The sequence below is a fragment of the Homalodisca vitripennis genome, chromosome X (genome assembly GCF_021130785.1).
Source record: "Homalodisca vitripennis isolate AUS2020 chromosome X, UT_GWSS_2.1, whole genome shotgun sequence".
NCBI lineage: Eukaryota > Metazoa > Arthropoda > Insecta > Hemiptera > Cicadellidae > Homalodisca > Homalodisca vitripennis.
The window spans coordinates 89,515,471-89,659,649 of record NC_060215.1 but is presented as its reverse complement, the minus strand read 5'-3'; the positions used below and the strand labels follow the sequence as shown (position 1 = coordinate 89,659,649).

The window sequence follows — 144,179 nt, the reverse complement described above, 5'->3', positions numbered from 1 at the left end:
GTATTTGTAAAGTATTGTTCAAGAAATTTGGAGAAGATCCAGATTCACGTCACAAGATCCAGATTCTCCTAGCTCTTGCAACAACACTGCTTTTGAGAGTATTACAGTTTTGTTCAGTCTTGGAGTGTTGTTTTGCGTCTTTGTGCTGCTAACATGCATTGCGCCATGAATCGCGTTGTCAATTAACGACCTGATACGTCTCACCGTTTATTAGCGCCATGGTTTACAATATGTTCTACGTATATTACCAAGTACTTTTACAGTCTAATAACATTCGATTTAGTCTGGCAAAGCAACATTGGTAAGACATATGTACATTTATTTCAACCTATTATTGAAAATCTATAATTTGTTGCAAAGTTTGAGCTACTTTTTCCTCTCAAACCTTAATAAGACTTCGTAAATTAACATTGGACAAGTTGAGTTCAATAGATTGCTGGGGTTGCGCTTTGGATCTGCGATGGCAGTGGCTGCCCAAATATGTGACTGCTGGTGTTCTCTGCACTTCTCGTTGCACGGCGATGGACTACAAGTCCCTTTCTGGCTTTCGCCTAACCTGGTGTGATGCTTGTCAGGGTGCAAAGTTCGTTTAAGTTTCCATTTCTGGTTTTTAATGCTGTTTTCCATTTCGAGTCGTTTGTGAAGTGAACCAAATGGGATCGGAATACTCGTGAGAGAGGGAGAACTATTAACTTAGTATCAGTGGAGAAATGGTAGGCCAAAATTCGACGGACATTTTGCACTCGTGATCAATACGAATGCAAGTACAAGAAGAACCTTGGTGTAGGTTGACAAAATGATGTTCAATTTGTCTACGTTCAAAGCAAATGCTTCCATACAAATGCTAATACGTTTAGATGCTCTTTGCAATGAGGGTTTCCTTGCAACGGATACTGCTGCGCATGTAATAGACAGATGCCACAGAAAGAATGTAATGCCGTGTGTGACTGTGACATGGTGGCAGTGACATATCCGATGTTGGCCGGACAGTGGCACAAGAGCATTTGTTCTACACTGATGAGGAACGCTGTAAACACGATATAATCAGTAAACAATTATAGTTTTATTTGTTCTAAATTCATAATTATCACATAATAACATTTAATTACAATATGAACACGTCCCTTATAGTAAGATATCTGAAAGATGCGATGACCTGCGAGTTATATACTCAAGTAGTGCAGCATATTTTTGTTTTGTTTGAGTCCTTAGAAAAGATGCTAAGTACTAGTCTTTGAGGCTAGGCAGTAATAACTCCATCCCCAAGCACAGTACCGACTGCAATGCCATTTTATCCTCTTCGTACACATTTTTAATTAATGAGGCATCTGTTCAACTAACGGCCCAGATGTTTCTATAAATTTGCGTCTCATATCTACTTTACTTAGGGAAATCACCACGAGGCTTCTCTGAGTCTGTTATATGAATTTCTCTAGATGGAACAAGATGCCTCCAGTGCCGCGTAAACTGTTCGGGTCAGGCAGTTAGGCAGTTCGTCCGCCTGGGATGCTAGTTGTTGTAGTCGGTTAAATTATGCCCAGCCGGTAGTTCCTTTTCCCTGTATTATCATACAATTTCCCCTTATTATCCGGTTAAGTAGCTGTTAAGGTAAAAAAAATTACGTCGCAATAACTAAAGAAAACCTGATCTGTGAAATTGACTTTACAATACATTTTGGATTCTGAATCTTTTCCTGTGAAAAGGTGAATAGAGAATCGGTCCAAAAACATCCAAAAATATGTACTAAATTTAATTTAAGATACTATAAGATACTAATATTTAAAACAAAAATCACGAAAAAATCCATTTCTAAATTAATCTTAACTATGTACTTATGGAAAAAACCTAGTCCATTTTCCGTATTCGTGTCTCGACCGTAATGTTACCGAATCAGAGTTTTACCGACCAACAGTAAATCGAGAAATTAAATGATGCATGATATGTGTTATGAATTTAATATTAAGTCACTATAAAAATTGTATTACTAATTTACCAGAAGAATAGCCTAACAGTGGCACAAATGTGCTTTGAACTATAGGGCCATACTAAAAAGATATTTAATATTCCAATTTAGAACGCATCTAGATTATTTTGTTAAAGTTTTAATTTTAAACTGCACCATCGATAGCAAGAAGACAAAAATATGGCCGACGTAATTCAATATTCAGATCATAGATAAGAGTGTAAAACGAACGACTTTAACATTTATTTAATCCATCTGATCTCTTAGCCCAAAAATATAGAGTTAGCACTACATATATTTATAATAGTTCACTAACACTAAATTTGTTTTAATTATTTCGTTTAAAACCATAATTTGTTCAAGTACACAAAAAAATACAGTAGGCTTACTTCATTTGTTAAAGTTTAGTTATTTCAAAGTTTGATACAAGACAAGGTTTTTGTCGGGTTTATAAGTTCTCGTTTTGTTAGACAGAAATGCCTATAGTAATCGAATGGGTATATAAAGGATTTGATCTAGTCATGGCCCCCTACCATACCAAGTGAGTGAGGTAAATCATATCTTAGAAACACTGATGTAGTTGTTAAATAGTATCTTGTAGCGGCCCAACGTGGTGCTACGAAAGGAGATGCAAATTGTAGAATGGTAGACCCACGCGGGCACGTTGATTTGTATGCAACACGATCGCAGTGCCGCAGTCACCAGTGAGGGAGTGGAGGCAGGAGAGAGTGTTCTTACTCGATTGGAAGCGGTGGCGTGTGGCGTGCGGCGTGCCCAGCGCCCTAGCCGTCAACCGTCCAGTGGTGACGAGAAAGTATTCTGTTGTCAGAGGAGGCCCACTCTGGGCAAAGACATATAGAGGGTGTGCAGTAAGTGAGGTGCCAAACTTCGCAGGTACTTCACAATTTCGAAGTAGCTGAAAGTGACATACGAGTGTGAAATTTTTCCTTTCCGATACATGTGGCGCTTCACCGTCTATACCAGTTTTCCTCAAATAAATAATACGGAAAATGCTAATTAAAAAGGTTTGATTACTTAATATGCGAGCATATATTACGTTTCATCCCACATTTATAGAAATCGTAAGTAGAACTTTAAAATGACACATCTCCCACAATTCTACTGTAACTTGTGAGGTCGGTAAAGTGTGTCAAGTTTAACATTGTTCTTAAGTGCCAACATAAATACGTACACCAGTACTGCCAGTATTCCCTTAAGGAGAATGAAGTCTACCAAAGTAAGAAACCGTTTATTTCGAAGAATACCACAATAAATATTAGATAATTTATTGAAATACCCCCACATAAGCCTCGTGTCTTTTCCGTGAGGAAGAGTTGCTTTAAATGTAAAAATACAGTCTTAAAATGTACATTAAAACATAAAAATACGAATAAGCCAATTTATTTATAAAAGCTTAAATTTGAAGGCTCTTAAATTAGCTACCCCTTATTTGAAATATGGGGCTGAGGTTAAAAAGATCACAGTAAAACAGATGCAATCTTCAAGTAATTAAGCGCTATGCTACAGCTACAATTAAAATAGGCGTTAAACATAAAGTAAATTTAATATAACTGTCATCATGAGATTATCAGTACCTGTTTACCAAGCGTTACAATAAATAAGAGCGTACATTGGCTTGTACAGGAATAGCACCACAATAAAATGTTCCAAATTTCCAATTAGACCACATCTCTCTTTCCTTATTACCGTTACCTTGTTACCGCCATGAAAGCAAGTAACATTTTCGATGTCAGGAAGGAACTAGAATGACCGATGTTAATATTTTATCTTATATATACACGCATTGAGGTTTAAATGAGATAAAATAGAAAAATCACAGTACATGTTTAATTTCCGAGTTTACAAAACCTTTCTCCAGAACACAAATGATCAAAGAAAAGAAGAAAAAAACTGAAACCAAAATTAGTTAACCCAAAAATAATTATGGACGAATGAATAAGCCATAACAAGTTTCCAATCAGCTGTTGTGCAGAGTATTTTAAAATTTCTATACATAAATAAAAATTCATTTAAATGAGGGAATAATCTTATGTTTAACCTTCCAAAATTAATCAGAGTTGTACCAAATGGCTTTAAATAATGAGTTTCTTGTAGATAGAAACTGTTTTCAAGATTATGCTATTTTGATTATGCCGAATCGCATGTGTAGATCGTGGTCTCTCAAAATTATAATGACAAACATCAAACCGATGATTAGCCATTCTTACTGTTAATGGAGTGATTGTGTTGCCAACATAATTTTTGGGGCAGAATTTATAGGGTTGTCGATGTATTATATCTTTTATGGTGTAATCAATGTTACCTTTCATAGGATATTATTTTTCCGTTGTACTACTTTTCAAAGAATTTGAATTTATTAACATTGTACAAATGCCACATATTGGCTTGTTATAGAGATTAATTGCACACGTTACATTTTGTCATTACTTTTGAATGTCCTTTATTGTTTAAACTTGCTCTAGAAAGAATGAGTTATAAACTAGACTGTTTTTAAAATATGACTTTAGGGGTTTAGAAAATAAATGTCTTGTTTTAGGTGAAGATTAAAAAAATGGTAATATAAAATGTTTATGTTTAGAAGTCTAGTAAAGTGTTGAGTAATAAATTTAAGACAATTAGGAATAATAACATTGAAATTGTTTTTAGTTGCTCTAATATGTTTATCTTTCTTCGATACCCCCTTTCAAAAAGGACACTAGAAAGTCTATTTATATAGTTATGAAAATCAGATTGATTGCTAGAAAGATTTTTTTACTCTAATTGATAGATATTTTGAGATCGATTTTTCAATGTCAACTGGATGGCTGATGGTGAAATACAAATTTTGCATTTTGTATCTGTCTTTTTTTACGAATTTTAGTTTTCAAAATAAGAATTAAAATAAATATATCACTATCTAAGAGTCGAATCCAGTGAGATAGACCAAGTGAATTTCAAATTAGTAAATAAATGTATTAAGATGTCAAATCGTAAAAACGTCATCTATGCATCCGAACCAAATTAGAGGTGTATAATTTTCACTGGCAAAAAAGCTTTTCGAATAATTCAGTGGAAAGATTAGCGTATGCATGGCCTATGGCAGTTCCTTTGGTTTGAAGTTAATTTTTAACTTGAAATTAAAAATGATGTAGGGTTATAATTATGTTCAAGAATGAAATTATCACTGCGTTTAGAGTTGTTGGGACGTGAATCAAGGTAGTTTTGGTAGCGCTGAGGTATGTATTCAAAGATTTTATATGGACAGTACATAGTAAGTACATCTACTGGCAAATTTTGATTGGTTTTCAACTTATTTAGTTAAAAAGTCATGTGTTCTCACAGTTGTCTATACGATGTTATCCATACCTAGAGGTGGTAGGTTTCCCAGGAGGTGATCTGGTGAGGTTGTGTGTTTTCGGTAAAGAGTAAAACACGAGAGTTCCAAGATGTCTTGGTGTTTATTTATAGTTTATATAATCTATTTATCATTCATATTCGAATTAACTCGGCGGACATTACCTAATAAAACTAATTCATATCCAGTAGTTAGTTTATTTGAGAACCATTGAAATGAAAAACAATTAAATTACAATAATGAGATACGAAAACAAAACAAATGAAAGATTTATTACAATGTAAACAAATACTATCGTGGCTAATTATTGAATTCACAGAGGTTAACGAGTAGTGAAAGTGGTTTCGCAACTTTCTGCAGGAGTTCCCGGACTTTCTATAGCCAAACTTATACAGTCTATTTCTAGATTGCTATTACACAACAGCCCTTGCTAACGCAAGTATGACCTTGAGCCATTTGTGTACACTGTACACTTGTACAGTGTGCCTGTGCCTATTCACACTATGCAACATTTTTGTTTCCGCGTTTCTAGCTCTCCAAAGCAAGTAACACAAATTCCATAACACTTGGGAGCTAACTAACTTGTAAGAGTTTTTGTTTATAAAAATAACTTTTACATTTTAAATTTAGCACCACATTAAACACTATGTTATATAGAAAACAGTAAAAAATGCTACAAAGAAATTTTTCAGTACACATTTACTTTTACTGAAATATTTTAAAGCACTGAGATAAAACATTTAAGATGAAATAATTCTACCATCGTAGGTGTTTATTTTTATAGGACTCATTTACGAAGCACTTAATGCACAAAAACTTCAATTAATCCACCGTAAAGTTTTATAAAAACCACCAAGAGTTTTGGAACGATTATTATGTTCCCAAGATAGCCGTAATGAATATTATTATCATCAGATAGCCGTGATGAAGGTTATGATCATCAACGTGTGTCAACTTTCCAAGGTTTAGGGATCTGCATTTCACGATATATAGATACAGAGTGTACCTGAACCTGTGTAACAACCTTCTAGATCATATTTTAGAAGTCAAAGTAACAGATTATTTTGTTCTATATGTAATCCTCAAAATACACCCCCATTTATAGCTGGGACTTGTGTTTTGAAAAATATTTATAAAATAACACTTTAACTATATAAATAAATGGAACCAAAATGAATGGTATAGGTATTTAATAGTGCATAACTTGTTTTCGATTTTAAAGAATATTTCGCAAGAAGTTATTTATTCTAATATTTCATGCAAGCTTGTAACACGTTGAATAATTACAATTAGTTTATGCAACCACATTTTATATAAAAATAAACTTTTATGTGTTTATTTCTTAAAACTTACAACTTACCATTAACCATAAACTTGAACTAGAAACGTGTGAACCTCAATGACAGTAATTGCTGGCGCAATTGCATAAAAGTAAAGATACGGCAGCTGTTATGTAGAGTCAAGTTGTTATAGTTATTCTCGCATAGTCGGTTGTGTATGATATATTTTGCATACTTGATCCATATAAGAGTGATACAGACTCAGGAATTACTCAGGAGTTACTTACCTTCAAGTAAATAACACATATGAGATACACATTTCGAACCTGAACAAAACTATCCATACCCATCAGCTGTTTTTTCCATTTACCACTAAAAACTGAAGAATTATAGTTTTTTTAGGCTATACGGGGTTAAAAAATTATTGTTGGTTTTTAGTTAGGAATTGGCCTATTATTTCTATATTCCGTGAGACCAACGATATATTTTTAATGTTTTCAAATTTAGGTGCAGTAGTGTTTACCTTCGTATATGTTGAGTTTAAACTTTATTTATTTAATCAATGAGATATACTATGAGTGTATTATATTGCACGAATTTACGGAAAGAAATTGATATGTTTATAACCTCTAAACCTGTTGCACAGTTTTGAGTGTCGTTATGTAAATAAAAATTTATGAAATATGAGTGATTAAGTAGAACAATTAATACAAAATCGATTTAAAATCAGAAAAAAACACGTGCCTGAGCATATGGAAAGTTCGGTGTAAGAACATCTCATATTTCGTTTCAGGATAGTCAATAATGCTACTTATAGTCTGAAACGCTACATAAAACATTATATAAAACAATACACGATAACCTCAAACAGTGTACATACTCACACACAGTTATGGTCAGTTAGTGGCCCTTAAACTTTTCCAGATAAGCAAGCATTTTGATAATAAGCAACATTTTTCGTCTTGCAGTTATATAGTTATAAGTCGATGATAAAACGTTAACGCACGAAATGACGCGTCGATATCTTACTGAAAAGAGTGACGGATTACGCCGCAGCCGGATCCGGATCCGGATATAGGAGACATTCAGCCATGACTACATTAAGAGAGAAGATTAAGATGTATAGGATAAGGCAATTTCTGCAGAAACCACTAGTGGAAGGTGAAAGTATTATTAGTTGATGTATCCGTGACGCTTGAGTTCCTGGGACATTGTGACTGTAACCACCACGTTCTATTGTAGCAACTGTGTCCGTCCACTGTACAGACTCCCTAGATTCTCATAATGTGTGGCACAGTATGTAGCCTCCAGGACCGTCCGTCCACTGTACAGATTTTCTTGAGTTTCATGATATGCGGTGCAGTACGTACCCTCCAGGTCCGTCCGTCCACTGTACAGAATCCCTCAATTCTCATTATGTGTGGTACAGTGTGTAGCCTACAGGACCGTCCGTCCACTGTACAGACTCCTTCGATTCTCATTATGTGTATTACAGTATGTAGCCTCCAGAACCGTCTGTCCACTGTATAGACTCCCTCGATTCTCATTATGTGTGGTACAGTATGTAGCCCTCCAGGACCTTCCGTCCACTGTATAGACTCCCTCGATTCTCATTGTGTGTGGTGCAGTGTGTAGCATCCAGGACTGTCCGTCCTGTGTACAGACTCCCTCGATTCTCATTATGTGTGGTACGGTATGTAGTCTCCAGGACCGTCCGTCCACTGTATAGATTTCCTCGATTTTCGTGATGTGAGTGGTAACTTCCCGTGTTGTAACAAGTTGAAGGATTTGTTTGTACAGTATTAATATTAAAATAAACCAGAAATAGAAAGCTACAAAATTACTTTTTCAAATTGCTAAAGGCAAGAGTATACCTCCAAAATTATTGAATTTATCGATTCATTGTGAGTTTATTAATCAATTCTACACTGCAAAACAGCTGTTCTTTGAAAGGGATAGATTTTTTTAAATATGAAAGCGGTGACGTTAAACATACATTACCATATAACGACGTAAATCTGAATGTTTATATGAAACATTCGTGTGTATTGTATGAAAAAACGAATGAATGAGATAACAGTAAATTTAAAATATTATCTACATAAATATTCAAATCAGGTTAAAAATAACCAAACGGTTTAAGAATACAGTTGAAATAATATCTGGAGAAGATTACTTAAGATCTTCAATTTGATGGTTGTTGATGCTGCAAAGCACGATCTCAAAATATTTCAGAAGCAATTACATCGCAGTACGGTCAAAAGGAGTAATGCATAATATTGTATATCCGAAAATTCATGTAATATTATTCACGAAAAATAGAACAAAAGAGGACACGAACAGCTTTAGTACAAGCTTTCAATGTGAAAAAAACTTATACGTTTACCAACTATAGGCAAACTGAAGCAATAAGACCTATCCCAGATTCCAAGACAATGAATGAATTTGGGTTTAACACAATAATGTTGGAGTGTAAGGGAGGAGTGTGGTGTTGTCGGACCACTTTGTATTTTCGCACTCTCAATGTTACTCAAGAGACAAACTACTAGCGAACGGCAAGACTCGACAGAGTTGCACCGTCTCTGTTACCTGGGTTATCTCGGGATGCGTGGCAGTGAAAACGAGCGGAGAGAGTAAAGACACATTGACCTCAATTTTGGGAATGATAGGAGGGGTACGGAGGGAGAGGGGCGGAGAAAGTTCACGGTGAAGGAACCTCGGTGACGACTGCTCTGTACCTCTGCTGTGTCGGCTCCAGTAGGCACGGGAGTGTTCCACTTAGTGCGGACTACGGACCCGGAGTGCCTTGCAGTCTACCCTGCCACCGACCGTCGCGTACCCCGGGAGGTAGTAATCATCATATTTTCTTGTATTTTTTTATTAATAGGTATGTCCAAATATTTTGTAAAAAATGAAGTAAAAAGCTTAAACACAACCTATTTTTAATTTAAAAAATCATAAAATACAAAATATGTGGTGCCTAAATAAGTAAATTCCCAAGGTGTAAAAATAGTATATATGATTTGCAATTTAAAAATATTGTCAACAATAAAATACTTACAAAACTTGAAACCAAATTTATTTATGTGAAAAGCAACGTCTAACTTTCCAGATACAAAATTATATATATATATATATATATATACTTTTTATTCAAATTTAAGTTCTCTTACTTAAAAAACTGCTTAATGATATTAGAAATTTCTATGTATGATTTGACGTTTTGAAGATCGAAGTATTGCGAGGCCGAAAAAATGAAAGTACACGGAGAAATTTAGTGTTGTTTCTCTGTGGTTCTAGGAATAAATTTCGCATTCATAACTCTCCCGCGAGCACGTGTGAGAAAGTGAGAGGCCGGGGGCCGGCACGACGGATGGCTAACTGTGTCAATATTAGACTACAATTTAATTTGGAACAAATCTTTTCTTTACAGGGTAATAAAGTAACTTTATTATCACATAGTTCCATGAAGTGAAACGAACAAATTATTTGAAGTTTTATAAAGTTAATGGTAGAAAGAGTTATTTATTATTATGTAGACCTGGGTTTTTGAAAAAAACTGGTAGGGCTCATGTGCGTTGGTCCTTAACCATATAACCAGGATAATGATTAGTACATGTTATGATTTTGGAGGCGATATTTCATAAGCAATGGACTTTCAATATTGTTTACTCTTAAACATGTAATTAATTTTATATTATGGAAACAATAAAGTAGCACTGCAAGTTTGAAGTTCAGTGAGACGGGTGATTGTGGTTTCGTATGTTTCTGTACAAATCAATATTAGCTACACCAATCTCTTAGAATATTAGTAATATAGGCTTCAACTGAAGTAAAGCGAGGGTTGGGCATGATACCTTTAGCCTTTAGTACAAGAAATACTTTTAACCGCCTTAGCTTTTGTAGCGTACATGGTCGAAATATAGAACGATTGTTATAATATTTTCAAATCACGTATTTTATTTTACAATTTTGTTAAATTGGGAGACACATACTTGAGGATACGTATGTTAAAATACTAGATATTTAACATAAAAACATTATTTGCAGAATATTGTGGAATATCCAAGTATTTCAAGTAGTAATGACAATTAATACTTTAAAAATATTAAACTTTTGAAATAATAACAATTATTATACAACTATTACAATGTTATAAAAAGCAAATGCCTAATTACAACAAATAATAGGACCCGATCCAAACAATTTATCGAACCAAATGAGCTTAACCTGGAAGTAGTTTTGAATAAAATGTTAAACCTTGGAGGGAAAACATGGAGAATGTAAATTCAGTTTGATCAAGAGCAGTCGATCACTTATGCACCTTGATATTGATGGATTTAATCCCGTAATTCAGGAACATTCGTCAATACGCTCTCTTGATACACTGAGCTGGATGTTCTAATGATATAGAAACCGTAAAAATTGGAAATCGTTCGTAAAAATAAATATAGCAAAATTAGCTCTGCACACATAGGCGCGACAATTATTTTGCTCACGCTATTATCTATCGTAGTTGATTGATTTGAGTATGTCTAATTTTCTGTTTGTTAATTAAATATGACAAATGTATAAACAATGTTTCACTAATAATCATGATGCGTTAATAGATCTAAGGCCTTACAAATATTTTACACAAAATAATAGCTTTTGCATGCAAGTGACGCTGTCATGCAATCTCAGTGTGAAACGTTTAGTGTAATCTTAAAATATTATAATTCAAAATTTTAATCTCTTTTTAGTTGATAGTGAGCATGTTTAAAAATCCACGACATATCTGTCGTTTATGGTTGGTTTCATATTTTAAACCATGGAACGTAAACAAGGTTAAAATAAATAAAACGTAAGTGATTTTATATGCAATATTGTTTTAAAAATTTGTCCTTTATACAATAATTCTAAGTTTTAAATAAAACAGATTTAAATAATATAAAAGTACTTAAAATTTTCAAACATTTTAGTTGCAAATTTATTTTTGAACAGTTTTTTTCACTTAATACAATTTCACTTTTAGTATAGAGGAACTAGACTAGATAAACTTGACATTTATCATAAGATTCTAAGTTGAAACTATGTGATGGAATTCGGAATCGAAAATAAGTCCGAGATTGAGATACAGTATCTACCTATTGTAAAGCATTGCAAGCTACGTGAAATTATCTTTTAAAAAGGCACATATAGTTATTACACGTATCTCCTCAATGTGCAAACCGTATGCAATTACCTTAAAACAATCTGAATAGGGTTTTAAAGTTATACTGGAATGGTGCTGATAAAACTGCACAATTTAGAAGGCTTCATTATCGACCTTTAATGTATGTAATATACATTACAGACAAATACGGATTATATTTACAGATATTAGACGAGAATGATAGTTTGTTTGTATAAGAAATCACCATATTAACTGAAAGTTAACTTCTCAGGGTGATACAAAACTTCAAGTTGAAGATTTTTAATCTTGGGGGAGAATATAATGTAGTTATATTAAATTAAGAGTTGTGTAATATTTATATGTATATTGATGAGTAATTGAAATCAATTTTATGCATTCTGTTGTTTAATTTTAAATTTCAAAATACTATACCTGAATATTTAGAACATTTATTTTTCAAGCAATGAAAGTCTTGTCCCATTTTAATTATAATTCTGCCCGTCCTAATGGGCCTCTGGCCTGTGCGACGATCTTATCATACAGAATAAAGAGGGTGAGTGTGGGAAGTCAACACTCATGTGCAAGGTCAACAGTACTCATAAAAAGTGCTTCGACCACAGATAGGATCTGAACCTGTGCTATCTGTCACTCAGATCCTGTGTCCGACGCCCAACATTCCACTCTGTCTTTATGAAGTTCACTGGTTGCCCATGTTCTGGCGATATTGCAGTTAAATTCTAGCATAATAAAGGAAATTCCGAATCTAGTATCAAAACAATATTATTCAAAGATGTTATAAAATCTGCTCATGACTAATCTACTTTTAATGTTACTTGTGGACGTTCTCTAATTAATTAAATGGTTAGTGAGCATTGAACAATAAAACGTTCTATGTTCTAATATAAAAAAAATGCTTCAACTAATACAGTTGTTTCTGTTCATTTGGGCTGTATTTTTACTGCCAAAGTACAGTTGTATTTATGTGTCTTGGAGGGAAATGGGTATACTTACTGATGTGAGTTTATTATTTATGATCACTATAATAAGGATCAATTAAAATTCACAAACCAATAAGAAAAAAATCAGGATCTACGTTGGTTGGAATATGATGTAGATATGTTACATCTTGTATGTTCATGCAGGCAGAGAAGACTCAATACATGATTCTTGAAATCAAGCTATTCAATTTAATAATGTTATATATTTACCACTTCTCTGGTTCATGTACTGCCACCATTTTCAAACGTTCCCATATAGTGTAAAAATACTGTGCACATACCATGAGACCAACGTTTAAAATATTTTGTAAATTTCCAAACGTCCACCAGTTCACCAGTACAAAACTTAATTAATCCCGTATTATTTTATAGTAGTATTCTACTGTTCTTTTGATATATTAGATATATTAGGTCTATGGCCTTGTTTAGTATTATATATATATATTTTATTTTATTGGTTTAACACATACAATAAATAATACGCGCCAGCTGATTTTGAGTCTTGCTTATAAACCTGAAGTTATTATTGGCTTATTTTGTCTTCACGCATTTCATCGTGGTTTTTAGTTTTAGGCTGTGACGTATATTTTTGTAACTTTGATTTGTATTTGTTTGATCAAGAGGCCACTTAAAAATGTAATTTATACAACAACAATTTTGAAACAAGAGACTATCGCAAAATTACACACTCATGCTGTAGTGGAGACGGCATTTCTGGATCAGAGTGAAGTTACAAACAGTTTCTATGTTACAAATTGATTATTTAAATTGTATATATTTAACTAGATAAATATTCTGTTGTAATTTAGTTTTACCTACAAGTTCCTATGACTTTTTATATACCAGCTAAAAATCTATCTGGTTAGTATAAATTACAGTTTCATCCCACCCACACTATTCCAATATTATTTATTTTAATTTAATTGTCTTATCTTTAGATATTTCGTCTTCTCTTTCGTTGTTATCTTCATGATTTTGGGGAAAATAGTCCAGTTGTAAATTAAAAAAGTAATTTTAATTTGTATAAAGATTTCACTTTTCAACTTTTGCTGCGAAATTATTGAGAAATTTGTTACAACCTCTTTAAACTTTCACAAGTCAATTTTCAGTGTTGGTAATTTTACTGATGGATTTTGTTTTCTTGAGCAACGTCCGAATTTGTGGTCTATTAAATATACCTTCATTTTGTTTAACGTGACAAATTTTTTCTTAAATGGATTTAAAAAAAGATGTTTATACGAGTACAATCTATAAGTAGGAAAATTTTGTTTCCTAAGACATTCTTACAAACCCCACATTCTACACTTGTTTGGTCTTCAAAGACATTTTGTAATAAGCTTTTCAATAGAAAATTATACCTAACTTTATTTACATAGGAAAGATACTCACAAATACAAGGTTTCCTATAATAAATCCGAATGGACTGACCGACCTTCATAAAAGGATTTAAAGACTTAAAAGAAACTTTTCTGATAGCGAGATTCGAGTACAAAAGGAAACACCAATACCCTCTGACTATATACATGACTGTATCCATCTTATCTGCATACTACACATAGAGGCACTATACAATCTCTAGAAAGATAGCGAGTGGTATTGACTAGTATTTGTTACGTTATAGCGAAAGTGTTTGTATTAAAGTTCTTAATTTTTAATTTTTGCGTATAGCTGTGTAAGTGATAATCAAAATAGGTATATAAAGTAATTTGGACAGTTTCGCTGCAGATTGTTAGGAATGAATAAACAAAAATTGAAGCGTAACAACACCCAATATTCGTATACTTCTATGAACTACGATTGTGTAGTAATTTAGCTAAATATTGTGAGTTGTCACGATGGTAAACAGTTTTAAAATTTTTAAGTTATATTATATTTTTTCAAGTTTGATATAGAATTAATTAATTCAAAATTGAATAATTCTCAACTACCGTTTAAATGCTATAAATCCATTCTGGTTACACTAACTATCTGGACCTATAACAACACACTATTTTCATTATTTTCTATTGCCAAAAGGAATGACATCGGTAGCTTTGTAGATGTCCAGTATACACAATTTAAATCAATATGCAACAAAACCACACAAAAACTTAAAAGCCAATCTAAATTATTATATAAATATTACTGTCCACAACTGAACTTAGTACTTTAGCTCAATAAGTAATATACAATTCGAGTTAAAGTCCGAGCGCACCGTGATTTTTATTTTAAGTTTTCCGTTTTATTATTAATGAAACCTGACATTTGGATAATTTTTACGTTTTAAACTAGCATAATGTATAAAGAGTGTATAACAACCTACGAAACACCCAAATAAAACTTAACTATTTGAGATTTGATAGTAATAATTTTCTTATTTGAATTACTGTGTATAAACTGGAGAGTCTTAATGAATTATTCATGTATTAATTTCCTGGATCTTTAATTATACGTCAAAATAAAGAACTATTATATATAAAAATAGTTGTTTTAACAGTTACAGCTGTTAAATATTTTCATAAACATAATGCTATTGTCTTTACACTAATTAACCAGTGTTAAATAGTGTGAAACCCCCTAAAAGGCAGAAGAAGAGTTTAACAGGTGTTATGTGATTGTTTGTCATGTGCCAAATCATCACATTTTACACAGTTATATATTATAAATTGAGGATTACACTCATTATGTTATTATCTGAACTGAAAGAAAGTCTTTTGGAAATAGGATTTTACCACTTTATTTTAAATTTTATTCATTTACCTATATATATATATATATATATATATATATATATATATATATATATATGGTTATTGTCACATATTTTGAGTTGGAATTTTGAATTAAGATATTGGTTTATAAATGCAGGTTCTTCTTTAAATTGGCCACAATTTTGCTCTTGGAAACTATGTATACTATGACTGTTTCCGTCAAACTACATTTTTACTAATACCGTTTTACTTTGTGAACCAATAAAATAATGTATTGTTTTGATTTTAAATATATTTTTTTCGTCCACTACTCCGCTTCTGCGTATATGAGAGAGTTTTACACACCATTCTAGATATTCTAATTGACAAGTATGTACAGTTTCAAAACGATTGGCCATTATGAAACTGAAACGTGTAAACCTCTTCGTCGGACACTGAACATATAATATGAAAATCATTGTTGAGAACTCGGCTGGAAGGAACGAGCTAAAGTGAGGGCATTGACATGAACAAAACCAAATAGTCGTGTTCGATATGGAAGGACAAGAAAGTGAAGGTAGGTAGTCTGTTATCGGGCAGGACCTTGTGTAGGCGGGGACTTTCTATCGGTCTTGACCCTGACATTCTTCTTGGAACGGTCTTTGACTCTTTGTGGGCTCTGGATTTGTATTTAAAATAGAGGAGAGGATCTTTCACTGTCTTACAGTTTAAGAGGGACTATTTAATGACCGGGCCGGGGTTTAGGTGCTGCGTAACTGTACCAAGAAACACATTTTCGCCCTTCATCATCATATTCTAATCACTTCATTCACATAGTTTTATTTATATCAATCTTAAGTTTTCTTATCTGTAGTTACGATATTAAAAAGTAGTAAACAAGTATGTTACTTTGGTATTAAGAGAAATCTGAATTGATGTAATGTTTGATGTTAAGTTGTAACGATAAACTGAAGAAAACGAAGAAGCACTTGTGTTTTCAAATCTTGCTTAGACATATGCAATGTCCTCTTCCAATTCAACTGAGAATAGAATAGTAAAATGCTCATGCATATTTCACATGGTTTCAAATAGTACTTGAAAGAAAATACCATTTTGTTGTGTTGCGGTGGTGACGGTGAACGCCTGGGGCGGCGGGGAAGAAGGAAAAGGATTGAATGATTATGACTAATGCTGTCAGACGTCAGATGTGGTTTTGATTTGTGGGATGATATTTATAATATAATTAATATTTACTCAATTTTAATCACATACCTCTGTGGAACGATTTCATGCTTTAGTTAATATACTTTTACATTATGCATATCATAACGCAAATCAGAGCCTACGATACAAGGAAAACTTCTCTTAATCTTTTTTGTGATGATTTCCGATGCGTGTCTAATCTTGACACCTCTGACCTACCAATACATCCGCCCCTGATTTCAGGTTCCACTCCACAGTTTGGAATAATTGAATCATGTCGTCTAAACTGCTCCCGGCATCGTTATATAGCACACTTTCCCCATCTATAAAAAAGTGTGTTTTTAGAATTCTTGGGAATACATTTTTCCCCGTTGACAGAGACAGTACCAGTATATTAAATTACCGTAAGGTAATAATTATTTAAGACTTTCGCGTTGCTTTGACTATATGAAAGATTGCCTCTTCAAACGAATAAATTGGTTTTCTAGAAAAGTCTGAACTTTTCAAAAACGTAATTATTTGAAAACCTCAATCATTTGTCCCTCACCGTGAAGAAAAGATGAGTGAAAGCGATTTAAAAACTATAACTTAGCCTAAGTCTATATTTTTTGCTGATACATGTAACAATGTGAAAATATCAAGTTAGTTTCAGAAAAAGAGACGAAATGTCAGGAAAACATTTATTCCAAAACAACTCCGTAATCTTTCCGAAAATTTATGAAATTCGTCTGTTGGCTCGATTTTTTCGTCCATGTAAACCTGGTCCTCGTTCCAGACAATAAATATATACTCAATACGATTTCGGAGCAAGGATCTTAAACAATGAGACAAGAACATTTTTCGTTAAAATCAAGCGATCCACATAATGAGAACCAAGTTGTTCATAATTTTCAAAACACCACACCTTACGTAATCAGAAAATATCTGCTGGAAACTAAAATTCTCAATACTGAAAAATTGTTCTCTATCATGATCCGGCAACTTTTATCAATGGTCTATTAAAAAATAAAATGTATTAGTTTTTGAAGTAAAATTAAATAAGGGGAATGGTTCACTTCCTACTGGTGTATATCTGCCTGTAAAATCGACAACAGGTACAGCATAAATGATGTGTCACTTTACATCTGGGTAACCCAATGGATGCCTAGGAGTGGCACATAACTGGCCCAAATTTTATTTAACCAAAATATAACTCAACCACAAATTATTGGGGTTAAATGGTTAATCGGTAGGTTTAGTTTATTGAACAGAATGGCTGTTGGAGTGTCTGGGGCTCCCTTATTGTTAAACGTTTTTGTAACTCTATGCCTCCTCGTTGTGGATGCAAACGGTATCCTAACAGATAGTGAGTGGCTCCTATCCCTAATCTTTGCCATCTTGAATACTCTGTCACTTCGGAAGCAGAGGAAAGGTCATTTGAGAATCAACCACTATGAAGGTTATCTCAGCTTCTTGTTCTACATTATTCTACATACAACGGTATTTCTCATTTTTATGGACATGTGGTTGTGGATAACAATGATTAAATTTAGTATATATAGATTAGAGAGATACGTGGCCATAAATCCAACATAAATCCAACGTTATACCTGTAGACTTGACAATATAAACTTCGGCAATTGCTATAATTCCAACCATCGGCTGAAACGACGCTGAAAAAGCCCAGAAAGAGTGGTCCTAACGGGATTCTGAAGACCCAACGTTTGGGGAAGTATAAAAACTGTTATGAGAAAAATGGGATTAAAGGCTTTCTTACAAAGAAATCAACACACAAATGTTTCGAAATTGTGTATGTGATACCATTGAGTGAAATTGGTTTAAAAATGGGTAGACTTCTTTGGTTCTAGGACCTTTCTCAGTAGTTTATTGACTTCTTTGTTTCCCTCATGAAAAGAAGCCCTGATGACAATTATTTCAAATGACCAAACAAACAACCACAGGAGCGGCAGTATAAGAAATAACTTTATATTTTTAAATTTATATTCTGGGGCCTGTTATTGAGGGTTAATATTATTACTATGGCTTGTTAAGGATCGATTTTACATATACAGAAAGGCAAAATGTAAAATTGTGTTATTAAGTTACAAGTAACAATAATTGTAGTTTAAGTTAAAATTATAATTTTTAGCACACACATACTATTACTATCCTAATTAAATGTGATTATTATATACTAAGTATATAATGGTACAAATTTTGCAGATACATAATGAACCTGTATTAATAAATGCATATTCAGTTTGTCCTACAATATTAGACCTCGATGATCTGGACATTTTAAGCATTTCTAAATAGTTTTTGAAAGGAAATGCTTCTATGAATGATATGGACATGTTAGTAATAAACAGTGCTGCTCTGTGTAGTGTAATCAGTAAGAATTCAGTCGCATTTTTAATTTCTCACTGACGATAGTGCTTGACTGACCATCTATTAGGAAGGATTAAAGTGTAGTAAATGTGCTAAAGTAGTAAAGCTCTCTCTCTCTTACAAACACATTGTTAAGGCCCGAGTTTGATCAGTGTTCCGAAGAGTGTTTGACAACAACAGAGGGAAGAGAGAGCTGGCAAAGAAAGCTCCCTTCAAAAGAAAGCAATTACCTGCACCAGATCATGCACGACCAAAGGAATGAGCAGACGACACTACCGTAGAAAAACTGCACTGTTATCTGTCAAGTTTCAGTCAGTTTGGTAGCTAAACACTTTGGTTTGCTATTCCCTCAAATAACTTCAATAATAATAAGATACAGTATAATATCGAAGGGCCCGGCAGAACATAAAACGTTGCAGGTTTGGTTGAAATATTACATCTTTATTTGAAAGCAACCAAACAAGTAAAGTAAGTTTATCATATGTGTTGGTATCTTACTGAAAATGTCATCTGATGTTTACTAACTTGTTTATTCTGCGTGCTGTCGTTGTGACTGGGTCGGTTATATACTAGTATAAGACCTATGTTAAAATTCGCACTTTGACATTTTTATCTCAAACAGAACATTCTCTCTTTGACCAACAGGAACGTATGAACCAAGTTACACATCTCAAGGACCTTTCCATCAACAATAATTAAACTGCGGACACATGGAAAGACAAACACATGGTTTTTAGAAGGACTTGTTGGGTCGTTAATAGAGAAGCAAAATTCAGGACTTTTATTTATTTGAAATACGATTAGTCATTTTAATTTTATAGACTTGATTCCGCTTACAACATTTTACACGATTATATTATGCAGTCTCTCCTTGAGCTGAAAACATATTTTATAAAGCTGTTGTAGTTAATAGCCTTTCTTCTTTAGGTAGAAAGAGATCGTAGTCATTCTATTACTATTTTATTTTTGTTGCTATTGTTATTCGGTTCGCCTCACTTTTTCTTTCAACGTTTGGCATGTCACGCAATAGGAAATGTATAAAACATTTGAGCTTCTAAATATTGTTTGATTTAGTATGTGTAGTCATGAATAAGTCATATCGAATATAACTATCTCAAATAGTTCATCGTAAATTCTCTGTCACTAGAAAACAATAAAGCACTTATGGATAAGATAAGTTTTATTCGAGTCAAATTAAAAGGGGAAGGTTTAGTTATGAATCTGAGCAAACATTTAATGTTGTTACAATATTACTGTATAAAAACATTATGTTTATAATTAACCCTAAGACACTCAACTTCTCTAGAGAAGTTTCTTTAGATCTTGCCTAGGATTTTGACCTTCTCATCAGATTTCACGAGCAAATTTATTCTAAAAATGGATTGGAATTCCTTCACAACAAAACATACTTCATTTATGTGGCGAATTCACAAAGAAATACATTTTGAAATGCGATTTCTGCAAGTTAATTTATAATTTAGAGATTTTTTAATTGTAAGGAATCGTTTCAACCTTATTGCATCTCTAATTAAAGATAATAAGATGTGTTAAACACGGAAATAATCCTTGAAACAAAAGAGTTCTATATGGGTTTTCAATAATCACATTCAGTCAACATAAATGTTATTCTGTTCCTACCTTAGGAGTCTAAAAACTAATGTTTCTTATTTTATACCTTTTATTTCATAAAACCCGAATTGAATTTAAATAAATCGGATGAAAACCAATTTTGTAAAGCAGTTCCAGTAACTAACCCTTCTTCTTTAGGTAGGCTAAAGAATTTTCAAACCTCATATCCCTTCTTCGTCTAAAAAGAACTACCCTAGAAAATATGTTTTAGATTATCTGTATACAATCCTAATTCCTGATTTTTATTTAGATCAAGGGTATAACAAATATTTTTGTATTATACTTGAACTTGTAGCAGCGAAGAATATGATCATACAGCCTAGAAAAACAAAAACAAATAATGAAGGGGGAGATACGCCCTCCAGTCTTCCAGAACATTGGTTTTAAAAACATAAATTTCAGTATCTCTTGTTATCTTAAATTTCATAAAATTGTATTTTCCCTGTACCTCAGGGACAATTTCATCAACATTTCTTTAGAGCAAGAGTAAAAAAGAAGGTGTGAAAAGATGTGGGATGAAGATGCGTTCAGACGATAAAGAATTTATATTAATTATCTAAAGGAATAATATCAGTAAAGTGTACTTTAGTTTTTCTTATGCAAGGATTTCATATAACAAATGTTATTTATAAATTGGAATCATGAAGACGAACTTTAGGAGTTAAATGTGAGGCAGAAAAGTTTAGAGTATAATTAGTTTAATTTAGAAAATCCTTGAAATTATATTAGAGTGTTACGGTAGCTAAAACTTAAAGACATGTAAAATTGAAAGCTGTGATTAAATTTTAGATAGTTTCAAAGAGCTTAGACCTACAAGTTTAAATTAATTAAATGTAAGAATTTTCTTCTTTAATGGGAGTGCCGATGCAGAGCGGTCTAAGAGTTCGGACTTGAGAACTGAATTAGCACAGGTACAGATCCTGTTTGGAACTGTTGAACTTTAAATCTGTACCTTCGACATTATATTATATCGACTCCTTCCATTATATCTGTTTTATAATATCCTTGCACAGGTCGGTGCACCACGAGGACATGCAGATAAGGCTTAAAAATAGATCGACTTCTCCTTAAAAATGGTTAACATAGTAAATATGTACGTACTTTCAAATTAAATGGCAACGATAATTTTTAAAACATCGGAAAATTTACAGCTTACGTAATTGTGCCTCTTAAATTTTAATATTATTGTTTGATTATTGTTACTATAAAAATAGTAATAGTGTGTCTAGGGATACTGCGACTATTCTTTTTTATAAAAGAAACAAAAACAAATACTAACTTAACGATTATGTCGAAAACGTATTTTTTATCCTTTTAATTAGTACCGGTTGTACAAAACATATTTATTTCGAAAGCTTCAACTATCCCTATATAAAGAGTAGACATTAACATATTTTATCAGCGCAGATAATTGTTTTTTACTCTTACTCATAATCTCATTATTTCTTGGTATATTAAATTAAAGTAACATAATATTTAGAGTGTTATACATTGTTCCAATTGTTTCAGTAGAGTAATTCTTAGTGCAGCACAAGATCCTCAATTGTGGGTACATAAGCGAACTAAATCATAAATCCATTGTCATAAGGAATATTAAAATTACAAAGAAAACATTCCAATTCTTGTCCCACTCTGAGTATTCCTAAAACGTATAAATAACTTTGAAAATTTCCTTTAAAGGGTTATCCGTTGTCAGGATACCAACTTATTTTTAATAAATATCCAGGTTTAAAATGTATATAATTCTTTAACTCTTCCAAAAAGAAGTTGGGTTAACTTAAACTAATTTTTCAAATCAAAAATTGTGTTGGACAGGAAAATGACGTCACCAAGTATTTTGATATTATTCGTCATTATGTTCTCAAAATGGAGAACAAGAAAGACTTTCAGACAGTAACACCATTAAAAACTTTAGTTTTTGGTCTGTCATACGAAAGAAAAATAAATGAATTTAATTAATTTTACAAAATCAATACCTGAAAACAAAACCACTGAGTGCTATATTTGAACTAAATATACGAGTATAATACGTTTACTTTTGAAATCATATTATATTACCTTGCCCTGTTGAGACACTCGGAGTAGTTTCTATTTCCATTGTTTCTAAATAAGTTATTATAATTCTTCAAATAACGTATAAATTGTTCAATATAAAATTACTTTTAAATTTAAATTTACTATAACCATGAGGAAGAAACTGGTGTTAAAATGTGCATCACTACTACCAGTAGTCCTGTAGATTAAACAGTCTTATTAAAGTGGTAATCTACAATTTCCGGAGTTCTTTACTCTCTTAAGAAATTCTGGTCCAAATGTAAATAATTTGATATAATTTAAATTTGAAAAATGTTAAGTTCAAGCAATAATAGTTCAACTTATTGGAATGTTTATTACATCTGTATCATTTATAACAAACTTGAATACATTGTTGTCTTACGACATACTTATAAGTATAAGCTACATACAAGTTCAATTATTAAGATGTTTCGAAAAAAGACACGTCTTAGTTAAATCTGCCAGTATGGCTGGTATATTGCCTAAACTGCAATAAGACTTGCAAGGTAGAGGTGTCCGTAAATCGGTGTAGTGTTGCTGTCAACATCTGCCATGAGACAGGAAAGGCCTAACTGTCGGTGAAGCCGGTGCCGAAACAATACCTCTCGAGACTGGTGACACCGGAAGTTGTTGCCACAGATTGTGTATACGCCAAAAATGCTGCCTCCTATCTGGTGAGATATTGTATAAGAACTTGTTCACGTTCCCATTTGAGATACCAGTAGTCGTTACAGAGTGTTTTCTGTTTCAGGCTAAGATGAGAGTTCGGTAACGAGACACTCCACTATGCGGCTGCTCATTCCCTGTTCCCTGGTCTGTTGTCTGATCTTGACATTGACCCGAAGCGGAACCCTGGCTGTGAGGTTCGGAGAGGAAAACGGCGGACATCCGGTTTATGATCACCTCAAGGCCTTTCCCAGACACACCCAGTACCCAGAAAAAGAAGTGGATGGCCTAAAAAGTGATCTAGGAAACCACGTAAATTATGAAAGAGTCCAGACTATAGATTCTCCCGAATCGAAGGAAGAAGGGAAAGAAAAAGCTATTCGTAACCAAAAAAATGCTTCAAAACTCTCCAACTTTTTAAATTTTAAAGAAGTACAAGGAAAGACTGATGGAACCAAAGAATCTGAAGATGTTGTCAGAACGGCGGGAAAGAGCAGGTATTTGGAAAGTCCTGTAGACTATGAGGCAGCGGACTCCCGAGCAAGGTACTGGGACGATCAGAGAGGCACACATTGGCCAAACAGTGGATGGGACAAACGCTACCCTGTCGGTGTGTTGTCCAACAGCCTCCAGCAGGAGATGATGCTCATGGAGGTTCTTCAGGAGAAGGTCCGTGCCAACAAAACTGCTGAGGACTACAGAGGATTCCACAACAATCTCATGGAAATGCTTGGTAAAAGTAAGTTACAGTTTATAAACATCATTCAACTAGAGATAATAAACGTAGTATTGGTCCGTATCATACCTTTTTTGGTCACAATAGAAAACTAAAGTACTGAAATCTCTCGTTACATTCATATCAATCAGTTTCTATATCGGTTTTACATAATGGATATTAATGGTTATCACCAATTTTATGTACGTATACTGTACATAAATTAAACAAAAGTAGTTCCGGATTGAATTTGATGGAGCCATAATTGGTAGTTCTAAACCTCTCCGCAGATTTTGGGCAAGGACAATACGTTTATAAGATTGTGCTACGTAAATACTTTAAGTGCTTTTAACATCTGTCTGGCCTATTTCAACATTGAAATACATACATACGTTACACTTTTTTCATATTTTACTAACTTTTCGGAATATTTAAAATTCATTATATAACATTATTATTTGATTTAAGAAAATATTCGATTTTGGTTGATATAATTTAATATAATAACAACCTTAATAATAAATTAAATGCCATATCTTATATTTTCATTATAATTAATATTATTAATAATTACGTCTTTTAGGTGATAGATCTATTCTAGATTTGTAAAATTCTTAAATATGCTTGAAATTATTCAAATTAATAGTATCGAAAAATTGAGTACCGTTGTATGGATGTAGGGATCAAATATACGACACAAAATGCGTGTTTGTGCTGCAATATGGGAGCAGTGGATTCATTGCGGGTGTTTTTATATTCGAATTATCGTTTTACGTCGACTCATACAAGATACGAAAAATTTTGTTTAAGATATGAAATCACTGTTGCGTTTCGCCCTATTGAAATAATTATACTCGTACTACCAAAGTTTTAAGATATAGCGATTACTGATAGGTGCGTTGTACACGAGTACCGTACACATAACTTGTTTCAGTAGTAGTAGAATTAAAAGTGTGAGATTTCAAATAATTAATATAATCGGAGAGTAGCACATAATTTTATGTCAATTAATTGATAGACTATCAATAAACAACATTTTATATACATAAATATTTATTGTTAAATACAATACCTCCAAATCAACAAATTTTATGCTGGGAAGTTTATGCTGACAAAAGTTTTATACAACAGATTTCTGAAGGTTAAAAGTGGGATTAGCAACGGATTAGATAGATTTTGTATATTCAGCTAAGCAAAAATGTTGCCTGAAAAGCAAAATATCCTAATAGTCGTACAAAACATAAGAATAATAGAACTGAAACTCAAAAAAGTAATAAATAATTGTAATTACTTCAATTTGAAATAACTTTAAAAAGGCTATACTTTTATTAGGATCTACATTAACGATGGGAAATATGTTTTAAAAGTAACGGGTTCACAAAATGCGCTCCATAAAATTCTCTAAAATTTAAAAACAAAAATATCTACAGAGCCATGTAACATAAAAGATTCAACATTGTGGTATACATACTATTTAAAACAGAGTAAATACTATAAATCCCCGAAAGTTTGATTCGAAAGAAATAAACCAGTATGCTATAAAAAGAAAAAAAATGCTTAAGGACTAATGTACTGTTCAAAAATACACACACAATTTGGCTATACATATCCGTGCCATAAATAAGAGAACAATCTATGGGTATATATATATATATATATATATATATATATATATATATATATATATATATATATATATATATATATATGTCTAATAAAGACCTAAATGAGACCAAAGGGACTGTAGGTAGCTTACAAAGTTCGTTCTACATAAGTAATTAAATACAGTTTGGGATTTTATTGATTTTGTTTTAGAATCAACTGTAACGAAAAAATCAACAATTTCCACATTCGGGTAGTAAGTGACACATCCCAAAAAACCAAAAATTGAGTTTCTTCTCATGTTTTAAGATCGCGTCTTACGAACAAGAACTGTTGAATCCGTGCAAGTTATGTTTCATGATATTAATATTAAAATAATTTATGTTTTTAGACTACTAAATTATAAACATAGGCACACATTTAACATTATTATATATAGAAAAAGTCAATATAATAATGAACATTCAAGCAAGAAAAATGACAGAGAAAATATATAAAGTGTTCTTTGTCAAAATTTATTATTAATATACACGTATAGTAAAAAGTTCAATTTGCCTGCCGCCAATATCTTATCAATTTAGAAAGAGTATGTAAAAAGGAAAATGGGTACAACTCTTTCTTTTGATTATGATTTATACTATTCAAAACACCCGAGTTCTATACAAAATACTGTTCTTCTATTCCTTTATGTAAATCAAACAAGTTGGCTAGATATATACTTGGCTATTACAATGAGTTTATCCTCGTAAGTTTCAAATTAGTTCTACATTTTGAAACTATAACTACCTAGATAAAGGCTTATTACTGGTTCTCAACATAACCCATTCGCGTAGTTTTTCATGAAAAGTAGTTTTTTTCTATCAAGCTTTAATAATTTTAACATAAGTTTTAATAGCGGTTTATGTTAAGAGTTTTAGATTTAATGGATTGTCTCTTTCGAATTTGTATTGCCACATGTTTCTTATAAATAAGAGAGTTACAAAACCTGTTATCACTGAAGTCATTTGCAAATTGCAAGAGTAAAGGGAATTTGCCTTATGCAAGTACAAATCGGACTAAAGCTCTTCAGTACTTGAAAGCTTTTAAAACATTGAGTTATCTGAAATAACAAAAAATCATAGATGCTGAGGTTAAGCTATTGTTCTCCTTAGGCCAAGTAAAAATCTACAAAGGATTTAAGAAAAAATCGAAGTTTTTTGCACTGACAGGTCCACCCATTATGTCACTACTCCAATGAATACACGGGATCTTCATCAGTATCTATCTGGTACTCGTTTCAATGTCACTGAGTATAAAGAAACTTCTTGTGAGGGCTCTGGCCCGCAGTTCTAGTTCACTTTTGTAACTGAGATTGATGTTCTGGGTACTATCACTAGGGCACTAGATAATGATGAAGTCGTTGCCACAATATCCCAATAAGGTTATTTATTAAAAGAGACATTGCAGATAACTCTTCTCTTTATAACTGGTATTTAAATACCAATACAATCTTCAATTATTTTTGGTAATCAGCTCTATTACACCAAAGAAATTCCTGCAGCAAATTGCTTTACCATTTTCACCCAAAGAACTCATCAGCCTACTGTGCCCAATGTGTCTTGAAAGGTTGAGTCTTATTAACATTACATGGCCTTTTTTGAGAGCAATAGTATTCAATTCGAGTTTCACATAGAGTATATTGGAAGGTTCCACTATCAATGGTTTCATTATTTGTTTAAATCACTGAGCCTATGAAAGTCGGAGATGACGTACGTTTAAAAATAGACAATACCCTTCAACGGACAACTATTTTTTATGACCCAGATTCTTTAATTGGGTATACTTCTTCTCCTTGTTATAAAATTAAAACGAATCGGGCTTCCCTCAACTGTATTAATCAAGTTCGAACTGTATATATTTAATAAAAGAATTAACTGTGACATCAATGACATTGCGAAATGGTCTTACAGATTTGGACTAAAAGTAAATGAGAATAAGACTCAGGCTATTTTCATTAGTAACTCGAACTTACAACAAATACAGGCTTTTATGACGCACTTTAGTATAAGCTTAAAAACCAAGAAATTGAATACTCTGATACGGCTAAAAATCTAAGGTAATAACACAAACTTTGGGAGGGAGGCTGACCAAATCTCCAAATGGTAGTAATTTTTGCTTGTACACGCAGTTTAACTGCTTTGCAACGTTCTTAGCTATCATACTAGATTTTGACACAAATATACTACATTTGATATAAGATATTTTGAATGATTTGATGTTTTTAATTTAAGAATTGTCTCTGACATTGATGTCTTTGCAAAATGGCCTTACAGTTATAATTTTTATAAGGGTAAATCTTCCAAAAGGTACGTCAGAGGACAGTACTATCGCGTACACATATCGTGTATTATCTTTGAAGAGCCTCCAAGGATCTCAAAACTATCATATTAACCAAATCATTCATATTTAATTTAATACTGTAGGATCATGTGACACAATTTTCCGAACTACTGTATGCAACGAAATTTGTGATCACCGTTACTTTTCATTTACTCATTCTGTCATCAATTCAAAGTCTCTAAGCTGTCTATCTGGAAATATTTCTTTACACCCGAAATCAGTAAAATACCTGTTACTCGATTGGGACCACCTATGTTACATATTCTCTGCATGGGTTCTTTCCCTTTACTGTCATTGGTTTTAGAATTTGGAATTTCCTTCTAGTTTTTAGTGACTTTGGCAGATACTATGTTTGTAGTTCGGGGACCTTTTTTCAACCTTAGAAAAATAAAATATTCCAAAAGGATTACGTGCGTTTATTATCCTTAGGTGTTAAAATACAATAATTACGGAATTTATGAGGACTGAGATTTATTGTTTTAGTCAGTTTACTGTTCGTATGCTTAAAGATTATGCGTTAAATTAGACACCTAAAGAATATGATAGTATCCAATCCTCAAATTGTTGCAATTCTTTTATTGTGACATTTAACGATAGCAAAGGTCCGTAATTATGTTCACTCTTCAGATCTTATATCGTCAATAATTAACCGTTTATAATAATACTATATATTTAGAAAATATAGTAATATTTATTAAGTTGAATAAATTTGTTACATACTAACAGTAGGAATTTGACACCCGCAGTAAAACTATTGACTGCTTATAAATAAATACTGTGATCTCTTATTAGGAAAACTAACCCCAAGTTCGATCAATAAGTATCATAATAGTTTAATATTACCTAGCGCAATGCGAATATCTCAATTGGTTGTATTTTTATTTTATATTCTATAACAATCTGCATACAGAATTTACAAGTGTGTGAGATTGATTTCGTCAAGTATTTCAAAATGTTTTATAACTGTAATGTACAAACGGTTTTCCAGTGATTCCGCAAACATGCTGGTACAACCAGAACAAGTTCGATTGTGGGCTGAGCATTAGCTGTGTGCTGGACGGTGGCAAGCCGCTGGATCTCTGCAGTGGAGGCATGATCTGGAGCTGCTGCGTGTCCCGAGACAAGCTTCAGGTGCATCACGATCCCAATATGGGTGCCATTGAGAATGCCAGTAAGTACGGTCTCCCTGCACATTCAGAAACCATTAAGGAGAATTAATATGATTTTCATAAATGTATCATGTGCTATTGTTGTGTTAGCCCAAAAATAGCATAATGATCCATGTAGTGGCATGATTAATTTGTCATTGCTGACCATGGATGATTTACATCTCTTTATTACTCCTCAGACAAACAAAAACTTAATAAATAAAAATAAATAAACTTATAAATTGGTAAATTAATTGTAAATGCTCACTCGGGTTTTCTTATAGGCCATTCAGATGAGTTTTGTGCACTTTGTATACTTATCAGATCAAAATTCATTTCTGGAACCAAACGTTTGGACCACTATGTTACAAACAAAAAAGTTTCCTTCTTTTAGATAAAATCAAACATGATGTCGAGCATTTCACAAAGTAAATTACTTCTATCAAGCTTGGCTTAGTAATTCAATATTACCATTAATATTAAGCAGACAATTTATACTCCAAACTCAGTTTAAACCTTACTTGATATTTTTTAACAATCTAGTTTATGCCCCACTTGTTTACTCCATTTAAAGAAAATCTACAATACAATCACCCATATGTAGCTCACAGGACACAATGAGACTCACTCTGTAGCTTTACACTTTGGGCTATGAAAATACTGAGATCGTACATGGTTTTCATTGCTTAGATTTATTCTTTGAATTTTAGTTAAAATGACATCATGTATTGTATTTTATAATTTATTTGGTACTTAAATACACTTTGTTATTTACTTAATGAACAGGCTTGGAGAGGGAGAGAACTAGGTAAGAGTCAGCTAATAAAATAACTAATCATTCCCTATTAGTTGAATTCAGTTAAAATTGTACGTACTGTGAGTAATTTTAATGGAAAAATTGTGTACCGTAATCATTACAGTAAGCGTAAATTTACTTATAATCTAATTAAGTTTAGGAATACATTAAGTTAATTAATTATTGAAGTATATTTCTTGCCTTAATCATCAGAGGCACAGTACTATATAGAGCTCTGAGGATTTAGGGGACAAATTTCAGAGATGCAGTAACATAAAAGTATGAGTATTTATTCCTACAAGGCCTCCAGTAAAGTCTCCATTCCTGGGCTGCTTATTGTTCATTTCCAGTTCTGGCGACTTCACTCAGAGGATTCTTCTACATTCATCATTCATGAAAGTGCTCATTTATAAATGTTAGGACATATCTGGACGATCGTAACGTGATAGTATCGCGAAAAACGCAAATGGTTCATTGTTGTTAAACAACTTTCCTGGAGAACTACGTCGAAGTAGGGGGGTAGTGTGTGGTGTGCACGACGTGGTATGCAAGAGTGTGCACAGCGCGAAGATACGTGATAAGTGGTGTTCAGAGTGCGTGACCAGCTACTACCATTGTGTGACACTTTCACTGTGGCCACTGTGGTGGAAATTTAGATGGCAGAGAACTCAGTGACATTATGTGATGTCTAGTTGAAGTTACGTAACACATCTTTCTTTTTTTGTTCTTGTGCACACAACTGTAATAAATAACTTTCCGATATGAGTTTACAAAATCATTTCTCAGTCTTCTAATATGCACATATATATGTTATTGGGCTCTTTTTCTGTGTTAAAATACAAATAAAATGCCATCAAATGAGGGCAGTGCTAAAATTAATGCCATGGCGTGATAAAATTAATAATTGACTTGCTTCTAAAGGACATGTTAACTAACGAGCATACTCCTATAATTCTTACTTATTTTATAAACATAAAACAATTTAATGTCCGGAACTAGTGGCTAAGCACATTCACCCGGTAAGAGGAGATCCGGGTTCGACTCCCAGGGGAGCAAGTACTTTTTGTGATTTAATGTTTATTGAAATTAAATAAGGCTATTGGCATTTATACAATTTAATGTAAATAAAAGTCGTTTTACAGGTATTTGGTCTACCGATCATATGTTAGTTTGCTTATTTAAACGCATATGTTACAGATACGGCCAAATACAAAATAATTGAATCGGAAAGAGTAAGGGCTCTGTGGTGTAATGGTAGCACATTCACCCGGCAAGTGAGAGATCCGGGTTCGACTCCCGGCGGAGCAAGTACTTTTTGTGATTCAATGTTTATTGACATTATATATATATATATATATATATATATATATATATATATATATATATATATATATACAGGGTGAGTTTTTTAAAGTGATCCAATAGCTAACTTTTTAATTACACGACTTAGCACCATACTTTAAATTTGGAACTTGCTCAATTTTAAGTTTCACTCAGGGATACACTTTCAAATTTTTTGAAGATGGCCGCCATTTTCCAATATGGCGGTCAACTTTAAAATCTCTTATGGAACACCCTGTATTTTAAGTTGTTTTTAGATTCTACTCAACAAAATAATACATTTTTGCTTTTTAGAGTGTTTCAATATCTCTAATGGTTCAGGAGCTACGTGGACTGGAAGTTTTCATAATGTTTGCCAATATGGCGGCCAACTTTAAAATATTTTATGGAACACCCTGTATTTTATGTTGTTTTTATATTATACACTACAAAATAAGACATTTTTGCATTTTAGAGTTTTTCTATATCTCTAATGGTTCAGGAGCTACGTGGACTGCAAGTTTTTATCATCAGTCCGAAAAAATCCGAAAACTTGCAGTCCACGTAGCTCCTGAACCATTAGAGATATAGAAAAACTCTAAAATGCAAAAATGTCTTATTTTGTAGTGTATAATATAAAAACAACATAAAATACAGGGTGTTCCATAAAATATTTTAAAGTTGGCCGCCATATTGAAGTTGCAAACATTATGAAAACTTCCAGTCCACGTAGCTCCTGAACCATTAGAGATATTGAAAAACTCTAAAAAGCAAAAATGTATTATTTTGTTGAGTAGAATCTAAAAACAACTTAAAATACAGGGTGTTCCATAAGAGATTTTAAAGTTGACCGCCATATTGGAAAATGGCGGCCATCTTCAAAAAATTTGAAAGTGTATCCCTGAGTGAAACTTAAAATTGAGCAAGTTCCAAATTTAAAGTGTGGTGCTAAGTCGTGTAATTACAAAGTTAGCTATTGGATCACTTTAAAAAACTCACCCTGTATATATATATAATACTCAATAAGGCCTTCACCTCCTCTTATTATGTATTATAATATATAGAGAGGTTGCCAAACGAAATGTACATTTACTTATACAAATTTTCTTACAAGGTTCTGATCCTAAAAATACTTGTCTCCAATTTACAATATAATTACTAATAATGTTACTAAAATCATGGTTGTTTAGGATATGATCGTAATAATGCACTAAGAAAAAGAAATCTACATAAAATAAGTTTGGTAACGAAAAGCAATTAAAAGTTTTAATTTGTACCAAATAATAAAATGAATATTATTTATTATTTTAATTTCTTGATTTTAATCTGCCAACAGTTACAATGTAAAAACGTTCTATCAGCAACAAAACAATATTTGTCACCGACATCAATAAATGAGAAAACCAAAGCTCTAAACTATCCATTATAAATCTAAATAATGATGTTGGAAGCTCAATAATGTAGCAAAAGCAAATTTAACACAATCGGAATACAGTAAATACACAATTTAATTATTCCCATTATTGTATACACTATCTCTCCTCTGTGAGATGCATAACTAGAATGGATAACTGGTTGTCTTACATTTGTAACAAAATAATAACTCTTTATTATTATTTTGATTGATATTATTATTATTACTATTCCATAAACTACAACACCACTGTCACTATATGTTTATTAATTGATGATATTTGATGATACATGTTAGAATTCAAACAATAGAGCACGAACTGTTGTTGCAACCGTTTATCTTGATAAAAATGTCAAAGACTTAGAACTTTTTGCCCATCATGCCATGTGCCGTATATAATGGGTATGTTTAATTTAACTTTAAATCTGTAAAAAGTGAATTTTACATTGTATACTAAACTGATCTTGTATTATTACACAGGAATAACTATGTTAGGAAAGAGTCATAACATTTACGTTTCGAATATTATGAAATTAATTAACAGAGAAGAATTGTTCTTAACAATTCTTAACAGAGAAGTGAATATCACTATTGTACAAATGTAAATAACAACGCAACCCATACTCAAGAGTTTCAAAAATTTGTACTTCTTACTTATCCTTTAATTTAATTTAAGTTAGAGGTAAATTTTTCTCACCATCATTTACAATAACAAAAGTATCATCACATGCTTGAAAGATACTGCAACATAGATAAAGAAATGTGTATAAATAATATGTACATACTGATGTAACATAGGTAGAAGTAACTAACACTTTGGTTACTCCACAGCTCTCAACTTCCTGATGCAGCATCAGCAGGATGTGGGGAGTCTTCAGCAAGGTGCTGAGTCTCAGAACTTGCAGTATTACATCAACGGTATCCCTACCCGACCACCCTTCACCTACTACCACCCCCCACCCGGTCCACCACCCTTCCGCCCTGCACCACCCTCCTTTTGGGGGCCCCCATCCCGACCAACCCTAATACATGATACCGGATTCAGGGGTAACTAACATACTAAAATGGAATTTTGGAGCACTTGCACCTATACATCTGTATCGCACGGCTTTCTCCATTCACCCTGGTGTAGAATCTTCTTTTCTCACGTTATGTGTCTTTCATCTTAAGCCATCTCTGCTTAAGCTATTCTATTAAGAAAAATGTTATGCTTATGTTATTTGAAATTTATTGGGGTATATATTCCTACAGTACTTTGGAAAAGTACAAATTAATGCTTTATACAGAAATCCATGATACTTTTTTGAACGTGGGACTCTATAAAAAAACTTGATTATGTATATCTGAAAATTCACTTTCTCTATAGTAATTGATGATATACATACATTTGAATCTTAATAAGGACTTGATGGATACTCAATCGCTTACCGCGATGTTATTTGAGTTCAGAAACGTTAAATAGCTGAAACGTTAAAAGTTACTATATTCTATAGTTCTATATTTTTAATAATCTATATGTTTCTATATTTTATGTAGTCATTCATGAATTTTTCTTCGTAACTTTGAATTATTCATAGAGGATTAGTGAACAGGTGATGAGAAAAGAAAGTAACCACTTTACCATGATATATAAATGTACCTCTCTGTGATGTTTGAAATATCCATCTACGGCAGGCCCATGGTACGCTATGGGTAGTAAACTTATATTAACTGTTTAGAAATTGATCGAAAGGAATTAATTCATGCAACCAATATTACATAGAAATTTTCGATACGCTATTAATTAATCATATATACCGAAGAATACACAACACAGGTATGATGAATAAAGTACTCGTCCCCGCCCGTGAAACAAAGATTTTAGAATGTTTAATACTTTACAATATTTGTAGCTTATAGACTGCTACCACATTAAAAATTCGATGTATAAATGCTCGATATACATCAAGTAAACGACGTATGAAAAGGGGTTTTTTAAGTCCAGTTTTAAGTCCCTTTTAAGATGATTTAAACATGTACTTTTATACTTCTGACCAATATGAGCACACGATTTAATATTCATTTTCTTATAATTTATAAATACAGTTAAAATAATGTTCAAACATCTATATGGTGTACAGAAATAACTTGAAAATATAATATTGTGAAGTTTATCTCCCATTTAAAATTAAATTTAACATTAGGAGGAGGAGATAATTTGAAACCATTATCTATGTTAGGGTTGGTGGAGGTTTAACAAGGATTGAACTCAACTTGGCCCAACTTCAAATTTAGGACACTATTTTTTCCTACTAGAAATAATTGATTCCCACATACCACAACAACAAACTACATACCTATTGGAGTGTTTGAAGTAGTAAAGATGCAAATTAAGGTGGTGCAATCAATTTTGGGTTTGAAAAATATTTTAATGTTAAATTCGTAGCTTTTAAAGATAACTTCTCTGAATACAGAAAAAGTAAAATTTCTAATCACTTTACATGATAAAACAGGAGGGTCGTGTTTTTTATTCATTTATAATATAAGGATGTAATGTTTTTGAAATTAAATATAATTAAAGAAAATTACGTGCTTTTACAGACTGTTTAAAAATAACATTTGTTGTGAATAAAAAGATCAACAACCAGAAGCTATATTATATGTACATGTCGTAAAAGTTTACATTTTTATCTACAGCCGTTTTGATTTAGACCTGATAAACATTTTCTAAGTTTGCTATTTTAAATGCCTACTATTTCATGTCGAGTAATATATTTTTTACTTTTTCTGTATTCAGGGAATTGATCTTAAACAGCTATCGATTTAATATAACAATGTATTGTGCAAAGTTAACATTGATGGCACCAGCTTAAAAAAAACTTAGAAAAATAGAGGTTTTTAAGTCTTGCTTGTTGTCATTGTTATATACTCATTTAATGAACGTATTTCTGTAAATGTATGCTTCTAATTTAACACAATAACTTTTGTGAGCTAATTTTTGCTTTTTTAACATATTAACATATGATATTGTATTCATGAAACATTGTTATTTTTGATGTAAGGTAACATCGATTGCGCTTAAAAGTTGAGATACATGCTAATTATTGCTGATAAATTTAAATTCTCTACGTTGCAGAAAGGTACTCAGTATCTGGAGTTGTGTTGCAGGTTGTGGAGAGTTGTATACGAGGAGTCACCGCATCGTAGGGGGCCACAACTCCAACTTTGGCACGCACCCTTGGCAGGTTCTATTCTTTTAATGACAAATTATACTTATACCCAGCATCCAACAATATCTTCACAGATTAAAGATTGGATCGGATTAGCTTAGACTGCGAATTGTGTGCTAACAAGCAGTAACATGATTTAAGAATTAAAGTAAAATCAAATGTATATTTAAATAAATCCCGTCATAAATATTTAGAATATATTTCAATGAGAATTAGGTAACAAAGTATTCTTTTTATCACACAAAATAAGGTAGCCGATAAAAAAACCGATGCTGCCAAATTATCGCTTGTTGGTTAACATGTTGTGAACAGAATCTTTAAAAGTGTATAAAATTAATTAATTATTGATTTGTGACCTTTGATGAAAATCGGGTAACCCACGTTACACTAACTTCGGGAACAATACTGTTTACGTGTCCATAGAACATTAGCTTAGAGTATATTAAAATACCAAGATATCATTAAGGATTTCTAGTAGAAGCTTCCTTTTATAACTTTTGGGTCATGTTTGTGGTCTTTAGAAATAGGACCGTAGCTTGTAAATTATATGTTGAAGTCTGATAATCTTGGCCAATTTTACAATTTGTTTTCTTTTAAAAGGGTTAAGACTTGTATTCCTTACAAGGACGGGGCATAGAGTCTTTGCCAGAGTTCATTTACAGCAATTTACATCGTGATTTACTAACATATTAAACAATCCAATACTTTTATCTTCTATGTCCAAGATCACAGTTTACCATGTAACGCGGAAACATTCAATGTGCACTAAAACCGATCTTTATTACAATATTGGAAAGTCGAAAAGTTAATACAACAGTAACAAGGACTCGTGCTATACAGTATAAATAAGCTCTTGCGAACTATTGTTCTTGGATTGATTAGTCCAAAGATTATAATATTGCACCATAAAATAACAGTTGTTAAATCCAGTTTAGGTCTACCCAAAATTATTAAAATAAAGCAAATAAAAAACAAATCCAGGCAAATAAAAATTAAAACTGTAGAAAATTAATGAGCTAAAAGTAACTGATACTGCTAGTTAAACAAATGCACTTGTTTCAGGCAGCTATCATCAAAACAGGGTTCCTGACCAAGAAACTATCTTGTGGAGGAGCGCTCCTGAACAACCGCTGGGTGGTGACTGCCGCTCACTGCGTCGCTACGTAAGATTGGCCACCCTAGCCTTACTGAGTCAGCTACAAGGATTTATCTGATCCTTTCCAATTTTAGATTAAGAAGATCTAATTTTTTCTGTTGCAAAATCCTCATGTAACATTGTTTGGTTTTTTTCACGCTCTAATTAGCAGTGAATATATTTTAAGTTACGCTTTTTCTTACCTCTACATCTCACTGATACTCTCAATAACAACCAACCGGTTGTAAATTATGGTCAAAACTTATGCTCTCCACATGAGAAGTTAAGTCTTAATTACAAGAAGCTGGGAGTAAATTGGCATGGTCACAATTAACTTTGTGATATTTTTTGCTCTCTAAAATGTTTCAAAAGTTGTTATTGAGAAATGTATGTCGTCAAAAGTTTACTTTGCAAGGACATCTATTTACGGAATCGCACATTAAAAAAGGACTAAAGAACGGATGGATACCTTATACGAAATTACAACCCAAACTTCTAGACTATTTACAAAAGGAATTTACAGATTCAATTACTATATCTGTTTAAAATCGATCCGCATTCCAGGCAACGTTAGCTTGTTTCAAGTTGGATTTAGACCAAACAGACATAAACCTTTCTTAAACAATCAGACTATCTATACCATTACAAGATTCAAGTTTTTCCTATCTTACGAAACAAAATTTTTTACTTGTTCGGAGAAGATCAAACTGGAATCTCTGAGAACACCAAGGCTATATTATATGTTTTCTCTTGATTCTACTAACACAACAAATGAAGAATTTGCTTTATGAGTGAAAGTAAACCCCTCCCACTCTTTCGTAAGTTCGTGAGCACCCGGTTGATTTTAGCCCTTAAATCTAATATTATTAATATCATTTCAGGTCCAAGGTAACTCTGAGTACTTGTTTGCAATTAAAAGAAAATAAGGGTCTAATTTGAGTTTTGAGAATCCCTAGATTTACGTATACATATAAATCATACCAATACATATTTATCAATATGTATATCACTTATATCCGTGTGGGGGATATTGAATGTGATTTATGTCTAGTTAGTCTATGTCTAGATTTAGTTGGTTTTGGTGTACAAGGAGTTTTATGTTACAACTTGAGGAGTTTTAGCTCTGTTCGATAGTATGAGGAACGCTGGAAAGTCGATGTACCCTAGAAAATAAACCGATGCATGTGTGTCCGACACTTTCGATTAGTTGGCGGAGCGTTGACGTATCATGTTACTCAGGGAGCTTTCAAAATTTCTCTTCTGTCTCTCTATTACCTGTCTGTACACTGTGTATCTGGAAAAAAATTGAAAAATAAACGAAATTTTGCAAAAAACGTCAATTATACTGGCCAGATCGAGTTCGATGATGCACCCATGTCCCACAGTGGGATTTGGCTGAGCGTTACCGAAGCCTAACTGTTCTCAGGAAATCTCGAGAACGAATTATGTTGTGGAGTTAGTATTTGATTCATTTCTAGATATGCAATATCGAATGTTAATTATGATCCACTTCCCTGCATGAATCTGGCTGAGCCTCGGCAAGGCCTATTATTAGGGGTCATTCCGAAAACGAATGATTCTTAACTATTTATTCACACAATGTCAATATAAAGCAGTTTGAAGTAGAAATGATACGCGATTATGATTCGCGGGAAATGTGTCAATCCTCTGTTTACGAAAACTGTTCCGGATCCATCTAATTATGATTTTCGGGTGTAGAGATACCTTAAGAGAAAAGAGTTCATTAAAAAATCTTACATCATTACCAACTTAAAGAACTACATAAGAACACTTGTTGAAATGTCAACGTCCATAGTATATCGTCATGGAAAATTAGCACAAAGTATTAAAATCATCCTGACTATTTAAGTAAATTATAAGTGTTACTTCCTATAACGTTGTTTTATGAGAACCACCAGGTTTTACTAGACCACCCTGTAGATTTTCCATTACTTCTTGACATTCATGATTGTTAATTTGTTAATTGAAGTTTTAATTAATATCTTGCTTTAGATAACTAATCGTTGTTTTCTTTTTACTACTACTAATATTTCTTTGCGGAAACTATATACAACGACATGGATATGTTAATGTTTTTGAAGTACACCAATGCATTTCTAAATAAATATTTTAATCCACTATAAGCATGCTTTTTTATATTTTATATTGTATTTATTTGCATTTTGGGAAACATGAGGATGTATTTGCACAAAAATATGTTTTAGAGTAGAAATAGAAAAACTAGTACAATATATATTTATTTGAGTATAAAAAAGCCTAAAAAAGGCATAATAACTAAAATACTAAATAATTATTATTGAAGGATCCATTTAAGTTATTAAGTTCTAGAAACATTTGTAACTAAAAATAAAACAAATTTTTAGTCAGCAATTATGTTAAAATGCTGGTATCCATAACAAGTAAATCCATATCTACTTGTAAATAACAACAGACAACTGATCGTATGTATGTATATCTGAATGTATTTCGATCATATGTATTGTCTGTCAAAGGACCACCAATTCAAACCTGAAGGTGCGGCTTGGAGAGTGGGACGTCAGGGAACAGTCGGAGAAATTGAATCATGAGGAGTTTAACGTGGAACGAAAAGAGGTGAGTCAATTATACGGTCTAAACTCGAGAGTATGTAAGCAGTTATCATTATCATAGTAAACATTATCATGGTAGTGGGAATTTTAATGACTAAATACAGCTGCTGCCTCCGCATAATGGTCACTTAATTGAACGATTTTCCCGGTGTCTTTAAGTGCCAATAAAATAGATCTGGAGACTTCCAAATCTTAGCAATATTTCATTTTAATACAATCTAAAGCCCCTTTCTTGTTGCCAACGAGGAGCAGCACGGCAAGGCCATGTTTTGTGATGATTTTTATTTAATTATTGTCATATTAACAAAACCTTGTTATCTTTAAGGTTCATCCCCAGTACAGTGCAACAGACTTCAGGAACGATGTGGCATTGGTGAAGTTGGACCGCCCCGTGATGTTCAAACAACACATAATCCCTGTGTGCCTTCCTGACACTACAGCTAAGCTGGTGGGCAAGACTGCCACCGTCGCAGGATGGGGTCGAACCCGACACGGTCAGTCTATACTTGTTTATGCAATATTTGATCGATGAGAAGTTTCAATTGAGGTAAAGAAGTCTATTAGCTTTTATTTTTTTTATTATAGCCTGTGTATTCTTATTATAAAAACAAAATATATCAAACTTTCCACTTGGAGAAAAGAAATTCAACCACCAAAAAGCATCATGTATGGTCTACAACTGTGGGTCTTTGGTAAGACAACTCGAAAAACAGTTTCATGCGCACAATCCCAGATTCTCAGAAAACTCAGAGTCAATCTTTGCCACAGGTTTATTAAATATTGGTTTGAATCTGTTGTGTTTGTGCAATATGAATTAAATTTGCTTATTATAAACACATTATTGTTACAGGCACTTTTATGTCAGCTGATTCCAATAACACATGACTTAAAAGTGTACAAATACACTTATTTCCTTAGTTCAAATATAACTAGAGATAACAGTGATTCAAAACATTGTAAGAAACTTGGCAAATAAACTTAAAATATTTATAATCTTACTATTACGTGTATTAACAGATGCCTAAATATACTGTATGCATATGCCTACTATTCTTGATAATAAATATTCAATTATGCATGAACAAAATTTTGAATGTATGAGGTGTCACGTTTATGACATTATTTGTGGTACTCAATTTTGATCGATATGCATCCACTCATAAGAATGTAATGCTACAGGATATAAAAGAGAACAAAAAGTTTTGTAATGATAATTACAGCCATTAAATTCATAATTAAAAATCGGTTTAATTTGACGCACCATAGGTAAGACCCTACAATATATCCCAAAACTGATCCATAAAAAATACAATACTAAAACTATTAAATTCAAATTTCAAAGTTTCCAATATTTTTATTGTGTTAATGTTTCAACTGAAAATGCATGTTCAAGTGTTTCACAGTGATATCTTGGCAAAAAAATTAATGTATTATGAGTATGGAAGTTTTTATTCAGGTCCCCCTTTTCAGTTTTAGTAGCTCAAATTCTTAAAAACTTACGAACACTGAAGACATATCATACAAAAAAATAATCACAATCAAGTAACACACCCATATGTTTAATTGATAAAATTTTACCAAATCTACCAAAATTCACCAGTAGCAAAACAAGCAAGGCATTGAATACAACAGTAGCTTGACAACTTGAATTTCGAATCCAAAAACTGTAATGTACCAAATACAATGTAAGGAATGTCCTGCAGATTACATTGGATCAAGCACAAATACTTTGAGAACAAGAATGTGTCCGGTCACAGATACGACTACAAGCACCAAGACTAAATGCAAACTGTCGTCACTTGTGGTATAAATTATAATGGACTTTTTTTAAACCATTTATTATGGTTTCACTTGCCGAATAGGTTTTAACGGCAAGTGCATCAAATCACGTAGGCTCAACGCCAGGTAACTTGGACAAAAATAAAATGTTAATATAACTACATCTGGAAGAAATGTTTAGTTCATTTCATCTGTTTGCACTGTTTATTTGTTTTTGTTTCTATTATTTTCTTTCTATTATATATTTTATACACTCATGCACCTAAAGACGGGTTTTACCGTCCAATATGACATAAATATAGTGGCAATGTCTTAAAAAGATATTTGTACAGTTATATATTAAAATTAATATTAATGTACTAATTAATACTGAATGCAATAACTCCATTACTGTATTCGAGCTCACCTTCTGGATTCCTGTGTTTATTTTAAATACGCAAAACACTTCAGCTGAGTTTAAAAGGTTTGATGAAATGAAAGTTTTATGTAAAAGGTATACAGAAGTTCAAAGAAATGATTGGTTGTTATGTTGGTGTGAAAGGTGTATCGACGGTGCCGACTGTACTGCAGGAGGTGGATGTGGAGGTCATCCCCAACGACAGGTGCCAGCGTTGGTTCAGAGCCGCCGGACGCCGGGAGACCATCCACGACGTCTTCCTCTGTGCAGGTTTCAAAGAGGGCGGCAGAGACAGTTGCCAGGTGCGATAGAGTATTTCTTTTTCATATCCAAGTTCTTCTATCCTACTGAAGTTCAAAGTAATAAATAAAATTAGGCCCAGTATGCTTAATTGGCAGTAGAATTTAAATGCAATACAAATATATCGATGGAAGATAAATCGGGTATATGCTTTGCATAACTTAATGGAAATGTTAAACACTAACAAGGGGTTTCGTACAGGAAGAAGGCAGGTGTTGGCTACGAATTCAATAAAAATCTTGATTTATAATAATTTTTGTTACAGATCCTATAAACTAAGTTGGAAAAGAAAAACTTAAAAACAAACACATAGCCGATTTACTTTCAACAAATGTCCAAATAACCTCAGTTAACCTGGTATACCAATCATTTTCTTGCTGTGAATACCAATTTTCATTTTTGCCATAGTAATCTTCTTACTCATTAAAAAAAAAAAATAGATGTCACAATAACTATGCAAAAAACAGTATTAAATAACAAACTAAAGTTCTGATAACGCAAGCTTCGTGTTTCTTGAGCACATGAAGTGTAAATTTCAAGTAATATGGCTTTGCACCTCAATTGGAAGGGTAAGATCATGGTCTCGGAGCTTCCTGTAGGTGCTGTCATGGTTCGTGAAAGAATATTTGATATCTCCTCCACTAAAAAACAGTAATCGGTTAACGTAGAGTTTCCTTGATAGTGTTGTGTATAACTTCAACTATACAAATTTATAGAATACTTGGAGCAAAGGTTTTCACAGCTCTACTTTGACTTATCCCTTGGAAACCCGAACTAGCCCTAACACGACCATCACTGCTTCATACTGTTCTGGATTAGACTGTCCGATAGCTGCTGCCAAAGTTAGTCTTCTGATTGTAAAAAGCTTCTTATTGTAGCAATTTTCAGGATACCTGGTAATGAATATGAGCGCTTTCTCGAGGCTCTGACTCGGTGTTTTGAGTATGGTCTTCTTGGGTCTATTCCCACTATTGTCATTGGGGACTTTACTAACGACGTTTAGAGTGATATACCATTAAGTCGGTGTTTTGTACATACTATGTCGTCTTATATATTGAGACAAATGATCAGATACTATACCAAAGAATTCTAAAATTCTAAAACTGCAATCAAAAACATATTTACAAATGTTGATGATTCTCTAATCAGCGCTTAAGTCGTTATTGCCGCGCTCTCACATTAGCACACACAGGAAACCACTGTAATACTTAGAAGAGCGAAACACTAAACATGATGTAGAATTTTTGAATCTGGTAATTAGTTAATATTGTTAAATCATTTCCATAACATACAGTATATGTTATAAATTAATCTTAACGCACATTTGGAAAACCTTTTCACAGTTCTAATTATTGAATGATTATTACAACATTTAAGTAGTTTATTTTCAAAGTTTAAAATCATAAGCATTGCAGAGAGTGTCTTTCTTGAATATTCAAACTTTATGTCCTAGACTAAAAAAAAATGTTATTGTATTTTTATCTTTGCCTTATAAAAACTGGCCACACTACTGGTTACGTGGCCAGTCAATTTCCAGGTTTTGTATTTGTAATTTCTGTTGTATGATTCTGATGGAAATAAATCGTTTATTCTTTTATGTATTTTAATAAATAGAAAATGTGCTGAAAAAATATCCACTGTTACAGAAGTTACTTTTAGTGGAATTCTTACTTCTTGTCTGAAGACGTTTACTCGGGCTTAAATAAGTTATTTGACACTGAAGCATTATTTTTGACATAAGCTTCCCAAATTCGAAGACGTAAAATTACGTACGTTATACATACAAATTTATGCAAAATTAAACTGGTTGAACGTGGAAACTTAGAAATGAGGTATCGGAGCTATACTCGCTTACGTGAGACCATGATTATAACCATCATAAAATAACTGTGCAGGAGGCGTCTTTACAAAACATATTCGTAAATGTAAATAAAGTTAATGCGGTTCTTATAAAGATAGAAAGTTTAAGGAACAAAACTAAATCTTTACGATGTACACTTAACGAGAGTAAACCTTTAAAATGGAAAACGGTTTTGTATTACACTACTGAAAAACTGTTCAATTAATACAAAATATAAATTAAGTTACTCAATTATTCTTGCGTTTATTTTTAAGGGGGACTCCGGAGGACCTCTGACCACCACCATGGATGGGCGGAAGGTCCTGATCGGTTTGGTATCCTGGGGCATCGGCTGCGGGAGAGAACATCTTCCTGGGGTCTACACCAATATTCAGAAATTTGTTCCTTGGATAGACAAAGCTATGGTGTAGGTATACTGCCTTACGCGTCTGTATATAATATTGTTTCAAAGCTGTATTTATTATTGTTTTTTCTACGGAAGGAACACAAAGTATATACTTCATGTATTATTTATTGTATTTATGGACTTAGCATTTGTTTTGCCATTTAAGAATGGCACAGAAGATTTTATACTCAAAGATGAAAACCAAATTGATATACAATTTAATTGTATGACTTATTAGGTTAAGTAAATACAAGAAAACTCAAGTTTAATCATTGACCTCTTAGCATATTAGTAGTCTTAGTATAGAGTAATTGTAATATGAATTAGGTATAAGGTAAACAATTTGTTTTCAACGTATTTATTGTATTTCGCAGTGAAAAGTTTACTCTAAATCAAAATTATCTTATTACATGTTCCGTTTAGTATAAAGATGAGAACTGCTACTTAAATCAAAGCTATTTTTATAAAAAGTATTCAGCTTTTCACGAAAACAAATATCTGTCTCACAACATGTTAAAAGTTTTATTTTTGTAGAAAAAAAATGGAAACCAATCTCGATTTATACCACAAAATCACTACACAAAATACTTTTTAAACGTATGAATTATTTGCAATTTATTAGGATATGCTCATTTTAACTAATCGAAAATAACGTATTGTATTTTATTCTACAAAATTTTACATTTACACAATAAAATTTAAAAATAATAAATTCTATTACATATAATATAAATATATATTTGAATGTACTAAAATACAATTCTTAGCCCAAGTGGATTATTTGTCATTACAATGTTCATTTATAGTAAATTACATAGCATTATTAAAAAACATAAGATAAGTTTACATTATTAAGTTATGTCATATTATAGTTATAGGTTTATTAAAGAATCTCTTTAGTCTTAGTTGTTGTGTAAATGTATGTACAAAGCTATTTTTTATTATTAAATTGTATTAAATGATCAAATTTGTTCTCATTCTACCTGTCTGTTAGTATATAGTACTTATTAGTGTATAGTATATTTGAATAATCATATCATTGATACTTACAAAAATAATCAGTGTTAACCAATAAGTAAAGTTTAAAGTGTAGGAAAATAGTTCAGAACGTTAAAATCGAATAAAAAAGTTATAAGTACAGGGTATTTGCTCAACTACCGGAAATGACAATATATACAAAAGCAAGAAAAACATATGTTCTATCTTCTAGCTTTGTTTAATGTCTAAAAACAGTTAGTTAATGGGCAGGGAATAACTAGAAACTTTGCAGTTATTTTATGCTAACTAAAATAACATTGATAATAAATTAAACAAATAATACCACATTGTGTTTTAAAATAACGTCATTTAAGTATTTCTAAAATTCAATTAAATTAAATTAAATTTTTTCTAAAATTTGAAAACATTCATACAAACATTTATAAAGAATTATGTTTTGTTGTGAATTTAATCGCAAATTAAAAATATCCTATATGTTAGAATTGATTGAAAATAAGGTTTTTTAATCCTGATCTGGTCCTAGTATGCAGCATACACAGTCTTATGCTGACTGTCACTCATTACATATGACCTAGATTTTTATATAATCAATATGGACAAAGAATACGCGATGAAATATATGTTACAGTGTTATTCCATGCTGATTTGAAATGATAATTGAAACATACCTAATAAAGGGCATTCGGAGTTCTCTTCGGACAGAACAGCTGGAGAATATCTTACACGAACTAGGTTTCCGCAAGAAAGTCCAAAATAGTGCCGAATTTATTTTCTCTCCTAAGCACATTGTGTATATTACCCATTGCATTCATCTTCTTTGAAGATGCTCAGGACCATCTTAAAATTTTCACGCACCTTCATGATTATGCGTGATAAATTCCTAGGATTTTCTTGTTGGTAAATGATAAAGTGATTAAGAATTTCTCTTAGGATTAAATTTGAAACCCTCCCACTGACACTAGTCATAAAATATCCACAAATTATATTACATAATAATGCGATAACAATAATCCGACTAGGTTCTACTTAATAAGGACTCGACAGTTCCTTAACCCGTAGCCTATTGTACCCATATGGACACAAGGATAAGTGGAGTATTCGCTCTGAGATTTCATTTCTTACTTTATTATCTGGGATGATACGGTTAAAACAGTTTTGTTTTCTGTCTGTCTGTTCGACATTGAAAGTTCCTAGAATCTTGAAAACAATATAAATAGATTCCTCTTGTTCCAAGTAAAAGAACTCTTGATTTACAGTCAGTTTGGCAAAGACTTACGTTCTGTCAGATTGTCGATTTTAAAAAAAATCGTGATCAAACAATTTACTAAATTTAATTCTGTGAAATACCACTGAATTTCGTCCTCTCCCAACGGATATGACAGGCTTATGATAGAAGCAAAGACACGTGAAGAAGATGATGTCTGATCAACAATAGCAAAGATTCTTTCTCTAGGGCAACAGGACTTTGAAGATTCTAGCCAATACATAACCAGTTCATTTTTTGGGGATGTAGAAAGTTGTAAATTTTGATGGAGGTGTAAGTACATATTTAAAACAATACGTAGATAGATTAATAATTGTATTGACATAGACAATAATCAGAGAAAGGCTGTAAATCCCAGACATGACACTCCCAGGCTGATTCAGAAATGCTATTTGCCTCGAATGTCAAGCCAATTAAGTCCTCCCTATTTCTATTCCTTAAAGTTGGGGTGTCCCTCTAATTTTGTAGTTGTAGATTATGTGTTAGCAATAAGGTTAGAGACGACTACCCTCTGGGGTTGGTGTCGCTGCTACCCCATACTTGATAATAGGTGTTGGCGTCACAGCCTAATTTGGTGTATTATTAATTTAAACATGGTTGAACCATCTTCATATTCTATATTATATTCTTCAATTCCTAAAAAAGGTTATATAAACCCCAGCCTCATTAGTCCTTTTAAAGAATGATAAGCCTTAGAGTTTTAACTTCATATTTCTTTTATTCTGGATATAAATACATTCAAAGGTAGAAAACCATTTCTAGCAAACTAATTAAAAAAAATTAAATAATTAAAATTTTGAGGTTATATAACATTATGAAATATATAATATAATATTTAGAGTTAGTTCGAGACTTTATACTTTAGTTCGTTGTAAATAACAGTAAAATAAAATTTCACAGTAACTAGGTGCTATTTGCTATGTGTTTATATGACTTGTTTGCTTGTTTGTTTGTGTGTAATTTAGTACAAAAGATATAAAATATTTGTCCTCCTTAATATTTTATATATATTAAGAGACACACCCCTTTGCACTAAAGTGGACTAAGAATTGTCTATGTTTAAGCCCATTAAAATACCATGTAAGCACAGCACAATAGTCTAACAGTCATAAAGTATGTTACTGAAAGTTTATTAGAAGGTTTGAAAAGATAATAAAATGTCGGACATTGCCATTTTTTGTGTTACAAAATGTATAACACTACGATTCGAGGATTGAAATCCACAAACCTCTTCCTCAGGTATAAAAACCTTAATACATAAACATTTATTTAAGGCCTACAAGGTGCGGCATGTGTATTAAATTTGCAAAATGTTGTTAACAGCGTTGGTAAGTTTTCGTGGATGCTGTGGAAAGTATAAAACCTATATAGTTAACTTATGGTCATATAAAAAAATATTCTTAAATTTAAAACCTTGGTATTCGACATTTGTAAAAATTTGTATAAATTGAGTTACAAGTTTAAAGTGTCTCCGGTTCTTTCCGGCAGTGGTTATAAACTGAACCAGTTAATTATATATGTTTTGGTAGTTGTTGTAGGTTCAAGGACATTTGAGGACTAACTGTAGGTTCACACTAACTGTAAAGGTCATAAAGACAACATAGTCTTCCATGGACTATAACAGTTTTCTGGGAATATTTATGACTTTTGTTGTAAATACTCAAAGGCACTATGTTAAGGCTATATTCGGTATGCAAAACTACTCTCAAAAGAAACTCTTACAGATTAAAAATCGTTCTGAATACGATTATGAGATTCTTCGATATTTTATGCTGAGGTCATTATGGTATTCATGTACATGTTTATATAACTGAGTTAGATGTAACAATCAACTTTTTAAAAGAAATTAGATTTAAAACTTTTTTTAGCTGTTGAAAAACGAATTTATACTATCCAGTCGTAGGTATACTCCTTCCTTCAAAGCAAAAGATAAACATTCGTGGAGGTTTAACTTCATTTGACTAAGTTTTTTAAGATATATACCGTAAAAAACGAACAAAACGAAGGTAACGAAAGGAAGTGTTTTGAGGTACTACTATACTATTGTGATATAATATTATGTAAAATATTATGGCGATAATTTGAGCCAGTTCATATACTTCTAAAAAAGTGATAGAGTAATGTACAATCATCTGAAAAGAACCATGTTTAGGTACGCATTAGGAACTATTTTAAATTGATCTTTTGAGCATCTTCGATATAAAAAGAACTCTGCAAGAAAAACTTCAGCTCTACAGGCCAGCAACCCCCTTCTGTTGTTTTATGATACAAAGATGTTACAACAATCTTTAGTAAAGAACAAAAAGCAAAATTCATCGGTTATTAGACAAAGTTTGTCAGAAAAATGCGTATAATTCTTTTGCTAATATTGATTACTATGTTACTGTCATTTTATAACTTGTTAGATAATACTGGTGATGCATAATATTCAAATATTTTGTTCGTAATACTAAAGTATTTAAATGGTATCAGAGGAATACATACATAGCGTATTCTCTCTAACTATTTTATCCAATCTAGTTGTTCAACTAGATGTCCCTTCACTTTTACGTACAGAGTTGCAAACATCTCTAAAGAAGCAACATAACTTTATTCTCTAAATATAAGACATGATTTTAACAGGTTTTTCGGGAATTTCGTAGTATTTCATAAATATTTTACTATTATATATACGAGAAAAAAACAATGTTTATATTGTTTTTTGTAAATGATAAAGGAATAGTGTGGCAGTAATTTAGAGGTTGCCCCATTAAATTTAGAATTAGCTCTATAGCTATCAACTTGAAGAGTAAGTATATGCAACCAAAATAACGTGTAACAGTAGACCTAATTGTTATCATATAATTTTGTAGTGGTCGTGAGAAGCAAACGAATCCAACTTTGCTATGTTTGAAGAGTATTCTTATTTTTTATGGATATGTCTTGTCACAAGAAAAACTCTACACAGGTTTATTATTTATTTTCATGAGTTCTTAAATATGAATCATCCGAGTACTTGCACAGTCTAAAATCATAAGCGTATTGTCAAATTGTAATACATTTATTCCATACACAAACTTCTGAGGGTTTTTCATTGTAATCTTTTACTCCTAGTGATCAGAGGAAACTATAAATACAATATTAACCATAATAAACAGTACTGAAACTGAATCAGCTATAGTTGGCTTCTCACTCAGCTAATTCAATTGTAGATTGTTGCCACGCCTTCGTGTTCATTCCTTCTTTCTTATTTGAGGTTATTTTTTGCTAACATGGTGCTAACAACGGTAGAGAAAGTGTTTATAGTTGAGCATGATTTTCGCTCATACGGAATTGGACGTGCGAGTGGGCCAAGGTTGACATACACTGCATTACGTTTTCAGGAACATTTTTACAAAACCCGCCTAGTAATGCTGTGATTCTTACTTTTGTTGAAACTCGAATAATACGTATGGTTTGACACAGCGAAAAGGCTTTTCAGGTCGCCCAACTGCTGTCTGGGGTATAGTGGGACCATATTTTTTTGAAGGCAACAATGAAGAGAATCTTAATGTAAATCAGTATCGATATAAGGCCATTCTTGATCGTTTTGTGAGAGACCTCAGGAGATTTTGTCGTGCACGAAACCTGCCGTTAAATTCACTTCACATTGGTTCCAGCAAGATGGCGCAACCAGTCACACTGCCGTTAACAACATTGCTTTCCTCCAACAAACCTTTGGCAACCGTCTCATCTCCCTTAGAACAAACTTTCCTTGCCCAGCCCACTCCCGAACATCGGACGCCTACGTCTGGAGAATGTTGAAAGAAAACATTTTCCGCGAGAACCCACCATCTACCATCGTTCAACTCAAAGAAAAAATAACCGTGTGTATTAGGATAATGGAACAACCCCTATTCATAAAAATGATGCAGAACCTACAAAAACGGTACGAGTGTTGCCTCAAACTGAACGAGGGTTACATTGAACATGTTAATATCCGAGTTTAACCTGTTTTGCATCCTTTGACTTGTATTTATTTGTACAATATATATGTCATGTTACTGTGTTTACAATAATAAAATATTACCATTTCAGTACTGTTTATTTTGGCTAATACTGTATAGAAATTATCATCTATATCATCTAAAATATAATTTTTTAGTAAACAAGCTAGTAAAAATAGTTGTGACTATAATTATTTTACAGGAATTTTCTTAAAATACATCCAACCTCTTGTTATAACGTCCAACGTTTAAGAGGCCTAATTAAAAAAAATGCTTCATATGGCCCTTCCGTATGATTAATAAAAAAAAATTTAAATAGTAAAATACAACATTAAAATACTAGGTTTAAATTAGTAATATTAATTGCTAATATATTATTAATTACAACATATTGTATAAGTAATGGTTTGTTTTGTAGAAGATTATTTTTTATTTACAAACCATCACGGTGATTATAAATCTCTACAATATTAACCTTATGTTTTCACTACAACATTTGTTGAAAAGTTAATCCGTCAAATAATAATTTTGATTGATGGAATTTTAGGATTATAGCCGGTATTTTATGCACTAGGTGAACATCTTTTGGCCACTCCTTTAGAGACACATTTTAAATATTCCAGGCCGTGCAAAGCAAATAAAAAGGTAAAAATATACACACCAATATTCAATTTATTCATTCGATGTTCATCTAATTATATTTTTATTGGAAATGCCCACCCTTCGTTTCGCAAGTAAGGGAAGACAATGAGATCAATAGGCGACTAAAAGTGTTGTTAGACGCGAAACGAAGTTGTGGGCCATAGGGACAAAAGTAATTGTGGGGGTAGAATCTAGTTACCCTACCGTGGACGCAGCCCTTTATAAGGCTGTGGCGACTCAGTGCTGGCACACTCGCTTCACAGCAGCTCAGGTGAGTACTTGACTACACTTACTCGGCTGTGTACACTCCTATAGCACACACGCCTCCTAGTAACTGTTCACACTCTCACTTTGTAAAAATATTCGTTTTTATGGAAAGCCTTATTTGCTAATATACAGGATCATTCTATCTTGTTGTAAACTTTATCAGAAATTCATTCTATGTGTTTTTTTTCGAATAAGATATACGCTTCTAAACTTCTACTGATTAAAATTACAGTTCATACAAACATAAGCTAAGAAGGTGTTCCCATTTGTTATTTAACTCTTTGAATACCGAGTAACGAAATACACTGTGATTAGAAAGTTATAACTTTGTCTAGATGACTTATCAAACCTAGAAATACACGGCATCTCAGATTCTTTCACTACTATCATCTTAGTCAGTATCGCATATGCTTTTTAATCATTCATTTATTACTCAGTTGTTCACGTATCTACAACTATGTAGCGCTAGGTTGATTTTCTCCCTAGATCTTTAACTTTGTCTTAACTAGATGCCACGCAACGTATATTGACAGTGGTTTATACTTAAAAGAAGTTAATATTGATTTTGAAACAACTCAATACGTAATGTTGGTTTGACTCCTTACAAAAATATTCAGTAGTTTTAAAGCTTCTTTAACACCTTTTTACAATGATAAATCCGAGTTTGTATATACACATATGTACAAGTGTTAGAAAATGTACACTAGACTCAAAACTCAAAACTTTAGTAATTTTTCTTATACTGATATGTATAATATTCCACGCCGATACCGATATTATCATGTTTAGACAGGGTTTATTTTGTGATTACAACTGTTTAAGAACCCCATAAAACTGCTACTTTCTTTGATTCTTTGACTTCCTATAAATTCAAATCTCCAAAGAAATATAGTTTCAAAAATCATTACAGAATGCAATCTTTTTGATGTAAGACTGCAAAGTCTCCTCTAAATTGTTACATTTTCAAAAGCAAATATTTGTTTACAATTCCAAAATAATCAGAATTGCCACAGTTCAAAATAGGCGCACAAAAAACTACATGTTACATTTAGAATTAAACTTGTATAGGTTTTGGAAAACTCTGACATTATGTTTAAGGGTGTTTAATAGGACTATTTTATTGTTCGTGAAGATTTTGATTTCCAAATAATAAATTAAATGTTACTCGCTTTTCAAGCTGATAAACAATACAGTTCCAAAGTAACACTCACAAACCCATCAGAGCTCCATAGTTTCAAATCGATAACTTATCTTTGAAAGTATAACATATTCAGGGAGTATTTTTTCATCACATATTTTATAAATATAATAAAATTTTAACTACAAAATTTGTATTCCTAAACATTGTTCCTTTTATATTATTATATAATATTTTATATTATATTACATCAATCCCTACACAAAAATTAATTTTAATTTTTTTACATTCAAGAAGATCGTCACTTATGCCAAATATTTGTCCAACAGATCGTCTCTGTTTACTGCAGCAAAGCCAGTCAAAACCACAAGCCAAAATGGTGTCCACTGTAGCCCGAGTTCTGGTTCTGGTTGCGGCAGTCCTGCTGGTTTGCTCTCTCGCCGAGGCTACCTATCGCAAGCCCCCCTTCAACGGCAGCATCTTCGGCAAACGCGCCAACCAAGCAGGTATGTAGCAATAACACATTTGGCCTACAATCCCTTCATGGAAATTTGAAACAAAACTTACCACGACCACAAAACTGCGGGTCTTATTTTTTTACTTTTAAAGTATATAAACGTTGAAAACAATTCAAAATATTCTAAAATTGTAAATGATTCGTCGACTTATAAATCTATTCACATTGAAATACTTGTATGAAAGTTCAAATTATGTGACTGAGTTTTACCTCATCAGCAGAGATAAGTACGCATAGTACTCTAAAATAATATGTACTATAAAAGTAAATAGTTCACTTCCTGGTATTATTAGTGTATCTTGTATGATAAATTATAAATGTACTAAAGTCATATTTTAATATTTGCTGAGTATACCTGAAATTAAATTGGAAATGTTTACTGTTTGATGAATGCGTTGAAGTTACGAAGTTAAGTTTAACTCTTAAACTTAAACGCCACTGTTTATTTTATACACTGGAGTATTTAATTAATTAAATGAATTAGTGTTTCAATCTTTCTACTCCACTTTAGTCGTTACATTCTTAGAACACTGACCTCTCGTAGAAACTTGTCTTACAAAAACTTATTTTTCATATACATGTCATGAAAGTGTAGTGTTTAAATGTATTTATTATCATATTTGTTTGTTTCATCCACAAAACTCAACCCATCTTTACTAATCTTTTATTACTACTACATAACCTGCCCAACTTACACTTGTTTATAACGTGTTTAACTCAAGTTCTTAACTAAAAGTAACTTATTAGATGTATATTAGAAACTAAATTTTCATAGCCAAACATTTACACAATGCTTTCTAAAATTATTGCCTAGTGGAGCTTGTTTTGAAAAAGTGTCAGTTCTTATAAGCATTTTTAGAATTGAAAATTGTGAAAATTGTAAAAATTGTGAACTTCTGTAACAGAATACGAGCAAGCCGCCAGTGCCACCAAAGCTCTCTCCTCTCTGTGCGAGGTTGTAGCTGAGTCTTGCGCCACCTGGTTCCCCAACTCTGAGACCAATGTCTAAAATGTTTAATGCCAGGTAAAATACTGTAAAATAAAATACATTTTATCATAGCATGTACCGCCCTGGGAGGTATAAACAACAAACCCAACTGTTGCCTGGGTTGTCCATTTGAACAATTTAAAATTGCCTCATTGCCTTTCTCCATTATTAAATCCAAACCCACCGGTTATAGCAAGTATCTTGTTTCTTTGAAAACTCTAAATGGTTTTGAGCAACATTTATTTTTATTGAGTCTGCTCTATAGTTTCACTCATGGAAATAAGTAGCCATCAAAATAAAATAACTTTTAAACACTTTTAGAAAATATTCAAACTATACCTTATCGTTTACAATAATATTTTAGTATAATACAGATAATATTACTGTATTTTGTAGATAATAAATAACATGTGAAACCAATTTTAGTGTGTTACCGAATGTAATACAAGTAACTTCTATTATGACAAAATACATAAGGCTCATGCCTGAAACGACTCAGAGCGCTCAAAGTATGAATTTATTTACTTCGCCCTGCACTGAAAAACGAATATCTAAGAATTTGGAAATGGGTATCTTATGCATTGAAAGAATCTCGTTCTAAATACAGTATTCTTTGCCAGGTAAACAACTTGTTTGGCAATCGAGTTTCATAGATAGTCTGGGCATGAAAGTCAGAATATAGTAAATCTTAAACTATCCTCTCACGATCGTCTGTATGTTGCAGGGAGCGAACCGAGGAAGTGTTGGCCAGAATCTCAACTGTATTCCCATAATGTACCTTATGTAATGTAATGTAATATGTGTTTATTCCCATGAATAAACTTTGCAAAAAATAACTTTTTATACGTGGTATACTTTCTAATTCAACCCTGCAAAGTCCTTACATCTTTATATACACGATACAGTACATATAAACTTTAACACGTTTGTCTCTCAAAAGCATAAAGTTGTTAAATGGTGTAAAAACATCATTAAGTGAGGTGTCCACTTTTGGCTGTATTGTTTAAATGTACTTTGTACATATATACAGATGTTGTAATACATAATGTGTTCAAATTACACATATGTATACAAGCTTGTTTGCTTCAGTAGCATGAGCTTTTAATACTCAACAAAACTGTACTGCATGCATAAAACAGTTTTGAAGGTTTAATAATAAACAATGCACAAGTGCTATAGAAAAGTGCTATACACATTTTATACTTCATGGTACAATACTTACACATTCTCATGGAAGTGATGGTACAAAAAGAAAGAAGCAAAGACGAGTGTTGTATTTGTTATATAATACGATATATATAAATTCATATGTCCATCTGTGTGTCATGTTTTAAAATTTTAGCATTTGAAAACATAATATAGTTATACTTAAACAATAATACCAGATGCCCTTCAAGTCAAAACAGTTTTGTTTTAGCAAATACATAATTTTCAGTAAAACAAATAAGTTTTTAAGTAATTACATTTGATGTGCATCTTAGTTATGTCAACTCTAACGAGTATACTTCTCAAAAGATATCTTTTGAGGTATACCTTTATTTTGATAAAGGTAGATAAAGATGCGTTAAGGTATTAATGTATCCTTGACAAAATTTGGATTTTGTTACTAATTCCCGTGTATTAGTACAAACTAAAATGTCATGAAAAAATTATCGTACACCTTTACACACTTGTCAAAAATGTCATTTCTCAGAAATAATATCGTTTTACTAGAATTATTTTTGTTATTCCAATTCATTATCAGAGATATTTTGGTAGTATATATTGAGAGAAAGAATAGTATACCTTTAAACCAAACTAACTGAATTTATTAGTAAACATAAACTGGCATCTGTTTATTATAGGCAATAAGTTTTGTATCGTCACAACCTATTACTATTAGTATATGCTGGATGCAACCATTAGATCTGTATTACATCCTGCACTGTTTTCAGTATTTAAACACTCAAGAAGTCAATACAAACAAAATTTATAGATCTTGGTGGGTGAATTGAAACATGAGATACAATTTTCTTTAAAAGTTTCGTTAAACGTCTTTAAGCAATACAGAAAATCTGTAACAGTCTTTTAACCTGATGAATGCATTTTTAATTCGTTATTTCAGTGAATAGAAATTAAAGGAAGTTAGTGGCATGTAGCATTGGTTTCATCAGGAATAAAACTGTAGGTGGAAGTTGTGATATTCTTACAAATTTAACGGGAAATAAGAAATATATTGCTGAAAACCACAATGACTGCAGGGAGTCGCTTAAGGCAAGCTCCTCTTATCATGTAGTTCTTTCAACACGGTCCCCATCAACCAAGTTACACTGCTACATCAATAAGCATATTTAGTGAAGAAATTTGAAATGGGTTTTTCATATACGATGTAAAATTCATTAAAATTACATCCCAACAAAATGTGCCTTTAGATAATCCTATGCTTGAAACATGAAACACATTTTACGATGTTATATCCATATATTAGCTGAAATTATACTTTATTTGTGTACAATACAAATTCATATGTATTTGTATATCTTGTGATAACATGTAATAAACATAATAAGTATGTTTATCTGTTGCTGTTGATAATTAAAAACATAATCATGGTAATATACAACACAATTTTATAAAACTCCTTTAAACGTCCTTACATCTCCACTCTTTAGTATTTTACATTAATAATGAAGAATATTATATTAGAAAATAAAAATGTTGCAATGTTTATTTGATGTACAATATATAATTATTTTCCACCTCAGCAGGGATATGGAATACCTATTTAATCTTCATAAATAGTAGTAGAAACATTTAAAACCTCCAGCTTCGATTGAATTTTCACTTTTGCTTGAAACTGTTACATTCGTATATTGAATAATAACTATTACAATTTTTACAGATATTCATTGACAACCGAACATCGCAGTACTCCTCTTTTGAGGAAACTCCATTTATTTACGTTTTTGTTTTGATTATGTGATGTTGCAAGAAAGTTCTACAATATTTCTACAATATAAGAAAGTATAATCTAATACCTTTTTATTATCGAAATGGGAATTTAAAGTATTTAAAAACATTTGTATTTGAACATTAACTCTGAATAACATTACCTATCACGAAAAAGAAAACCCTGAGGAGATGACAAGTAGCTTAGTATATTTGCTGCATTCATGAGTCGCTTATCAATTTACATGCTTCCCGACCAAGTAAACGGACTAATGAATCAACCTTAAAGTGGTGTTGATTCTCCCACTGTAGAGGTTTGTCGATCCAATATTTAATTGACATATTCCTTGGTTGTCTTACTGACCTAAACGTGAATAACTTCAACTTAATTCAATGGAAAACATTGACTTTATTGTTATAAATCAGTAAGGTTTATGTAGAAATTAAAATATACTACTATATAATTATAATAGTACATTTAAAATAAACATAACAAATACACGGATGTAAATACTGCTAATGGCTATAATTAGCAATTGTATTAATAAAATCTCAGAAACATACAATATAAACCAAAATTGTTAAACAAGAAATGACAAACCCCTTCCAGGACAGGCTCTGAATAAAGTCACTAAGAAGAAAACAATTGTCCTCTAAGAAAGGTTGCACTGAAAATGAAAGAGCGAAGGACTCTTAATTTTTCTGAAATATGATATAGACTTGATCGTAGTTATCGTTTCATTGGTTAAGAATCTCATTCATCAGTGTCTCAAAACCTTACCGATTAAAACGCAATTCTGTTAATTTTCTTATATGTATATAATTTATAATATTTATAAGCATACGTTTATAATAGTATACATGTCATACATACAGATTATTCATGTCTCAAAAATGTAAATTATGGTTATTATTTTTAAGCATTAATATCTAATATGTATATTTAATATATATATATATAAATATATATATATATATATATATATATATATATATATACATACGAGTTGCATACCGGCTACTTAAAAGTTATACTACTCTAAAGTTATAGCGGGCAAAGTTGCTCGTGGAAATAGTTGAAATAAACTCTTTTTAGGAAATCATTAAAATTGCTTAAACTGTCTTACAAACCCGGTGTACCAGGTACTGAGATTATAAAGTTCCAGTCAAATGTAAACAAGGGTCATGTTGTACGTCAGTTAAAAATTTATTCAAATAAAAAATCATAAATGTTGGGAACTACTAAGCTGGAGTTGTTTCAACATTTATAACTAAATTTAAATAACACGAGTTAAGTCACTAGTAACATAATTTATTTATTTTTTTTATCACACGCTTATTACATTAAAACAAAGTTTTTTGTATATTCTTGTCAGATTTGAAAATTTTCTTGATCGTTTTGAAATCCTCTGTTCCGAACAATTTGGTTTCAGAAAAAACAAATCAACAATCGATGCGGTCACAGACCTAATCGATACAGTTGTCGATGGCCTGGAGAGAAGAGAACATGTGTTAAGCATATTTCTAGACCTCTCTAAAGCATTCGACTGTGTACATCACGAAACACTGTTGTACCAGTTGACGACATGTGGTGTTCGAGGTCTGCCGCACAAATGGATCTCGTCTTACCTCAGGGATAGAAGCCAGTGTGTGCAGATTGCGAATACCCTGTCAGGAAAGGTTAAAATGACTTATGGTGTCCCACAGGGATCTATCCTTGGACCTGTCCTTTTCCTTGTGTACGTCAACAGATTGAACTCATCGATCCTTACGGGGAGGATGGTTCAGTATGCTGACGATACAACTCTCTGCATCAGAGCAAAAACAAAAGATGAATTAGAAATGAACTCATTTTTAGAACTGAATTCATGTATTCAGTATTTTTCAACACTAAATCTGAGGGCCAACAGTTCCAAATCAAGCGTCGTCAATTTTTTTCTCCGGCAGCAAGAACCTGACAACTTCGCTGCCGTGATGGCGGATGATGTTCTAATAGAAGAAACTGATTCCACCAAGTTCCTCGGAATGCACCTAGATCGAGGGCTGACTTGGGACGATCACATTGACGGCATTTGTTCAAAGGTTTCCTCAGGCATTTATGCCTTACGGAACCTTGCAAAATTCTGCTCTTTGGATATACTAAGAACGGCCTACTTTGGCTTGGTATATCCACATCTGACATACGGTTTGAGACTGTGGGGCAGCTGTTCTAAATACAAATTCGAACGTGTATTTAGAAGTCAAAAGAAAGCTGTCCGAATCATTTCAAAATTGAACTTCAGAGATTCATGCAAAAACACCTTCAGGGAGCTTGGATTGCTGACTTTGCCCTGTCTCTATATCCTGGAGGTTGTTCTGTACTGCCGTTCTAAGTGTAACTTGGTTCAAGGCAGGGACGTTCACCAGTACGGGACTAGAGGCAGGGACAACTTCCGCGTTCAACAACACAGAACTGCAGCATTCGAACGTTTGCCGTCTGAGGTTGGTGTCAAGCTAATCAATAAGCTCCCTGAAGAGATCAAACAATTGAATGACCAAAAAAAATTTAAAACTCGACTAAGACATCTTTTGCTGTCGGGGGTGTTTTACTCGGTTGACGAGTTTATGGAGAGCCGCTGGGACGAAATTCAAAACTAACACCATCAATCCTCTGGTTCTGGTGTGGCAGTGGCAGGATTGTCTGGTGAGAATGAAGATGAGAGTGAATGAGAGAACCATGTGACTGTGTGCGTGAGTGAATGAAGTTTAGGCCTACCTTTTTACTATTTAAATATTTATTTATGACGTTTGTATGCAATTTTATAATTGTTACCGCAATAAAAATATTATTATTATTATTATATTTTCATTCAACGCATAAGGTAAACCCCAGTGTCTGTTCTTCCTTTGCGTTAATTGATGTTCATTTATAAGACTAAAAAGATTTAGGTTTATTATCTTTAGCTATAAAAACATACTTTGTCGTAAATCTTTGCGTACGTCTCAACCTCAAGATATTCAAAAAATTCTCTTAATTTTTTCAATACAAAAAAACTAAGTTGATGAATTTAGCAATATTTATTCCATAGACTGTAAACCGATAAACTATGAATAAATTATATGTATGAATAAATTACATGAAAAGAGATTAATAGTAAAAGGTATAAATTTTATTCATAAATTTACCGCACAACCCAATGAGCTTAGAGGTCGTGTCTATCACATCGTAGTGCAACTCAATTGTGTACCTGATGAGACAATGAAACTACCACTTCAGCTATTTATAGATGTCTATGATGTCGAAACGATGTAAATGTTTCGTTCTGAGCTTCTTCTTCGTCGACTTTCTTTGGATGTCTTCAGATGAACATGACTCCAGATTCCAGTAGTCAAGTCTTGAGACAGCGTCAGATACCAGATTCTGCAATAAAAGGAAGGTGAACTGGTGCTAAACTCAAAATTCAATTGCATTGGCCCTTCCTATCATAGCTAAGATATGTGTAAAACAAAAGGTTGTAAAATGTGTTCATCTGCATTAGTTTACAGTTTCATTGTTTGGATGGATTTTTAGATTAAAACCTAAATATTGTGGTAAACATTACGAAGGTGAACTGGAGCTAAACTCAAAATTCAACTTTTGTTTTATTTCATCAACAACTAGGTTTCATGTAAATCTGTATACTACGGTAATTTAAAATAATTTCAAATTCTTTTCCAAAAAAAATATCGTTTTAGAGGAAAGTAAAAGTTTATATGAAGGTCTGTTTATTGTAGGAAAAGTAAAAACTGAATCGTAGTCCTTATCGAAATAGTAGGACGCATTTTTATGGAAACTTTCATGATAAAAAATAGTTTATTGTTTTCTAAATGGGTTAAACGCTGTTTTAGATTCTGACCCTGCTTTGATTATAAGTAGATTGATTGTAAAACCGTAGTGATAAAAGTATTTAATCTAGGAATAATCTGCGTCCCTCAAATAAAATGTATTAAATGTTTCCCATCAAACAATAGTTAGTTACAATTGTCACCAAGCAATTGTCAACTCATAATGTTATTGCTGAGAATTTTTCATAAAAAAACACACACACAAATATATACAAGCCATGTCAGAAACTGATATATAAACAAAAAAAGTGTATACTGAATACCAACTTGGAACTTACTAAACTAAAAACGAGTAATAATATCACAACCGTATCCCACCACATTAAAACATTATTAAATATTAAAAAGTATTTATCCAAACATACAACGGGTTGTTGCTTACAATCTGCATAAAATATGTAGAGTATTTAACATCTTTGATTTTAAGTTTTCATGGCAGATTATTTTTTTTATTGAGGGAACCTTTTTACCAGTACATGTTACTTACTGTTACTATAATACATATTTTTTACGGTTTTATTGTTATTAAAAAAGTATTATTATGTTATTAATATCCTGTTGAAGGGAACTAGGTTCAGGGTTTTGTACAGTTAACCAAAATTGGATGTGAATATTTCTTATAATTCACCTCACACATTCAACGGAATATACTCGTCGAAACGAAGTATACTAAATTGTTACGCAAGAAACACCAGTGATCTACAAATGCTGAAAATTGAATACAATTCGCTAGAGAACATTTAATGTAAAAGTTTATTCTTCAGGCAAATGATTAGAATTTATTTCAGAACCTTTAATTGGGATTTTATATTATATGGGATTATATTGTAAGTTTAAATTTTGTCTAGAAATAATAAATACCGAGTTCAATAAAAATCAGAGTGTAAATGCAGTGTTTTCAAGGTTGTAAAATACCTAATAAATTTATAACCATGATCCCTAATAATGCCTGTAGTCGAACCTGTAACCGAGCACTAGGAGTGTATAAAACAACACTTCATGATGTTGACTCTCAAATTTTACGTATTAGATAGAAATACGATAAATATCCTCAAAATTCTGTCAATGCGCTGGAAATGTAAGGGACCACTTTTATTATTTCCTTGTGATTTCCTCCTCCTCAGTACGAAGGAATACATTGAGTAGCATACATAAAACCAGCGCGTTTTGCTACTGTATTTGTCTGTAGGAAAATTGTGTTTAATTGACTCTAAAACTGATTACAAAGACACCTTAAACTAAAATTTATAATTCAGTAGGGATAATTTAGAGTAACGTGTACGGAGTTTTCATGATTGCCATGAATCTCTTGCAAGTGTACATGATCGTGTTTTATAGCTGACAGGTGAGTCAGCGATCAGATAAGAGACCGATTTTGTCGAATGGGAGTTAGTAAACACACTATGAGGTCGGGCAGTCTAAACGCCAGTCGCCATCGCCGCTTCGGCCCGCGCTAACCCGTGGTAGTGTCGGAGTATGGAGGCCGTCAGGTTAAGGTATGTTTATTTTATCTGTTTAGGACCATACTTGAATTCTTTTTGGTCACCCACTTACATTTTCATCTGTAATTGACCATCTTTACTGTATATTGTATAACATGCTCAATAAGTATATTGTATATTAAATTATTTAATTTATACTTCGTCTTAACCCGTTATAAATGAAAATCATTCTGATTAAGGAAAAAAATACTAAGTTTTAACTGTACATTTTTGCAATCTTCAGTAGTAGAACTAGAATACCGTTTACGTTAGCCGAGCCGCTCTATTAAAATTAATAACAAAAGTGTGTCAGAAGAGGAAAAACTTTTACATAGACTACGTACTTGAGATAGCTCGTTGATGTGGAAAATGGTATAAAATGAAGTCAAACATATATTTTTTAAGAAAAGGAGTATATATTTAAATCCTTTCTATGGTTTTGATATGCCATGCTATCTAGGTAATTTTCGCTGTAGATTAAATCTAGTATTTCTTATTAAACCAATAACAATGAAATTGTACTATAATCATATACGTTTGACATATATTTTTTAAGAAAAGGAGTATATATTTAAATCCTTTCTATGGTTTTGATATGCCATGCTATCTAGGTAATTTTCGCTGTAGATTAAATCTAGTATTTCTTATTAAACCAATAACAATGAAATTGTACTATAATCATATACCATTTTTCTTATTGGCCAAATTTTAATTCTGAACTAATTTAGTATGAACTAAACAGACAATTTAGTCTGAAATAATTTTACTTTTATTCCCAGAGTAACGTTTGAGGCAGATAATATATCTAGATTTTTTAGTTCAAATATTATACTTGGTTGAAAGTATAGGATTTGTTAAAACTACTACTAAATAAAATTATACGACCCGCAAACATTGACTATTGGAAATAGAAAATTTTCTTTTACTTCTTTACTATAACTATAAAAAGTAAAATGATAAATATTCGTAATTATTGTTGCTTGGTGACGAGTAAATGGATACTTAGCTCCAATTGTATGATGTTAGTTATAGTCTAAGTTAGAATTTAGGAATGGCTATGTACAATTACTAGATATAATAGTTTGTGTTAGTGAGTATTATTGACTATTTTTGTATATACCTTGAAATATCTGTAGAAGAAAAACTCGGCATATTTGTTTTATACGTACTGCTAAATTGTTAAATACGAAATATCTTAACTGTATTTCAAATTGGCCTCTGATGCCTCAGATTTACCCACTATTAGAAAGAGGTAGCACAAAGTTACGATTTGGAAAAAAATAAATGTCCCAAAGCCGTCACTTTGTGACTTATTGGTTTGGATTTAACATGCAAATTTTATTTTTGTTTCAAAACTTTGTAATATTTAAAACTGTGGAACAGTTAGAAAAGCTCTTGGGTTGGCTTTTCAATATTCGGCCAAAAATACTCAGTAAGGCCTTCAATTCAAAAATATTTTGTTTTTGCATACTGAAAGAGAAAAATGTTTATTTATTATGCATGATATAAGAATATTGAAATAGAGTTTTAATTATAATACATAGAGGAGCCAAAACTCACACGTTCATTGCGCTTTTAATTTTTGTGTGCATTTTACTGTGAACAAGCACCATATTTATTTTAGTTACATCCCCCCTGAATATTTTAACTTTTCCTCCTTTCTTTATGAAGTAGTCAAATTGAAGAGATAAACTGAAAAGATTATTATATATATAATTGTAAGAAGCGTTATTCTCTCACGTTATTAAATAACACGCTTTTAACTAACTGAACTAACTACGTGAGATATTTGTTTAATTTGACCTTGAAAACAAAAGCAAAAATAGAATAACTAATAAAATACCTAAACATGAACTCACTGTAGTTAAAACCTCAATAAAGTACCATTAATAAGATCAAGACTAACCGAGTTCAAAGTTTAACAGAATTGCTCTAGTTATGGAAAAGGCTTATATACTTTTTGTCTTAACAGAGGGTTAGTTTTACCAGTCCTCAATATATAAGAAGTTTTAATTTAGACTGTTATATTGAAAGAATAATGGTACATACAATCAACTTACCATGCATTAAAATGAGCAGAATTCAGTACGGTTTCCAAAATTGTTACACTTATTACAACATTTCGATATGTACCAGTAAAACCTTGATAGGCGACATTTGTTAACAATCATTTATTTTGCGGTATGGTTAACCAATCCTGTTAAAACTGTTTACACTAATAAAAGTTTGTTCGAATTAAAGGTATGTACATATTCCTCGTAAAGCGGTCGGGATTGATAATAGTTACTTTTAATATTAAATATATATTTTAGTAGTTGGTTGAAAATCTCAAAGTAAGTAAGCAAATGTTACATCTATATTTTTTGAAACATCCATCTTGATGAAACAAAAACACGATATAAAAAACTAAATTTTGACTACCCAAGACAAAGAATATTATAAAATAAATACTCTATATACCTTCAAATAATATCAAAAAGTGGATTAAAATAGTGTTGTACAAACACTTACGAAATAGTTAAATTAAGTAGTAAGTTTTTTAACCCAAGCACTATCCCAACGTTTGGTGCTTAACATGAGTAGAATAATGTGAAAAATATTAACCATTTGTAAGGTTAAATGTAAGTTTGTTTTTCCTGATCTGATTACTGATATACCAAAAAATGATTTAAAGTACTGATCTGAGATTTGTAATTGATTCCAAACTTAAGCATTTTTTCGGTTTGCTCCTGAGAAATAAATGCAATTGGAAAACGGATCTGAAATCCCAAACATTATCTAATATCGACCATCTATAGTTCTCCAGAGATTGTCTAAGATTCTCTACTAACTGCTTCCAGGTTCCATCAGCTTCATTAAAACCTTTCTTCTGACACATTGCAGGCCGTCCCCTTGGGATAGTAGCCGTCAACTGGATAGGCTACGTGTTAAAATAGTTTATCATTTACACAACTATATGTAGTTTTTTTTTGCTGAATTTTTAACGGTTAAAATAATATTAACCGGTCTTGGGACACTCTGTATATACCTAGAATATTAAAACGTTATTGGAAAGTCTGTGCAACACAAACCAACATACAAACATTTATCAATCTACTTTAGACTTAAAGTGTTAGTCTAAACTTAAACCTATAAATTTTAATAAAGGAATATCACCGTGATACTGCCCAACAATAAGTACAAACGAATTATTTGTGTGATTCTTGTACTAATTGTTTTGTCATTTTACGTCAAAGGTTGTAATCATTATTGTTTGTGATGAAATACTTGTACATTGTTATATTTATATTCTACAAATTTAATTTCTGTTGTTAGAATTGGTAATCAATAATCCGCATTACTTTTTATTATCGCAATAATAATTATTATAGCTGGAAATAGTATTGTTGTTTAGTACAAATATATGTATATTGAATAGTTCGTCCAACAATATCTATGACAATCAATGTTTAACAAAACTTAATTTTCATTAAACTAATTTCGATAAAAAGTATATTTATCAACTTTAAGATATTTGGACCGAAGCTGTTACTGTTACAGACTAAAGTTCGAGATGTTTCATAAAATGTGATTGCGACCCCTCCTAGCGTCCATCAACAGTCATTAGACTAACCGCATTACTAGCTGACATCAGTTAGTGGGCTTTCAGGCGGTTAACTACTCCTGTCCACAACCTCCTACCGACGACTCCTTGCGTACCACCCACACCGCCATCTACTTATACTTTTTAATCATTAATCGCAAAGTAACAATGAGTTATGCTTAATGTTTTAAAAAAATGTGATATTATCGTTTCTCACTCGATAAAATATTACAACTGTGTAAGAAAGTGTTTTCAAACCATATAAATCTATAAATAATATATTACATTCGTCACAATCATCCATGACTATAACAATTGCACCATACATCTAGACTCTGTAAAACCCAAACAATTAAAGGTAACCCCTTCTACATCCAGACGCGTAAGTCTGTTGAGGACGAAACACACCAGTTTTACTACACGTCTACCCGCATAAAACATATTTTATTACATGAGCATTTTCAGGGAGTGAAAAGAGAAGAGACAAAAATGTAGGAATTTAAATTCCTGAAAATAAAAAAACCTGGAAAATCTCATATATTTTTATTAAAATACATGTTTTAATCTTTTCCAGTTTGCACTTTTCTTACAAAATTGTATAAGTTATATAAATATATTCTAGGTGCTGATACATTCGCTCTGAGTCTTACATTTTATTTTAAAATTTAAAATCATAAAGATTTGATTTTAAAATATAGAATGTATACATCAATCACACCAAAGACATAGAAATTATTATGAAAGATTGACAAGTAAAATTGCCTCATATATGTTTTGACTGTAATACTCTAAAATATGGGGATATTCAACAAAGGTAATAGTTTCCAAGTTGCGGTAAAAATTATTGAAATTTCATATAAAAATGTATAATTCCCACTTGGTATCATTCATTTCTTCAATATATGGTATTTAAATTTTTTAATAATAAGTGAGACACCACTTGGATCTCCTTAATCTTATGTGTCACACATATGATTTACGAGACTCATATATATATATATATATATATATATATATATATATATATATAATTTTATTTAACAAAAAAAACTCTGTATATATATATATATACAGAGTTTTTTGTTAAATAAAATTATTTATGCATTTTAACACCCTCATTAACAACTCTTTTAATGATTGAGTGATCCATTCCAAGGATCAATCGTACATGATTAACATAATTAACCAACAAAAGTTTTATAATATATGACAAAGGACTAGACACAATGTCCACGTTTAATCTAATAAATCTAAAAAATATTAAACTATCAAATTATATGTATATAATTATATTATATACATAAACATTATATATATATATATTTGACTTGATGTATCACATAAAAAATCATAATAAATTAAAATCAAAATAAACTTATGTTATTTTTCTGAACCGTATAAAAATGACATCATTGTTTCAGATGTTAAAATGTTTTAATCTGTAAAGTAACCCTTATCGTACTAATAGTGATCTTTGGTTTTTATTTATTTGGTTCACTACCGAATATTATACTTGGTTGTGAAAGTATAGGATTTGTTAAAACTACTACTAAATAAAATTATACGACCCGCAAAACATTGACTATTGGAAATAGAAAATTTTCTTTTACTTCTTTACTATAACTATAAAAAGTAAAATGATAAATATTCGTAATTAATGTTGCTTGGTGACGAGTAAATGGATACTTAGCTCCAATTGTATGATGTTAGTTATAGTCTAAGTTAGAATTTAGGAATGGGCTATGTACAATTACTAGATATAATAGCTTTGTGTTAGTGAGTATTATTGACTATTTTTGTATATACCTTGAAATATCTGTAGAAGAAAAACTCGGCATATTTGTTTTATACCGTACTGCTAAATTGTTAAATACGAAATATCTTAACTGTATTTCAAATTGGCCTCTGATGCCTCAGATTTACCCACTATTAGAAAGACGGTAGCACAAAGTTACGATTTGGAAAAAAATAAATGTCCCAAATGCCGTCACTTTGTGAACTTATTGGTTTGGATTTAACATGCAAATTTTATTTTTGTTTCAAAACTTTGTAATATTTAAAACTGTGGAAAAATAAAAACAGTTAGAAAAGCTCTTGGGTTGGCTTTTCAATATTCGGCCAAAAAATACTCAGTAAGGCCTTCCAATTCAAAAATATTTTGTTTTTGCATACTGAAAGAGAAAAAATGTTTAATTTATTATGCCAATGATATAAGAATATTGAAATAGAGTTTTAATTATAATACATTGAGGAGCCAAAAAAAACTCACACGTTCATTGCGCTTTTAATTTTTGTGTGCATTTTACTGTGAACAAGCACCATATTTATTTTAGTTACATCCCCCCTGAATATTTTAACTTTTCCTCCTTTCTTTATGAAGTAGTCAAATTGAAGAGATAAACTGAAAAGATTATTATATATATAATTGTAAGAAGCGTTATTCTCTCACGTTATTAAAATAACACGCTTTTAACTACTGAACTAACTACGTGAGATATTTGTTTAATTTGACCTTGAAAACAAAAGCAAAAATAGAATAAACTAATAAAAATACCTAAACATGAACTCACTGTAGTTAAAAACCTCAATAAAGTACCATTAATAAGATCAAGACTAACCGAGTTCAAAGTTTAACCAGAATTGCTCTAGTTATGGAAAAGGCTTATATACTTTTTGTGTCTTAACAGAGGGTTAGTTTTACCAGTCCTCAATATATAAGAAGTTTTAATTTAGACTGTTATATTGAAAGAATAATGGTACATACAATCAACTTACCATGCATTAAAATGAGCAGGAATTCAGTACGGTTTCCAAAAATTGTTACACTTATTACAACATTTCGATATGTACCAGTAAAACCTTGATAGGCGACATTTGTTAACAATCATTTATTTTGCGGTTATGGTTAACCAATCCTGTTAAAAAAACTGTTTACACTAATAAAAGTTTGTTCGATTAAAGGTATGTACATATTCCTCGTAAAGCGGTCGGGATTGATAATAGTTACTTTTAATATTAAATATATAATTTTAGTAGTTGGTTTGAAAATCTCAAAGTAAGTAAGCAAATGTTTACATCTATATTTTTTTGAAACATCCATCTTGATGAAACAAAAACACGATATAAAAAAAACTAAATTTTGGACTACCCAAGACAAAGAATATTATAAAATAAATACTCTATATACCTTCAAATAAATATCAAAAAGTGGATTAAAATAGTGTTGTACAAACACTTACGAAATAGTTAAATTAAGTAGTAAGTTTTTTAACCCAAGCACTATCCCAACGTTTGGTGCTTAACATGAGTAGAATAATGTGAAAATATATTAACCATTTGTAAGGTTAAATGTAAGTTTGTTTTTCCTGATCTGATTACTGATATACCAAAATAATGATTTAAAGTACTGATCTGAGATTTGTAATTGATTCCAAACTTAAGCATTTTTTCGGTTGCTCCTGAGAATAAATGCAATTGGAAAACGGATCTGAAATTCCCAAACACATTATCTAATATCGACCATCTATAGTTCTCCAGAGATTGTCTAAGATTCTCTACTAACTGCTTCCAGGTTCCATCAGCTTCATTAAAACCTTTCTTCTGACACATTGCAGGCCGTCCCCTTGGGATAGTAGCCGTCAACTGGATAGGCTACGTGTTAAAATAGTTTATCATTTACACAACTATATGTAGTTTTTTTTTGCTGAATTTTTAACGGTTAAAATAATATTAAACGGTCTTGGGACACTCTGTATATACCTAGAATATTAAAAACGTTATTGGAAAGTCTTCTGTGCAACACAAACCAACATACAAACATTTATCAATCTACTTTAGACTTAAAGTGTTAGTCTAAACTTAAAACCTATAAATTTTAATAAAGGAATATCACCGTGATACTGCCCAACAATAAGTACAAACGAATTATTTGTGTGATTCTTGTACTAATTGTTTTGTCATTTTACGTCAAAGGTTGTAATCATTATTGTTTGTGATGAAATACTTGTACATTGTTATATTTATATTCTACAAATTTAATTTCTGTTGTTAGAATTGGTAATCAATAATCCGCATTACTTTTTTATTATCGCAATAATAATTATTATAGCGGGAAATAGTATTGTTGTTTAGTACAAATATATGTATATTGAATAGTTCGTCCAACAATATCTATGACAATCACATGTTTAACAAAACTTAATTTTCATTAAACTAATTTCGATAAAAAGTATATTTATCAACTTTAAGATATTTGGACGAAGCTGTTACTGTTACAGACTAAAGTTCGAGATGTTTCATAAAATGTGTTTGCGACCCCTCCTAGCGTCCATCAACAGTCATTAGACTAACCGCATTACTAGCTGACATCAGTTAGTGGGCTTTCAGGCGGTTAACTACTCCTGTCCACAACCTCCTACCGACGACTCCTTGCGTACCACCCACACCGCCATCTACTTATACTTTTTAATCATTAATCGCAAAGTAACAATGAGTTATGCTTAATGTTTTTAAAAAAATGTGATATTATCGTTTCTCACTCGATTAAAATATTACAACTGTGTAAGAAAGTGTTTTCAAACCATATAAATCTATAAATTATATATTACATTCGTCACAATCATCCATGACTATAACAATTGCACCATACATTAGACTCTGTAAAACCCAAACAATTAAAGGTAACCCCTTCTACATCCAGGACGCGTAAGTCTGTTGAGGACGACGAAAAACACACCAGTTTTACTACACGTCTACCCGCATAAAACATATTTTATTACATGAGCATTTTCAGGGAGTGAAAAGAGAAGAGACAAAATGTAGGAATTTAAATTCCTGAAAATAAAAAAAAAAAAAACTGGAAAATCTCATATATTTTTATTAAAATACATGTTTTAATCTTTTCCAGTTTGCACTTTTCTTACAAAATTGTATAAGTTATATAAATATATTCTAGGTGCTGATACATTCGCTCTGAGTCTTACATTTTATTTTAAAATTTAAAATCATAAAGATTTGATTTTAAAATATAGAATGTATACATCAATCAACACCAAAGAATAGAAATTATTATGAAAGATTGACAAGTAAAATTGCCTCATATATGTTTTGACTGTAATACTCTAAAAATATGGGGATATTCAACAAAGGTAATAGTTTCAAGTTGCGGTAAAAATATTATTGAAATTTCATTATAAAAATGTATAATTCCCACTTGGTATCATTCATTTCTTCAATATATGGTATTTAAATTTTTTAATAATAAGTGAGACACCACTTGGATCTCCTTAATCTTATGTGTCACACATATGATTTACGAGACTCATATATATATATATATATATATATATATATATATATATAATTTTATTTAACAAAAAACTCTTGTATATATATATATACAGAGTTTTTTTGTTAAATAAAATTTATTTATGCATTTTAACACCCTCATTAAACAACTCTTTTAATGATTGAGTGATCCATTCCAAGGATCAATCGTACATGATTAACATAATTAACCAAACAAAGTTTTATAATATATTGACAAAGGACTAGACACAATGTCCACGTTTAATCTAATAAATCTAAAAAAAATATTAACTATCAAAATTTATATGTATATAATTATATTATATACATAAACATAATATATATATATTTGACTTGATGTATCACATAAAAAATCATAATAAATTAAAATCAAAATAAACTTATGTTATTTTTTCTGAACCGTATAAAAATGACATCATTGTTTTCAGATGTAAATGTTTTAATCTGTAAAGTAACCCTTATCGTACTAATAGTGATCTTTGGTTTTTATTTATTTGGTTCACTACCGAATATTATATACTTGGTTGAAAGTATAGGATTTGTTAAAACTACTACTAAATAAAATTATACGACCCGCAAACATTGGACTATTGGAAATAGAAAATTTTCTTTTTACTTCTTTACTATAACTATAAAAAGTAAAATGATAAATATTCGTAATTAATGTTGCTTGGTGACGAGTAAATGGATACTTAGCTCCAATTGTATGATGTTAGTTATAGTCTAAGTTAGAATTTAGGAATGGCTATGTACAATTTACTAGATATAATAGTTTGTGTTAGTGAGTATTATTGGACTATTTTTGTATATACCTTGAAATATCTGTAGAAGGAAAAACTCGCATATTTGTTTTATATACGTACTGCTAAATTGTTAAATACGAAATATCTTAACTGTATTTCAAATTTGGCCTCTGATGCCTCAGATTTACCCACTTATTAGAAAGAGGTAGCACAAAGTTTACGATTTGGAAAAAAAAATAAATGTCCCAAAGCCGTCACTTTGTGACTTATTGGTTTGGATTTAACATGCAAATTTTATTTTTGTTTCAAAACTTTGTAATATTTAAAAACTGTGGAACAGTTAGAAAAGCTCTTGGGTTGGCTTTTCAATATTTTCGGCCAAAAAATACTCAGTAAGGCCTTTCAATTCAAAAATTATTTTGTTTTTGCATACTGAAAGAGAAAAAAATGTTTATTTATTATGCATGATATAAGAATATTGAAATAGAGTTTTAATTTATAATACATAGAGGAGCCAAAACTCACACGTTCATTGCGCTTTTAATTTTTGTGTGCATTTTACTGTGAACAAGCACATATTTATTTTAGTTACATCCCCCCTGAATATTTTAACTTTTCATCCTTTCTTTATGAAGTAGTCAAATTGAAGAGATAAAATGAAAAAGATTATTTATATATATAATTGTAAGAAGCGTTATTCTCTCACGTTATTAAATAACACGCTTTTAACTAACTGAACTAACTACGTGAGATATTTGTTTAATTTGACCTTGAAAACAAAGCAAAAATAGAATAACTAATAAAATACCTAAAACATGAAAGACTCACTGTAGTTAAAACCTCAATAAAAGTACCATTAATAAGATCAAGACTAACCGAGTTCAAAGTTTAACAGAATTGCTCTAGTTATGGAAAAGGCTTATATACTTTTTGTCTTAAACAGAGGGTTAGTTTTACCAGTCCTCAATATATAAGAAGTTTTAATTTAGACTGTTATATTGAAAGAATAATAATGGTACATACAATCAACTTACCATGCATTAAAATGAGCAGAATTCAGTACGGTTTCCAAAATTGTTACACTTATTACAACATTTCGATATGTACCAGTAAAACCTTGATAGGCGACATTTGTTAAACAATCATTTATTTTGCGGTATGGTTAACCAATCCTGTTAAAACTGTTTACACTAATAAAAGTTTGTTCGAATTAAAGGTATGTACATATTCCTCGTAAAGCGGTCGGGATTGATAATAGTTACTTTTAATATTAAATATATATTTTAGTAGTTGGTTGAAAAATCTCAAAGTAAGTAAGCAAATGTTACATCTATATTTTTTGAAAACATCCATCTTGATGAAACAAAAACACGATATAAAAAACTAAATTTTTGACTACCCAAGACAAAGAATATTATAAAAATAAATACTCTATATACCTTCAAATAATATCAAAAAGTGGATTAAAATAGTGTTGTACAAACACTTACGAAATAGTTAAATTAAGTAGTAAGTTTTTTTAACCCAAGCACACTATCCCAATCGTTTGGTGCTTAACATGAGTAGAATAATGTGAAAAATATTAACCATTTGTAAGGTTAAATGTAAGTTTGTTTTTCCTGATCTGATTACTGATATACCAAAAAATGATTTAAAGTACTGATCTGAGATTTGTAATTGATTCCAAACTTAAGCATTTTTTCGGTTTTGCTCCTGAGAAATAAATTGCAATTGGAAAACGGATCTGAAATCCCAAACATTATCTAATATCGACCATCTATAGTTCTCCAGAGATTGTCTAAGATTCTCTACTAAACTGCTTCCAGGTTCCATCAGCCTTCATTAAACCTTTTCTTCTGACACATTGCAGGCCGTCCCCTTGGGATAGTAGCCGTTCAACTGGATAGGCTACGTGTTAAAATAGTTTATCATTTACACAAACTATATGTAGTTTTTTTTGCTGAATTTTTAACGGTTAAAAATAATATTAACCGGTCTTGGGGACACTCTGTATATACCTAGAATATTAAAACGTTATTGGAAAGTCTGTGCAACACAAACCCAACATACAAAACATTTATCAATCTTACTTTAGACTTAAAGTGTTAGTCTAAACTTAAACCTATAAATTTTAATAAAGGAATATCACCGTGATACTGCCCAACAATAAGTACAAACGAATTATTTTGTGTGATTCTTGTACTAATTGTTTTGTCATTTTACGTCAAAGGTTGTAATCATTATTGTTTGTGATGAAATACTTGTACATTGTTATATTTATATTCTACAAATTTAATTTTCTGTTGTTAGAATTGGTAATCAATAATCCGCATTACTTTTTATTATCGCAATAATAATTATTATAGCGGGAAATAGTATTGTTGTTTAGTACAAATATATGTATATTGAATAGTTCGTCCCAACAATATCTATGACAAATCAATGTTTAACAAAACTTAATTTTCATTAAAACTAATTTCGATAAAAAGTATATTTATCAACTTTAAGATATTTGGACCGAAGCTGTTACTGTTACAGACTAAAGTTCGAGATGGTTTCATAAAATGTGATTGCGACCCCTCCTAGCGTCCATCAACAGTCATTAGACTAACGCATTACTAGCTGACATCAGTTAGTGGGCTTTCAGGCGGTTAACTACTCCTGTCCACAACCTCCTACCGACGACTCCTTGCGTACCACCACCACACCGCCATCTACTTTATACTTTTTAATCATTAATCGCAAAGTAACAATGAGTTATGCTTAATGTTTTAAAAAAAAATGTGATATTATCGTTTTCTCACTCGATAAAATATTACAACTGTGTAAGAAAGTGTTTTCACAACCATATAAATCTATAAATAATATATTACATTCGTCACAATCATCCATGACTATAACAATTGCACCATACATCTAGACTCTGTAAAACCCAAACAATTAAAGGTAACACCTTCTACATCCAGACGCGTAAGTCTGTTGTGAGGGACGAAACACACCAGTTTTACTACACGTCTACCCGCATAAAACATATTTTATTACATGAGCATTTTCAGGGAGTGAAAAGAGAAGAGACAAAAATGTAGGAATTTAAATTCCTGAAAATAAAAAAACCTGGAAAAATCTCATATATTTTTATTAAAATACATGTTTTAATCTTTTCCAGTTTGCACTTTTCTTACAAAATTGTATAAGTTATATAAATATATTCTAGGTGCTGATACATTCGCTCTGAGTCTTACATTTTATTTTAAAATTTAAAATCCATAAAGATTTGATTTTAAAAAAATATAGAATGTATACATCAATCACACCAAAGACATAGAAATTATTATCTGAAAGATTGACAAGTAAAATTGCCTCATATATGTTTTGACTGTAATACTCTAAAAATTTGGGGATATTCAACAAAGTAATAGTTTCCAAGTTGCGGTAAAAATTATTGAAATTTCATATAAAAAATGTATAATTCCACTTGGTATCATTCATTTCTTCAATATATGGTATTTAAATTTTTTAATAATAAGTGAGGACACCACTTGGATCTCCTTAATCTTATGTGTCACACATATGATTTACGAGACTCATATATATATATATATATATATATATAATTTTATTTAACAAAAAACTCTGTATATATTTATATATACAGAGTTTTTTTGTTAATAAAATTATTTATATTTAGCATTTTTAACACCCTCATTAACAACTCTTTTAATGATTGAGTGATCCATTCCAAGGATCAATCGTACATGATTAACATAATTAACCAACAAAAGTTTTATAATATATGACAAAGGACTAGACACAATGTCCACGTTTAATCTAATAAATCTAAAAAATATTAAACTATCAAATTATATGTATATAATTTATATTATATACATAAAACATATATTATATATATATTTGACTTGATGTATCACATAAAAAATCATAATAAATTAAAAATCAAAATAAACTTATGTTATTTTTCTGAACCGTTATAAAAATGACATCATTGTTTCAGATGTAAAATGTTTTAATCTGTAAAGTAACCCTTTATCGTACTAATAGTGATCTTTGGTTTTTATTTATTTGGTTCACTACCGAATATTTATACTTGGTTGAATGAAAGTATAGGATTTGTTAAAACTACTACTAAAATAAAATTATACGACCCGCAAACATTGACTATTGGAAATAGAAAATTTTCTTTTACTTCTTTACTATAACTATAAAAAAGTAAAATGATAAATATTCGTAATTAATGTTGCTTGGTGACGAGTAAAATGGATACTTAGCTCCAATTGTATGATGGTTAGTTATAGTCTAAGTTAGAATTTAGGAATGGCTATGTACAATTACTAGATATAATAGTTTGTGTTAGTGAGTATTATTGACTATTTTTGTATATACCTTGAAATATCTGTAGAAGAAAAACTCGGCATATTTGTTTTTATACGTACTGCTAAATTGTTAAATACGAAATATCTTAACTGTATTTCAAATTGGCCCTCTGATGCCTCAGATTTTACCCACTATTAGAAAGAGGTAGCACAAAGTGTTACGATTTGGAAAAAAATAAATGTCCCAAAGCCGTCACTTTGTGACTTATTGGTTTGGATTTAACATGCAAATTTTATTTTTGTTTCAAAACTTTTGTAATATTTAAAACTGTGGAACAGTTAGAAAAGCTCTTGGGTTGGCTTTTCAATATTCGGCCAAAAATTACTCAGTAAGGCCTTCAATTCAAAAAATATATTTGTTTTTTATTGCATACTGAAAAGAGAAAAATGTTTATTTATTATGCATGATATAAGAATATTGAAATAGAGTTTTTAATTATAATACATAGAGGAGCCAAAACTCACACGTTCATTGCGCTTTTTTAATTTTTGTGTGCATTTTACTGTGAACAAGCACCATATTTATTTTAGTTACATCCCCCCTGAATATTTTAACTTTTCCTCCTTTCTTTATGAAGTAGTCAAATTGAAGAGATAAACTGAAAAAAGATTATTATATATATAATTGTAAGAAGCGTTATTCTCTCACGTTATTAAATAACACGCTTTTAACTAACTGAACTAAAACTACGTGAGATATTTGTTTAATTTGACCTTGAAAACAAAAGCAAAAATAGAATAACTAATAAAATACCTAAACATGAACTCACTGTAGTTAAAACCTCAATAAAGTACCATTAATAAGATCAAGACTAAACCGAGTTCAAAGTTTTAACAGAATTGCTCTAGTTATGGAAAAGGCTTATATACTTTTTGTCTTAACAGAGGGTTAGTTTTACCAGTCCTCAATATATAAGAAGTTTTAATTTAGACTGTTATATTGAAAGAATAATGGTACATACAATCAACTTACCATGCATTAAAATGAGCAGAATTCAGTACGGTTTCCAAAATTGTTACACTTATTACAACATTTCGATATGTACCAGTAAAACCTTGATAGGCGACATTTGTTAACAATCATTTTATTTTGCGGTCTCTATGGTTAACCAATCCTGTTAAAAACTGTTTACACTAATAAAAGTTTGTTCGAATTAAAGGTATGTACATATTCCTCGTTAAAGCGGTCGGGATTGATAATAGTTACTTTTAATATTAAATATATATTTTAGTAGGTTGGTTGAAAATCTCAAAGTAAAGTAAGCAAATGTTTACATCTATATTTTTTGAAACATCCATCTTGATGAAACAAAAACACGATATAAAAAAAACTAAATTTTGACTAACCCAAGACAAAGAATATTATAAAATAAATACTCTATATACCTTCAAATAATATCAAAAAGTGGATTAAAATAGTGTTGTACAAACCACTTACGAAATAGTTAAATTAAGTAGTAAGTTTTTTAACCCAAGCACTATCCCAACGTTTGGTGCTTAAACATGAGTAGAATAATGTGAAAAATATTAACCATTTGTAAGGTTAAAATGTAAGTTTGTTTTTCACTGATCTGATTACTGATATACCAAAAAATGATTTAAAGTACTGATCTGAGATTTGTAATTGATTCCAAACTTAAGCATTTTTTCGGTTTGCTCCTGAGAAATAAATGCAATTGGAAAAACGGATCTGAAATCCCAAACATTATCTAATATCGACCATCTATAGTTCTCACAGAGATTGTCTAAGATTCTCTACTAACTGCTTCCAGGTTCCATCAGCTTCATTAAAACCTTTCTTCATGGACACATTGCAGGCCGTCCCTTGGGATAGTAGCCGTCAAACTGGATAGGCTACGTGTTAAAATAGTTTATCATTTACACAACTATATGTAGTTTTTTTTTGCTGAATTTTTAACGGTTAAAATAATATTAACCGGTCTTGGGACACTCTGTATATACCTAGAATATTAAAAAACGTTATTGGAAAGTCTGTGCAAACACAAACCAACATACAAACATTTATCAATCTACTTTAGACTTAAAGTGTTAGTCTAAACTTAAACCTATAAATTTTAATAAAAGGAATATCACCGTGATACTGCCCAACAATAAGTACAAACGAATTATTTGTGTGATTCTTGTACTAATTGTTTTGTCATTTTAACGTCAAAGGTTGTAATCATTATTGTTTGTGATGAAATACTTGTACATTGTTATATTTATATTCTACAAAATTAATTTCTGTTGTTTAGAATTGGTAATCAATAATCCGCATTACTTTTTATTATCGCAATAATAATTATTATAGCGGGAAATAGTATTGTTGTTTTAGTACAAAATATATGTATATTGAATAGTTCGTTCCAACAATATCTATGACAATCAATGTTTAACAAAACTTAATTTTCATTAAACTAATTTCGATAAAAAGTATATTTATCAACTTTAAGATATTTGGACCGAAGCTGTTACTGTTACAGACTAAAAGTTCGAGAAGTGTTTCATAAAATGTGATTGCGACCCCTCCTAGCGTCCATCAACAGTCATTAGAGACTAACGCATTACTAGCTGACATCAGTTAGTTGGGCTTTTCAGGCGGTTAACTACTCCTGTCCACAACCTCCTACCGACGACTCCTTGCGTACCACCCACACCGCCATCTACTTATACTTTTTAATCATTAATCGCAAAGTAGTAACAATGAGTTATGCTTAATGTTTTAAAAAATGTGATATTATCGTTTCTCACTCGATAAAAATATTACAACTGTGTAAGAAAGTGTTTTCAAACCATATAAATCTATAAATAATATATTACATTCGTCACAATCATTCCATGACTATAACAATTGCACCATTACATCTAGGACTCTGTAAAACCCAAAAACAATTAAAGGTAACCCCTTCTACATCCAGACGCGTAAGTCTGTTGAGGACGAAACACACCAGTTTTACTACACGTCTACCCGCATAAAACATATTTTATTACATGAGCATTTTCAGGGAGTGAAAAGAGAAGAGACAAAAATGTAGGAATTTAAATTCCTGAAAATAAAAAAACCTGGAAAATCTCATATATTTTTATTAAAATACATGTTTTAAAATTCTTTTCCAGTTTGCACTTTTCTTACAAAATTGTATAAAGTTATATAAATATATTCTAGGTGCTGATACATTCGCTCTGAGTCTTACATTTTATTTTAAAATTTAAAATCATAAAAGATTTGATTTTAAAATATAGAATGTATACATCAATTCACACCAAAGACATAGAAAATTATTATGAAAGATTGACAAGTAAAATTGCCTCATATATGTTTTGACTGTAATACTCTAAAATATGGGGATATTCAACAAAGGTAATAGTTTTCCAAGTTGCGGTAAAAATTATTGAAATTTCATATAAAAATGTTAATTCCCACTTGGTATCATTCATTTCTTCAATATATGGTATTTTAAATTTTTTAATAATAAGTGATGACACCACTTGGATCTCCTTAATCTTATGTGTCACACATATGATTTACGAGACTCATATATATATATATATATATATATATAATTTTATTTAACAAAAAACTCTGTATATATATATATATACAGAGTTTTTTGTTAAATAAAATTATTTATGCATTTTAACACCCTCATTAACAACTCTTTTAATGATTGAGTGATCCATTCCAAGGATCAATCGTACATGATTAACATAATTAACCAACAAAGTTTTATAATATATGACAAAGGACTAGACACAATGTCCACGTTTAATCTAATAAATCTAAAAAATATTAACTATCAAATTATATGTATATAATTATATTATATACATATACATATATATATATATATATATTTGACTTGATGTATCACATAAAAAATCATAATAAATTAAAATCAAAATAAACTTATGTTATTTTTCTGAACCGTATAAAAATGACATCATTGTTTCAGATGTAAAATGTTTTAATCTGTAAAGTAACCCTTATCGTACTAATAGTGATCTTTGGTTTTTATTTATTTGGTTCACTACCGAATTTGCCCATTTCTGCAAATCTATTTCAAAATCGGTATCCATATTATGATAAAATTTATGTTTCTGTAAAGAACTTGAATCTATTTAAAATTGTGTTCAAATACGTGTTATGTATTTAGCTGTTTTTTTTTATTTCTATTACAAAATTAGAAAAATAACGATTATTAAAACCAGCATGCTGTTTTAAAAATATATTGTCTTTATTGCATCAGAAAGGTGGGTTTTTCTCCCTGAAATTATGAATTTAAGGATTACAGTTTCAAAGAATCAACTTCAAAAATTATTTTAAAAACATATTCCTTAGTTTATGACGTTTTAAAAATACTACATTTCAAGTATTGCGTATTAGTATAATTTAGTTTAAAATCATATACTATGATATAAATACGTTGTCAAATTCCAAATGGTAATGAAAACTGTTAATGGCCAGCCAAGCTCTCTTATTATTATAAACACAAATATATGCAGATGAAAATTTTATCTTGAATAGAACACACTAAAAAGGTTTACTTTGATAGAAATACTAGAAATCCTACAAATTAATTACAAAATACAGCACTAAAAGTAACGTTTTCCAAATTAAAAGAGTCCCGATGATTTTTAATATTTCTTCTTTTTAACTGATTTGGAAAATAACTCTTTAATCATATTTAAAAGCTATATCCTTAAAAGCTATTCGCTTGATTTTGTCATTAACACGCGTCCCTAACTCTACCTAAAACGAATAAAGATATTTGTCATTTACAACGCAATTAATTTTGGAAAATGGTTTTAGACATTCGGTTTTGTTACTACATTGAACACAATAACAGAATAAATTGTTATTTTAACATTTATATACGTTTCACTAAACCAATTGTACGAGCAAAGCTGCGGAAACAACTAATGGGGAGCTTAACGTTGCATGAGTAGTTCATGTATATTTCAGTTATTTCTGCACTCACTTTGGTTTTACATTTTTAAATATTGATTTTATATATTGTGTGGATTTTAAAATTATGTTAAACATTGCAAGTTATTTCAAAACAGTTTCAAGAAGTGTTTCTTGAAATTGTTGCTTGTGTATGCACAATATCAAAGTTTTGACATATTAAATCAAAACCACACCTCTTAGTAGCCATCGTCAATCTACTGTGTTTGTAAAGTATTACTATGGATTCGAACTTCCAGAACGGTCATGTACAAAAAGGTTCACCTCTTGCTAGAAAATGTAATAGTTGATATGAAATAGGTTCTATATTGACTGGGGACTCGGCATTCCCATGGCGCTTAACCAACGCTGTATTTAGTGGATAAGTCGAGCCTAAGTTACAAACTTCCTTACAAAATCTAAATTTTAAAACAATTTAGGGAATTATTTATAAAATATTAGGTTTGTATTAGAAAAGGTTAGAAAATCCCTTCAAATTATTTTAAGTTTGGAAAAACATTTATTTTAAATCTTATTAATTTTTTTCCAAAACTTTGCTTTTACCATGTTTTTAGTCACATAAACATTCATAACTAGTCATAACCAAGAGAAACACTTAATATTTTTGTAATTAAAGTAACACTATTGCTTGCAGCCTGTAACATGGAATTTATTCAATAACATTATGTATTGATTAATAATGGTTAATAGTTAATACCTTAAATAATTGTCTTATTAATAAAATAAAACAATATAGTGTTTTCAAATTTTTGTTATTTGACTAAATCAGTTGGCATACTAGAGGTTGCAGATAGATGTGTTATAAATATCTGGAGATATTGAAATGACTAAAAACCTAACAACAAATACAACTCTCAGTTAAAAATGGTTTTTTAACAAATAACAACCCTTCGCGAACAAATGTATAACATTACTTATTATGCACATCCTACACATTATAAATAAAAAAAACACACTTTCTTCTTAAAGGCCTTGTTTTTATATAAATTAAAATGTTATTATTTCGTTGAATATTATACGTGGACACACTGTATATTAAACTGTTATGTTATTGGGAAAAACTAGTGCACAACGAGAAGAAAATTGTGTACGGCATGACGCCTATTTTACTCGTGTGCGCAATATAATATCTGCACAAATTGTGAATTTGGGTGCACACAAGTAAAACTTAACATCTGACATATTTTACATCGGATGTACGAAACCATGGTGCGCCGAAAAATGTAATTTATTAGTGAAATGAGACACAACGAGACTGTTACTAAACCGATTTCGGGCATATTGGGGAGGAGAGTCACTGCCAGTGCCAATGCCTCTAGTTACTGTAATATTGTTTAGAAGTTAGGTATGTGTCACAGAAACGAAGACCATTACTGTAGGCCTAACCAAATATGCTCGTGGGCGACATGAGTGGAGAATAACTTGCCACTTAGGCAGGTATACTGTTGACCACAATCAACGTACGTACACCCTGTATTGTTACGGATCGTTTCAAACTTGATCACAGCTACCTTTATTGCAATAATTAAGTTAGAAAATAAATAAAAAATATACTTCCCAAAAATGATCTGAATCAAGTTTTATTATTTTATTACAACAACAATAACTGATATTTTAACAGAATTATTACAATAACTTACTCAGTTTTTATGCCGGATGACTATATTTAAGATTATTAGGTTCAGTTATAATAAACCGGCTAGCGATACGTTCCCCTAAACCATTTACAAATGTTATACCATTCTATTTTACAAGAATTGTTTAATCAATCAGGCGTTAATGTGTATGTATTACAGTTCTTACTTATTTTATAGTTAGTAACAAGTCCTGTTCAAACAAACTTTTAAATTAGAAAAGTCATAAATAAAATACATGGAATTGAATTATTAGTGACACATCCCAATCATATTATGCACTGTTTTATATTGTAATCAGAGACGTTACAACATGTTTACCTTTGTAAATATTTTTAAATCCTTAGAATTGAATCATTTGTTTTTCAATTATAATCTCATAATACGTATTATTATTTCAATGGCAAATTCGAAGCTCAAATTTAGATCTGCAGTTTGCTGCCAACATGCATTTTCATATGTATAACAGTTATCCTAATGAATGGCATCTGACATTTATTTAAACTAAATAACTAATTAGGTGAACTGCAACAAATTTCCACTATTACGAACAACACATATTCAGAGGTACATAATTTACTTATGTACTTTCTCTACCGAAATCTTATCTTCAAAAATTCAATCTGTCGAGAGATAATTTTGTAAAACAGTACACAAACTTATCTGTATATTTACATCTACAAAATTGTACAAAACGTTTAATGGGTTGACGAAAATCCAAAATAATAATTACATTGGTTGGATTCTATTATGAGATCACAATAAGAAAAGTTTTATAAAATATTAAGCCTTATGTGTAATAAAGCGTAACAACCACCCTAAATGGTAATCTAAATAAAACTAGAATATTAGGGAAAGGCTAATCGTAATTTATTGTAAGCGATTGAAAATGCTGTTACATTCTACTTGAATTCTATTGCAATTGTATAATTTCATACCTTTTTATCCTTGACTTAGTTTTAGACCTGTACATAATCAGTTTACAAGCACTGTACATAATTATTTTAATGATTGTTCCAAATATTGTTACAAATTTCATAGATACAAATATTCTATTTATAATATTTGGTTAGGTATTATATACTAATAGAAATCATATATACAATTTGGCCCTATAGCTGCTAGTCTTCTTATTGCCTTTTTGGAGTAGTACACTCTTCGTAGGTTTCATTTTCCTTAGCTTTTGAGATGTCACTAGAGGGCAATTGTTGACTTGTGACTTGTTGACAAATGAGGAGTTGTTATATCGATAGTTTTCTTAGGTTCTGTTATTTCTTTCGGTTTTTCAGGGTTGGCTGGTTCCCCCCGTTGATCCTAATCCCAGCAAGGTTATCAGATGGTAGGATTTCTCTGTCAGCGTTCTTGTGCAATTCTTGTACAATTTACAGGGTACACGGATAGTGCAAGGTTACAATATTACAAACAACTCCGAAATACCTCCGCTAGACTAAATCGCGTCCCCATAACACTGGTTGATTATGAGCTGCTTATCAAATGCAAACCTGGCAAACGCAACACTCAGTAGGCTGACGCTCTCAGTAGAAATCCAGTAGAAAAGTTCATTGGACCAGGAGCTATAAGGAATTAAGAAAACAGATTCACTATCAGATGTCAACCTCCCATTACTTCAAGCACAAGACTACGATCTCAAGAAAATTATTTCAGCACTTTAAAACTGTCAAGTAATGGGGGGAAATTCGCTTGTAAATCAAGATAGTATAATCAAATTGAGTAGTTTACGTTACTAAATATTTTATGGACATGACTCCAAAAATGTAATTCTCTTCCAGAATGCCTAAAAGACCAAATTTTAAATGCATTCACTCTGAATTCACCATATCGATCAAAGCTTGCATTCATACACATTGTCGTAGATTAAACCTCGATTTTATTGCAAAACCATATCGACATACATACAGAGATTCTCTTAAATTGCCACATGTGCAGAGAGGAATTTAAAAAATATGGTCTACTAAAATCTCAGTACCCTCAATAAGTTCAAGGTCAGGGGCGGCTCTAGGCCCGTCCAAACCGCGCCCCCGCATGGAGCGCCGTTTAGGGAAGGGTGCCAAATCAAAAGACAGTCAAGAAAAAAAACTAAAATTTTGCAATTATATACTGGGTGCCTTCAAAGTTGCCAGTTGTAGCAGGATAATAACTACTGATAGGATAATCAACTGAATTCAACATTCGATTGATCATACGATTGTTGTTACAATATCATTCTCATCTTTACTTCATCCTAAATCCTTTGTCTTCACAATTTAAATTAACAAGTGTTTATACTGTGATTAAGAACATGAACAAAAATAGTAATCTAATAAAAAAAAACATAATAATTGAACGCGCCGCGCCGAGTAACAAAACGCACGTAAACAACCGGAAAGAGGCTAGACGTCGCGTCGTCGCGACGGCTCATACTGAGGATCAGCTGATCAACAATTAACAACGCCAATACACTTTACTATAATATGTGAGTTGTATTCTGTCTAATTACTGTGATAGGTTTTATTGTTATTTCGTATGTAATACACATGGCTCGGTCAAATGAAGATAAAATAGAAATAATACTGTTTTACGGTGAAGCTAGAAAAAATTTTCATGGATCAGTTCGTTTATTCAATGCTGTCTATTCGGAGAGACCAGTAGACAGGACGTACATTAGGCGTTTAGTTAAAAAAATTCTCAATACCGTTCATTGTCAAAGATACTCCACGATCAAGAAGAGGTTCAAATTCAACTTTTAGACAATTATGCCACAAACCAATATGACTCACTGTGTTCCAATGCGCTTGGTGTTGGAATTTCAAAAGATACTGTACATAAAATGTTAAAGCATCACAAGTTCCACCAATACAAAGTATAACTGAATCAGGAATTAACTGAAGGCAATTCTGACGAGGTCTTCAGTTTTGTGAGGAATGTTGTAGAAGATTGAAGAGAAAAATAATTTAATATCACATATATGTTTAGTGATGAAGCATCAATTTCTTTGTATGGAACAGGCAATCGCATACCTGCCATCATTGGACAAATGTTAACACTCACTGGATGGTTGAAGACCAAGCGCAAGATCCACAAACGTTAAATGTATGGGCAGGCATTTGGAAGAATTATGTTGTTGGGCCATACTTTATTGATGGCAACTTAACCGGCGTTAAATAGTGACATGTTACGTAACAGCATTGTTCTAGCAATAAATAAGTTCGTACAAGGTGCTTACGATCCTGTATTTCAACAGGGCGATGCTCCACCACATTACAATGTGCTTGTTCGAACATTTTTAGGCCAAACGTTTCGGACAGATGGATAGGTCAACGTGGTAGAGTGGTCGTACGTTCACTATGACATTTCACCTTTAGATTTTTCTTTTTGGAGTTTTCTCTAAATTAATTTACTCTGTTACTCACAACCTAAACATTAGTTAATATTTTATGCAGATAAGAATATGCATTTTTGTGCGTCTGTTTTATTTTTAAATAAAGCTAAATTTCAATACCTATTATTAATTTTTTTCCTAAGTAATTCACATGAATCTTTTCAGAATTAAATGTTCTACAAATCTGTTTAAGAAAAAAATGACCTTTATTTAACATTTATGGAAGTAATCTTACGTTAAACACAAAAATGTGTTATTTCTTTGCACCGATTCTTGTGTTTTACGTAAGATATCTCTGAAAGTATTGCATTTACAGCTCTGGGACGAATTTTAATAAATTTGTCAGATATAAAAACATAAAAAAACAATCGTATTTGTATCTTTGTAACTACCTTTACCATTTTTATACGGCCTGACTTCACCAAGGGTTCTGAAATCCGGGCGAAATCTTTCGCTAGGCGTAACTCGCTAACGAAGCGTTTCCGGGCATATGGTTATATGAACTTTTTTACTTGTTTTTAGCTATAGAATAAGCTCTCGAGAGATTGCCGTTTAGTTTTGAATCACCCTGTATATAATCCTTCATATAAAAACGGTTACGGTATTTAAACCTAAGGATCTAGGATTATATACAAATTACAAATCGTATAATTAAAATAATCATAATGATCTCAACTTAAAATGTAACTATAAATAAAAATTGTACACGGACAATTTATGATTACTACAATGATAACACTAATATAAATCTTATAGCGATATAATATAATTATGCTGTGCCAATCGTCCCAGACATTATATATCAAACGGTGAACATAACTGTAGAAGTGTGCAGAACTTACATAGTAATATGAAGATTTAATTTAAATTAAATGATACTCTCTGAGATACTGTACAAATATACAAACGTATACTAATTTAAAGTCCTAACAGGTAAGTAAATAATTATTTAGCATAAGACAGTTATTTTAAAATAATTGTTAGCAATACGTAGCACATAAGTAACTTCCTATCCCACTATTAAGGAAACAGGATTTTTCCGGACATTTGCCATCGTCCAGTGAAACAAACAATTAGTAACACTACGTTTCGAGACCTGCAATCTGATCTCTTCTTCTGGTAAATAACTAACCTAATACATAATTACAAACTAGGTTAAAATAAACAAATAATACCAAAGCGTTGTGGCACGCCGAAGTCAGGAATCACAACCACCATGTTGTGTGTCAACTTCACTAACTCTAAAACATGCATTTAATACAAAACTATACACAACACTAATCATTAAAACTGAACTACAGAATACAGGTCACAATTTGTCTGAATCCGTCTACCATCCAGGTGGACGTAGGTACGACTTTGTTTCCTTCACAATCCTTCCATCGTCAAAAATCAACTTCAAACAAAGAATCCCACTGTTGTTTTAATTCCAAAAAATGTTGGCATGTATATACATACAATACTCTATTTGTACTTGTCTTAAATCATAATGTCTTCACAACATTCTTCCCTATAGCAGTGGAGTGATTTGCCTCGCGTATAAGGCGCTGGACAAGCGAATGCGTTTTCCTGGTGTCAACACGTTCTTGACAGATAATTACTTCCCTGCTCATTTCCTCTCCTCTCCGGACTAAGCATGTGTGGTATAATATTATTGAACACTAAAAGTCAACGAAGCCTTAATTTAAATTAAGTGAGCAAGTAAGCAATAGTATGGAAACTCATCTTGAGAATAATTAGCTTACTCAATTAATAACTTTATTGACTATGAAAGCTCAAATCCAAGATTACTACTAAAATAATTCTTAATGCACGTTTTAAAACATTCAAGACTGTAAAATATTGAACAGTTGAGATATTTAAGATCGTGGGGTAAAATTATGTAATATTACAACTATACATTACATTAACCTATTAGATTAAAGCTAATTCTTCACTTACCACCCACCCATCGCATGTCACCTAGATTGCAAAGAAGCCAACACATCCAGTACATTCCTCTTACATCATTCTTCATCTCCTTTACATGAGACCCAGAACTCGCAAGTTAACTCATCGTCAACCAACACCTCTTCCTAACCAACTAAATTACATTGCTTTATCAGACGTCTTCTAACCATTAAAAATTATAATTCATGACCCCGGGGAGTGAGAGACACTCCCTTAATTAACATCACGACATTTTCCTGAGCGAAACCTTCCGTTCTTACCGACTGCAGACAAACACGCGCTTTCTCATCCTTACCCTTCCTAGAACTCTTCGGAACAACCTAATCCTCTGATGATACGCTTCCCACAGTCATTAAATATCTTTGACCCTAAACTATAAAGGTTTACAGACTCCTTATTCCCACGTAAATTAAATTCCACTTGCACGATCCTTACAAAGCATTATAGAATTATTAGAATTCTCCAACCTTCTATAGCAGCTTCCAGACATACTCGTATCTTGTTACTCACCTCCCTTTAATAATATTGATCAGTTATATCAACCAACAATGAGAGTTCGGATGGCGAAAGAGTGGTCAAAGAGTCAACCAGAGGATGTTGGATGATAGAATATGAATCAATCTACTGGAAACTCTTCAATAAATGCAAGTCGAGTGCGAATGGCTTCGTCACATCGGTACAGCGGTACAGTGCGGTGTGATTCAGGATACAACATTTGAATATTTATAATTATCTTAGAAATGATGTCTGCTCTAGTTAGTAATCTTTAAGTAATTAATCATCAGTTAAAAATTTGACATTGTCTTCTTTTATATTAAGTCATTGGTAAGTACCTTAACACATTTAATTCGTTTCTCTAGAAATTAAACTAAACGCTTTAGAACTTAATACGTATCATTAATATATTCACAAATTATGAAATTTTAGGTAGCAGTGAATTGATGATTTAATTTATTTAATGTAATATTACATTACATTGATAATTCTTTACTTCTTAACTTTGTTAAAATAATTACTACAAATCTTGTTTCTTTAACGAAATTTCCAAACTAAACTATACATTTTTATATTTTCAAATTAAATAGTGATTTTATGTCTCTAAATGTTAAGATAAGTTTCTTATTAGCATTAATCCAACGATACAAATAATTAAAAAAGTTTTAAGATCTTATACGTATTAGCTTCATAATTTTTTAGTATTGCGTTTACTTGACAAGATCTAGTTGGTTGTGTAATGAAAGAAACTGCAATTCATTTGTCAAATCAACGACAGATTAATTCAATACTACCATTATAATTCGTAGTTTTGTAAAAAAATAAAGAAAGTAGAGGGTTATATTTACAAATGATTTCCATTAACAGATTGTTATAACAAATTCAATATTTTTTCCAAAATAATATAAGAGACAGTTAAATTGTAGTTCGTATTTTATTTAAAGAATTAATTCAATAATTTACTTCAAGTTATTCAAGTGTTATTATTAGTGCAAACCTCTCACAGCTTTACTAAAAGTATCTCGTTTTGTATCTTAAACTACCTATTTTATTATTTTCCAAGTTTAGTAAACTAATTTCAAATTACTCTTAATCAAATCGCTTACAATCTAGTTGGTGCGCTGTGTGTTGATATTGGCAGAAAGATCGAACAAAGTATGAATATTACGTATTGTTTTTCGCACGTAATGTAAAGAATATTGTAAATAATGTCAGGGCCTTAGCGTACCGCAAACAAAATTATTCTAACTGACTTTGATAGAAGGCTATTTAACGGTTGAACGCTGGATAATATTGTTACAGCTGAACAATTTCCTCATTAAAGTAAATGGTTTTAATGGAAGGTAATCAGTACACTTAGCATTTCCTCAGGTTTTCCCTGTTTTAAACGCACGCGAATCATTACTTGAGTATTGATTTTTTTTAAAGTTATTGATGTTCTAGAGGAAACATTCTTTGTGTACCGACCAACTATGGGGTCTTCAATGTACGAAGGGATTAAACAACAAATAAAGAGTAAAATGTTTTTTAACAATCAAGTATATTATGTAGACAGAAATGTATAACGGTTGACAGAAATTTATAAAATATATCCTAAAAATGAGAGTTTGGATCTTTAAAATTAGTGGTAACAAGACCTACAAAACATTAGTGGTAACAAGATTTTAAAATATTTCAAAGTTTATCACCATACCGGTAGAAGTGTCAATTTGAGACTTTTAACAGAGTTTAAAATAATTTCGATTGCTTCTTTGGGGTAAATGACGTGGAATTACTGTTAGAACAAACATTCTAATTTAATTGGCCTGACTAATTCAGGTATTGTATACACCATGTATACATATGATGTGTGGTATTTCTTCGAATAAATCCCCTTTTTTGGTTTCTTTATGGAACATTTTGCCATGGGTCTTTTTTCATGGCGCTATTTGTACAGCAACAGATTTCGTCTTATCTTTAATTATGTATGCAACATTTTATTCATTGTACTAGATATATAGACAGTCAAGTACCTTTTTGTCAAAGTGATCATGTTCACCTGGAATGTATTACTTACAGATCTTAAAGCTCGAATAACAAACACGATAAAGACATGTTGTAAAAGTCAGCGCTCAAAGCAGGTAAACAATACCAGATTTGGTCAACTCTCCTCCGAAATAGCCACCAGACCGTTTCAAAAAGTATATATAGATTACATAGGCAGATTACCGCGCTCTAATAAAGGAAATAATTACTTACTAACAATAGTTGATGCTTTCTCAAAATATGCAGTTTTTCTTCCTGTAAAGAACACCTCTTCAAAAACTACAGTTTCGTTATTGACTAAAGGACTCTTTTCGATTTTGGCTTTCTCAAATACATTGTCACTGATAATGCACCTTATTTTAGATCTCGCGTATTTTTGGAAATGTGTTTGTCGCTAGGAATACAGCACGTAAAGACGGCACATACTATCCTAATCCCTCACATGCTGAAAGGGTGAACCGGGGGCTAAAGACAGCGATTAGAATATTTCACTCAAATGATCATAAGGCCTGGGACCAAATATACATTATTTTCAAATTGCATATAACTCTGCTAAACATGAGAGCACCAAAACCTCACCTGCAAACTTATTTTTAGGGCACAGTATAGAACACTCTCTCGAATTAACATGAAATTTGGATGAATTAATTCCTTTTCCTGAATGTATAGATACTCAAGCAAAATGGGATGAAGCCTTAACCAATCTTAGAAAGGCCTGGAGAACTCGAGAGAAATCATACAATTCGGGAAGACAAGTACAACCATTTCAAGTGGGAGACTGGGTAATGTTTCGTTTAAATCAACTGAGCAAAGCAACTGATAATGTTAATGCCAAGTTATTGCAATTACGGTCGAAACCTTGTGTGATTGAACGGTTTACATTCCCGGTTTCAGTTAATTTGGTGAATCCAAGTACGGGGAGGCTAGTTAGAAAAGCACACGAGTCACAGCTGAAAAGATGTTTTGTTCCGTCAGTCTGAGGTGGTAACTAGAGGTGTGATATTAGATGGTGTAGGAAACTGCCGTAGTGATATTAGTTTAAGTCGAGCTTTTCTTCTTCTTCTTTTTCTTCCTCATAGTGTCCGGAAAGTAAACATTTATACATAACATCATGAGGTGAACTCTTGGCTAGCCTTGAGTCTAAGAGTTTTTAGGGCCTCTCTACAGGGTGATCCATGAGAATCTTCCTCAACTTACACAATCTCCTGCTCAGTTTGACAACTCTTTGAATTAACGACTTGGCCTTTAAGTTTTTTTTTATTTTTTTTTTAATCATGAATATCTGTAATATAGTTTTGTTCAGGAAATACCTTTATTTATTATTTTTTCCGATCAGTTGCACTGTCAGAGCGCAAGAGGCAACATACATATACATAAAACACACACATAACAGATGAGACATAAAAAATTCTAAATCCGGCGTACAACAAGCTATTCTTTCTCTATCTCTAGAATTAATTTGTGTTAAAAGTGATTTAGCTTTTAAGGTCCCTTTATACCCGTAAAAGATATATATTAGGTGATATTTTCAGTTAGTGGTTGGTTATGTAAATATTCATGTTTGTAGTGTCATTTATTCCGAGTTTTTGTGACATTGTCTTCAAATCAAGGAAACAGGGGAAATGAAAATTGTTCATAAGAACTGGAAGTTTCTTTTTTAGAACCTGATAGTCATAGGAAAAGGGAATATAAGCGTATTCAATATAAAGCCATCTCCTCACAGTCTCTTATCTCTCTCACTGGTTCTCATTATTGTCTGATAGGTTTGTAGTCTAGTTGTCCAAGATTAGTTTAGTGTAAATATATTTGTCCGGCCGCTAGCGTCTCAATTAACCATAAGAGAACACTTCTGTCAAGTGCTTCTCAAGATCCACATGCGCTAAGGTACTTACACAGACCAGTACAATTCAAGTGAGCAGGTGCACTGTGATGCGACTCTCGTCTTACCTTGAAATAAGTTATGTTAGCGGAAACAAACGTGAGAACGGAATGCCTCCTTATTATCAACCCTCAACCCTCCCCACTAATAATTGGTCCTTAGTCTGACCGCAATAATAATAATAACTTCTGCACTGTCTTCTAAGACTAAGCTTTACAGGTATAAAAGAAGAGTGCTGAGTCATCGAGATAAAGGTGGGGTGTAAATCGTTAATTAGTATGGTGCATGCACAATATCAAGAACTAAGCCGCAGTCTATTGCGAGTGCAACGTAACCTTATACCCTAATCGGCGACAGCATCCTCAGTGGGCCCTTAAAAATACTAAGGCAACATTATGTTAAAAAAAATCAAACAAATAGATACATATCCCATTCCTATACCTTTCCAGAATCTAAAGTAGATAATACTGTTGTTGGAGTGGCCATAGCAAATATGGTATGACCTTCCACCACATTGTTCAAGTGGGAAGGAAGAGAGGGAGGTGTATCGCAGTTGCACTGATGCTTATGCAAACCACTCACACACACACACACACACACACACACACATCATAAAAATTTACAGCGTTACGGTAACATGTGGCACACCATTTGGCCCGGATAAGTTCGATGGTAACCACGGGATATGACAAGGACGGGTACGGTCGGACTGGGCTGCCTTCAAGTTCCCGCGCGAACGTTGGACTCTCACCGTGACGCGATGGGTAGAGAACGCGAGACGGGGAAACTTTCAACATCTCCTATGAGGTTACTAGTTCCTGCTTGGGGGGAACAACCCAAAAATTCTCCTGCAGTCTTCAATCTGCATGGAAGTAGTGAATGGTCCGGAACATAGAAGGTTTGTTTCATTAACCCTGGTCTCTTGCCCCGCCAGGGGGGAGGCTGTGGTGGTTTTCACCACAGTTTATTTCTATTGCGGGGTAACCCAGTGAACAGGGGGCAGCTGATTAGTTGTTGCATAAGACAGAGAGAGAGAGAGAGAGAGAGAGAGAGTGTGAGAGGGGGTGAGGGGAGTCGGGCAAAGAGTAGCTGAAAGGTCGGCACGGGTAACGCGGAGTCGTTGTCGTGCAGGGACAGTCGGCGGAATCACATCAGGAGGAGATCAGTGCAGGGCGTTCTTGGTGATAGGTGACCGTGTCGGCTATCTGTGGGGTTTGACACGGATGCGTATGTTATATTTATATGTTGTTGGTTTGGTGTTTAGTGTTAGTTGTAATTATTTTGTGGATTGAATAGGATAATGATGATGAGTGGGTAGGTTGTTCGGATAGGTCACGGGAGGGTGTTTAACGAGCTGCGCTAGCGGGGTTAGTTTTGTAAAAAGATGTAGTGTTTGCCAATGCTAGGGTTTGGGGGGATAATTTGATATCTTTTGGTGTAGGATTTAAGTGTCTATAATTAATATAGTGCGTCAAAAACGGCTGGCTGTTCTCTCGCCAAGATCCGCCTCTGGGTAACACGCTGGGACTGGATTAGCCGCTTGTCAAAACGTGTCTAAAACGGTCGTGTCGATAAACTATCGATGTCGACTAGTGTAAATTTGGGCCGGGGCATACAAAAACTTCTTATTTCAATCTTTAGTGCAACCACTGTTGAGCACAGTGTAAAAATAATATTCAGATAAGAGAAAGGTTTGATTAAAAATCTACTATTAACTGTACACTTTAGCAAATATTGAGTATGCAGTGCTTGGTGGGTATTCAATGCAGATAGCAAAGAAAAATGTACTATATAACTTTTACTAAAAATTTAAAGACTGTTATAAAACGCATAGTTAAATTGACTTTGGACAGGAGTAGGGTTCTCAAACCTTTGTATGTATATATATTTCCTTGATCGAGGAAACATCAAATAAGGCACAAAATATATTAAGCCTGGAATACTTGCCAAAAGTATACACTTTAAGACATATTTCCTTGATCGTAGGAATAAGGAATCGCAACATTAGCGTCGGATATATAATTTACTCGAACCAGAAGTGCTCATACGAAAGCCTTCGAAATTGCGTGCAAAACCGCAGGGAACTACTAGTTTTAACATGAATTGGAATCGTGTACCTTTCAAAAACCTTACAGCGTTTGTGTTTTTTATTGACTAATCTCCAAATTTTAAAACATTTAACGGTTAACGATTTATTTTAAAGGGGAATAAAACTAATAGGGTTTAAGACTATATTAAGAATGTGTTGCGTTCGAAGTAGGCTAACTGGTAATTGCTAGTAACTAAACGTAATATCTCCTGTCGTTCCTAGATCACTATTTGAATTAATTTTTCACAGTGGGAGATAAATAGCAATTGGAAGTTTGAATAAAGCTCGACAATTTCTTTATCCGGTCTTCGTCGAATTGCTGTTTGAGTAATATTTACACCCTATCGTCAGCGGCATCGATCACTTTTTAGTTGTATGTCTCTGTAGGCAGATAAGTTTCGTTTTATTTTTTGGTTTATAGGCCAATTATAGCCAATATTTAAAGTAGTAATATATTTCTCCTTCGTATAGTTATCTATTTAACATAATTTGATTTGATTTTAACTAAGTAGTTGTTTTAATTAATTATGTAATCCACTTCATATGTGATAGCTTGATAGTCCACGGGTGTCGGCGTGGAATAACTGTCCTATCCTGCAGAAAAGTGACATCAGCCCCCCTCGTCAAAACCAGGCGTGGACTTATAGTCCCACAATCCGTCAGGAATGACGCTGATATGATGCAGAACTAAGCTGCAGACCTCATTTGGGTCTTTTTGGTAATTCCCACAGTATTTGTATAGAAACAGACTTTCCTCTGTCAAGAAGACCTAAGACCTAAGATAGGAAACTGTCCAAATGTAGAATAATCATACACAGTGGTGGAAGAGAAAGTTCTGTTCATAATTTCTGTTTTAAAAACATATTTCTGAGTCTTTTTCAATTTGTTGTTAACTTTCTAGGCCAGTTGTGAACACATAATTCTGCCAGAGCTACTAATTTTGCTACATCATTATGGTTTGGACTTTTAGTCTTTATTTATAGAACTTTTACTTTTGAGCATCCAAACCTGTATCCATAGTTAGTTTTAAATTGGTTGAGATAATTCTTCATATCACTACATCTTTCAACTCATGAATTTATCAATAAAGCCTCATGTTTATTTATTTATTTTTCTTGTAAGAGAAGAGCCGTGTAATGTGTTTTTATCGATTATTATTACATCGTCAAATGCGTTTCCCCTCTTTCTTCAGCCCTCATGTATAGAGGGGGTTGATTATTTTTTAGGGTTATTTTATTCAATTCCTTGACGACTGAGAACTATAGAGAATTAAGGCCCATGAAAGCTTTACGACATATCTCAGTCCGGCACGTACATTTCATTGCGTTATTCATAAAGGATGATGAGTTTTGTTACGAATCATTAATTTGTTAAAATGAGGTATATGTCTACTTCCTTCATGTCTTTCAATGAGGGTTAGAAGTTAAGTATCTTTTTCGTTTTAGGGCGCCCGTTATATATAGTGTTTCTTCTACTCATCAGAAAAACCATACCAAACAACCAACTCCTCTCCACTTGCCCTACTTAATTTTTTCATATATTATTTTAGACAACGTTGTGTCTTACCCTTGCCTTGTTTTCTGTGTGTTGCCTTGCCCCTTTTCTTCTAAGCATTTCTGTGTTATATTCAGAGTCAGATGAGAATTTTCATACTAAACTTGGCATTTAACACTACACAATCTTGCATGATTTAAACCCCACGTAAACACTATTATTACTTTACATATATTAAAATGTATCTCTGTAATAAAACTTTACATAGTTATAGCTAAACACGTTTGATCACATACAACATAACCTCCAACTATGAACTGTAGAATATTAGCGCTGTGTGTGGTAGACTCGAGTACTAAGTAAGCATGGCGTCTCGTATAGGCTATTCATTTAGATCATCAGCCATCCAAATACGGGAAGAATAGACGTATAACTTGTAATTGGTGATATATGAAAGGATGTGAATTTCCTTAGCCTACTTCATTTAATGGTATCCTTTCTCACAACGTATTCCATCTTCAGGATACAAATCAGAGTTTCAAATTTACCGTTTTATGAAAACTACGAAGTTGATATTTAAATAGCATAATCAAAACATTCCTCCACTGTCAAAACATTGATAGGCTAAATGAAAAAAGGTTAATATGCGGCTTGTTGATGTTGTGTGTATTGTTCGGTAATACATGTAAAAGTTTATTTCTTAGATCATCACGTATTTTTAATTAATTTACAATTAATTTAGTACTGAAAATAAGTTTTTGTTCTAGAGTTGCGTTTATGATTATTAAATGCAGACTCTCTTTCCACAGCCATATGATTGTATACCAGATTGTGTTATATGATTAAGATATTATGAAGAGAAAGAAATACAGCTGGATCAAATGCTTCACACGTGAAATTACTTGGCCAATACACTGGATCCAGACACAACACAAGGTCACATAAAACCAGCTGTTCAGTCGTCTGCTAGCATGTGCGTAGAAATCATGTCTGTTTCTTGGTAACCTTTCTTTCCTGGTGTTGTGTCAGTCAGACAGTCAGTGTGATCGAGCTTTTGTTGTTTTGAGGTTGTGTTAAGTGATGATGCAAAACAAAAATCTGTGGTGACTTCAACGCATGTAAATAATGAAGTCGAACATTTGGTAAGATAACTAATATTTTTAAGTTATAACATGTCACCTGTGTAAACTCAATTAATTCTGAATGGAAATTATTTACTTTTAGTGTAAAATATGTTATGTGAAGGACATTCATTCATTTAGACAGACCTTAACTTTTTTGTTTCACATTTAGGTCGCAATAATTTCTTAGTAGTGTTGTTATATGAAATTATCGGGAACCAGCAGTTACATATATTGTAAGATATAAGTGATACTTGAATGATTATATATTTAAAAAAAATAATGTTCACTACACAACACAACCTTTATACTTTATTCTATTGCTGTGCCATAGTTCCTTATTTTAAAAACTTGTAGCCTAATATTTTTTTATTATATAAACATTTGTATGCTAGATCATATTTTTTAACATATGAGTTATGTAGGTTTTGTGAGCCTTGATTTGGCATTTTTAAGACTATTTGAGTCTTTTTACGGATAGATTTTGAAACTTTCAATTAATAATATCATCATTTTTAGGCAAATAAAGATTTGTTTAAATGTATTTTTAGATATTCTGAAATTCTCTGGAAACCAAATATTTTATCTTGAATGTGTTACGTACTAAATCCAGACCAACACTAAACAATTTAGTCTATTTTAATTATTTAATTAATTGTGATGATCAATGATAATTATTTGAAAACAGGACCTATTATCAGTATTCTTGCACTTGGGCTTATCTATCAAGCCAAGGCACATCAATACATAAATCTATTGTGCAAAAAAACATTTAAACTTATGTCGTAAATAATTAACCATCTCACAAATGATTTTACTTTAACAACAAATTTTAAGTATGCCACCTGTAGATACATTGGTGAGGCTTACCATGGTAGTAATAGTATATGTCTGTCCCCAAGGTCCACTAGATTATTGACCTAATATGTGTTTATTACAATCTATCACAATTGCATGGGAAGATTATATATCTCAAGCTATTTAATTTTCAAAAAATTCAATATGAAATTAGATTTTGAGGTATAAATAGGAAAATTGTAAACAATACAAATTTACTTAAAAAAAGAAAACAATAATAGGACTTAGAATATAATTTTTTATGTTAATCGTATTTAAAAAATCTTTGGTTACATTATAACCAAATTCATTTTAAGACCTGTATTGATAACATAGAATCACTTCTTCTCTAATGACCTTTATGCAGAAATTGTGACCGTTGTTATTCTTCTAAACAACTGGTATAAACTAGCCAGTTTTTGACTTCTAGAACTAGAAGTTGTGGAACTATAACTTCCTGGGTTCTGGAAGTATAGCATACTCATTAGAAAAACTGGGGCCAGGTGCCCTCTTGCGGAATATATGAGGTCTCAAAACAGTGCTTCCAGACATTTTAGTACGTTCTACCTTAAATCAAGCACTTAATTTTTCTATAAAAATTTGTTGCAAAGATGATCATTATTTATTTTTATTTAATTCCCAATGACAAAGACCGAGTAATAATTATTTACAATAAATATGAATATGATTATGTATAATATATAAAATAATATTAATGTCATTATTAATATTATGCAATTTAAATATTAATTTGTAATGAATATGTGAAAAAGTCGAGATAACAATCCAGACATTTTATAGTATGATATGAATAAATTGTATTATCATGGGGATGAAAAGTCTTCCAATACAATACAATTAAATAAGATTATAGATAATGTTTAGTAAAACAAGATGAGCCTGGAAAAGTTATCATTATAACAACATTATCTTTTTATATTTGGTGAGCTTAATGTGTTATAAAAATTTTACAAATGTGTTCCATTTAAATTGGCTGCAGAATGCTCTGGCAGAAGTATCCAAGAGTTTATCACCTTTATAAATATTTTGATTGCAATAGGTTATACAAGTTGCTAAATGTAATAGCAGCATGTTGATAAACACTGATTTGTTTATACCTTCACGGCATTTGTTGTCTTGCATTCTCCACCAGAATATAACTTGCAACGATTTATAGTTAACTCCTGTTCTTGCTGATCGTCTTTAGGTATTATATTAGTTAGATTTCTTTAGGTAACATTTAATATTCAACATTTTATGTTCAGAGGAAATGAATTACTTGGTGGCGGTCGATGAATTACAATGAAACTCAACATTCATAGAATAATATTTTTAACTATTCTGTAGGCAATTTATTTCAAATCTTGGTGAAAATATTTATTGGTACCATGGATTGGGAGATTCAGATTTCATAACAAAATCTGTGTGCATGTGTCTGTTCATAATATGTCCGTGGACCACTGCTAGAAGTTGCACAGATGGTCTGTTTGTAATGAAATATGGTATGTTGATCCTGATAAGAACAATAATTAAAATTTTTCATGGAAGGATAAAAAGTTAAAATTTAACTTTTAAAATTTATTATAATAATTTTTATTCATGGTAGTTTGATCGGTCTGTGTGGCACATTAGACAATTAAAATTATAATTCCATTATTTCCAAAAACATTTCCTTTTTTGTTACTATATCCTGTGTGTATATATATATATATATATATATATATATATATATATGCCAGAAAATTAAATATATAAATAACTATAAATTAAATATATAAATAAATATAAGAACTTTAGTTTAGTTGAGAATAAAATGTGTAAAACAAGGAAAACTCATATTAATTGTAAAAAATCTTCATTATTAATTTTGGGAATCTGAACATTATAATAAATAGTATGTAACTACTTGATGAGACTATCGGCAATTATTACAAAGAGATTAATAAAAACTAATCTGATGAGTTGTATACGTATATTATGTGATATAACTATTGACTAACATCTAGCAAAGGGAATAGTTGTGAGTTAACTGAGCTACCTACTTAAATGTCCGAATTTTTAAATATTGATATAAATAAATTGAATTTGATCCCTATTCATTCTACAAAATAATGCAAATACATAGCTGGAAAACGTTAAAATAATAATTAAAAATATACCAAAAATTATATATTAATATGATTTTATAAGAAATAAATCTTCTATCTTCATGAGTTTTTGTTACAGTTATACAACGGAATTAGTTCATGATTTTTCTTTTCTCATTTTCAATTTAGCTTTAGCTGCACATGGAATCAGACAAACTTTGTTCGATCCGATCAACATAAAACAGATATTTATACTTTATTGTAAAAATTTTTGAAATACATAGTTATCAATAAAAGAAGTAATTTATAGCTTTACAAATTAGTCGTTCTTGTTCAGAATCAGAAGTCATTTATTTCAGTAATAACAAAATTTTATATAAAATAAGTCGTATACTAAAATAATAACAATCAAATAAGGTCACTTAATATAATTTACATATTCATAAAATCTGACAAGAATTCTTGTGCAGTATATGTGCAGTACATCTCTCCAGCAAAATGATTTAAACTTTTTTTTAGAAAAATACCTTATACCTTAATACCCATTATATAGCTGCAGAGTTAAATAGGCATACTCTTTTTAACAAGTGTCAATCTATGAATCCGATAGACCATATTACCCTTTGTGGCGGGTATTGTACTGATGGTTAAAGGCATTTTATGCAAAAAATGGGGGTTATTTGTAAAGAAAGTTAAAACTTCAAGTAGATACTTACTTGGAAGAGTGAGAAGATTCAGTTGCTGAAAAAAGACTTACAGTGAGCACGATGACCAGATCCTGACATAATGCAAACAATCCTCCTTTGGAGTTTAAATACTCTTAAAATTTCACTAGACGATCCCCGATTCAGTAGCATATTTTAACCTACTATACACATAAGGATAGTATATTGGAAGGAAACTCGCTAAATCATAGTGAAATATAGTGAAAATCATTATGTTGGTTTTTTCTTCATTTAAGTCAATGAATTTAAGTGAACCATTTGACTTAAACCATCTATTCAAGTCATAATATGACTGATTCATGACAATTTCTAGTTTGTGAACATCACAACAAGAAGAGAGAACAGTTGTGTCAACTACACAGTAAACAATGTTTGAATTTATATTGGAAAGAAGGTCATTTATGTATTTGGAAAATAAGAAGGGTTAAGTTTGGAGCCTTGGGATCCTCCTGAACGGACTCTCATCCAACTCTCTTGAAATTGTCCTTTATTTCTTAGTGAAATTGTCTGATTTCTTTCAGAGAGGTATGAGGAAATACATAAGAGAGCCGCACCGTTTAAGCCATATCTTTCCATTTAATATTACTAGTAAATTACTACATATTTTTAACATTAATTTTACTTCACTCTTTATAAAGTTGCCTGACAACAGAATCTTTAATTCTGAAAGACCTCACAAAAATAAAATTAACATTGGAATATATGTAGTTATTTACTAATAGTATTAAATGAAAATATTCCCAATGCTCCAAGAATATTCATATCTTTTCAGTTTACCCAAAAGAATGAAATATTTGACACAATCAAAAGCCTTGGATAAATTAAAGTATATAGCACACACTGCGGCTCATCCAAAGCTCCCAAAACGGTCTCCATGACATTATTGACTAGAAGTTGAATGTTCCTTTCTAAATCCAAACTGAGATACAGTCAAGAGTGCATTAGAGTCAAAGTATAGTTGAAGTCTTTCCAGAATAATCATTTCAAACACTTGCTAAAGAAGAAAGCAGGCTAATTGGTCTGTAGTTTGAAATCTCAGTTTTTTAGCCTTTTTATGGATTGAATGTAAGACAAGAACATCAATTTCGAAGGGAAAATTGTCTGATTTATAGATTGGAAATGTTCCAGGAAAATACTCTCAAAAATGTTTTGGTTGACTAAGAAAGCCAGAGAAAAATATATGAAATTTACACATTTCTTAAGAACTTCCTATGTAACATGATCCCATCCACTTGACTTTAAGTTTTTGCATTTTGAAATCAAGCTTAGAACATTAATTATTGTAGTTGACTGAAACCAATAAAGAAAAGGTTTATTTTGTTGTTGGAGAGCTGGGATATTTGCAACATACTCGAGAGCTGTATCAAAAGAAACCAGTTGAGATAGTTGTTTTTCAACTGAAATAAAATATTTATTAAAATTTTTTCTTACATCAGTTGGGGTTCGAATGCTTTCATTACTATCAAGTAAGGACAATAGGGTTGTGTGAAGAATTTGAGTTATCAGCAAGCTCATTATTTACCACTTTCCAAGTTGTGCTATTCAGATGACAGTTATTTTTATATAATCAAAGTTGAAATTCTTTTTCACATGAAAATTACCTAATGAAGAATTGATTTGTACTTTCTAAAATAAGACGTGAAAACTGGTGAATAATTGGTCTTACTTAAAACATACAGTTCCTGCTTGTGTCCACATGACGTTCTTATTCCTGTCATTATCCAAGGCTTTTTCCCATGGCCTTTAAGTTTTTTCAGTGTTCAGGACAGGCATGATTAAACAAACAAAGAAAGGAATTGGAACAAACAAGGAAAAGAATGTTTTGTTTAAAATACAACACTTTAAGTAAGAAGAGAACCTAACTTCAAGATAAAGTAGTAACAGAACAGATGTGCTGCTTTCAAAACTTGTGTTGATAAAAATCACTTAAACCTTCATAAAACTATGAAATAAAATGTCAAATTTCAAAGTGAAAATTGTCTCATTTTAACCTTCTACTAACTTTGAGAGGGTTATAACAGATGAAAAATAGTAACTTCATATTCAATATCAATTTAAACCTTTTAACTTTCTGTAAAGAAATACAGATTTATTACACAGTGTGTCAACCTTTAAAATTTGAAGTAATTTCCAAATTAACTTTAGCCTAGAGTTAGACAAGTAACCACTAATTAATTTTAACTTAACTGGGTTGGATTTAAGTGCCATAAATCTCTTATTCGTGTGATCATTAATTGTAAACTAATGTAGTATAAATGTAGACATTTTCACATTGCTTCATCTATTATATTATATTATTGTTATTTTGATTTCATAAAATGATTGCTGTAACTTTTGAAAGTTAAATAAAAATTTCAAAATATACAGATTTAATTACTTAACTTCATTATATGGTAGCTCAACTTGGGGAACTAAAGATCTTTAAAATGTATATATTGATCTTTATCACATAATGACACCAATATGCAGATAATTATAGATTTTCCTGATTAATAACTGATCATCAAATTTCTTCCAACTGGTGGGCGTAAGATTTTTTAAACTTGATAACTGACCATCTTCATCTCAAAACAGCTGTTTCACCAAATTGTAGAAAAGAAAGAATTTGGGATCATCATCAATATTGGGATCTCCACATGCGCAGAGGCTTTTTAAAAAGTAAATAAAAACATCATCTACGTAAGCACAGATTAGCTTGACATTGTGAATCAAAAAGTATGCTCATAACTGTGAATCTCTCTCCCTCTCTCTAAAACTGTTGTGTCATAGGTCTGGTGTGTTCCTGGCAGCAGCCTGTGTATTAGCATCCTTGCCATGCAGCTACAGTGGGTACATCCCTCCTGGTCCCCGCTATCCTTGCCCCACTGACCCGGTACACGCTCAGTTCCTCTATCCCTGTAACTGCACTGCCGGTACAGATGCAGGGCTCTATGTCACCTGTGAGAAGACTAACTTGGCTTCTCTTTCTGTTGGTTTGGCTAACCTTGCCTCTGTCGGTTATCCTGTGGAACAACTCACCATCAGCTCTTGTTACTTTGGTAAGTTATTACCGTTTTTGTCTTTGGGGGTTAAGGGACTAGAAAAATCTCTTGAAAATCTCAGTATTTTTGTACAGCTCCTAGAGCACATAGTGAATTGAAGAGTGAAACTATTAAATTTATGTTTGACGTAAGTTGTGTATATGTTTTACTTATTAAAAAGAAAGCAAATATTAATTTCTATAGTGTATATTTCATGAAATTTTACTCAGTTCTTCAGAATATATTTATAATATTTTACTTATTAAACAAAGCAAATATTAATTTCTATATATTGTATGACATTTTTGCTCAAATTTCAAGGATATATATCTATGAAATAAAAAAAAAAATCCAATGATGTTAAAATCTGTTTAAATCTCTAACTGAAAAAACTATTGAAAAAATTGAAAAATAAATATCAATTTCATTAGTGTAATAAACATCTTACTTCTTTGTCTTAAATGTTTGATCAATTAACACAAAATAAAAATCTTGTGGTATATCTTTATGAGATAAACTGAAATGTATTTTGTAGTAATTTTCATTTTACCCATTTGAGAACATCTTAACTTGTTGAAACACTAACCCCCACTTCATGGCTATTCATATAAAAAAGCATCATAAACATAATTCAAAGCCAAAATGTTTTATCTTATCCTGATAAATAAAAGTAGATGATTAAAAATGTGTTTCGCTACTATTTTGTTTAAAATAAAAAATGCATGGAATATAATAGAATATATTTATTGTATGAACATTATGTCGCAATAATACATATTAATACCAATTTTTTGTGGTATTTATCTTACAAATTAAATCCGTGATCTCGGCTTTCCATACTATTGCACACAGGCACACATTCATATACGTAACATTTGTGGATTAACCCCTCAGGATTGCAACACTGCCACAAATATCAATCCCAAGTGTGCTTAAAGAATTCACCAACTGATAAGAAAGCATAAGATACTAGGTGGTGTTTTTAATTGGCTTTTTAATTTTGTTTGTTTGTTTGGTTTATAAATTTAGTGTTTCAAGAAGACTGTTTCTTGATCCCAGTCTGAGAAGGGAGGTGTTCAAATTCTGCTATTCTATGTTATTGAGCTTTAAAGCATTCTTAAATTCTTGTCTCATATCTATATATATATATATATATATATATATATATATATATATATATCACTACTCTATGTCAATATACACTTAAATTGACAGTAAAATGGAGTCTCTAAAATTTAAAATCTGGGTGGAATTAGCATGCTGAGCGCCCTGAAGGCACTTCAACACGATTGTCTATTTGTAAATTTTGCAATAATTAGAACAGATTTTTTGCAGTCTGGATACTTTTTGCAAATTTGATATTGCACAGCTACCCCATAAAGAAATTCTATAGGAGAGGTAAAACTGAGATTTGTCAACAACTACCAGCTATTTTTAGATCTTCTCTGTTAAAAATGGGCAAGACTTTTGCCAATTGGAGTGCAGATGGGAAGGTGGCTGTTTTGAAAGAAACATTTTATGATTTTTGTTAGTGGACTAGCATTAAGAGAACTAGCTACTGAGGAGAAAATGTTGTTATATTGTAAATCTATTGTATTTGGATTAGTTACACCGGGATCAAGATGAATTGATTTTGAAAATACTTTATTTGTTGAATTTTTAATAATGTTCCAAGCTGTTTTAGAAAACTTATGACTGGTTTAGTTTATTGTTTATCCATATGCCTTTGTAGCAGTTATTACTTTCTTCATAAATTCTTTTGTAATTTCTGTAAAAGGTTTTCAATTTATATTCATTACTGTTCCTGAATATTTCAATATAGAATTTTAGTTTATTTCTAAAAATCTGAATTTTACGTGTAATTCAAGTATTCTTCTAAACTTTATCTTTTTTATTATTTTCTTAAAGGGACATCAAACATTTATAACAAACATGAAATAGCTGTTGAAGGAGTTAAATATTGTGTCTGCAGAAGTAAGAGTCCCAAAAAAGTTCAATATTTATTTGCCAAAAATTTTTTATTTAAAAGACTTTTACTGTGGGGGTAGACAGTTGTGTTTAAAACAATGTTGTGAGATTTTTAGCTTAATGAGCATCCATTGATCACAACCTCCTGTGCATAATAATCAGATATAGGAGTGTTCAGCACTGACACAGAGGTACTGAGTACATTTGTTATGACATTATTGTCGCTGTTATACGAGTTGGCGAGTTGGTTTAAATGGTTTAATGGTATAATAATAACTTATAAAAGTATATGATTCAAATTTCTATATTATTTCAAAGAGGTCTTTTTATATACAAACCAAAATATGAAATAGACTTTAAATGGTCACCATTTTATGTGTAGTAAAATTAAAAATTACTATAATTGATGACTGACCTAGTTATTTATGTTATTGAAGGGTAAAAACATGGGATTTGCAATTTGAAAATGTTGAGTTGCTCCCTACCACCTCATTTTGGAAACATGGGCAAAACAAAGAAATACTTATACATGTCAAGGAGTCTACTGAATATTTGATTTGATTTTCATCATTCACACAGTTGATGACAATTTGTTTATGGTTACCCTGTAGTTTTAGGCTTATTAATGCTTCTATGGAATTAATATTCGATATAAATTGCAAAAATGTGTGCATTAAATAAAAACTCATGAATGATAAGCTGTTCAATCAATCAATCAAAATAAACTTTATTACATGTTCACCAAGAACAGAAATTGTGGCAATTTTGCAATAGCATTATTGATTGTGTATACAGAGCTATTGGTATTGTACAAATGTTAGTTAAAATGTTGTTCAGTCTATTGATGTTGATGTTGAAGGAACCCTCGTTTATTGAATAGAAGGCCGTTCAACCAACTAGGTATGGAGTCCTGCCTTTGGTATGTTCTGATTTGTTGTTCTTAGATGTCTTGGAAGGTTGTTGAAGAATTTAATACTTTTATATAATGGCTTTTTTCTCATATTGTTAACAGTTGAGCACTATGTGTGTTATGCATGTGTAGATCACAGCCTCTCACCATTTTTGTCCATCAGCATGTGTCACAACTTCTTTTGTATAGAAACCGATGATAGTTAAGATTCCAAGTGACTTAAAAGCCTCTCTACAGTTGTTTAGTCTCTGAAGTCCAACGAGAATTCTGATTGTCTTCTTTTGTATAAGTAAGATTGTTTGAATATTTCCTATGTTTCCAGATCTTTAATTTTAGATTGGATTTCATTCATGTCAGGGTCATGGAATTCCAGAACATTTGTTTTGATAGAGTTTTTAGTTTTGCCTTGAGGTTTGGTATTTATACTCTTGTTATATAAATACCAAACCTGGTATTTATATGACAGACATATAAGAATGTTTGATATTCTTATTTTTTAGCTGTGTGATCTCCATGGATTTGCTTATAGTGTTTGCGCAGGAACTTTTTTTGCATTGTCACGTGCAGTGGATTCCTGAATATTTTACACCAATTGCACACTGTCCACATGGGTATTTTAGCATTTTTTGGTCAAGTAAAATAAAATAATATTGTAATGGGTACTATCTTTCTATTTAATTTTTGTGGTTTAATAGTTAAAAATAAAAGTGAAATCAGTTTTTGTGACCTTGACTGGTTGTCAATCAAATTCTTGGAATCTAATTGTCAAGGTAGAATAAAAAATTAGTTTTGATGACTTTAACTGCTTGTCTGTAAAATTCCTAATTTCTGGGTTTTAGGGTAAAATAAGAATCAGCTTTGACTTTGGCTGCTTGGCTGTGAGATTCTTAAGTTTCTTTATCAAGATGGTGAATATGTGTATTTGTCAAATTAAGTAGAATTGTGCTGGGTGATTGAATGGTAATCAAGTGCCATGTCAATAGGACAGGCAGTACAGCAGCTGGCTGTATTGCTGAAGGTCAGGATTGCAATGGCACTGTAGGCTTGCTATTTGGAGTGGAAGTGTCTGAAGTCAGAAAGCTAACTGTGCTGTCGGCAACTCTCCTAGACAAATACCGTAGCAGTTGCTCTAGTGTCAGTCTAATTGTCAGCCGATCAAATATGTTGATGTTATTCTTCAGTTAAATATTAAGTAATTATTCATGGGTTTCTTAATTTCTTGTTGTTAAAAGTATATATATAAAGCTTTGTGTTGGTGAAGTGCTTATTAACGTGATTTAAAGTCTGTGTGTATTTATATTTGGTAAATAAGGTTACAATGTGTCCCTCTCTTCTAATTTAGATAATTCCAATCTTTAGGTGTTTAGTGTTGGGTTTTTTTACTAAAGAGACTTGCAGTAGTTTGTTAAAGCCGGTATTAGTCAATGATCTTCATTCTTGTCACTTTTAACAATTAAAAACTAAACTTTTCACTGATGTTGTGGGCTAGCGGCTATTTTGGCAACTTCAACAATCCTAACTTTATTTTTATAAGAACCAAGCACTATGAACTACATGTTAATACAAACAAAGTAAGCTATATGAACAAAGCTGTTGATCAGAAATAAGTACTCTACAAAGCCTGATCTGCTAAAAAGTTAAAAAAATATAAAATGCACTGCTTTAATTTTTTGTGTTGTTAATATTTACTAACCTTCGTGTATTTTGTCAAATTGTGCTTGTGAGACTAATGTTTTAAACATCATTAATCATCTTTGTCCATGTATCAGTTATGAATATATCTGTTTCAGCCCATCTATATGGAGACCTCCTTTACTCTTTAAAGGTTCGAATGCTGCGCTTTATTGACACACCAATCAGAACCATCAAGCCCCTAACATTTCTTGGGGTAAACAGAACGCTGCAAGAGCTCCACATCATCAACTCTTCCTTACAAGAATTTCCAAAGGATGCTTTCAGTGTGAGTCTAGTATTTTAGTCTTGCATTATGTTAAAGAAAAACATGAGTGCTGCACAATAACTATCTTTTGTAAAAAAGTGTTTATTTTTAAAATTAGGGTATCATTTGTATATTATACTTTCCAAGAGAGTTTGAAACTTAATTCCAAAATATAAACCCAAAACTGATATGACATAAGATGGTCGTTACTGACTAATCAGCTAGGAAGTATATTAATTATTTCATATTGACATATCAGTTTTAATGAAGAAAACTATAGGAATGAGTTAATTCCAATTCTCAGTTACTGGTTCACAGCCTATGGTAGGAGGTACCAAGATCTGGTGATCAAACATTTGGTTGTACTGGCATTATTGTAATCACAAAATGCTATTTTTCTTTACTTATGGCGATTCCCGCAGAAAAATTACCAATTTAAAAAAGTAGAAAATCTTTTTGGATTTTTTCTTGTTCTATTGTTTATAAAGAATCATAGAAACTCAACATACCATATAGTACTGTTTTTATCACTGTGAAAAATATACTTCAAGTGGAGCATGCACACCTACTTTTAGGGTAGCAGAGATGTCTTTTTGGTCCTGTATACATATATATATATATATATATATATTGATATATGTTGATTAATTTATTGAATAGTTATTGTATGGAATATAAGCTTGTGATGATCTGTTTTATATATTCTTGATAAACAGCTACTATCATTATTTGAAATTTTAATTAAATAACATTTATCAGCAATTAATGATGTTAATTATTACTAGCCACTAACTTTCACGTTAACTTTTAGTAAAATTAACAAAAACCAATGTATTTTTCATCTATTAAATGAATGTTTTCTATTTTATTTGTTAAGTTTAATTTGAATTTTCCTTTCAAAAGTATTAGGTATTGTATCAAAAGTTAACTAGGTTACTGTTTGTGTTTGTTGATATGTACATTTGTTCAGTCAAATTTTTATTAATGTCTACAATGCATACTATGAGGTGTGTCCAAAAAGTACCCGACCTTGACGTCTGGCATGAACTGACGTTACTCAGCGGCAACGGCAATCTGGTCCCCTTCAAAGTACTCCCCTCCACAAGCCTCTACCTTATTCCAACGCTCCTCCCACTTCTGGAAACCCTCCTTAAATTCATTTTGCGGAATGGCTAACAGGTCCTTCGTCACATTTTGTTTTATTTGTTCAACATCGTCAAATCTTTTTCCTTTCAAAGGAATTTTTAATTTAGGAAATAGCCAGAAGTCACAAGGAGCTATGTCAGGACTGTAGGGAGGCTGTCGTAGTTGGTTGATATTGTGTTTGACAAAAAAACGCTGAATAAGATTTGAGGAATGAGCTGGCGCGTTGTCGTGGTGCAGGATCCAGTCACGGCTTGTCCACAGTTCAGGTCGTTTCCTTCGCACTGCATCTTGTAGCCGCCTTAGGACCTCAAGATAATACTCCTTATTCACTGTCTGGCCTCTTGGAGCATATTCGTGATGAAAAACGCCGTCCTGGTCAAAAAAAACTGTCAGCATTGTCTTGACATTGCTTCGACTTGTCTTGCTTTTTTCGGCCGTTGCTCTTCGCGAGTTTTCCACTGTGAAGATTGAGCATTTGTTTCAGGGTCGTAGCCATAAACCCATCACCAGTAATAACTTTTTTAAATAGCCCTGGGTCACTTTTTATCAAATCCAGATTGTCCTGTGCGATTTCAAGTCGACAGTTCTTTTGGTCTTCTGTCAGCAGCCGAGGAACAAATTTTGCCGAAACACGGTTTATTTTTAAATCTTCGTGTAAAATGTTACAAACTGACAATTTTGGTATTCCTAAATCTTCTTCCAGCTCTCGGACAGTCAATCGACGGTTTTCATTAATTGCTGCACGAACACGTTTAACATTTTCAGCATTTCTGGACGTTGAAGGCCTGCCAGATCGGTCATCACTTTCTACTGATATGTGGCCATTTTTAAACCTCTCTTTTATTTGTGTATCTTTTAGATGTTCGTGGTACATAGACACGTCACCATAAACTTTCCGTATCATAGTAATCGTCTCTGATGCAGAATGGCCAAGATTTTGGCCAAATTTAATGCAAATGCACTGCTCAACACGTTCAGTCATATTGAAATGCAACGCACACACACGGCAGTACTGTACGGAATAGAGCGCTGTGACTCACTGAGTAACCGGATCGTAGTCAATGCCTAATATGGCAAGGAGTAGGCTCGCCCCTCCCCTCCAATAACCGGTTTGAGCCGGTCGGTTACGCCACGCGGCCGCTACTGGTCGGCGGTCGGATACTTTTTGGACAGACCTCGTATATAGTATTTTATTTCAAATATTTCTACCTTTGTAGTTGGCCTCTGGATGAAGAAGATAGTTCACTTCATTAAGAGAGAGCCTTACTCTTGCACCTGACATATTATTTGCAAGGAGTGATTCCGAATAAAATGTTTTTGTATAAAGAATACCATTAAGCATATGCTTAATATGTATTTTCTGTTTATATTCCAGAATCTAGGAAACCTTACTGTACTGAACATAGATGGCCATAGAATATCGGGCCTGACAAAGGATTCTTTCAGTGCGACCATGATACCTAATCAGCTCCAGCGACTGTCAATTGTCAATGGTCCCCTGAAAGATCTGCCCGGCGACACCTTGGCTCCATGCAAGAGGCTCAAGCGGTTGGACCTGCACAACAACTCCCTCTCTGTTCTACAGAGGGGGCAGTTCAAGGGTCTCCGGGATGTAGAGTTCTTGGATTTATCCTTCAATAACATTTCTAAGATAGACCACATGGCAGACCTCACCAAGATGGGTTGGTGCAATTTTTCCCACAACACCATTCCAGATATCACGAGGTACTTTGCTTGTACAACTGGTGCTGGACTTACTTGATATTTATATTATAATAAGAGAGTTACATAGAAACTGTTGTATGAGAAATCAACATCACCCAAGGTAAACTTTCCAAACTAATTCTAACAATTAACTTTCATTTTCATCTGTTGGGGCTTTTAGAAGAAGGCTCATAAAAACTAGAGTTAACTAGGTGTATACTCATTCTTTATGTATTTGGATGAATAAACGCATTCATAAACTAAACTAATTTCATCCTAATTTGACTGAACTTATTTGTAAATTTTCTTATGAAAGAATTTTCAAAATATAAAAAATAATTTAGTTAAAAATTTAAGGATCTAAATTTAGTAAATGTGTCTTCAGGAATGATGAACAATAAGTCTTCAGCAAGACATGGTAACAGGTTGTGTCCAGCAGGTGATTTAAACTTAGATAAATCTAAAGAGTATACTTAAAAGTATACTCTTATCTCACTAAAATGAAATGTCTAGAGTAGAACTAGAAAATACGTTAAAAATAGGATACTGAAGGTAAAAAATATCTAAATAGATTTCATTTAAAAAATCTGCTTTCACAAACAAATTTTAACTGATTGTTAATTGTGAAGTTGTTTTATTAAAATGCATTTTTATGATTAAACATATAGACATTTTCAATGCTTTAATACATGTTTGAGCCTTACTTCACATTGGGGAGACATAAATGTCATATGACACTTGTTTAACCCTGAAACCAGCACTCATCTCAGTAATATAAATAGATCATTTTTATAGTCTGTCAATACTATCTATCACTCTAATTAGGAGTTGATAATTTTATTGATGTACTTTATCTTGCTATATTTACAACTATTTTAAAATAAGAATATTACTTAAAAGTCAAATGATCCCTTAGCAACTTGTTTGTCAAGATCACATTTTGATGTTTTTTGCTTCAACTGTAAACAATAATTTGATCAAGTAATGATTTTCTATCATGCTCATAAGTCACTGTATTTTAAATTTATATTACTTCATACCTAGTGTTTTATTACTGAATTCTTGATTTTAAAATAAATTATGAAATTTTGTAATTGATAGGCCTGTCGTTATTGAGATGTGTTGTGATTTGTTTAGTTAATGTTTGGGCAATAATTATAAACGTACTTATCTTTTATAGTGAATTTTTTGTTCTAATTTTTTGTAAAATTAATGTAAAAAATATGGACAAAACTTTTTTTGTGAACTTTTGATAACAATTGTGTCTATTGTAATAAATTTAGCCTTTTTGTATTACAGTACAACCTCATTTATCCAGATGATTGGGACCGGAAGTAATCCGGATAAATAAAAATCCAGATAAACTGAGAATACAGTAAAAACACAATAGATTACAAATAGTAAGACATTTATTTGTTACAAATATAGTCAGCTTATTATTTTATTTTACAGAGATTAAATGTTGTGCCTGTATTAACATTTAGCCTTTTTGTATTACAGTATAACCTTGTTTATCCAGATTAATTGGGACTGGAAATCTGGATAAATTAATATCTAGATAAACCGGAATACAATAAAAACAATGAATTAATTAATATTTATTTCCTTATAAAAACACAGATCACAACGTATATACAAAAACAGGAAATGATTTCCACATGGGCGCAGCCTGCGTATGGAGATCGAGACGCAATCAGCAGCATGAATATATACTAATTAACAGAATAAATACTGTAAAATCTTCGCATAGACAAATACAATACAAATAGAATACAATACAATAGATTACAGATAGCAAGGAATTTATTTTTACAAATATAACAGTAAAAGAGTATTATTTTGTTTTACAGAGATTAATTATTTCAACAAAAACAAATAAAATATAAAATAATAATAATAATGCTGTTTATTACAAAAAACTCAAGTCATGCTCATTTGCGTATATACACTGCTTCCAGGAAGTTCACCACACAGATGTTTCAAAGCCATCATATCTGTTGACAAAGTGTCAGACTTTTGCTTAAAATAAACCATCAATTGTCTAGCTGCACCATGGCATCAAAATGAGTACCTAATGACATTTTCCGGTTTCTTAATTATCAGATTGGTTTTCACTGTCCTCTGTTACTTATGAATAACAAACTGCTAATACAATTTTTAAGGCGGTAATCACATTGATGCTGTTGTCATTCTGAAGCCTATTATTTACATCTTACAAATTTACAATTATCAAACTCTTGTAGGCCTATTTCAACATTTTAAATTTTTTGTTACATTGTATGCATCATTCTGAACATCAATCATGTGTTAACAACAAGTTAACTATGCAAGAATTCAACTAAAACAGTAGGGTAGACTTCCTCCACTCTGTAACACTGACACAGACAACCCAGAGATCCAGATAAATGTGGTCCAGATAAATGAAGTTGTACTATATTTGCAACTGTGTCCAGGAGAAAATTCTTGTCTTTATGTGGAATTATTTTATTATATTTCAATGCATCATAGTTAGTAACAGATTCTTCTGAAAGAAGATGATATATATGTATATATCTAAACAAGTTTGAATTTACGTATACAAAAGACTCAAAAATAGCCTGACAGTTGAGATGAATCAACTCCTAACTAGATGGTTAAAGAATCAAAAAAGTGTATAAGAATAAAAAATGTTTCCGTTTTTTAATTTAGTTTCATTTTTTCGGAACACCTGCAATGCCAAGAAAAAATATGCTTTACACAACATTGTCATGTATACTTTCTATGTAAATATCAGTATTATATGGTAACTTGCTGAGATATCCATAGCTTTTCATATGGTATAGATCAAAAAAGTTAACAACAATTTTTAGCATGACAAAATGTGCGCCAGACTTGAAATTACAAAAAGTAACACATTTTTTACGTTTTTTTAAATTTTTTAAATCAACATACTAGGCTATATATGATGTTGCTAGCTTAATTAAAAGAAAGAGATGAAAATTGGCTGGATAGATGTTTCACAGACATTATTCTTCTACAGGTGTGCAAATGTACAAATAATAGACTAACATTATATGCAAATGACTTTAAAAAATGGCCATGGCACTCAAAGAGTTTATATTATGTGATACATTTAATATATTAAATAGTGTTACAATAATGTTTTTTGTTTAACAGCCGAGCTTTTGCTCGTAATGCAGTGTTACGTTCATTGAGTCTTAGCTACAACAAGCTGCGTAAGATTGACTCTAGCTCATTTCGTGGGATGCGACTCATTCGGCGCTTGTACTTGAGTGACAACAATATAAAAGAAGTAGGAAGAGGAACGTTTGACAACTTGGCACGAATAGGAACCATTGATCTTGCCAGGAATCAGATAAAGAAAATTGACTTCCAGATGTTTAACAGGTTGCAGTATGTTGAGGTAAGTTTTATTTAATCATTATGTTAACATAATGCACAAGAAAAACTACACCAGTATGCTTATGTACAATAAATACATTTTTAAATTACTCCTTAAATTTGAAAATATTGGTGTTGTAGAGAGTCGGTCATATTTTATTGGATAAGACAGTTTTCAACCTTTAATCTTTAATATAGATTTTATTAGTCTTATAAAGACATAAATACTTCGTAATTAGCATAGACATTGTGTACACCATAGAGGCTTGGAGTAAATTGGAGTAAAAAAGCTGATGTGAGAGCTATATACTGTTTGATAAATCTATGAGCCATGGCTGACAAACCATTGTTTACTAGCCTGTGATTATTTTAGGCAAAGAATATTAAACAAAAGGCGTTGGAAAATGAAAGCAACCTTTTGTGGCGTATTGATGTTTTGGAACATCATTAATTTTGTTCATGTGAATAAGGGTATAGGAGTCAAACAATAATTTCCAAATTATTTTCTTGAAAATTATCTAAATATTTTATGTGAATTCAGTTAACAATTAATAATTGACTTATATATGAAATACGTGCTTCCAGTGTAGTAAACTATGTGACTGTGGATCCCGGAATTTTGCTAGTTTCTCTGACAATGATTCATACAGAAAAGAGGTTTATGGTGTCCTCAGTTGAAAGTTAGAAACAGCTGATAGTTATTATTCAAGAAATTGTACGTAGTCAACATAGGTTATAAAAAGCTGCTTATTTCTTCCTTCCATATAGTACAAGCGTTAACAGAAAGTCACTGCTATATTTTGTGTCCCTGATTGATAAATGCAAAAGCATACAGCTCTGTTTCTTTCTATTAATGTCCTTACAATAATTACATATTAAATTTAATTACAAGAGAATTATAAAAAATGTGTTTATGTAAATATTATAAGTAACGTTCCAGAATGTTTGTCAATACTATTTTTATGAAAATGAAACGATAATAATTCATTATTGTTTTCTGGCTCCAGGACTGTTACGTGATTTATAGTTGGGTACTTGCCCTCTGTCGACAATCCAAAATGTCAGTTTAATGTCTTAGGGTGACATACATTTCGAAGGATTTATTCCTTCATCATCAGACCATTTGAAGAGATGGATGGCTTCAGTGGTGTTAAAATATAAATAATTAATTAAAATCAAAATCAAAGCATAAAGACACATGGAAGATGATAGTCATAAATAAATAACAAATAATTAAAGGCCTAAGAACACTATCACTTGTGAATGAACATATATGGCTGCAGTGGCTGAATGTCTAGATAGGGCCATCTCTTCACATAGTCTGATAAAGGTAGTGGTGTAGTGGGGCCGGAGCGGCGCTCCGGTACAGCTTTAAGAAGCGGAGCGTCGCTCCGGCGTAGCATCTAGAGCCGGAGCTGTGAACCGGAGCGCCACCCGCCTGTAACAAGTGGTAGGCGGGTGACGAGTCACTAGATAATAAAAAGGCCAGAACAAACCCACATCACTTATATGTCTGTTGAGTGGTATCAAGGTAATTGTAGGCGCTGTGCAATAGACAACTCTTGTTACTCGCAACTAGCGCCTTCATAAAAATCAGGATGCTCTCTAACTCTCCCTCTCCCCCTCCCATGACAGGTGAGCCACAACACCCTATCTCCCTATGTCCATCTCCTACTAACTGCAGAAAGTGTATACTTACACAGACGGTCGAGACTTGTTATTCACGTTCCCGGTCTCTATGTTGTTGTGAGTGCTTGTATTAAGCTGTTATCGTTGAAAGTCTTAGTCGTAGTGGTTGAGTTCAAAATTCTTTAATTATTAGTTTGTGAATTTTGTGAAGTGATGGAACCAAAACCTAAACAAAAATATATAACGTCATTTTTTAGTGCCCCTAATATGACTGACTCAAATCCAGTTCCTGGAACATCAAATCCAAAAGCTAAAATTAAAATAAGTAACCTCATCTGAGCCTAATGAGAAGGAAGTTCGAGCGGATGACCCCCCCCCCCCCCCCCCCCCCGCACAGAACACAGTGGCCTGAAATTTGGACAGAAGATATGTTGTGGGAGCGAAAGAAGGCGGCTTTTCCTTGGATAGACTCAAAGGAAGGTAAATTAGGCTGTAAAATTTGTTTTGAAGTCGGTAATTTGGGAGCCTACAAAAAAGAACATGGCGTTCGTACAAAGTTTGTTTTTATGGCTCAAATAGAACAAATCAACTCATATCTTTGAGGAAAAAGATTATTGAACACAAACAGTCGAAAGCTCACCAAATCGCTCAAACATTATTACACGAGTTTAATTATTGACAAATCAAACAAACATTCGATGCCACAAGTAATTGATCAAATGAATCAAGCTCAGCTCAATTCAACTAAGACTGTGTTTAGATCGGCATATTTTATTGCTCAAAACGACCATCCGTACAGCGACCATTTCGGATTGCTTGAGCTACAAAAACTAAATGGGGTAGATGTCGGCGTAGGCCTTCATTCAAGGTATAGTGCGATCGAAATAATAGATCATATTTCAAAGGAAATGAAAATGCGCATTTTGAATCAAGTAAAGGAAATTTCTGGAAAACTGTCAATAATCATTGATGAATCCACAAGCATTAGTTCTAAATCCATCCTCATTGTATATTTAAAATATGAATTTAGCAAGGATAAATCACCAAGTACTTTATTTTTGGACTTAATCGAGCTTTCTGATCAAAAAGCTGAGACAGTTTTTAACAGTGTTCACCAGTGCCTTGAAGGATATGGTTTTAATGGTGAGTACTTAAAACAAAACTTGGTTTTCTTTACAAGCGACGGGGCGAACGCCATGTTGGGAAAGCACTCAGGTGTAGTAAGGAGATTTTTATCTGTTTACCCTAATATTATCATATGGCACTGTATGAATCACAGACTGTAACTGGCTATTGGGGATGCCATAAGTGAAGTAGCCGGGGTTAACCATTTCCAGTCATTCATGGATAAACTTTATTCATTGTACAGCACATCTCCAAAGAATAAGCGAGAGTTAAAAGAATGTGCACAGGAGCTCGATATTGAAATGAATAAAATCGGCAGAATTTTAAGCACGAAGTGGGTATCAAGCAGTTTTTATACTGTTTCAGCCGTGTGGTTTGGTTATCAAGCCTTAGCCAGCCATTTCTCTAAAGCAATGGATGATCCTGAGAGAACATCCACTGATAGATGCAAATATAATGGTTTATTGAAGAAGCTGACTTCCCATAAGTTTTTGTTAAACTTAGCATTTATGTATGACATTCTTGCTAAATTGGCTTTGTTGTCTGAAAGTCTGGAAAACAGAAGCACGTCCCCTGTATTTGCAGACAAACTGATTCATAGACCAATCAGATATCTGGAATCTTTGAAAGAAAAACCTTAGACAAGAGTTCTGGAGGTACAAGTCGCCATGAGGGAAGGCTGTTTGCTTCTGTAAAGTTAAATGAAAACCCAAAAATCGTATAATTAATGGTGAACAGTTGATTTCTAGTGTAATCAGCAACTTAAAGAAGAAAATGTTTACCCCTAGCTTAGGCGAGGAAATTGTCAAGAACAAGGAGTTTGTAGAGCAACTAAAAGTTTTGGAACCCGAATACTGGCCTACTGATATTCATCCTGGGTTTGGCCAAACTCAAGTGGAGCAGCTATGCAAACGCTTCAAGTTGAACATCAACAGAGCTGTGACTGCTTACAGGGATTACTTGGACAACAGCAGGCGGGTACCTGATGGACTGCAAGAGCTTATAAACTGCACTAAAATAATACCCTGTAGTTCCGCTGACTGTGAAAGAGGGTTCAGCAGTATGAATAACATACACACCATTAAGGAACTCATTGACAGTAAGTTATGTCTCAGCCCTACTGTTTTTAAAACTCCAAGGTCTCCCGCTCCGCAGACGAAAGCCTGACCCCTATGTCATGACATGGCTAAGAAGATATCGTTCAGCAGCCAACACCCAAACAAGAATAGCAGAACCTCCAAAGAAAGGAAATGGGAATGGAAAAGGAGAGGAATTTTGGGACATACTTTACAGGTTTTTTTTTTCTCCTAGGACAAGAAGCTTATAAATTGCACTTAGTCCTGTAAGAACCTTTGCGCTGCTTCCGGAGTGACAGGATATTCAGGATGGGTAAGGTTAGGGAGTAGGGGCCGCCTCCTATCGAGATCCATGAGGAAGAATTAGGGCACTACATCTCAAAGTCATCCCGGAAGAAGGGGAGGTCAGCTCTGAACCAGCCTCTCCAGTCAAAGTAGGCAGGGGGTGGCACACCCTTGTTGAGGTTAACAAGAACCTCTGAGGTAAGGGAACAAACCCCACCAACTCCAGCAGTCATCTTCCACAGTAGACTAAACCTATCGAATTGCCCATGAACCCCAGAATCTCAACATTTGCGGTTAGTGATGTGCCGCTACTGGACATCCATAAGGTTGCCCAGATTAAAGTGGCACATCGGTTTTTGCTGTGCCCAGTGGTGGGTTCAACTGGTAGGTATAAACCAGCCAGAAGTGATCCCTGCTGGGTATACTTTAGAGGTTATTGCACAATATTCATGTTCGTGTTACCGTTGAAAATATGTAAAAATACTACTTTTACAATATTTAATAGTTTTTACAATGCATTTTTACGGTATCCTTTTTCAGGCTACAATAATGTATTAGCACAACAGCACAGTAATTTTCCAAAGTATGTCTAAAATCATAGCTTATCTGTTTGTCATTACAAATTGTGTTAGCCTAGTTTACGAAATAAAATGTCCTTTATTAATAATCAAAAAGATTTGTATTGCTATACCCAGCAACTCGCCGCTCCCATGGTGTAAGTATAATATATTTATATTACAGCTTTCACCATGAAATAACTACTGGTATAAAGTATATTTAATAATGAACCAGAATATATAACATTTATTACAATCGCTCTAGTTTTAAGTGGGTAAAACGACGGTTTAAGTGGAAGTCTGCAAATGTAACGCCGCCGTCGGAATGCCAAGCTGATGACACGTGCCCGACATTTGCGAGGGGGGCGGGGGAATCTGCGTGGTAGCACACCTATTATACTTATACCATGGTCGCTCCGGCACAGCTAAATTCAGCACTACACCACTGGATAAAGGAATAAATCCTTTGTAACACATGTCACCATAAGTCATAAATCTAACATTCTGGATTGTAACAGAAGGCCAGTACCCTACGAGTTAAAACTTAGAGAATAAAATTCTTAAATATCAATACAACACCTACTTGTGTTGTCATAGTAGCAAATACTTAGGAGGGTTAATAATTAAATGTCAGCCACAACTGATTTTGAAGTAGTGTATCTATGACATGTAATGAACTTGCAATTATCAAGATTAATTAAGGAGGTGATAATAAAGGAGAATACAAAGCCATGGTTGTTCCAGGACCATGTAATGAAATGCGTACGAAATTGGCACTAGCACTGCTATAAAACCAATCATTTAGGATAAGTAATAGAACTATTTTGTTGACAGCCTAAGTTTAATGTCATTCCAAAAGAGGATTTGTTATGAAATCAATCAATTTTTGTGCTATTAATAGCATGAACTACAGTTAATGCTACTATTGACTTATAATTCTGTAAATGTTATTTTTCTATATACAACACAATTAGTAGTACATTGAGTGTATGTTCAAGCAGGTATAAAATCAAATTATTTATCATTAAATATTTTATTTGCAAATCATCACCATATCAATTAATTTGATGATGACCCTTAATCCCATGCCTGTATTTATTAATTCTGTGTTCCTGTGCCATCAGTCGTTACAATAATTATAGTGAAAAGTAGAACAACATATTTGATTTTTAAATTAAAAATTAATTTTGTTGTAAGGTTTTCTTCTAGCTTGCCTATGGGCAAATAGTTAATTACTTCATCAAAGGTTAGACTGTCTGTTATGTCTGATTCAATGCATTGCTACGCAATCAGAACAAATGTAGATGAAAACGGCTTCTAAAACAGTTATTTTTAAACCTATGATTGCTGTTCCAAAAACCCTCATGAGAAATAATTAAATATATTAAAATAACAGTTATTGCGGGTTCTTCTTGCAACACCACCCTCAGCAGTCTGATGGTTTGCGCATTTCAAAGAGTAGGCACCGCCTGCGGTAAATTAATAAAATCTGTTCAATGAAAGTGAAGTACAAAATTAAAGATTTGATTGTTGGTTTACAAAATACATGCTCAAGATTGTAATTCTTAAGCGCTTCATAACGTAACCAATACTGAATTTTTTTAACCACCCGGTCAAGAATAAAGTTAAGATTGTAATAAGATAACTTTTATTCGTATAATTCAAAAACTAAACACACTCAAAAACATTACAGTGGACCTATCTCTTATAACCATTTGGTCTCAATTGGTTGACAAGTTTCCAAGATACGAATTTTCAAAGTTTAAGTTTGGTTGAAAAGCTCCATAAACTGGTACCTTTTTCATTGTTATTTAAATAATGAGTAGAAGTTATTGTTGGTAAATTATTTGTTTTGTATATCTAAACGCAGAGCTAAAATGTAATTTAATTTCCATTATTGTAGCTTTATTAGTTAGTCCATGCTTCAAACTGCTAGTATGTTCAAACTCGGGGTTGTATCAGTACTTTTTGATGTGAGAGTATTAGAGCAGGAGGCGGCACAGCGTGGTGGCGGTTTCCCAATGAAACAGTATTTGTTGATATACACTAAAATTTGTACATTATGTCATGCACTGTAGAACTTTACATTATAATAAAACAATATAGCTGATTTCTCCACAGTTCAGTGAGTGCGTTTCTTGTATGCTTTTCGTTTGCCCTGATTGCACGTGTTTCCAAATAGGGCTGGCCCTGCCTATATTCACAGTTTGATACATCTTCCTCCTTTTCATATTTTTACTACCTTATTTTCTAAATTCGATTTTAATACATAACAACTATAAAAATACCTGTTAAGTAATTATAACTAATTAGATATTTTTAGTCAAAGATTTAGAGTTTTGCTTTCAGAACTGTTCAAATGCAGTAAATTAAAGTATAAAATCATACTAAAACTATAGTTTTGCAAAGAGTTATCTAATTAATTTTGGTCTTGTCTTTTTATTTCACATTTTTATTCAATATTTTGTTTGTTGTAAAGGTTCATATTACCATTTATAATCAACCATTAGTTAAGACTGCGTACTCTCTCAGAGATAACATGCTAAGGCCAGTACTTTGTTCGTTCCTTTGTCATGATTAGTTTTTCTTGAATATTGTTTTCTCATTATGCCGTATTCTTTATTTTGTGCTTACATTTTTCTAGGTGGTATAAACCATTGCAATCTATTTAATACCAAGAGTAAATGTATATTATTTTCTTACATAATTATGTTAAAAATATTTTTTTATTTTTCAGCTTATTGATGTCTCTTCGAATCTTGTAACAGAAATAAAAAAACATGCTTTTAAAGAACTGTACTTAGTTCATATTAATCTTTCCTATAATGCTATAGCAAAAATAGAACCATATGCATTTGAAAATTGTGCAAATATCACTGTCCTTGACATGTCCCATAACAAAATTGCCAACTTCCCTAAGAATGCTTTTGATGAAATAACGTATGCAACTGAGTTCCAGTTATCCTACAATTTTCTCACCGATCTCTCACAGGTAAGATTTTAGTCTCTTTTTATTAGAACTGTTTAGTATGAGCAAGCCTTAGAAAACATTACAAACATGTTGTAGGGACTGACTTGGTTTGATTCAATTTTAAAATAATTTACCTGAAAATTTTGCCTGTTTAATTCAGAACACATCTGATAGTAGACATCTGTCACTTACATTGACTATTTAGAAAATTTTATATTTATTCAGTCTTTTCTGAAGCATGTACAGCTGAGTATAGGGGAGTGTTTTATTTCTAATTTACTGATTATAAATCTCACTCTTTTGAGTGTTTTCTATGTCCTTCGATAATCATAAATTTCAATTTGTCTCATTACATGTGCAACTTATTAAATTAAAAAGGTGGTTTAATTTTATGTTTATAATTCAAATAAATTTAATACAAAATTGTATTAAAGAAGTAAAACTTAATACTGGTGTCATTACTTTTAAAACTATATACTAACCATTTACATTTATTTCTCTTCTGATCTGAGAATGTGATTTTTGTCAAATGGAAGTTTAATAATTCTGATCTGTACACTTTCTAGGTACCGCTGGCCAACATGACAGGCATAAAGGTACTGAATGTGAGTCATAATGAAATTGCGGTGATTCCTCGCAATACGTTTCCAAAGCTTTATGAATTGCACACAATTGATGTCAGCTATAATAATCTTTCCAACATTGCAGTAACAGTGTTTCAGACATTGTTCAGTTTGAGGACTCTACTACTGGACCATAACTCTCTAGAAGAGATCAAGTCCGGAACGTTCGGTACTCTCCCCACACTGCTACATCTAGACCTTAGTCACAATCGGCTAAATAAAGTCAACCGCCAAGCCTTTAACCGGTTGCCTTCATTGCGTACTATGACACTTCGGCACAACACTCTTGAGATGCTGTTCGACATTCCTCAGTCTCTTTCACATATAGATGTCAGCCACAACTTCATAACGTTTGAAACGCCCACAAAATGGCCTTCTATGAATTCCTTGCTGTCTATCAATCTCAGCCACAACCTGATTGGTGACAATCTAGTGACTGAAAGCCTTTCACCTCTCTTGACTCTACAGAGTTTGGACCTCAGTTACAACGGAATTTCCTTACCTCCAAAGGATGCTCTATCGTCTCTACCCTCTCTTCAACATCTTAACATGGAGGTTAGTTTAGTACTGTTTAGTTTAACAATTTAAATTGTGTTCAATTTCCCAACTCTGTTTTTTTGTAAGTACAAGTTTTTTTAACTGCAATTATCTTTATAAGTATTCAAAACCTTTCAAATTTCATACTTTAATATAGAAAGTAAGATCAGTATTCTTATACAAACAAACATTATGATTAAAATAATACTCAAAATATAATCTTTCTGTTTATACATTTTTAATTTTTGTTCTAAACTACATTCTAGGACAATGAAATAGAGATATTGGAGAAGCAAAGTTTTGGTACTCTGCCTATCATGTCTGAACTGAATCTCGCAAGAAATCAGATTCTAACACTGAAAGATGATGCATTTTTGGGCCTGAAACAGCTTATCATCCTCAATCTTTCAGGGAATAATGTATCTGTCATCTCAAACTCTGCATTTAGAGGTAAAATGTTTACTGTTTTTAATTAAATTAATGTATAATTAAAAATTGTTCATTTTAAAAGCAAATTTAAAATAGTGACATCTTCATATTTCCAAACTCCATATACATATTTGGAATTGCACCTATATATATTTTTTTATATAAATTAAATAAATACCAAAATTTAAAATCTTTGAATAAATCTACAATTATTGTTCACTGTGATGTTTATAAATCTTCGTAGAAGGTACAAATTATTACTATCACACCCCATTAAATATAATTCACATAAGTATTTTCGGGACAAGTGTCTAATAAAATAATTATTTAGTAATTTATTTATCTTGTCAAATTAAGTAACATTTTTAATCAATACAACAATAATATGCATAACTGTATTTACCGGATTTATACTATCCACATGCAACTGAATAGCAATCCATAAACTTTTCAGACCTAACATCATTTTCAAGAGATATCAAACAAATTTTCACCTGTATGGGTCATTATTATACAATACTACTATTAATACAAATGATTTACAATTATGGTCATTATGAATATTAATAAGTCTACACTTTAAAAGAGCATGATTATCTTGTGCTTATATACTTTCGTTCATAAAATAGAACTGTTAAAAATGTGTTTACTTTTTTATACATTCTTCATTTTTAAACATGTTATCTTATTTATATTTAATACAAAAAATAACTTTTATAATAACTGCCCATAGTTTAAAAAATCGTTTTTCTGTCAATTTTAGTTTGTGTCTTCAATAAGTTAAGATCTGATTATTTTTTTAATATTTTGCATTATTGAATGTTTAATTTTTTAACATAAATTTGTATTTACACTATTTTTATTTTTATTTTATTTTAGACACTTAACCATTTATTTTTTTTAGTTCAAGTTTCAAAACTGTGTCATATATTTGTAAAATTCTCAGTTTAAACATTTTCATAATCACGTTGTGAGTTCAAAAAGTGAAACCGATACATTGGTAGTATTTGCTATAAGTAACTCACGTTCTTCATATCGCAATTCCATATCCGGCCTTTAATGATAACCGGCTATATTAGGCTTTACGTGACAGGTTTTACTGTACATTGAAATCTTTTAATCGCTAAGCCTTAGCAAAGCCTATCATTCAAGGGGCTAGGCAAATTTTATTTCTTTCTGTCTGTATGTCCGCATGGTATCTCAAAAAAGAACTAACCTATAGACTTTTCAAGAAGCTACATTTTTATATGAGAAACACTGAGTTCGATAATGGTGCATGTCACTCCATTGGATTGGGTTGAGTGGTAGCAAATATTTTTACATTTGTCTTATTGGCAACCACTACAATAATTGCAACAAGATGATAGCAGAATACATAAATTTGTAAACAAACTCAGTTCACTTTTTCAATGTTACTATAAAAGACATAGTAACACATGTAGCCTAGCGGAATGAGCTATACATGTAGCCTAACTATCCCAACACACATACAATATCGTTTCGTTTTATGGTTACTTAGTGTGTAGACTTTTATTATTTGAAAACTGGTATGAAACCCTATTTAATTAACAAAAATGTGAGTGTATCATGTGGCAAGATATTTCGAGAAAGATTTCATATGTAGACTTAAAATTATGCATAAAACTTCATTTCTATATAGACAACAATGAGATCTATGATGATGCATGACCAACCATGGAATTTGCCTTAACATTATTGAAGCCTATCACTTATAAGACTGACACAATTTAGGGATGTAAAAATGTCTTTTCTGTACGCATGCCTGTTGTCCTATCTATAAATATTTAAATCAGCTACAGACGAAGTTTTGTATTGAACCTCAGCTAAGCCTGTTACTGTGCATGATACATGGTGTATCATACTCCTACCTTCTTTTTAATTCAGTTCAAGGTCAGTGTTTTTGCTTATATACTCTGTATACTTGTATATTTCTCAATGATGTTTATAGAATTTTAAAGTCATCCAGGTTTAATTTCATATTTTTCTTCTCAAAAATGTATATATCATAGCATTGGTTAAAAAATCTGTTACACTGAAAGTAAGATAAATGTTTACTCTATGTTATTTATGGAGTATGTAAGTTCTTTGCTTGACACAAGTTAAGGATTAAGATAGGTAGGAATTACAAATTAATCTCATAAAGTTAAAAAACTTAATTGCTAAAAACCTGAAATTGTAGATGTACAAAGTATAAATTATAATTATACAAGGTACCGTACAGGCATAACTGTCTGAAGTTATTAGCAATTAGTTCATGAGTATATAATTTTGAAATCTTTAGATTAAATTTTCTTCAAAAATGATCAGTATTATTTGGCATTCCAGATCTTGTTGCTCTAAGAACTCTGGATCTGTCCCACAATCAGATTGAATCTCTTGACAACAAAACCAACAGCATTTTCGAGGATCTTCTGTCACTTGAAAATGTAAGTAGTACATTAACAATAGATAATAGCTCATTTATACTTAGCTGTACTAGTCTATTCTAAGTATAACTCCAACATTGTAAACCAAGTTCCTTATGCTATATAACACAATTTGTATGACCTGAGTACATGAGTCTTAATTAATTATAAATTTTAAACTTCATCAATTAGCAAATCTAAACTCACCCATCAATAGTTAGTACAAGCTTTGAGTAGATATAAAGATGGATGAACATAAAATAGAAAGGAAGTTTAAAAGGAGATTCTTTAGAAAGCGTAGACAAATTTTTCATATCAGAGACGATTACTATGATACGGAAAGTTTATGGTGACGTGTCTATGGGCGATACACAAATAAAAGAGTGGTTTAATTATGGCCGCATATCAGTAGAAAGTGATAACCGATCTGGCAGGCCTTCAACGGCCAGAAACGCTGAAAATGTTGAACGTGTTCGTGTAGCAATTAATGAAAACCGTCAATTGACTGTCCGAGAGCTGGAAGAAGATTAAGGAATACCAAAATCATCAGTTTGTAACATTTTACACGAAGATTTAAAAATGAACCGTGTTTCGGCAAAATTTGCCGTGACTGGATCCTGCACCACGACAACGCGCCAGCTCATTCCTCAAATCTTATTCAGCGTTTTTTTGTCAAACACAATATCAACCAACAACGACAGCCTCCCTACAGTCCTGACATAGCTCCTTGTGACTTCTGGCTATTTCCGAAATTAAAAATTCCTTTGAAAGGAAAAAGATTTGACGATGTTGAACAAATAAAAACAAAATGTGACGAAGGACCTGTTAGCCATTCCGCAAAATGAATTTAAGGAGGGTTTCCGGAAGTGGGAGGAGCGTTGGAATAAGGTAGTGGCTTGTGGAGGGGAGTACTTTGAAGGGGACCAGATTGCCGTTGCCGCCGAGTAACGTCAATTCATGCCAGACGTCAAGGTCGGATACTTTTTGGACACACCTTGTATTTATTGTAAAATCTTAGTAAAGAAAGCGACTGCAACCATTCATAACATTGTAAAGTTTTAGTGGAAATTCAAGAAAACTGTTTGCGGTGTGGAAACCATTTTGAAATACTCTAGAGTCTCAACAATCTTGATCAATGTAACACCTCCATATAAAATAAATTAATAACTATATACAGTCCACATTTTGACAATTTCATTTTTATGACTACATGTTTACTGAATTAGTTCATGGGTTTTGCTGATTTTTAATTAATGATTTTACTGTTTTTTCATTTTAGTAAAATGGATCTATTTTCAGGGCATGTCATTTTTAGGATTATCTCAAACATGATGAACACAAATTTGCTGTCAAAAGGTCACACAAAATAGTTTATAAGAATTAATTAGTTTTAGTGAAAATCATGGATGCATACTTTCTTATAAATAATACTGATTAACATGTTAGTAGTAAAAGGATTGACTTAGATTCTCTTTATCATTGAAATAATAGTTTTCGTGAAAGCTGAGTGATGTATGGAAAACAAAATAATTGGAAAAATTGTTTGATTTTACAAAATTGATTTTGAGTATATTGGTTACAGTTTTGGGGCATTTCTTATAAGGTCTGTGACTTTTATTCTATTTCTTTTTAGTCAGAAAATTTCTAAAATTAAAATTAGTAAATAAGTTAAACAATTTATGAGAGTTTTGTTTACGTAGTTGTATTTACAATGTGCTTGAAGTCTTTGTGTATTTTAAAGTAATTATACATTTTTCAGCTCAACTTAAGTGATAATAAAATATCATTCCTGACTCGAAAATCATTTCCAAGCAGCCAGTGGGTTCCTTATCGTCTGAAACACTTGGATCTGAGTTTCAATGTCATGCCAGTGCTGACATATGAGCTTACGTTTGGTACCAGGAAGTTGATTAGCCTCAACATCAGTCACAACATGATAACAGAGATTAGGAAGTGTAAGTATAAAATGGTTAAGTGTTAAGTGTATCAACAAGCTGTATCAACATTATGTGACGATTGTATTATTGAACTCCAATTAAAACAATGTATGGTGCAATGTACTGATGAAGCCTATTATAAAGTAAAAATTCTATCAATTGTAAACAAGGAAACTTGTTTCTTAACCAACATTAAAAACACTAATTAATGTGTTGTACTTGTGTGGATTTTTAAACTTGTTTAAACTAAGTTTCCTCAAAAATCATATTGTATTAAGCATGAGAAAGAGTACAAACTGTGAAACAAGGGATATGCACCTGATAAACCAGATCAGAGTTTAGACCACTGTACTACCTCCTTTCCACTCCTGGTTTATAACCTTAATGGTAAACTGAAAAACACAGGGTATCAAGTAAAATGTGAAGGAATAATGCAAAGGATCTAAGTCTTAATCCCAAGTCTTCTTTTTATAATACCTTTAAAATGAGGTGTCACTAGCTAAGGGTTCCTATTTTAAAATTTTGACTTAACCCCTAAACTACCCCATTTCTGGAGGAGGCGGTGTAAAAATACGTAAAAAATACGCCTCAGTTGGTCATATAAACATGCCCCAAAGTAAATCACTTAATCTCTATTCATAATAAAATTAATAAGTGGGAGGGACTTTTAATATATCCAGTATAAAAACTCCAGTGATATAGTTTGATAAAGATTCTTGTTATTTTTCACTGAAATAATGAGGCTTTTCCAGCAGGCCAGATTCTTGATAATTGACACTATGATTTCAGTAACTTTGTATCCTAAGTGCTACAGTGTGCCATATACAGTACACTTGCTTTGCTTACAGCCTCCTTGGTGATATTTTTGTTACTGGGAATACAAAGGTGTACTCAAAATATCTTGGAAGTGATCTGCACTAGACAGAGCATGCATTATATTCATTACTTGTGAAATTTAACTCCTTGTAAAATTAGTTGTTAGTCATATCACATGAGGAGTTTTCTAGTCAAAATAATTTTTTTTTAGAAAGCAGTTTGATTGTTCGCTCCTTGTCTTTTTTCATTGTAGATTTACAAAGTTGTACAATATTAGTATTTCCACATACATATTTATTCATCTAAGCAAAAAAATGCACAAATGCTTGGAATTAATTCATATTAGTAAGAGACATGAGTAAGTAAGACTTGTAGTTTTTCCCAAAGCCTATGGAAGATAATAGGTTGAGCAATGCATTGTCATAATGAAAACTTGAATGAAAAATTGTACAGAAACTTTTTACAATCCCTGTCTTTTCCGATAGAATCCACTGGATCAAGACACAAAAGTTTACAGGTACTTACTTTAACATTTTCCCACAATTAAGTTAGCAAATTAACAGATGTTCATAGTAAAGATTGTCGTCAACCAAATTTTACTTCTTTTGATTGTAAATAAAAATTTTAAAAAGGAAAGGAAAACTAATCACATGGTTCAATCTACTTTTTATATATGTTCCAGCTGTTCTTGGAAACCTGACATCGTTAGAAGTGCTGGATCTGTCTAACAACCTTATTGATGATTTAACAGCTCAGAATGTTTTCGTTCTCCCCTCACAGTTGACCTATCTCTCACTGGCGTACAACAGTCTACATGCATTTCCTCTGAATTCTATCCTTAAGACACATACACTCAAGCACTTGGACCTTAGATATAATCAATTGGAACAGTTCTATAATGAACTTCTCCCTATGATTCGGAATGGAACTCACATATATTATAATGGTGAGTCAATATTAAGTACTTCTCAAGACCATCTGAAACTCAGAATCAGCTGATTGATCAGATGGCAAATAGATTACAAATTAGTGGTTTATGTAATTCTTATTTCTTTTCTAAAATAAGACTGCAGTGAACTAGCTAATTTTGTTTCCTTATACAAAATTTCATCACTATTCAACAAAACATTTAATATGCTTTCTTTTTTTCATACACATTTTTTAATTTAAAAGTACTGAAAATATTCTAAAATCTGGTGTTTAAATTATTTAAAAATATGTTTTTTTTTTGGTTTACATTCAAAGAACATGCAAACAGATAAGCGAAGTTTAAAAACAAAATAACTATTTGTAATGATTCATATTAATAGCATTTTGATTGATAGTGTAATTTAAGAAGAGTTTTGAATATTATTTACAAGGGTTGTTCAATATATCTTTGTAACAACCAAGATAAAGCTTGTAGCATTGAAGTAGGCTTGTTATCAGTTAGTGTTATATCTTACTAAACTCTGATTAGAGTTTCAGCTATACCTATCTTGTGGTTTTATTTTAATAGCCAATTAAAGCAGGAAAATAGGAAGGGTGAGTTTTGATTGGTGATTTAACATTTTAATTTAAAAGGCTTAACACTGATGGAGATCAAAGCTGAAATGGATGAAGTTCACAATACATCTGCTTTTGTTTTTGCAACCATGTACAATTGGGTAAATGAGTTTAAACATCGTCCTACAACACAAAATATGAACAACATCTCTAGTGTTCTTGTACTGGTGCATGGTCAGGTAGGTGATCCCTCCAGTGTAGTGGCCCTGACCTATCGTGTCCCTAAGTTTAACAGTAGAGATAAATGGTTATTCTCTTTACCCTACTCAAGCACTGTAGCACACACCCAATCGCCGCAGTGATGAGGTGTTACAGTTTACTAAATAGTGAGAGATGCGCTGTTGACATTTTGAATGAGCCACTTTCCATTTTAAAAAATAATGCAGCCTTCACCTTAGTTAATACTTTTTTATTATTGTTAGTCATGGCATGGTAATATAATTGTATTGTTATGATATGTAATAAAAAAAATGGTGTTTTTATAAAAATTTGGTGTTTATAGTGGGTTATTGGGGAAGCGAAGATTTCCCAAAATAAACTTTCATCGGTGTTAACTGCTTCAATGTAATTGGTTTGTAACTGTATTGAAGCATAAAAATAAAATTATGTTCAGTTGAAAGTGTGTTCAGTTTTGAGGCTATGAAATGAATTTCTGCAAGACGGGAGCTGCGCATATCTCTCAAAGAAGAATAAACGTAATTACGACTCTAAGACTGTTTTGACGTTTTTCTCATCAGAGTCCTGATGAATTCCTGCGTTGGTTTATAACTGTGGACAAATCATCGATACTACATTCTCCATCTACACAGACAAAGGAATTATCAAAACAGTGGGTTTTTGTAGACAAACAGGCTCTGAAGAATGCGAAAGCGTTGAAATCGGCTGTCAAAATGATGGCAACAGTATGTTGGGATGTTTGTGAAATAGTTTATATTAATTACTTGGATGGAGGAAAAACAATAACTGGAGAGTATTATATGTTGTTACTACGCTGGGCGAGCAAATAAATCAAGAAAAAAAGTTCTCATGTAAAGAAGAAAAAATGTCCCCTTACATCCAGACAATATACCCAAGCATACTAGTGGAGTTTCAATGGCTTAGATCGTGGAACAGATTAGAGATAGAGTGAACAGATTTGTGGGACATTCAACCACAGTGAAAAATCCAATTACAAAATATGTCAGAGCTGACACAAAAACCACAATGGCCAGTAGCGCTGTTCTTTTTTACAACTGTAATTGAGGGACATAGGTAACATGGGTATTCTGACTCAATAGAGCCCACCCGACATGGGAAGGCAATTAAAACTAAACAACTCCGAGCTGGCAAAAAGAGCAGTTCTGGCCATCCAAGGGGAAAGGGTTAAGTACCCCTCACACATTTTTCTTATAGTTTATTTTTTAAGATATAATTGTTTAATTAATTTGAAATAGATTTATTTTATGACAATGGCACGAAATATACACATGTATTAAATTTTATAAGCGTAATACAATTTCAATAAAATTCGTGATTGAGAAATACTCACTCATTCAGGTATTTATCCTGAATCGTGACAATAGCACGAAATATACAATACATTAAATTTTATAAGCGTAATACAATTTCAATAAAATTCATGATTGAGAAATACTCACTCATTTAGGATTTTATCAAATTTGCAAGTCAGAAGTTAACGTTTTAGTGTTTATGTAGCTCTACTGGTTGATCATATCAAATTAATTTCTTTATTCCCATATTCATCTTGCTGCGCACAGGCAAACATCACTAATCAATGTTATGTATACTAAAACTAGTACAGCACTGTATTTTTGGAACACACTGGTTAGTTTAACAAGCAATATTTATAAGTTCATAACAGTAAAGTTTAAATTGTTGTCCATAAATTTTAATAACTGTATTGGACAATATTTTAAGGTTCAACTCGTGCAAAATATCCCTAAGTGTGTAGCACCCAGCAGGTAAAGGTATTTGCAGCACTAGTCATATTGTAATTAGTTTACTGTTCAGACAATTTGTGCTTTATGTATTGTCCTCTGTATTATACACAAGTTTTCAGGTACAGACAAAAACTAGGTCATTGCCATTCAAAAAAAGAGTCATTATCATCCATTATCAGCATCATTTAAATCACTATTACTTTCCAATAATATTTTGATAATTTCTAATGAACATACATTATTTGAATCATAAAATTAAACACTTAACAAACCAACATTTACAAACTTGTCAGAATAGAAGTATCTATCTGAGCTCAATCTACCAAATTTTGTAGAATAACTAATTATGCAACAAAATACTAATATTGCTGAAAACATAAACAAAATTCTAGCGTACTTTTTATAGCACATACATTTTTCAATCTCCAGTTCAGTAACCGGGAAGACACACTAGCTGTGTCTTTCACCCACAATTCAAAAGAAAAAAGAACAACAATAATAAACTGGTAATTAGATCTAACAGCAATAAATTAAGCCAATTGAAACAATAAAATTTTGCAAATTACGGAACAGTTTACAATAATACGTATTAATATCTTTTTAAGTAAATTTAGAATTATTGTGTAGGTTTTATAAAACTATTCTGTTAGAAATTCAGTATTGCAGCAATTTTGCCTAAATCAACTTTAAAACATATAAATCTTAATGAAACTCTGTATACTTTTAAATATGATTAGATAATTAAGTAGTAGGAGAAACTCCGCCAAAACTTGTGTTGGATTTGCTGAGGATACTAAAGTTGGTTTACTATTACCTGTTATGTGTATGAAGTGGGACAATTAAATGTGAATCAAAGTGTGCTTTTTAGATGACAAGATGCAATAAGCATGTTGCAATAAATATGCAGTAGTCCAGTGGATCCAGAATATCTATCCGCATACCTATTTCGTTTGGTGTAATCAAACTGTTGTGGTAGTCAAAATTAAGTGACATTGGTTATATTTTATGTGGTCAGGTAATCCTACAAGCTGTGATTGCACTCTGCGTCCAGTCAGGCGCTGGGCACTGAGCCTCCTGACTCCTGACCCTGCCTGGGCAGAGTTTCAGTGTCAAGATTCTGAGTTCACCAACACCTCCATCATCGATATTCCAGAGAAGTTTCTGGCCTGCAATAATACTGAGGAAGACGAAAATGAAGACCTGCAACTCACACCAGATGTTAAGTTCCGGCATGTTCATTTGTGAGTCAAAATTCTCTGTATTACATATTAACTTATCTGAGCTATCTTTTGCATACTATTTTGTAATTCTTTTAGTTCCGTACTGTTCTTTTCTTTAAGTTCATACCATTTGAAATTAAATGGATCCTAAGTTTAGAGTCCATTTTTACTTTCTGCTATATATAGAGTAAAATAATGTATTATTATGGCCAAGAACATGAGTTTTTGATTCAGTGGAAATGTGTGTTTTGGAATGTGAATTTTTGGAGCGTATGTATTAGCATTGCGAAAAAATGTATCGCATATAGAAAAGTTTGACCAAATTTGCTATATGTTAGTGGATACTGGATACATATTTTGGTTTTTTAAAGTTATAAGTTTTAAGCTTTTTATCCAAAAATATGTTTTATTTAAAAATGTAATTTTTATAGCTGTAAAGATTTTGATAGTGTTTTTTTTTTCATTTTATAGCTATTGTATACTTTTAAAAATAAACAAAACATCCTTTCTAACATTCTTGTTAAAAAGCTGAAAAACAAAACATTTTCACTTTTGTTAAAAATACAATCAAGCCATGTTAAAACAAAATTAGTGGCATGATTTTTATAAAATTTAGTATGTTGGACTAATTAGAGAATATTTTTACACGCTTGTTCATGTTTATCAGGTAAATTTTTTATTTATAAATAGTTTAACCTAAAAAATATATAATTAAAAAAGTTTGCTTCATAACAGCTTTTCTATTGTTTTGATGTAGGATATTGAATCATAAATTGAATCTCACAAAACAGTATGTTTTAAAAATTTAAAAGATTAAAATTTAGTTTTGCAACTTAAGTGCTATAGAAACTATTAGTATGAGAGGTGTTCTTTATTCTTGAAGTAATGAGATATAAATGTAAATTTAGAATATTGTGCCATATATAATAATGGTTTTAAGAAATATGTTAAATTGGATGTTGTACTAAAATGTTACAATCGAAGATAGATATTTCTCAAAGTGCAAAAATCCAAACTGCCAGTAATCCTGATGCCGCAACAGAACTGGTGAGAAAGGTTGCAAACCATTATAATAAATGAAGAAACAGATATCTGGTTATTGTTTGAGATGTTCATTGTAGTAAATAGCTTCAAGAGAATAGCTTATTCAGGGGAATTGTCCATCCCCAAACTCTAAGAAAATGACAATGTCTTCTGACAAAAGGTATGGCTACTAATACTAATAACTTTATATTAAATCAAATTGTAATTTTTAGCTTTAACACCTTCACTGCTAGTGTACACTAAGTAAGACTGGGTACTTAATCCTCACTCTGCGCCTTAAGGCCTCTGCCACAATCAACATGTTAAACTATTGCACAATAACTGTCTAGCTATAGCTATAATACATGTAGTAGTTAACACCTTCACTGCTAGTATACACAGAGTGAGACCAGCCACTCTTATTCTCCCTCTGCAACTTAAGGCTTCTGCCGCAGTTGACGTGTTAAAACTCAAATAAGTATTGATTACTTCCTCAGTCAAATCTCTAGAGTGGTTAAGTTGTAGGCTTATCCATATTTTAAGTTATAATATTTTGAAGCAATATATTTTAACATTCAGTTAGTTTGATATATTTATACAATTTTAGCAATGTTAAGTGATACATGTGAATTATTGATTCATACAAATAATAATATTAACATTGATTTAAAATCAACAATATGTACTAACACTAACTAATATAAATGTAGGGATGGATAGGTTTTGGAATACACAGTATAATTCTTGTAGTCAGAAACATTGTGGTTCTTCAAGTTTACATTTGTCCAATTTACAAGTGTCTCCCATGCTAATTGTATTTTTACTATGCTAAAAAGGACTAAAACCGTAAAAAACACAGTTTCAGAGTACATGCTTTAAACTGGAGTATATAAGGAAGTCATCAACGATCTTAAGCCATCAAGTTTAATGAAATACAACTTTTAGTTTTATTTTAAATGCAATTAATTTTACCTATGATATGTTTGAACTTTTTTTTATTTTTTTAACTATTGAAACCTCATTATATCATTAAAAATGTGAGAATAACTGATTATTCTCAGATGACGTAAGGAGGTGTCAGGAACTTATGAATATTGAAATGTTGCAGTCTCAAGGATGGAGGAGTGAGGTCAACATGGTTTGTTAATATGAAGACAGACGTAGCAGACTTCAGACTGGTGGTGTTGGGAAATGGCAGTCACACACAGGATGGATGGAAAGAAAGTATATGGGAAAAGATAGAACCGTACAATACAAGAAGTGATACATTTTACACTCTCCCCAAACATCAGGTGAGATCCCATTGTTACTCAATTATACCAGGTTCTTTAATTTTTGATGGATAGGCATTTAAAAATACTAACTCTCTACCCAAAAGGGGTAGTTTGACTAAAATTTGTAAATACACGTAAACTAAATACTGAAATGTGAAGACATTTAGATTGATATCTCAGAAGATTTTGTAAAATGTGTGGTACCAATAAACCACACATGTAATATGTTCACTCAGTGGTAGTTGTTATATTCTTGAAAAAGTTAAAGATTGGGGTCCTAATTAAAATAATTTTTGAACAGAATTACTAATTTCGGTATGATACCATGCAATACATGTGAGTCAGCTTCCAGTCCAATTCATCAATTCAAATTATTTAGCCCATATGTTTTTTTATTATTAAAAATGCCTTAGTGTTAACTTGATATAGAACCCATATATATATATATATATATATATATATATATTATATATATATATATATATATATATAATTATGTTTGTTCTTTTCTTTTTTTTTAATAAAGACACAATAAATCTCAGCCTGGAAGCTATCTGAATTATCTTAACTTCTTTAGAGCTATCCAAATTTTGAAAATTTCTTGAATCACCAGATAATTGTGAGTTGATGTCAGTAGTGGTAAATCTTGGCCAGTTTAAATGTATTACGATGGTTTTGTCAAAGGAAGCTCATCTGTGTATCATGGGATGAGCAGTTTTGAAATGCCAGCTCCTAAGGGTCGATCTAATTAAATGATGGTCTTGGTTAGATTTAATGTATTATAATGATTTTATAGGAAGGAGCTCGTCTGTGTATCATGGGAATGAGCAGTGAAGGAAACACTAACCCTCTGTTGCCTTCGCAGTGTCAGTCTCTCCCCTGCATCAGTGGCTCAGTTTCTTCCAGCCATCAATCTCAATGGCCTTTTGTAATCAGTTTAATACTTTTAAGTATGCGGTTTGTATTGTGTTGATAGTACCAGTTTTGTAAAAGGTTTAATTGTTGTTAACTATTCTATAAATTCATTTGCTCTTTCCATTTGTTGAAATATAACTACCGTTTGTGAGTTTTAATACTCAATTAAGTTTTATTGTTGTGAAGAGAACATAACTTGATTCAATATTTTAATCAAAAAGAATAGTGCTGTAAAATGTTGTGTCATCATCTTCTAGCATTCTAACTGGTGGTGTTATTTTGTTTAAAAACATTTGTTGTGCAATCAATTTTTTTTTTTGTAATCATTTTTCAGTAATTGCATTCAAGGGAACCACTTGTCTTATCTTATTATCTACAATACTCTTTATTTCTCAGGTTCTATAACAGACATCACCTAACATTTTTACTGAAATGGTCATACTTCTTTATACATGTAGAACCGAAACCCTTTCACTAGTAATCCCAAAACAAATTCGGTAGTCCCCTACATGCCGCCCACAGTAATCCCGATAGCCGTTTGGAAAGCACTATACCGCTAAATAGTTTTCACAATAAAGTTTCATAATGAATAACCGTATAAACCAATATAACAACCATAAAAATGAAGATGGTGGATACTCAATATCAACAGTGAAAGTGCTTCTACATATTGTGAAGTTTTTAGTGTGTAAACAAACAAAATACTCACTAACTACCTACCATGATTGCACCAAACTACTGTAAGTGTAACTTAACTATAAAAATAGGCAAGACTTTAAGTGCTCAATCAAGAATTTAAACAACTAAACATGACATCACAGTACTGACCTACTTTGACGGACTGCAACTACTTATTCATATATACCTAATTTTTTAATAGTAAGGCACTGCAACAGTGCACCTTTTGCATTAATAAAAACAGAAGAATTCAAGTATTCCAGTAACCAATAAAATGCACTAGAAGGATAAACAATCACTTTTGTGACATCACTCTGCAACTTCGAACTCATAGCTAGTAGTGACGCAAAATTTAAGGCGTATCAGTGCTCAGTAACTCAACACCTGCTGCCAGAGTGCAAGTGTGTCCCATAGACTGGGAGTGTTGACTGGCAGTTTCTGATACTGCAACTAACATTTGGCAACATACAGACCTGACCAAAGACCAACATGGGTTCACGGCAGGCCACTCAACAACAACTGCCTTGATCACACTAGTACAAAACTGAATACACCAAATAGAAGATGGAAACACAATTTAAGCATATTTTTGGACAACTCTAAAGCATTTGACTGCCTATACGTTAATATGCTAATTAACAAACTAAAAATGATAGGAGCTGATGATATGGCCTCCCAATGGTTTAAAAGTTACTTAGATTGCAGGACACAAAGTAGTTGAACTAACTCAATCCAACAAAGGAGTAATACAAAAATATATAGAACAGACTCATAGTAGATGACGAAGGGAGTTCCACAAGGCTCAATTTTGGGACCCATCTCTCTCTCTCTCTCTCTCTCTATATATATATATATATATATATATATATATATATATATATATATATATATATATATATATATATAGAGAGAGAGAGAGAGAGAGAGAGAGAGAGAGAGAAACAACCATAAGAGCCACCATATATATATGGATAGATTTATGGTATGTATATATATAAATATGTGAACACTTGATTATTTTCATAAGAATGACCTTGGCAGAAAAAAGTACCCAGCTGATTTTTGGGAAAAGAAGGATGACGTAGTTGCAGTATCAGGTGTTCAAAGAGCAGTTTCGGCCAAGTACCTGGGTGTAACTATCGATACAGATTTGTCATGGAACCTACAAGTAGACGCAGTATGTGGGAAAACCAGTTCCGAGGTTTATATTATTAAAAAGGCTAAAATGCCTATCTGACCACCTTGAAACACTAAAAAATGCCTATTTTTTTCTAATTGAAACACATATTTGTTAAGGTCTCATAATCTGTGGCGACTCCACTAAACACAACATTCAAAGAGTGTTTGTCAAGCAAAAGAGGGCCATCAGAACCATGACAAACTTGGGGTCTTTAGACTCCTGTTGTGAGGCATTTAAAGAATTTAAAATTTTGACAGTACTTTCGCTATATATCTGAGAAACAATTCTTTGTGTATCGGGAGTCTATGTGCCTTGAGGAGCTAATACCCACGCGTACTTCACCAGAGGCATAACCAATTACATGTTACCAATTCACCACCGCACACTCTTTGAAAAGAAGCCCTCTTACAGTGGAGCAAAATTTACAAACAACCTATCAGAGGAACTCAAGACTATCCACGATCTCAAGAACAAGAGAAAGGCAATAACCAGGTGGCTAAAAGACAACACATTCTACAGCATGGAAGAGTTTATGAGATGGAGGGCTTATACGAAAGAGCCACAACATAGCACATCATAGTTTGATACACTCACTAGTATCATTCTATACTATGCACTGACACATTTTCTAAACTTGATGTTTATGACATAAAGAGTGTTCTGATTCTGACTCTGACAATCTCTCACCTGACTATATTTGCAATCTATCTTAGATAAGAGACACTTTCTAGTAGTTTTCATTGTTCCCACTAGATCACAGTTACTTTCTTGTTTATTTCTTTTGCTGTTCTGTCTGACCCAATTTACTGCCATATGACGGTATTCAATAAGTTGTTCTAAGTAATCAGCTGATTCTTTTTCTGTTTGTGTACAATTCTGGATACATGTTGTAACCTCACTTTTACGTTATGGGTTATATATTTATTATGTAGCAATATCCTATTTTATATTCATATTTTATAAATATAATAACTTTTATGCATAATTAGAATATTTATATAAAAATACGTCAAAATACCACAAACATGTTAAATTGAGCGTTTTTCATAACACCTCTCCATGAGTAAATCCAAATCAACTACAAAAAACAAAATCTAAAAGTTAAAAATCTCACTTTTTGGGTACTCTTACAGAGAAAAAATCCATTAGTCAAAGGCTTAAATACCGTTGTTTCACTTTTATAGAATTTTGTAAAAAAAATCATTTTTGTTCCAAAAAAGTTATAAATATTTTAAATTTTAACTCTTTTACAAAATTTTGGAAGGAAGCTTGTATAGTTGATTTTGTAGGCTACAAATATAATTAGTAGTAAGTAGATTATGGATGAAAATCAGATTGATATCCCTAATGGTTTTTGAGATAATTAGCTGATCATACAAACAGAATTTAATTTTGGAAAATAGAAGGAAACTAATATCTAAGTAAAACCTTCACTTCTTAGTACAGGTAGTTCTTATGCATTCTTATACATTATTTTCAATACAACCCTGGGCCTTGGTCTTCTTCATCGTTACAATTGTTTTTAAGTGTCCTTTATTTATTTCCGTTTTAAGTTTTATTCAGTGTGTGACGGTATGATACAAACTTCAATTTTAGTCATTATCAACAGAACTGGGCTATCCACAATGAATTATAAGTACCCCCTTTGTCAGACTATATGCTTGGCATCTAAATCTTCATGGTTGTGACGAAGCCCAATACTTTGTAATAACTTGCACTTTCCTATGTGACCTTCATTAAAACTTCTTATAATAAATGTATTCTTTCATATCCTTTTTAGGGTAGAAAGTCTCACGAAAAATTTTGTTCGGAACATTTATCCTAACTTTTTCTTACATTATCTAACATTTTCTAGCAACTATAGTGTAGCTGGATCCCTAAAGATGGGTTTCACAAAGTTCACTAAAAAGAATGGAAATTAATTTTTTTCCATAATTTCCTTTCTTTATTGCCAGTTCCAGGGGAAATATTGTATTTATGTGCTCCAATTTGCTATACATGGTACTATAAATATTATTTTGATCACTTCTAGTGTATATATGTATATAAATGAGGTACCAAATTAAAGCTGCAGAATGCACTAAAGTGATCAATAAAAAATGTCTATTATTTGTGATTTTTTATTAAGTAGCCATCTTTAATATCAGAATCTTATATCTAATACCAGAAGTTATAGTACTATTTTATTTTTTATTTGATCATAGAAAATGAATAATTGTGAGCTATTTATATTTTTTACTGTTCCATAGCAAATATGTTTTGTAAATTATTTGTCTATTTTGTGAATAATAATGTTATACATCTAACTGTGATTATGCACATAATGAAAAAAACACTCTGTATATGTAAATAAAAATATATTCATTACAATATTATGTGATTTATCCTGTATTTTTCTAAGATGTATTGTTATAGTACTGGAATACTATTTTTGCATAACAAGTATTTAATAATTTATTTAGAAAGTCTGTTTTGTAACTTTTGTAAATAAATATATATAATACTGTTCTTTATATGTTCATTTTCGTGGTACCCAATAAATTTGCTCTAAACTTAATCCTCTATGGTAAATATCACTATGTGGCAATCAAAATGTTATGTTCCCTTGACAACCATGTCTAATGGTAAATTTTAAGCTACAAGTTTAATTTCATGTACATGCCTTGATTTTAATATAATGTCACAAATAATTATTTTTCCTCGTCCTAACCGTTATGTAAGTAAGTTATTCTGTTAAAGAAATATTTATAATAATGGGTTTTACTCTATAATTCCATATTTTTGGTCTTTAAAGTATCATCTGATGTTAGAATTACAGAAACACAATAGCACAACAAATCAGATTAGTGTAACTTTTGTTACATAACAATGTATTCTTTTTGCAATTTAGAATCAAACAGTTTCTGGAACTGATTGATTATCATTCATTAAAATATGTACCATAAATTTACCTATTTTTTGTCAAAGTAAATTTTGCATTTACACTGTTGCTTTGCCATTCATACAACTGTTCACAGTCTCAACACTCTCATTTTTTAAAAGCCTTTTCGGTTAGAACATTACATTTTTTATCAACTCATCTTTGTCAGCACAACAGTGTCTTTTCGATACAATTTTTAACTTTAAAATGCTGGTGCCAGGTTAAGAGAATAAGGAGGGTATTCCAGAGTCACCATATTGTGCTTGACAAGGTATTATCTCAAAAGCATGATGTGGTGGGGTGATGTCATACTACAAAAGCCTGTTATTTTGTCCATTTTTCTGGTCGTTTCCTCTGATGTTATCTTGTAGCCTTTTTAGAATTTCCAAATAGAGTTCTTTAATAGAATTTTGACCTTTAGTGAACCAGTCCATTATAATTAAAAAAATACCTTCAATCTTACTTTTCCCTGGCTTTGTTCAGGCAGAACTTCTTCCCTGGTAAGTTTTCCTCTCATTCAGATAACTATGTTTTGTCTGAATGTCATCCAAAAAAACTCCAAGCTCATGGCCTGTTTTTGAGAAACGTTCATCTTTATCAAACATGTCAATTAAGTCTCTGGGCATGTTGAACTCTCATTTCTGTATTATGTAATAACATTTTGAATGCAATGAATATTGAAATCCCCATGAAGAATGTGGAATTCTGAACACTCTCACGTGGAATTCCAAGTTCATAATTAATGGCATTAATTTTCATTTTTTTGCTATGACTAAGTACAATTTCCCAACCGTGTTCAATTTTCTTACCTGTAGGCAAGATAATGCCCATTCCGAACATCATCTTAGATATTTCTGTAATCTTTACAAAATGCTTATGCCACTTTTATATTGCCGTTTTTTAGATTGAATCTTATCTTCTTTCTTCAGCAAGCAGAAGAGTCTTACATGAAGACTTTTGAAACGAAATTTGATATTTGCTCATTGTTCTATTGATGATATTTCAATATCCAGTGAATAAACAGATCACAGAATGCCAAATTCGGTTTGCATTTTATCTTAGCATTGCTGCCAACATGGAAGGGTAAATTTCTCTTTTAGTGAATCTCTGCTTAAATATATAATTCTAGGAACTTTTTGACTTAACGTTGTAGGTATAAGAATTTGTTTAACTAAATTTTTAAGTTATTTTCTGACTATTTTTATCTTAGGGATGAGTCTATAACTTATATTAAAAGGACCTTAGTGCTTCCTTTACTTCCGTAACTCTAAAAAGCTTATTACATTTGTAGGTTCCTGTTCCCTGGTTTTCTTTGGGCATAGGAACTAAAACTCTAAGTACCTTTACCTGTTATACAAGTAGGAGGACATTCCATCCATACATATTGTGCTTCTCCACAGAATTTACATTCATCAGTTTGATTTAAACCCAACTTCATCAGATGTTTCCAAAGAGGGCCATATCCTAGTAGCATTCCGAGTACCAGTCATACAACCACCTCCGTAGGTTTAGAAGCCTAGCCCATTCTTTGGAAATAAGAGAGAGAAACATTTTTGATTGTCCGAGTTCTGAAGCCTTGTACATGTCTTGAATCTGATCCTCTTTTTACAGACATTTACTAGAACCCTTCTGTACAACAAAGTAATACCCAGCTCCTGGCTCATGCGACCTTCCAATATGCTTTCAGGGACTTTCTTCGTCAGGGCATCTACTATTTGATGAAATAGGAATGCCTTCAGGAATTGGCAACCAGCCAATTTGTTCCTCTCAAGCAGTTTAATTAGAGCTTCCTTCCATGCCCTTCTACCCTTGACTCATATGTATGTATGCATGTGTC

General features: G+C 31.9%; 3 protein-coding genes across 4 annotated transcripts; all 3 read left to right on the top strand.

Annotated features, from left to right (window-relative positions):
• The first annotated feature begins 9,353 nt into the window (after positions 1–9,353).
• On the top strand, positions 9,354–45,072 carry LOC124369327 (phenoloxidase-activating enzyme-like). The gene is made up of 10 exons (XM_046827285.1): positions 9,354–9,445; positions 23,426–24,079; positions 29,025–29,207; positions 33,546–33,761; positions 35,862–35,938; positions 36,986–37,086; positions 39,572–39,671; positions 39,993–40,161; positions 41,988–42,145; positions 44,259–45,072. Exons 2-10 carry the CDS (start codon positions 23,461–23,463, stop codon positions 44,412–44,414), a joined length of 1,779 nt encoding a protein of 592 aa, XP_046683241.1. The 5' UTR covers positions 9,354–9,445; positions 23,426–23,460; the 3' UTR covers positions 44,415–45,072.
• A 7,924-nt stretch (positions 45,073–52,996) lies between these two features.
• Positions 52,997–55,014, top strand: LOC124369328 (neuropeptide SIFamide). Its single transcript, XM_046827286.1, has 3 exons — positions 52,997–53,170; positions 54,087–54,205; positions 54,894–55,014. Exons 1-2 carry the CDS (start codon positions 53,041–53,043, stop codon positions 54,188–54,190), a joined length of 234 nt encoding a protein of 77 aa, XP_046683242.1. The 5' UTR covers positions 52,997–53,040; the 3' UTR covers positions 54,191–54,205; positions 54,894–55,014.
• A 7,358-nt stretch (positions 55,015–62,372) lies between these two features.
• LOC124369326 (chaoptin) lies at positions 62,373–141,930 on the top strand. 2 transcript variants are annotated; one of them, XM_046827283.1, is made up of 14 exons: positions 62,373–62,457; positions 103,938–104,206; positions 108,857–109,026; positions 111,527–111,876; positions 115,012–115,258; positions 122,646–122,900; positions 123,446–124,057; positions 124,306–124,489; positions 126,815–126,915; positions 128,654–128,849; positions 130,330–130,593; positions 134,148–134,373; positions 136,484–136,667; positions 137,446–141,930. In XM_046827283.1, the coding sequence occupies exons 1-14, from the start codon at positions 62,438–62,440 to the stop codon at positions 137,620–137,622; spliced, it is 3,255 nt and encodes a 1,084-aa protein (XP_046683239.1). In that variant the 5' UTR covers positions 62,373–62,437; the 3' UTR covers positions 137,623–141,930. The 2 variants fall into 2 exon arrangements, with proteins under 2 accessions (XP_046683239.1, XP_046683240.1); XM_046827284.1 differs by lacking the exon at positions 62,373–62,457 and adding an exon at positions 97,378–97,540.
• Positions 141,931–144,179: the final 2,249 nt, after the last annotated feature.

Bases quoted from the DNA above. Each gene is read 5' to 3' on its own strand.
- LOC124369328 (XM_046827286.1), top strand. From the start codon at position 53,041: ATGGTGTCCACTGTAGCCCGAGTTCTGGTTCTGGTTGCGGCAGTCCTG. The intron at 53,171-54,086 runs GTATGTAGCAAT...CTTCTGTAACAG, and splicing joins CAAACGCGCCAACCAAGCAG to AATACGAGCAAGCCGCCAGT.
- LOC124369327 (XM_046827285.1), top strand. From the start codon at position 23,461: ATGCGGCTGCTCATTCCCTGTTCCCTGGTCTGTTGTCTGATCTTGACA. The intron at 33,762-35,861 runs GTAACTAACATA...GTTGTGTTGCAG, and splicing joins ACATGATACCGGATTCAGGG to GTTGTGGAGAGTTGTATACG. The intron at 37,087-39,571 runs GTAAGATTGGCC...TGTCTGTCAAAG, and splicing joins GCCGCTCACTGCGTCGCTAC to GACCACCAATTCAAACCTGA.
- LOC124369326 (XM_046827283.1), top strand. From the start codon at position 62,438: ATGGAGGCCGTCAGGTTAAG. The intron at 115,259-122,645 runs GTAAGTTTTATT...TTTATTTTTCAG, and splicing joins ACAGGTTGCAGTATGTTGAG to CTTATTGATGTCTCTTCGAA. The intron at 124,490-126,814 runs GTAAAATGTTTA...TTGGCATTCCAG, and splicing joins CTCAAACTCTGCATTTAGAG to ATCTTGTTGCTCTAAGAACT.